The sequence below is a fragment of the Hemiscyllium ocellatum genome, chromosome 30 (assembly GCF_020745735.1).
Source record: "Hemiscyllium ocellatum isolate sHemOce1 chromosome 30, sHemOce1.pat.X.cur, whole genome shotgun sequence".
NCBI classification, from domain to species: domain Eukaryota; kingdom Metazoa; phylum Chordata; class Chondrichthyes; order Orectolobiformes; family Hemiscylliidae; genus Hemiscyllium; species Hemiscyllium ocellatum.
Window position 1 is genome coordinate 44,720,231 of NC_083430.1, and position 144,179 is coordinate 44,864,409.

Genomic DNA, 144,179 nt, shown 5'->3' on the forward strand with positions numbered 1-144,179 from the left:
CAAGGGTATACAAGCCCAGTTGCTTCAGTCTTTCAGTATAAGATAATCCCTCCATTCCAGGAATTGACCTCGTGAACCTACGCTGCACTCCCTCATTAGCCAGAATGTCTTTCCTCAAATTTGGAGACTAGAACTGCACACAGTACTCCAGGTGTGGTCTCACCAGGGCCCTGTACAGCTGCAGAAGCACCTCTTTGCTTCTATATTCAATTCCTCTTGTTATGAAGGCCAGCATGCTATTAGCCTTCTTCACTACCTGCTGTACCTGCATGCTTGCCTTCATTGACTGGTGTACAAGAACACCCAGATCTCTCTGTACTGTCCCTTTACCTAACTGATTCCATTGAGGTAGTAACCTGCCTTCCTGTTCTTGCCACCAAAGTGGATAACCATACATTTATCCACATTAAACCGCATCTGCCATGCATCTGCCCACTCACCTAACTTTTCCAGGTCACCCTGTAATCTCCTAACATCCTCATCACATTTCACCCTGGCACCCAGCTTTGTATCATCAGCAAATTTGCTAATGTTATTGCTGATACCATCTTCTATATCATTAACATGTATTGTAAAAAGCTGCGGTCCCAGCACAGATCCCTGCAGTACCCCACTGGTCACTGCCTGCCATTCTGAAATGGAGCCGTTTATCACTACCCTTTGTTTCCTATCAGCCAACCAATTTTCAATCCAATCTAGTACTTTGCCCCCAATACGATGCGCCCTAATTTTACTCACTAACCTCCTGTGTGGGACTTTATCAAAAGTTTTCTGAAAGTCCAGGTACACTACATCTACTGGATCTCCCTCGTCCATCTTCAGAGTTACATCCTCAAAAAATTCAAGAAGATTAGTCAAGCATGATTTCCCCTTCATAAATCCATGCTGACTCTGTCCTATCCTGTTACTACTATCCAGATGTGCCGTAATTTCATCCTTTATAATAGACCCCAGCATCTTTCCCACCACTGAGGTCAGACTAACTGGTCTATAATTTCCTGCTTTCTCTTTCCCACCTTTCTTAAAAATTGGTATAACATTAGCCACCCTCCAATCCTCAGGAACCAACGCTGAATCTATCGAACTCTGGAAAATAATCACCAACACATCCACGATTTCCCAAGCAACTCCTTCAGTCCCCTGGGATGTAGACCATCAGGCCCTAGAGACTTATCAACCTTCAGACCTAACAGCTTCTCCAACACCAAATCCTGGCAAATATAGATTCCCTTAAGTTCAGGTCCTTCAGCCACTGTTACCTCAGGGAGATTGCTTGTGTCTTCCCCAGTGAACACAGATCTGAAGTACCCATTTAATTCTTCTGCCATTTCTTTGTTCCCCATAATATATTCCCCTGTTTCCGTCTTCAAGGGCCCAATTTTAGTCCTAACCATTTTTTTGCCTTGCACATACTTAAAAAAGCTTTTACTATCCTCCTTTATATTATTGGCCAGTTTTCCTTCGTACCTCATTTTTCCTCTGCGTATTTCCTTCTTAGTAATCCTCTGTTGTTCTTTAAAAGCTTCCCTGGCCTTAGTTTTCCCACTTATCTGTGCTATGTTACACTTTTTCTCTTTTAACTTTATATGTTTCTTAACTTCCCTCATCAGCCACGGCCGCCCATGCCTCCTCCTGGGATCTTTCTTCCTTTTAGGAATGAATTGATCCTGCAACTTCTGCATTATACACAGAAATCTCTAAGTTCGACTTGGATTTTTCACATTGATTGCAAACTTCTGCATTTTTGGTTTTGTAAATCTACACTTTTTTGTTTCATGATCAAAAATAAACTCTTTGATCTTAATGGTAGCTTCCTCTGTGCTGTTGAAGTGTGGAAGCTTGTTCTGTCTTTCTCTTTCTCACCATCTGAATAGAGGGAATGACACTAATATTTGAATTAACATTGAAATCTTCACTAAACTGGCATCATAATACAGAACAATAAATGCTTGTAAATTGTCATGATGTCAAGTGTAATAAACTTTGGATTTTATTAAACAGTGCAGTGTATTGATTTTAAGACATTGTTTTCTGAGTAAGTTCTTGAATAGTTGAATGTGATGCATTGTTGAACTTTGCAAATGCACATTTTATAAGTCTAACCTATGATAGATTTTGTTTCTCTTACTTATCCACCAGATTGAGATGGGCAAACATATGGCTGTGTTTATAGTGTCAGTCCTTTAAAGAGCATCGAGAAAAGTAAATTTCAGATTTTAAATACCAGTGCAGATCCAAATTGGATGCAAACAGCCCCAAATTATAGTCATTCTGGTTGTTCTTGGATTACATCATGAACGCCAGGATCCTGGTGGCATCTTGTTGAGAAGTTTAGCAATTTTCTTTTTTTTAAAATTTGTTTTCTTTTATTTGAGAATTGTTTAGAATTCTCAGAATAATCAGAGTAATATGTGATTTCATTTGTACCCTAGAGTACTAATGATGAACAGTAAACCATTGTGATATATCAGTAATAAATCTTGACAAGCATGGTATAACTCTGGTGTTCTTTTTCCCTAGTCTCTTGTGGGATGTGGGCAACACTGGCTGAACCGACCAATCTCTATTGCTCTTGAGAAGATGGTGGTGAGCTGCTGCCTTGAACTACTGTGGTCCACATGCTGCAGATAGATTAACAATTATATCTGGGAGGGAATTCCAAGATTTTGACACAGTGACAGTGAAGAAACAGCAATAAATTTACAAGTCTGTCTTGGAGAGGTGATGTTCCCATGTATCTGCTGACCTTGTCCTTCTAGGTCATATTGGTCATGAGTTAAAGGTGCTATCGGAGGATCTTTTGGGTGAATATCGAGAGTGCATCTCATAGATCATAGTGTTAGAGGGAGTTAATGTTTCTGGATGTACCATTCAAGTGACTGCTTTGTCCTGGATGGTGTTAAATTTCTTGAGCATTGATGGGGTTGCATCCATCTAGGCTAATGAGGAATATTTCATCATGCTCCTGACTTCCGCCTTGGAATGGTGGCCAGGCTTTGGGAGATTAATTACTCACTGCAATATTCTTAGACTCTGACCTGCATTTTAAACCATCACCTTTCTTTGCAAATCCCTCATCTCTGGCATCAATGTAATGGACCTCCTGAGCTGTGTCCAATTCAATTATGTCCTCATCCAAGTAAGGGACCTAAAATTGTATACAATACTCAATTTGAAACTAAGCTGACAGCAGTGAATGAACTAAGACTATCAGGGAAATAGCAGGATGCATAGAATAATTAGATAGTTGGTACTTGTATAAAAGAGTAGAAAATCAATAGTTGAAATCTGAGTAAGGAAGAAAGTAATGAAGACTAAGTCAGTTAATGTGCATGTATGTGGATCCATAAGGAATAGTAAGAAAGTTTGGGGATTTACAGGTGCAAATTGCCATGTGGAAACAAGACATCATAACAAGACTTGGCGTAAGGAAAGGCAGGACTGGGTGTTAAATATTCTTAGGTACATGATCTCCAGAAAAGAAAGAAGGGGTGGTAGTATTGGTTAGGAAGAGTGTTGCCGTACTGGAGAATGGTTTTGCTCAATGTACTATATAGGTAAACCAGCTAGTTTGAAGGATCTATAGGGGGGAGAAAAGATTTGAAATTCAAGAGATGCTAACATTCCTGAGTACTTACAAGGGTGGATGTTAACTACAAGAATGTAGACTGCAACAATAGCAGTGTAAATGGTAGACTGGAGTAACATTCCTAGATATTGCTGTAGGAACTTTTCCTGAACATTATGTTGAGTTATAGAGTAATAGAGATGTACAGCATGGAAACAGACCCTTCGTTCCAACCCGTCCATGCCAACCAGATATCCCAACCCAATCTAGTCCCACCTGCCAGCACCTGGCCCATATCCCTCCAAACCCTTCCGATTCATATACCCATCCAAATGCCTCTTAAATGTTGCAATTGTACCAGCCTCCACCACATCCTCTGGTAGCTCATTCCATACACGTACCACCCTCTGCGTGAAAAAGTTACTCCTTAGGTCTCTTTTATATCTTTCCCCTCTCATCCTAAACCCACGCCCTCTAGTTCTGCACTCCCCGACCCCAGGGAAAAGACTGTCTATTTATCCTATCCATGCCCCTCTTAATTTTGTAAACCTATATAAGATCACCCCTCAGCCTCCGACGCTCCAGGGAAAACGGCCCCAGCATATTCAGCCTATCCCTGTAGCTTAGATCCTCCAACCCTGGCAACATCCTTGTAAATCTTTTCAGAACCCTTTCAAGTTTCACAACATCTTTCTGATAGGAAGGAGACCAGAATTGCACGCAATATTTAAACAGTGGCCTAACCAATGTCCTGCACAGCCGCAACATGACCTCCCAACTCCTGTACTCAATACTCTGACCAATAAAGGAAAGCATACCAAACGCCGCCTTCACTATTGAAAATGTGATGCTGGAAAAACACATCAGGCCAGGCAGCATCCGAAGAACAGGAGATTCGACGTTTCGGTGATCATCCCTTTCTTATTTCTCATTTCTACCCAAATAACTTCCCTGGATGTATTTCCGGGAATATCCTTCCTCAGCACAGCTGTAATGTTATCCCTTATCAAAAATGCCACTCCCCCTCCTCTCTTGCCTCCCTTTCTATCCTTCCTGTAGCATTTGTATCCTGGAACATTAAGCTGCCAGTCCTGCCCATCCCTGAGACTTGATTCTGTAATTGCTATGATATCCCAGTTCCATGTTCCTAACCATGCCCTGAGTTCATCTGCCTTCCCTGTTAGGCCCCTTGCATTGAAATAAATACAGTTTAATTTATTAGTCCTACCATGTCCCTGCCTGCCCTGACTGTTTGACTCACTTCTGTTCTCAGCTGTACCTGTTTCAGATTGATCTCTTTCCTCACTAACTCCCTGTGTCCTACCCCACCCCCACCTTACTAGTTGAAATCCTCCCAAGCAGTTCTAGCAAATTTCCCTGCCAGTTTATTAGTCCCCTTCCAATTTAGATGCAATCCGTTCTTCTTGTACAGGTCACTTCTACCCCAAAAGAGATTCCAATGATCCAAAAATGTGAATCCTTCTCCCACACACCAGCTCCTCAGCCATGCATTCATCTGCTCTATCCTCCTATTCCTGCCCTCACTAGCTCATAGCACTGGGAGTAATCCAGACATCACTACCCTTGAGGACTCCTTTTTAAATTTCTGCCTAACTCTCTGTAATCTCCCTTCAGAGTCTCAACCTTTTCCCTTCCAATGTCGTTGGTTCCAATGTGGACAACGACCTCCAGCTGGCCCCTCTCCCCGTGAGAACATTCTGCACCCTCTCTAAGACATCCTTGATCCTGGCACCAGGGAAACAACACACCATTCTGCTTTTTCTCTGCTGGCCACAGAAATGTCTGTCTGTACCTCTGACTACAGAATCCCCTAACACAATTGATCTCTTGGGAGCCGACATTGCATTAGAGCCAGCCTCAATACCACAAACTTGGCTGTTCGTGCTATGTTCCCCTGAGAATCCATCACCCCCTACATTTTCCAAAACAGCATACCTGTTTGAAATGGGTATATCCACAAAAGACTCCTGCCCTCGGTGCCAACCTCTCTCACCCTTCCTGGAGTTAATCCATCTATGTGACTGTATCTGAGACTTTTCCTGCTTCCTATAATTGCCATCCATCACATACTGTTGCTATTGCAAATTCCTCACTGCTTCTATCTGTCTCTCCAACCGATCCACTCGATCTGATAAGATTCACATCCAATAGCATTTATGGCAGATATAATCCGCTGTAACCCTTAAACTCTCTTTAAACTCCCATATCTGACAAGAAGTACATATCACTGCAAAGGCCATTTTTGCTCCTTCACAATGTACAGACCCAGAAAATAACACCATCTTATTCCTCTACAAACACTGCCCAGGTTAAATTAATAGCTATGGCTTATATTTTAAGTTTAATCAAGAGACTTATCTTCAAGAACATATAATCAAGAAAGAATCCACATATTCACTACTGCAGCCTTTCACTTGGACAGACTTAAAACAATGATTAACTTATCTGATTCTGTGCTGTGAACTTCGCCCAACAGTTCCTCCAAAATTAGTTGTGAATTTCACTGTTTGCTAATTTTCCCAGATGTACTCCGATGTCCAGTGATACATGAGTTCAAACAGCAAAGGCGGTAACTGTGCAGGTTTTCTCTCTCTCTCTCCCTCTCTCTGTCTCCTCCACTGTCCTCACCATGTGCTTCCTTTGTCTGCTCTTCTCCCTTTTAACTGCTGTTGTTTTGACTATTTTTTTCCCAAAGTTCCAAAACAATGCAACAGCATATAAAACAGTAATTGCTGCTCCTGGAATTCGAGGAAATCACCTCCAACACCTAAAATACCTCAAAAAAAGAGTAGCTCTTACACCCAAAAATTTTTCCTGTCCTCGATCTTGGATTACCCAGAATCCTTTCAATAAGGAAAGGTTAAAAAGAGATCTGAGGGAATTTTTTTAAATCATGAGGGATGTGAGTAGAGTTGCTGGGAAGTAATTATTCCTGTTTGTTTAAAAAATCAGAATGAGAGGATGCAGATTTTAAAAAGATTTGCAAATATTGCAAAAGGGATCTGAAGAAATTTCTTCATTGTTGGGCCTGGGACTGCTTAGAAGTATGATTAAAAAGGCTACTAGATTGTTTCGATTCAAATAATGTGCCAAGATAAAGGAAATAGCTAAGAGAATGGGAAAAAGTTGTAACATTCTAGTTGAATGGTCTCCTGCATTGTAACAATTTTGTGGTTCAGTGAAGTGAATTCAAATGATCAATCTTTGGAGCAGATGTCCAAAACAGCAATGTGATACTGATGAGAATCTTCTCTTGGAATGTTAAATGAGGTTATTGAGAGGTAATTAGACACTTGCAAGAATTCTCTTTTATTTAAAATAAAGTGCCATAAAATCTATTGTGTTTACTTGATCGGGCAGAGGGACCTCAGTTTAATATGGTACTTAAGGTGATTTTAATGTCTGATCTAGAAATACCAATTCCTGTGATGCAAAGATCCCTCTATTACAGTGAAATGACAACCTGGACATTATGGAGTTGGACATGAGTTCCATCTTTGAGAAACCGAGGACTGCAGATGCTGAAGATCATAGTCAAAAAGTGTTATTCATTGCCTACTCTGATTAGGCACTCGTGAGTTAGAACACTTCTATCAAATTTTCTCTCAAACCTCTTGAAGCGGAATCACAGCTGATCAGGCAGTAACTGAGGAGTGGGAGAATTGACGTTTCGAGCATAAACCCTTCAGCAGGATTTCTGAATATTTTGGGTACAATGCAAAATCTGTTTTATTTCGTTTCATACAATCTGCAATACAGAAGCAGTCCACTTGGCCCATTGAGTTGGCACTGATTCTCCGAAGAACATCCCACGTTGACCTAGCCCTCCCCCACCATCACTGTAACTCTGCATGTACCATGGTTAATCCACTTGACCTGCTCATCCTTGGATACTACAGAACAATTTAGCATGCAGTCACCTAGCCTTCACATGTTTGGATTGTGGCTGTAAACCAGAGCGTGCGGAGAAAGCCCATGCAGATACTGGAGAACCCCTTTCAATTTATAATGTTTGGGATTAATTGCATTATACTTCTATTATGTGTTTTAAAATCCTTGAAATTATATTATGCGTAGTTTAAATTATTATTCTATTTTTCTTCATTCCTTTATTATAAACTTCTGTATTAATTATTAAAGCAAAGTCTGCAGTCTTGCATGCTTATGTTTCAGCAAAAGGCCCCTTTGTTAATGCGAATACAAATCAGAATATGATCTATCAGGCCAGGTTTGTGTCTAGGATCTGACTTGTCGGATATTAACAACGGCTGCAATCATACCATTTGTATCACGTTCAGTGGATCAAATTGGCTAAACACTATCATCTAGGATGCTGGATACGTCAGGCAAAGGGTGAGATGAATGATCCAGTCAGCTATTCTGGCCGAAGATAATTGCAAATGCTATGATTTTGCATTGATGTGCTGGGCTCCCTCACCATTGAGTGTGACGATACTTATGGAGATTCTTTTTCTCGCTAGCTTTTGATTGTCGTCATTCAAGACTGGATATAGTGGACTACAGAACTGCAGTATCATAATTTGCTTCTGACTGAGTAGATTCAGCCCATTACGTGGCCATCCATTTTGAAACAAAGTAAATATTAAAATGTTCTCAATGTTCCTTTTTAATAGATTAAAATAATAATATGATGTGTTGCTGTACTGCCATCTGTATGCATGCAACTGATGAATGTGTTTTCGTTTGCAGGAAGAATCACCAGGATAATTTTCATTTTTAATGTACTGATCTGTCACCATTTAAATCTGTAACCAAGTTCCGGAGTGAGTTTTTTTTTCTCGATCCATTTCCACAAAAATGTCTTCACTTCTTTTCAAAATAGTAGCTCTTTTGTGATACTTGGGGTTGAACAATTTCTTATCAACGAAGCTAAGTTTTCCGTCAGCTAGAAGTAAATTCCAGAACAAGCTTTTATATCCTTGATTCCTGAAGGAGTAATAAGAAAAGTTTTAAAGATGATTAAAAATCTTAGTACAAATTGAATATTCATCACTGGAACTCAACCAAGTATAGACTATGGTTGTCTTGAGACTTGTAAAATTCAGTCTAGTACAATAGTGAAAGATGACTTTCTCATTCCAGCAGAGTTATTGTGATATTGATAAAACTTTAACTGCCACTAAATATCCACCCATTTTGTGTCCTAGAGTTGTATAGCATAGAAACAGACCCTTCGACACAACTCGTTCATGCCTACCAGAGATTCTAAATTAATCCAGTTCCATTTGCCAGCAGTTGGCCCATATTGCTCTAAACCCTTCCTATTCATATACCCATTCAAGACTTTTTAATTGTTGTCATTGTACCAGCCTCCACCACTTCCTCTGGCAGTACATTTTGTACATACATGATAAAGTTGTCCCTTTGGTCCCTTTTAAATCTTCCCCCTGTCACCTTAAACTTATGCCATCTAGTTTTGGACCATGGTAAAGATCTTGTCTTTTTACCTTATCTATGCCCCTCATGATTTTATAAACGCCTATAACATTACTCTTCTACCTCCAATGCTCCAGGGAATGTAGCCCCAGCCTATTCAGCCTCTCAAATCCTTAAAAGGTGGTAACATCCTTGTAAATTTTATTTGAACCCTTTCAATTTCTTCTAATCATTCTCTTTCGTTACAAAGATTACATACAAAATGTTACATTAGTTTTGGATTCATACTTGGGAAATTTAAGGAATGATAGAGTTGGCAAAGAAGCTGGCATGACATTTTTAATCAAGGAATTTTAATAGCATTAGGATGTCCTGCAAGTTGTATTAAGACAAAATTCAAATGGGTAGAATTATGCAATTGGAAAGAAAACTGTACATTTTTGGTGTGCTTTACAAATTGCCAAATACCAGATGAAGATATAATAGAGCATAACATCTGTAGACATTTCAGAGAATTATGTAAGAACAACAGACAATAATAATGAGTGATCTTAACTATTTCATGATAGGTCATACGTGATCAAAATAAGAAACCTTTTTTGGAATGCGTCTTAACCTACTTCCTCAATTGATGTGTCCTAAGGCTAACTTGCAACTTGATTTATTTTTTTGGAAAATAAAGATAAATATGTAATCTTAGGACAAAGAAGTGTCAAAGAAAAAGTTGCTGTACTGGTTCAAAAAAAACTTAGTGAGATGAGAAGGAACAGAAGCTAAGGCTTGGGATGAAAAGATTTGACTTAGAATGGTAAGGAAAATCAAGAAGAATGCAGAAATGTGTAGTGAGGTAATGGGTCATTGGAATAATTAATTGGTATTGCTTGGATTGGAGAAAAGCTAGAAGTGTGAGTTTCGAAAGCAATAAGACACTTTGATAAAGGAATATAGGTTTCTTTGAGAAAATAAACAAGATTTCGGAGCACTGCACCTTTGTCACTTCACCTGACGAATGAGCAGTACTCCAAAAGCTTGTGATTTCAAATGAGCCTATTGGATTATAACCTGGTGTTGTGTGACTTCTGATCTAGGCCAAAAATAGTGAAAAGAATTGAGCACTTGCAGATTACTGCTGGTTGAATTAAAGATTGCTTTTAAAGGATCAATGTCTGTATTAGCTCTTAAAACCTCTTACAACAGATTAATTGCATAATAGAAATGTTATACATATTTCTCATGTCATTCATCAGTTAATGACTGGTGCCTCTTATAGTATCATAAAATAACAACAATCAAGGAACTTTTTAATAACTATTTGCTCAGTAGTTTTGTCAACATGTGCAGTGTATTTTGTTGTATTGATTGAACGATTTTAATCAGTTCCATGTTAGTGTTGGATATTTTGAGATCTTAAACTACTGATTCCATGCCTGTGTTGCTCTGATAGTTTTATAAATGTATTGATTGACTGTTTGAAAGACCAGTCATTAGGGCTGCAAACTATGTAAATAAACCCTTGAATGTTCATTCAGGAAACACTATCAGTTAAAAACCTAGCTTCCCTGGCTGACTTACTATTCAACTGAAACCCAAAACTTTACCATTTGGGATAATAACCTTCTCTTCTTTTTTAGAGCAAAGACAAATGTCAGTTCGCAGCGATGTGATTTGGTATGACTAACAGCAGCCAGTTCTTATTTTCTGAAAAGTTTAGATTTCTTCAGTAAGTACTTTACTATTCTGGATTTTCCAAGATTGAGGCTTCCTTTCAATTTAATTGAAATACTAGTAAGTCCAGTTAGGCTGTTTTAATTTTCCGTGCTAAATGGCAAAATGGAGACTGATAAAAGGTACCGTATCTACTTGCATATATGTCAATCTCGTGTATGTCAACCCCCCTATTTTGGCCCTAAAATCTTGTATTTTCCACATACCTCATGATGCTAATTCTTCACTGTTACAGATCAAAGTGTGAGTCAGTGTGCCTGCCTGTTGCACTGCACTCCGGCTTTCCAGTCTGCTGGCCGTAACACTCAGTTTTGGGTCTTCCAGTCCACTGGCTGTCACTCTCCACGTCATGTTTTTAAAATTACTGTAAATCACGGAGTTAGTTTCCGCAGTTTCAGTTACCTGCAGTTTACTGTGAGGGGAACATATTACACGGAACATTTAGGGACCAGGAGGCTGCCTGGAAGGTAGGTTTCCCATTTTAAATGAGCACATGGATATTGACTTGTTTGTAATTGTCTTTTCCTCGCTAGTACTTAAAAACTTATTTCTACTCAAAGATGAAATGCAAATGACAAGCATGAATTTCATCCCCTCAAACAATACCTTGTGTATAAGTTGACCCCTAATTTCAGCTGAAAAATATGGTCTTCAAAACTTGACCTATAGATGAATGTTTACGGTAGATCTTTTTCATGAAAAGTAATATGTTTGCTTTGTTCCTAAAAGTAGCAAAATGAATGGATTATAATTCTTATTACATTTTTATATTGTGACATGCTATGGCTTTAAGAGGTGTATTTTGTCCTTTTGTGAGACAGCAGTAAAAGCAGTCTCTTCCAAGCCAATAAAGTAAACAGTTTATGAGGCCTTGGGAGTTTTTAAAAGTTGGAACCATGGAAGCAGCATGAAGGGATGCGGTCAAGCTCCCACAGAATCAGTACTTTAGTGTAACTTGAAGTTGCTACAACAAAATGCTTGAGTTCTCTGAGTTTTTATCTTGATGTTTTTTTTCCTCCTACACTGGAGAATTGCATGTGAGACTGGATTTGCCTTTGCCAAGGGTGTATTTAAAGGATGTTCCAATATAGTAACAGTTGCTGTTTATATTTTATTAATCTGTTAAGTTTTCCAGTAGTTATTTCCAATTCTGCTTTTGTTTGTATTTAAACAGTAGTGTACGAATAATGTTTCTTTGCTTCAAGCCTTGTAGTTTGACCAATTGAATTGTGTCCGAAACACGTGTCTTACACTTGCATTTAAAAATAAAACAGAGTTGCTGGTCTAGGCTATCATTTTAACACAACACTGTTGTGAGGGGGTTTGGTCTGGTCCATAATAATGGAAATATGAATTCTCAAATAGATTTACATTTTTCTCTAGCTACAAAAATGTGCCATTGCTTTTGACAAAGTAATATTTTCCAATATATCTTGGTATATGTATTATTAATAGGCCGCTAACCCTATTAGTTAACAAGACACTGTAATTTAATACAATCTTAGTTTTTTTGCCTTATTTTTGAATACTAATTTGAGTTATTAATTTTATTTGAGTTATTTAACAGACTAAAAGAAGTATGCTAAACTCATAGAACTATTAAGCATATACTGGTTTCTCAACAAAAGATTTAATTTGTTTCATCTATTATATTTTTGGTTTAATGAGATAGAAGATCCAATTACATCCTTACTGAATGGTCTACAGTTGATAAATGAGTTAGAGTTCTTCCCTTTTGTCTTCAGCTTGAAAAGCATCTTCCTTTACACATTGTTGCAAGTGTTTGCTGTTAATTATGCAGCATGGACAAGAGGGCATCTGGTTAAAGACATTGCTCATCAATGCTCCGTGAGATTTAGGGATTGAGAAAGTAACAGAATGAACAGAGTCACATCGTGTAGAGAAAGTGGGATAGAGAAAGGAAGAATGGATTAAAAGAGTTTAAAAAAAAGGCAAAAAAAATTAAGATTTTAAAATCTGTACATTTTGAAGAATTGACTGGGTGTAGGAATGTGATTCCCTTTTTTTTGTCAGTTTGGATTTTGTATTTCCTTTGTAATAGGAGGTGAGTGTTGCTGATAAGCCCAACATTTGTTACTCATCCGTAATTGCCTTTGAACTGAATGGCTTTAATATCTGTATATATACATAAAAGCTTTTTCATGATTAAAGTATATTTTTGCAAGTTAAGAAATACGGATTGCCATTAGCAATGAACAGGCCATGGCCCAGTGGTATTATCGCTAGACTATTAATCCAAAAACTCAGCTAATGTTTTGGGCACCAAAGTAGATTGGTAGGAGGTCCACTGGATATTTACAGGGATGATCCTGGGAATAATCATCCTTGTAAATCTCCTCTGGACCTCCTTCAAAACCAGCACATCCATCTTTAGATACGGGGCCCATAATAGCTCACGATATTCCAAATGCAGTCCGACTAAAGCATTGTCCAGCTTCAACAGTACATCTCTGCTCTTGTATTCTAGGGCCCTTGAAATGAATGCTAACGTTACATTTGCCTTCCTACTCTCAACATTGACTCCAGCTCCCATGAGGTATCATGGCATCAGGTTAAACATAGCTAAGGAAACCTCCTGCTGATTGCCACATTCTGTGGCTTATGAATCATTGCTGCATCACGTTGAACAAGAATTGGAGGATGGACTGACGATAGCAAGGGTGCAAAATGTAGTTTGGGTTGAGGATTTCAATGACCACTTCCAAGAGGTGGTTCAGCAGCAGCACTATTGATCAAGTTACTCCTAAAGGTCATGGCTGCTAGATTGGGTCTGTGGCAGGTGATGAGGGAGCCAACAAAGGAAAAAAATATACTTACTGCTGGCTGCAGATCATTTGCACATGACAGTATTGGTAAGAGTGACCACTGCACAGTCCGTGTGGAGATGTAATCCCACCTTCACATTGAGAATAACCTCATTGTGTTGTATGGCACTATCACCGTGCTAAATGGGACAGACCTTTGGACAGATCTAGCAACTCTTGATCGGGCATTCATGACCCACTGTGGGCCATCAATAGCAGCAGAATTGTGCTTGAACACAATCTGCAACCTCGTGGCCCAGCACATCCTCCACTTTATAATTACCATCAAATCTTTGTTTAAGGGGATTAAACTTTTTTCAATGAAGAGTGAAGGTGAGCATGCCAGGAGCAGTAGCAGGCATACCTTAAAATGGTGTCAATCTTGTGGACTACTTGCATGTCAAACAGCATAAGCAGCAAGTAATAGACCTAACCTGCACATCTTTGAACTGTGGGAGGCAACTGGAGGACCCGGAGGGAACCTATGCACATGCTGGGGGAATGTGCAAACTCCACAGACGGTTACCCAGAGGTGGGACCAAACCTGGATCCCTGGAGCTGTGGGACAGCAGTGCTAATCACTGTGACACCCTCTTATTGCCTTCCTCTTCATTGTTTCATTTAAAGAGTAATTTTCTGAAAACAAGATGTCTCTTTTAAAAGCCAGTAGACACTCTCTGTTTATACCTTGCATTTTCTGAGGCTTTTTTGTGCTCATTCAGATTCATTTTTGTTATGTAACATATCTACTTACCAGTCAGGCAGCTGAGCTTGTTTTAAGAGAACTAAAATGCCCATCTTTTTGTTTTCTGCAAAGCCATCAGGGAAAGTCCTTCTTCAATCTGTTCATAGTCATGGTCGCTGTCATCATCTGGCTCTGTCATTTCAGTGAAGGGAAGAGGGAAGAAGCTATTAAAGTTTAACTAACAGATCTTTTATAGGGGATCTGAGCAAAATGTGTTGTGAAGGAGGGTTACAGTCTCTTCACAACTGTCAGGATGAAATAGGATATGAGCTATCTGAATCAAATCATGTACTGCCAAAGTTCTGTACAAAGAACTTTTTTACATCAGTCCTACATTAGCCTTTCATTGTTTAGCACCTGCCTTACTACTGCAACTTTGTTTGAATTGTCTTCCATACCTACTTTGTCTTTCCTCTTTGGATTCTTCTGTAAGGTCAACAGTCAGACATCTCCTTCAACAGTAAAGAGCTCCGATTCCTCCATCTTTCTTCATAACTCCAGGCTTTCAGTTTTTGGAAATCAGCTTTGTTGCTGTTCTATGTTCTCTACATTCAGTATTCCAATATCTCCATTTTTAAAACTCAACATATCACTTAATATGTTGTTTGACTAAAACATGAAGAATGATTTCCTTTTTCTTGTATCCTGCTGTCTAGCTGTATGGTTCACCATTCTCTTTGACTTGTTAGTTGTTCCTTGCAGTGATTGGAATCTTTGGATCACTTAATTTCAGCTGTAGCTACTTCAACTTTGTCTCTGAAGTATGTATCTCACCATGTTTTTTGTCATATGCTGACTTGGCTTAATTAAAATAATTTGCTATAATTGTGTAATCCTTGACCTATCTGCTAAAAGCAAAGTGCCCTTCCTACTATAAGGCTTAAAGGGTTAATTAATGAAGATAGATTGGATAGACCAGGCTTGTCTTCCCTTGAATATGGAGGATTAAAAGATGATCAAATCAAATCAAATTAAATTAATTAAAGCAATTGATAGAAAGAAACTATTTCCTCCAGTCCAGAATAAGTGGATATAATTCTAAAATTGGAACTACTTGTTACAAGAATGTTGTCAAGGAGTCCTTCACATGAAAGGTGGTGGTAAAGTTCAAAGTTCAGATTTTTATTAAGTAATAGTATTAAAAAGGTTATGAAATCAATTATGAAATCAAGGTTATGAGATTAATTGGTAATTTATTTATACTGAGCTGATTGCAAATATCTGTACCATGTAAAGAATAGGAGACAAATCTTAACCTACTTTGCCATGTATGAAAATGAAATACAACATATCTGTGAATAATAAATCAGCCTAGTGCTTTTTTCAACAAGCTGTTCAGAGATGTTATTACACACTCTGGAACAGGAGAGTCTTGAACCTGTACTTCCTGGCCTAGCAGTAGAGACACTACTACTACATCACAAGAACCCCCTGTCCTAATTCTACAATTGGATGAGTGCAACATAGAAAATCCAAGAACTGCAATAGATCAACAATGGATAAAGCATATTTACTAAATAGGGTACCTTTTAGACTATTTATTATTTATGTAATATCTGCCACAATAAACATTTCATTTTTCATCATTTTCTACTTAAGATATTAATAAACAAAGTTGACATTATTTCCTAACACTTGTTGTTTTCACTTGTTGACAAGTCTCAAAATTTTAAAGGTCGAGAATTTCTCAGCCAGAAACAGAAGATTTAATGAATGATGGCACAAGCATACTAATCAATTCTCATCATTGGAAGTTAACAGAAAATATGTTTGTTGCCATTTTTAATGGCTGATTTACTAACTAGAATTTGGGATTTGTCAACAAATTTCTCCATGTAGTCAACAATGTGGCAGTTTTGTGTGTGAAACAAGTTGACACTAATTTGATTTGCTGAAATGGATAAACAAATCTCTTATAAATGCCTGAAAAGTTGAGTTATAACTCATTAAATGTAATACTTTTCTGGTCTTTCAACTTACTTTCAGGGAGTACAGGAGACACCTTTGTATTCCCTTTTTGCATTTTTGTGTATTCATTAGGAGCAACTTGTACAGGTTGTATGGAAAAGGGTTTTCTTGAACTTTGTCGCTTTGCTTCATTTTTGTTGATGTCACGTTTTAGGGGCAAAGGAATTCCCTTGGTGAAAGAATTAAATAAAACATTATTCAACCATTTTTATGTTGTTTTTATTTATGTACTTTTAAATATATGCGCACTCTTGTTTCCGTCCTCACCTGAAATCACTGATTCTTGCTGGGATTATGGTTCCAGAGCTTTTACAGCTCCTCAGTATTTCAGCCAAACTGCACACATAGGTACAGTATGGCGATGAACAACAGTATACCCATGAATCTGACTTCTATACAGTCGCTTTCCAACAGGGGGTCAATGGAAAGTGATTAGGGCAAAGGTGGCCTGACTTATGCCTTCCTAGGTCAAGTAAACCTAGTTTGCAAACAGGAAAATCACCGCCAAAATCCAAAAGCTCTGATTGCTGACCCAGTTCACATCAGCTCCCTTGGCACGGATAGGGATAACATTTGGAAGTTTTCACTTTGAATATTTAATATGATGTATCCACTAGACTATTTAGGAATCTTTAATGAAGTGACAAACAACTGTCTCACAATCTGAACCACACTTCTGTTTTTGCTTTAAACTTCCCAAGGTTTGTGCAAGTCATCTTCGTGATTTAATTTTAATGCCCACAGATGAAAGTTCTAAGTTGGAATGAAGACTTGTCCAAAAAAAGTTACTTTTTGCCTTGAAACTGACACACATGAAAACATTACAGTTCATGTTAAGCATAAGGACATCTATATTTGTTAAAAATATTTCCTGTAAGTTCTCCTTTTGTCACAACACTTAATGTCAATGTGTAACATTCACACTCTGGTTGCAAGCATCTTGAAAGTGATGTAGATTGGATTCCTTACAGTGTGGGAACAGGGCCTTTGGCCCAACAAGTCCACAGCGACCCTCCGAAGAGTAACCCACTCAGACCCATTTCCCTCTGACTAACACTATGGGCATTTTGGCATGGCCAATTCACCTAACTTGCTCATCTTTGGAGTGTGGGAGGAAACTGGAACACCCGGAGGATACCCACGCAGACATGGGGAGAATGTGCAAACTCCATACAGACAGTCTGTCTGAGGCTGGAATCGAACCTGGGACCCTGGTGCTGTGAGGCAGCAGTGCTAACCACTGAGCTACTATGCCACCCTCTATGTATTAATAGCTGCATGTAACACTGTAGTGACTGGATTTAGCTAGTAAGTGGCAGATGATTTCGAACTCACTCCCAACATCATTCCCTACACAAAAGGACAGTAATGATGGCATAATGAATTTATTAGGAAAGCAATATGTATTGATGAGATGAGGTGATAACTATATGAGCAGTACATATGAAAAAGTAATTCCATCCCCAACCGGAACACAAATAAACATACTTATACCTTCATCTTGAAATTTGCTACATGAATCATTAGCATGCAAATATTTCAATGTGTGTGAGAGAGAGTCCTTTCTCTGTATATTAAACTAGAAATTAAGTTGATGTGAGTAAGTTAGTTCTTTTGCAGAAAAAAAATGAAAAGCCTCGAACATCACCTATCCCTTCTGTTGGATAGAAACAGCATTGGTGGGATTGCTGATCAAATTAATAGAGTGGGGTTTGAGGCCTTGCTGGAACTAAGATTGGGTAGATGGGGTCAGAAATGAGTCCCAGTGGCTGATGTGCCAGTTCCCTGGATCCATTCTGCCTCTGCGCCATTCTTATTGAGTGGGATTGGGGCTGGTAGGGCTTCGCACCTATACATGTGCAGCAGTCGGTCAAGCTCAATAACAACCCCGTTGAAATCAATCAATGACTGGCTCAGGCATTCGATGACAGCCCAGGAGGCATGCCAGTGCTTCAGTCAGGGGATGGTATCAGCCATAATCCACTCTGTATAGGGGCTCCTCAACACCAACCTTTCCCATACACTCACATGACCTCACATACACTGCTCTCTGAGGAGTCTATTTGTTAACTAAATATTTTAAATATTTGGAAAGAGTATGCCCATTTTGAGCCTCACTGCTCCTTATAAATTGCAAGACCTTGATTTACACTTTAGCTTATAGAGTCAGGCACCATCCTTGACTGGACAGCAAACCTATCTCTAAGCAAATTAAGCACATCCAATGAAAATCCAAATGTTTCAAGACCCGAAATAGTGCCAATCCTGTCCCAGATGAAAATTCTCATAAACAGGACTGAGCAGAAATCCTTTTTATTTGTGATGTTTTTCAAAACCAATTACTCAATATTATTTTCTGTAAAGTAACTGGATTAACTTTTTTTTTGTAAGCTTAGTGCTTGCCTCCCATGTTATTCAGAATAATTAGACGTGAAATCTACCATGCTTAAATACCAGATAAGCACTTCGTATAAGCTTTTGAATTAGGGTCCATGTGTACTAAGATTAATTAGACAATTAAATTAACTTTAAATCAACAGCTGAAGCTCAAACACAGTGTTTGTTGCATCAAGTGAAGCTGTAAGAACTATACATGGATTATGATTTGATCTTGCCTTTTGATGTGACCTTTTCAGATTCTGACTAATGTAATTGCTATCTTCTGTAGTAATGTGCCTAAGTGGCTATAATCTACGTGGTGTGTTCCTTTCTGCTGGTTGAAAGGATAAGTGTACCATATGGCGTTATACAGTTTCACTCAGACCAAGAAACTTGCATGGCCCCTGACATTGGGTCCAGCTGAATCTGTATCTGTGTTCTTGTTTTGTGTATAATATGTGGACTTAACCTCATACACAATGCAACTGGGGGCAGTTAAATGTTTATGTATTCTTTCATAGGGTGTGAGCACCACTGGCAAGGTAAGGATTTCTTGCACATCTTCAAGATTGCAAGAGCACTGCAGCTGTTGGCCAGGGATCACAGTGATGTGTTGAAGCACAAGGTAACTCAGGGTCATTTTTGTGCACAGAAAGTAGGGTTCTGCATAGCAGTCACCCAGTCTGTGTTTTGTCTGCCCGTTATAGAGGCGACCACATTGGGTGTAGCATACTATGGTGGGATTGGGGTGGGTAGAGGTTCGCACACATCATGTGCCGATGGTGACATCCCACTGGAGGTGGCAGAAATCCATAGCTAATGATCCTTTGGATGTGGATGCTGGTGGGTTTGTGAGTGAGAACCAGGGGGACCTAATTGGTGTTGCAGGAGGGAAGAGCAGTGATGAGGGCAGATGGGTCAGACCTGGCTGAGATTCCTGCCAACTCCAGTGTTGGGGAAATCCTCAGTTGAGGAAGAAGGTGGACATTTCAGTGGCCCCATTGTTGAAGTTGGCATCATGAGAACAGATGTGACAGAGAAGGAGAAATTGGGAGAATGGAATGTAGTCCTTACAGAGAGCAGGGTATGAGGATGTATAGTCAAGATAACTGTGGGCATTATGTATGTAAGTATCTTTGTATTCTGATTGACAAACTAGCTTACAGAATCAGACACCATCCTGAACTGGACAAAGTTCCTATTAGACTAGATTAGATTACTTACAGTGTGGAAACATGCCCTTCGGCTCAACAAGTCCACATCGACCCGCCGAAGCGCTATGGGCAATTTAGCATAGCCAAATCACCATATCTGCACATTTTTTGGACTGTAGGAGGAAACCCACGCAGACACAGGGAGAATGTGCAAACTCCACACAGTCAGTCACCTGAGGTGGGAATTGAACCCAGATCTCTGGCACTGTAAAGCAGCAGTGCTAACCACTGTGACACTGTGCCGCCCTCAAGCGGCAAATGGGGGCCACTCAATAGAATTGGAGATGGGTTCAAGCCCTGAAACAGTCCCAATCCTGTCCCAGATGAAAAATTTAGTCCAACATAACCAAGCCAAAGATATTTTCTTTTTGTTATCTTTTTCAAAAACTAAATACTCAATAATATTTTCTGTAAAGTGATTTGATTAACTGTTGAACCTGCTGAACCACCAGGTAACACTTCATAAAAGCTTTTCAATTACAGTGCACATGTAGTAAAATTAAATCAACTATTAAATTCATTTTAAATTAACATCTGAAGCTAAACCGGTCTGTGATTCAAGGATGGTCAAGCAGCGTCAACAGAATATGATACATTGATTTGTTTGCTGAAATTTCTCTTTCCAAATTCAAAGTCAATGGACTCATTCCTCAGTTTAGTTCCAATAACTTTCTGAATTAAGCTTTTTTTCCATAATTAATGCTCAGTGTGAAGTTCCAAAGGATCTGAACATTGTGCAATGTTTACATCTTAGTCATTTGCTATCATATGCAATTGAGGATAAACTTTCTACCCAGATATTTATTCCCTCTTCTGCAGTCTCTCACATTGGCTCCATGTTCAGTTCTATTTCTTATCTATGAAGTCCATGGTGTTACGAATATGACCTGCAAGTAGCGTGCTGAAGATTGTTAATTGTCACAGTGAAGGAATTGACAATCAGAAAATTATAAGCTCCCACAGAAAAGCAAAGTACGATAGAATCTGGAAATTGGAACTAAAAGAGAGAATGTGGATATACTTTCCAGGTACATTTTCAATTTCAGAATTCAAAACTGAAGCTTTTCTTTGCTGAATTGTCCAATTAATTCTAATTGTGCTCCTTCTTTGAATCAACATCTTTGGATGTTGATACATATTGTTTTTGGAATGCAAAACATAAAGTCACCACAAATGCAACTTTTTAAATGTAAATGGCACTCTTTAAAATTTAGTTTGTTATTTCTATTTTCAATGTTGATCAAATTAACTTCCAATTTATACAAGAGAAAACATTGTAGGCAAATGATTAACACAGAAACTTTTTAATGATTATTAGTCATTTCTGTGAGTTATTATTTGCAACATGCTTTCTGAGCAAATAATAGAACAATGACAATAAATTGGATATCACTTTGCCCAAAGGGATTTTTTTTGGTGCAGCATATGATTCTGGAATAGACTTTGTGCAATGGAGCTGAATATTATGGATAGTAGAACCCATGTTTTAAATGGGTAAAAGCACAGCCAAAGATAGTGGTACAAATAATGAATGTGTTTGTAATATGCACTAGAAGATAATAAGGAATAATTCAAGAAATTGCCACCTAGCTGATAGGAAAATACAGGCTCTGAAATGGTTGATAAGCATAAAATCAGCAGACTCTGCTCAATTGTTGTATTAAAGGACTTCCAAGTCTATTTGTGAAGAATACATGGAGACCAACATGTTTTGCTGAAGAATTTCCTTTTTGCTTACATCTACACAGAACTTATATCTCCACTCTAAACAACCTCTCAATAAATATTTTGAAATCAAAATGTTCAAATGTCTTATAATACACCGCTGGAACAGGTGGGACTAGAATTCAGGCTTTTTGACCCAGATATAGAGACAGTCTACATATCTTCTAATCAATTGTTCAGAGTAGTTATGACACATCGCTGAAGCAGATGGGACTTCAACCTAGGCCTCCTGATTACCAGTGTGCCACAGGAGTTCTTAAATTGTCTAATCAATATCCAATACTTGTTCATCTTGTTACCTTAAACTACTAGTTATTAAAAATACTTCATTGTGACCATAACATCCACCATTGATTGATTTAAAATAAAATCCAAGTAGTTCACGGAAGGCCATCTTCCGAATTTACCCAGTCTGACCTACGTGTGAATCCAAGTCCACAGCCAAACAGGTTTCTCAGTCCAAGAGAATTAGGGATGAGCAACAAAAGTTGGCCTAGCTAGTGATACTTGATGAATCTTGGTGCTCATTTTAATCCGAAGTGCATATGTACAATGTCAGACAGGTAAATGTTTTTCCACCCACATAGAAGCTCCACTAAAAACATTAATAGACTGGTAAGACATGTCCCTCTTTTCCAAAAACTAACACTCGAGAAGCAACCAACATAAATAAGATGTTGGATTCAGTCACTTCATACTAATCTGTATCCTGTACGTGCAGTAGTGCCAATCTCATGTGCGTTCCTTCTCCCCACACCCCCTTTTCCCATCTCTCCTTCATGCACCTAAGATGTCTTAAAAGCTGACATAGCTATTTATTCTAATTCCCTTCTGCCCAGTGAGCATGGTACAAGAGATGGACTTCAGATCATCTGAAGCCAGAGGGATAGAAGGACAGTTGAGCAGACAAAGGATTGATATCAATAAGCCAGAGAGAAAGAAAAACTGATAACAGGTACATAAGTAGGTGAGAGTGGATTGGCTGTGCTGAAAGGAGAGCATGTGATGACGGGCCCTGGGGTGTGGGGTTGGGTAAAGGACATGGAGAAGGTGCTGAGGTCCTAAAATTATTGAATTCAATATTAAGTCCTGAAGGCTGCAAGTGGAAAATGAGATGCTTCGTTGGAAGACTGTAATGGACCCAGATATAAATGTTGGCATGGGAACATGGTGGTGTGTTGAAATGGCGGGCAGCTGAAGCTGGGGTCATTTTTACAGACAGAACATAGATGTTCTGCTCAGGGATTGCCCAATTTATATTTGGCCTCCCCAATGTAGAGGACACGAAGTTGTGAGCAGCATTAGCAGGCTTTCTTTCTTTCTGACTTACCATCATCAGTCTCTTTGTCCAGCCAATTGTCTTTCATTCCCTTTGTGGGCTCCATCTCCATTTATTGCATATTCCTTTTAAACCCATCTCTAGCCTCTGTCTTCAGTATATACACCAGTTATTTCTAGTTACTATCTATTTTGAAGAAGAAACATAACCTCCCGCTTTCTCTCACAAATGCTGCCAGATATGCTGAGTTCTTCCATCAGTTTCTGTTTTTGTTTCAGACTTTCAGCATCTGAAATTCTTTGTTTTATTCCAGATGATGAGTTGATTTACAACTTAGCGGTAAGATCAATCCCACCTAGTAACTGTGCTTGCAACATTTAAACCATTTCTGCATCAGCTTTATTTGCACAGGTAGTTTGCCTTTACAGTTGAGTGTGATTATTATATTTCTGTGACTGTTTGCATACACTAAGTGTAAGTAACTAAAATCCAGAGAGAAGGAAGAATTTGAATAAGTGGTAGATTTCAAAATGAAAGAGAAAGGAATTAGAGGGATATTTTAACATAGTGAGATGAGACAAGGTTGGAAGAAGCTCATGTAATGCATAGACATCAATTGGTACCTGTGGGATTGAATAGGCTGTTTCTATGCTGTCAGATTCAATGTTTATGAATATACCACTTTTCATTGACTTTGGTGAGTGTCCAGGCTCCTGCTGTGGCTGAGTGAGGGGACTCACGTAAACTTGAAAATTGTTGCTTGATGGCATTACTGGTGTCGCAACATTATTTTTATTCCCCATCGGTTGCACCTGCACCTGTTTGGGATTAGCTCTTTATATCGGTTTCACCTGTGATAAGCTTAGGCTAAGTCCATTCACTCAGCACTTCAGAGGTGGATGGTTCATTCTCCCAATATCACTCATGAACATTTATCCCATTCTGACCAGTTCTGATTTTAAATCTTAAAGTGCGACTTTGTGGTTAAAATTAGCTAGGGCTTGCCTCCTTCGTATTACTGGTACATCATAAAGTTTTAGTCCCTCAAGCGCTCCTCATGGTCTCTGCTTCAATGATTGTACATTTGTTATTGTTTATTAATGAGGAAACAGCAAAGTTATGTATTTACAACATTCAACTTATCAGGGAGATGGATTGAAGAGCTGTAAGTCTAATAAATTTGTCTAGCCTTCCAATAAGACTCACAGCATTGTACTATTTTTTCAGGATTATCAACTTGCCATTTGTCCCAAACTGCCTCAGACACTTTGAGGCTTTTAGGCCATTCTTAGCCTATTTGAAATATTTAACTGCAAACTTTCTTCCTTAAGAATCTGCCTCTCATTTGAATAATATTGTCAAACCGTACGAGAGCAAAGTTAAAACAGTTGGGCTTTTTCAGGACAAGGAGAACGGTGGCAATGCAAGGACTTAATGAGGCAGTTCCAGTGAGCTGGGTGTGAATGACGGCATCAAAGCTGCTATGCAGTTTCATCTGAAATCCAAGTGACAGATTCTTGTTCTAAGCATTTCAATGAGTTATTGAAAAGTTCTGGTTATTGATCGGAAGTCTGTTCCTGATGGTTAGAATAAGACATTTGCTCAATGCAGTACTTAAAAGCTTTGAGATAGATTACACACCGAGGAGATAATGCTGCCTTGTAAATATCACATATACGATGAACCTGTGATTTATAAATTAGAGGTCAATAACTTGTAAAGAATTTGACTTATGTGGTCATTCATGATTTTGAATTTGTTGTACCTGCTTAGTAACAGTTGCCATGAGAATCGTTGCTCAGAGTTGTTCCTACTTTTTTTTGATATTTTATCAATTGCAATGACAATCCAGATTTAATTGGAAGTTTGAAAACTTTTGTGGAACGCATGCTGATATCTTTAACACTGTTGTGTTGCAAAGATGTATTAATGTCTAGTGTTAATGCTTCTCTGACATGTCAAGTTTTGGATTGGGCAAAGAAATAAAAATAAAACCATCATATACTATGACATGGTGGTTGAATTTTCAAACAGTATCCGTGTATCTTGTTTAAAAATATACCATTCCTCAACAGTATCTAGTGACTCCCTGCTGTGAGATAGATGAATGTGACATCTTGTTAAAATAGCTTTGAAACCTGGGAAATTTAAATTCAATTAATTGAATGAGTCTGGAATGACAAACTAGCACCATGAAATTACTGGATTGTTACAGAACAATGTCGTTAGGGAAGGAATGCTGCTGTCTTTACCCAGTCAGGCCTACAGGTGGCTCCAGACCCATAGCAATGTAGTCGGCTCTTAATGTCTCGAAGTGGCCGAGAAAGCCTTTCATTTGTATGAAAGAAAGTGGTTCTGGATCACGTTCAAGGATAATTATAGGTAGACAGTAAATGCTGGCCTTCGCACGGATGCCAAATCCTGTAAACGAATAAGGGTGGAGAAAAGCCATAATCGGCTGGCTTTTATAATACTTCAGTATTTACTCTTAAATGGATAATGCTAGAGAAAGTCAGCAGGACTGGCAACAAACGTGGAGAAAGGAACAAGGTTAATGTCTTGAATCCAGAGTGGATTGTTTTCAGAGGAGGGTTCAGAAGAGTTTTGAAGAAAAGTCCTATTGAATTTGAAACATCAACCCTCTTTCTCCAGGTGCTGCCAGACCTGCTGAAGTTTTCCAGCATTTTCTGTTTTTTTTTATTTTAGATTGCTATCTTCCACATTAGGGATAGTTATTTAGTTGGATTTGAAAGAAAGGAACGAATACAGGAACAAGGAGAAAGTGGAATCGAGGTCAAAGATCAGCCATGATCTTACTAGGCACTACATGACCTACTCCTGCTCCTACTTTTTACATTCTTACATTCAAAACAATTTTCAACAGATTTTGGGGTAATAAAGGAATTAAGGATATGAAGATAGTGCAGGAAGCTTTTGTTTGAGGCAAAATTATCAACTATAATTTTAATGAATGTGAAAGAAAACTTGAGTGGCTGAATGGTCCTCTCCGCCTCCTATTTCATACGCCTTGACAAGTCAAAAAAGTCGATAAACAGGAAAAAAAAAGTAGATGAGATGGGAAGCTGAAGGAATGGTCGAATCAGAGCATTATATTAGAAGGGATCTATTCCTTATTCAATTTTCAGATGATTCTGTCTTTTAGCATATTCATGTTGAATTCTATGAGTCAGAGTTCCTTGAACTTAAATGCCAATAATTCCTGGCTGTAACATAACAGAGCTAAGAAACATAACATTCACAATGTTACTTTGGAAATTGCTCAATCATATCTGATTTGACAGAGTTTTCCAAAAGAAAAGCCTTTTAAATAACTGGGATTCAAAGGATATTCTTCCAAAAATTTCTTTATATTTGTTGTGTGAACTTAAGATCTGGTCAGCATGAATGAAAACTAAACAACAAATTTGGAAAATCCTGATTGTGCCAATGTACACGCAATGTAGCTTTCTTTTAAGTTCTGTCTTCTTTCACTTCCCCTGACAGTGCTAAGTTAAGATTTAATGTAAGGAATTATGATATCATAGAATTCAAGCCATCCAATCAATGCCAACGCTGTGCAAGAACAATTTACCAGTCCCCATGACCCTTCAAATAGTTTCTCGTCAGGTGCTTATCCAGTACCCTTTATAGGTCAATCAGTGTCAGACATTCACTCTGTGAAAAGATTTTCTTCATGTCACCTTTAGTCCTTCTGCCAATTAAGTCTGTGCCTTCTAATTTTTAACCATTTGGCTAATGGGAACAGTGTCTTTCTATCTACTATATCCTGACCTTTTCAACATTTTGAAAATCTGTATCAAGTTACTGAAGAAAATTTCCAAATGTAACTTTCTTTTCATGTGCAGATCATGAAGACAGAGCAAGATGTGAATGTGGTTAATAAGGTCTGCAGGATACTATTCTGTATGAACAGGGGCATAGGGTACAAAAGGCAGAAAAGTAATGAAGAACATTTATCGTTAAAACTTGGTCTGGTCCTTTTTATTGAATTTGTTGGAAATAGTCAAGGCCCTAGCTATGAGGTACAATGTCCAATTAGTTATTTTTCATCTATAGGTGTAGAAGTTAAATTATACAGCAGAATCTCCAATGTAATAATCTCTGGATTACACCCTGAGCCATGGTCAAACTTGCATGGGGTAAATAAAGGCAAGGAGTTAAATGCTTGGCTGACAAAGTAGTGTGGGTGGAATGTGTTTCAGTTCATGCATATGGACACCAGTATTAGGGTAGAAAGGAACTGTTCTGGCGAGACGGTGTTCACTTGTACAGGGCTATGATCAGTGTTTGGGTCCTATCAGATAACTAGGCCTGTATAGCTATTTTTAAACTAATTGGGGTGGATGGGGTTGAGAAAGGGGAATGTAAGTTTACAAAGCAAAAGGATATGGCATCATTGCAGAGTAGATTTTTGGATTATGTTATCCAGAGTTGGACACAAAGGGGTGAAGTGGGACAGAGGGCTGGATCTCCATCTTTAGTACTGTGGGTGTACCTATACCAGGTGGACTGCAGCAGTTCAACCAGGCAGCTCATCACCACCTTCTCAATGGTTGCTAGGTATGGGCAATGAATTCTGGTGGAATCAGAGAAGCCCGCATGCCTTGAATAAATTAAACTAATTAGTCTTTCTGTTTCCGTGAAGGAGAAATTACTTCTTGCAAAGGATCATGACAATATCAAGGGAAAAAAGACACTGCTGGAGTGGCCTATAGGCCCCCTAACAGTAGATATATGGTTATACAGTGGAGAAATGAGGAGATAATGTGGGCATATGAAAAGAAAAATCAAGGGTGACCTTGATCTTCATGTAGATTGGGAAGGCTTTATTGACAAAGTGTTATGAAGGTGTTGGTGTGTATTGTACCTTTAAGAGAGTTGAAAAGCTTGCAAGGACAGACTGAAAGCACAGAAAGTCCTGAACAAAGTAAAAAGATAATGTTTGGTTGAAACAAATAGCTGGAGTTGTGTCGCAATTAAACAAAACCAAATTCAAATTCGGCCAATCAGTTTAAATTATGCCCCAAGATACCAAAATCCAATCGAATTTGAAATATAATACTTTTGATGACATCAAAACCAATGGAATTATCTGATGTTTTGGGGCAGAAAACAGGAGATTTTGAACAGTTAGGGGGAGAACTACTTAGAGCTGCCAAGAAGGAACAGACTGCTGGCTGTCTGAATACCTCTCTGAAAGATACCTGTCCATAAGAAATCGGTGCAGCAGAAGACCGAAGAAGAGACAACCCAGGAAAATACAACGAAAAATCTACAAATAAGAATCAACAAAGCTGATTGATTTTGAAACGTGATTATATTTTTTTTGTAAATCTTAATTGGGGTTTTTTATCGGACCAGTATGGTAGAGTGGGCGATAAAAGATAGATTTAAGAGAATGGAGTTGTAAATAGCTGTTGTTTTAATGTTCTCTGATGGTCTTAAAGAATAAAATTGTTAATTTTTACTTTAAGTAGGGACCTCTCGGATAGTTCTTTACCTCTCGAATTTTAGCAGGTTACAGGGTGAGGTGAGTGTCTCTGTGTGTCAGGTTTAAATTAGCAGGGGGTTTTACCCCGTGTCGTAACACAAAAGCTATGGGCCCCCAGCAAAATTCTGGCAGTAGTATTAAGGACTTCTGCTCCAGAGTTTGCCACATCCCTTGCCAAGCTGTTCTATTACAGGTATAACACAGGCATGAATCAACAATGTGGAAAAGTGCTCAAGTGTGGCCTGTATATTAAAAAAAGGACAAGTTCAAACCAACCAATCAGTGCTCATATCAGTCTACTCTTGATCTCAGTAAAATAATTGAAGGTGTCATTGACAGGGATGTCAAGGAGCAACTGTTCAGCAGTAACCTGCTCAGCAATAACCTGCTCCATGAAGCCCAGTTTGGGTTTCACCAGGACCACTGAGGTCCTTATTACAGCCTTGTTCAAATATAGACTAAAGAGCTGAACTCCAGAAGTGAGGTAAGAGCATAGCCCCTTGACATCAAAGCCACATTTGACTCAGTGAGGCATCAAGGAGCCCTGGCAAAACTGGAGTCAATGGGTATCGAGGGATAACACTTTGCTGGTACATAGGAAGATGGTTGTGGTTGTTAGAGGTCAATCATCTCAGCTTCAGAATCATCTTTAGCGGTTTCATCAGTGATCTTCCCTCCATCATAAGCTTACAAAGTGAAAGGATATGGCATCATTACAGGGTGGAGATATTTACTGATGATTGCACAATGTTCAGCACCATTCAAGACTCCTCAGATACCGAAACAGTCAATGTCCAAATGCAGCAAGGATGTGGACAATTTCCAGGTTTAGGCTGAAAGGTGTTAAGTAACATGCATGCCACACAGATGTCAGGCAATGATCACCTCCAATAAAAGACAATCAAACTACTATCTCTTGGTTTTGAATGGTGTCACCACCATTGAATCCCCCATTGTGAATGTGCTGGAGGTTACCATTATCGAGAAGCTCAACTGGACTCGCAATATAAATACGGTGTCTGCAAGAGCAAGCCAAATGCTAGGAATAAATACTACAGTGAGTAACTCACCTTCTGACTCCTCAAAGCTAGTCACCATATCCAAGGCTCAAGTCAGGAGTGTGATGGAATACTCCCCACTTACTTGGATGAGTGCAGCTTCAACAACACTCGAGAAACCAAGACAAAGCAGCCTGTTTGATTGGTGTTATATCCACAATTATCCATTCCCTCTACCATTGATGCTCAGTAGCAGTATGTGTAAAATCCACAAGATGCACTGCAGAAATTGACCAAAAATCCTTAAACAGTACAGTCCATCCCACAATCACTTCTATCCAGAAGCATAAGGGCAGCAGATACATGGGAACACCATCACCTTCCAGTTCCCATGATGCTATTCTCCATTCTGACTTGGAAATGTATAACTACTGGGTAAAAATCCTGGAATTACCTCCCTAATGACATTGTGGATCTACCTACAGAATGTGGTCTGCAGCATGTGGATCAAGAAGGCAGCTCACCACCACTTTTCAAGAGCAAAGTGGCTCAGCCAGCGATTCCTGCATCCTGCAAATGAACTTAAAATATAATCAGTAACTACTGAAACATAGATACTGTTTATTACTTCTCAGAACACTGATAGATATCAGAATAGGAGGAAGGTGTAACCTCTTAAGACCATCCTGTTATTTAATAGTTGATCTACACTTCAGCTCCATTCACTTAGCTTTGTTCCCTATTCCTTGATACCTTATTCAATAGAAATCTATCAATCTCAGAGTTGAATTGATCAATTAATGCTAGCTTTACTAACTTTCTGAGTGTGAGATTCCAGATTTCCACTTCCCTGTTTATACTTATTGACATTATCCCGGAATGGCCTCACTTTAATTTAAAGCTTCTGTCTCCTTGTGATGGAATTCTACCACCAGAGGTAAGAGTTTATCTCCAACTACCGCATCAACTCCTTTAGTTATCTTAAATGCATTAATTAGATCAAGTCTTAATCATGTGTGTTCAAGAGAACAAAAACTTACTGTTTGCAACCAATTCGCATAATCTAACACTTTCAGTTCTGGTCTCATTCTGGTGAATCTAGACTGCAATCCTTTCAAAAGCCTTCTGCTTTGAGGTATCGTGCCTAGAACTGAAAACTATACTTCTCATGACATCAGATAATTCTTACCTTAGGGGGTAAAGGTGGTTGTTGCTGTTTATAACCTGGAACAGGAGAACGACAAGGGGCTTGAACTGGAGTGGAGTCTGACAAGACAGTATCTTTGCTTAGTCTTTTGGGTGGTCGAGGTGGTGGACTCAGATTTGGAGAAGAACATTTCCGCAGATTATAGTACATGAAATCAGTCAACTCATCCACTGAGGCTGCATTTTTAAGGTTACAGTCCTCCTCAGGAGAGTCTTCTAGATGACAGACAGTCATAGTCATCCATTCGACTGGAATTGAGAAACACTCAGAAGGCTGTTCATGGAAACTGACAACCAAATTAGGTACCATAATTATTTCCTCCAATTTAATTGTTGGGAATGCTGTTAAGATATCATTTGGTAACGTAGGATCTTTTGATGTGACTTTTACTTGAAAAGGTAGTTTGAATTTATCACATATTTCCAAGATTTTGTATCTCTTGGTGTCATGGACATCTTCCACAAAATGACCCTCGAGGTACAAGGGAAGCATCAGAGTCTCATCCTCATCCTCATCCTCATCCTCATCCTCATCCTCGGTGATCTTATTGCACATGAGCATGTCAACATTTTGAATTACGCCATCAATGGTCATTTGTGTCGTGGTCCTAAACATGGTGACTAAGCGGTCACCCACACATAGAGAAGAAAATCCATCTTCATTCCACATGCAGTCTCTTGTTACCACAACATTCAAATGGCTGTCTTGGCTAATGGCATTGCAAAGATCAAACACGGTCACAAACTCTCTAGGCCGCCGTCTGAAGGTTCCTTTGTAGTTTACGGAGATTAAGAAATGCCGGTTCACTTTGTTGAGCATGGATGTTGCAAGGACTTTCTTCAGCAACTCTTTCTTGTAAATTTTCAGAATTCTACCCTTTCTCAGTGAGTGAAACCACTCACCTTTAAAGGGGGACTGCTGTTCTGGGGCATCCAGGATTTTGACCAACATTGGAAATTGATCATGTGATTGGTTTAAAATATCGGACAATGACATTGGTTTGATGAACGTGATATCTTTTTGCTCCTCTGTTACATCCCTTACATCAACTTCCAGAGTTGAGGGTATTTTCACAATCTCTTTTCTGTCTGCGGGAAGAGTTGATAGCTGTTTAAGTAAGCATTCTTTCAGATGTTATGTATACCAACCTCTTATCTTTAGCATTATTCACAACATGAAATATGTTTTATCAAATAACCTGTGATAAAAATCCCATTATAATCTTCTTTTGCCTGCACCACTATTGCTTTAGTCATTTAATCCATCTTGCCTTCTGCAAAAACCTAGGTTTTCCCTCTGTCCTCTCCTCTCCACCCCACCTTTATTCCTTATCTCTGTTACTTCCTTAAAGCAGGTAACACAACACGTTTTTTTCAGCTTTGACAGAGTCATCCATCTGAAACATGCCCTCTATTTCTGTCTCCATGTATACGGCCTGAAATGTTGACTATAGAGTTGATTAAACTAAAACAGTGTCATCAGTTTTTATTTTACATTTCAGATTGAAGAGACCATGGGTTTTGAAGGTGCTATTGTAGGTGTTGATGAATTACTGTGGTGCATTTTTAAAGCGATATATGTCCCTTCCACTGTGTTCTAGTATGGAGAACATTTTTATTTATGTTGTAAGGGATGTGATCAAGCAAGCTGCTTGTCTTGGATGGTGTTGAACTCCTTGAATGTTGCTGGATTTGCACTCATTGAAGTAAATTGGGAGTATTCTATCACAATTGTAAATGGAGGACAGTCTTTGGTGACTCAAGAAATGAATTATTCAGCAGAGAGTTTCCAGTCTCTGAACTGCTCTTATGGTATTTATTTTGCTAGTCCGGTTAAGATGCTGGGCAATGGGAAACCCAAGGATGCTGATTGGGGAGGATTTAGCAATGGTAGTACCATAGAATATCTTATATGCAATAATGTGTATTCACTGTTGTAACGTAAAATAACACTGCAGTCATTTGTACACACAAATACTGGAGAAACAGTAACAAGATGCATGACTAATTCATCTGATTTGCAGTGACATCAGTCGAGGGATATATTTTGGCCGTTGGTACACTGGGGCAACGTCCCTGCTTTTCTAATAGTTGCAGGGTTTGATTGCATCTCCAGCCGTGCAGTAATCTATGAATGCACACAGAAGTGTGAACAAAGATTATCATCTGGGCTTCTATTTGTGGTTCAAACCTACAAACCTTGGACTGACAGGCAAGAGTGTTAACATTGAACCAAGGCTGTTACCCGAAGGCAAGTTCAAGCATAATCAATTTCTTGGACATCTTCTTGATGCCTTGGCAATAGGTCTTGTTGTGTAACCCATCAAGTTCTTGTGCCCATTGGATAGATTGGCATTACATCCACAAGCATCAACTCCCTCCACGCTCAATAGCAGTGGTGTGTACTATCTACAAGACGCACTGCAAAAAGTCACCAAAAATACTCAGACAGCACCTCTTAAATCCATGATCACTTCCATCTAGAAGGACAAGGGTAGCAGATAAATGGGAACATCACCACTTTCAAGTTCCCCTCCTAGCCGCTCACCATCCTGACTTGGAAATCTATCACTGTTCTTTCATTGTCACTGGGTCAAAATCCTGGATTTTTCTCCCTGAGGGCATGTGGGCCAATCCATAACAGGTAGAGAGCAGTTTTCAAGAAAGCTGCTCACTACCACCTTCTCAAGGGCAACTAGAAATGGGCAATAAAGGCTGCCCAGCTACACCCACATCCCATAGATGAATAAGAAAAAGGATGAGATAATCTTGGAGAAAACTAAAGCCATGCAATTACTTGTAATGAGAAAAGATAATTTGTATATTCAAGAGTCTTTATTAAAAATACCTTCTTTTAGAAAATAACAAGGAAATGGTGAATGTTTACTTGTAGAATTCATTCACACAGTGTGAGCATTGCTGGTAAAGTCAGTTTTTATTTACCATTCCTAATAGCCCATGAGAAGGCAATGGTGAGCTGCCTTCTTGAATACAACTGAGTACCTTGCAAGATCATTTCAGACAGTTGTTAAAAATGAGCTACATATGGGTTGGAAGTACCTGTAAATCATATCTGGTAAGGACAGCAGACTGGATTTGGTGGGGCAAAAGTGGTTTGAGTGGAATCTGGCAGTGGCTGCTAGTGGTCACTGCTAGTGGTCTCATCTTTTCATTTAATGTTTATTTAATTAAGTTGTAATCTCTCAGTTGCTATCATGGGATTTGAATTTATAAATCCAGACTGTCATTCTGAGTCTGTGGATTATAAATTCATTGTAAGTGTTAATGTTTAAAAGGATTTGGGGGTGCCTGTGCAATGATGTGGACAGGTGCAGCAAGCAATCAGGATGGCAAATATATTTTGGCCTTTCTTGTAAAGGGGTTGGAGTGCAGGAATAAAGAAGTATTGGTAAAACTGTACAGCATTATGGTGAACGGTTTTGGTCTTGACATTTAGGAAAACATATAATGGCAGTGGTGCACTGTTGATTCACTATGTTGGTTCCTTGCGTAATGAATTTGTTTGATCATGAATAATTTTAGGCTATATTTCTGGCATTTCGAAGAATGAGAGGCAAACTTGTTGAGAAATACAAGATTCTGAAGGGCCTTAACAGGGTAGACATTAAAAGGTTGTTTCTGTAGGATTGTGATGAGATAAGCCAGGTAGGTCTCTGAGAATATAAATTCCTTAATTGGGGCTGATAACCTGGTCCGATGAAGGAGCCCTGGCTGACAGATATAATTAGGAATATCGACAGCAACCGGGATGGCCTACCCACCTTTTGGTTTCCTTAACCACAGTTCGTACCTTCTGGCCACGGGCTGTTCTAGAGGAGGTCAGAAGGTGTGTCAGGGTGGATGGAGAACCGGAAGGGGCATGGGGCAGACCGAGAGCCAGAAGGGGTGTAGGGGCGGGTTGCCTTAGAGTGGCCTGAAGGTGGGAGGGATGGGAGGCTTGCTGGGTTGATGGGGGAGGAGTCTGTATTCTATGCACCGATTCTTATCTAATTGGACTGTTATGTCTGTATTTGTTACTGCTTCATTTGTGATGACTGAAAGTGGGATTTGAGGTTTGTCCTCATTTCCCTGGAAACTGGTTGAATGGTAGGGTTTGGGGCCTGGCTTTGCTGATCCTCTCCCTTGTAAATTACTGTTTCTCTGTATACAGTTATTAATGTTAATTGTTTGCTTGTAAATTGTATTGTTTAATAAAATAATATAACCAGGAAGAAAATATAAACAGGAGTGTCAGCCGAAAGGGGCTAGGGTGCGGGCTGACTTTGAGTGTCTGGAAGGTGGGTGGGTTGGGTGGTTTGCTGAGTTGCCAGGGTTGTCTGTGTTATTTGCACTGTTTTATTGTTCGGTTTATCGGATTGTTCATATGCGATTGTGTCGATTGTTTCATTTTTGAGATAATAAGATGGGATTTGAGGTTCATCCTCCTTTCCCTGTGAACTGGCTGTATGATGGGGTTTGGGGGTCTGGCTTTGTTACCTCTTTCCCTGTGAATTGCTGTTTCTTGTAAACTACAGTTCATTGTTCGCTGTTTAATAAAAAAAAGGAGAGTCACCCAAAAGAGGCATAAGGGCAGGCCACCTTTGAGTGTCTGGAAGGTGGGTGGGTCGGGTGGTTTGCTGGGTTGCCAGGGTTGTCTGTGTTATTTGCACTGTTCTATTGATCGGTTTATCAAACTGTCTGTAGATGATTGCGTTCACTGTTTCCTTCTTTATAAAGGAAGGTGGGATTCTAGGTTATCTCGTTTGTCTGCGATCTTGTTGTCCAATGGGGTTTGGGGGGTCTGGCTTTGCCACCCCTTTCCCCTGTAAATTGCTGTTTCTTGTACAGGCTGCTCATTTTAGCGGTTTGTTTGCAGTTTGTAATAGTTAATAAAATATACTATAAACAAGAGTGTCAGGGGTTCAGTTCACTCTGAGAGCTGGCTCCGAGGAAGCTGGACCAGTGATAACTACTACACATGTGTAAATAAAGGGTGACATGGTGATGGGATGTCAGTCTCCGTGGACTTATCTCAGTTGCAACGAGAGGAAAAGAAGAGATGCTCCTGAAGAAATTTGCTCACAACAGTCATCTTTGAGTTGGGGGTAAGCATTTCTGGCACTATGCTGTTATTTGGGAAGCTTGACTCATTTGATCCTGCTGTCAAAGACTGAGCCCAGTAGGTGTTATATTTTCCAGGTAAATGACATTGGGGCAGATAGAAAGCAACGAGTAATTCTCCTGTCACCTTGTGGACTTGCAACTTTTTTCAATTATTAGCAGCCTAATGTTTCCTGAGGCACTAGATCCAAAAACCTCTCAAGAGTTGATGGATTTATTGAAGGAATATTTTGACTCCCAAGTCTGTTAAAATTCTAAGGTGCTATCAGTTTTACTCAGCAATTACAGAACTGGGGAAATCAGTGTCAGGAGTTTTGATGAGGTTTAACAGCTGGCAGAGCCACATAACTTTGGTTTAACCATTAATGAGATTCTGGAATGTGGGATGTAATGATGTAACAAAAGTGCGTGGCTGAAGCCCAACTGGACTTCAAACAAGCACTAATCTGGCTTCATTATTAGAAAATGCAGCAAATGGAGCTTATGATTACTGGGTATGCTGATGGAAGTGGATACCCTCACCAAAGACACCAAGATAGGAAATGACGATCTGATCATCCTCTTTGGCGTGACAACGATATTCACATTAATTAACACCAACCTGGCCAAAGAAACACTGACCTCACTACTAGATGAACCAAGGACACAAACACCAAACAGCACCAACTCCATCAGCAAGGACAGCACCCTCAAAGTAGTAGACTGGTGCCTCACAACCCACTTCACCTTCAATGAGAAGACCTACACAAATCAATGGGATCACCAATATCAGGATTCTTGACAGAAACAGTTATGCAGAGGTTGGAACAAACAGCCCTCCCCATGAACTAGCTCAAGCTTTGGGTCCGCTATGTGGATGAAACATTTTGTCATCATGAAACGGAACAAAATTAGAAGAAACCCACAAACACAAAATAACATCTTTACCAACATAGAGTTCACTAATGAAGAAGGGAACAACAACAGGCTTCCCTTCCTAGACTCACAGTAGAACTAAAAGCCAATTGAGAGCTGCAGAAAGTGACATTGACCAGATACTCAACTACAGGAGCAAATCAACCCAACGCCCACAAACAGAGCTGCATCAGGACATTATTTAAATGAGCCATAACACACTGCAGCACTGAGGAACTATGAGAAGTAAAAAGAAAAATACCTATACAGACTGTTCAAGAACAACAGGTACCTGATAAGCACAGTCCACCAATTCTTCCACAATAGACTTAAACAAACAACCCGCTCAGAGACTCTAGTCACTTTACCATACATTAAATACATCTCAGATGATGAACAGACTACTCTGACCCCTTGGCAGCATGGTAGCCCAAACCTACCAACACACTGAAACAGATCTTGGTGAATCTAAAGGACTCTGTACCAACAACCAGCAGAACAAACAAATACAAAATACCCTGCAAGAACTGCAACAAACATTAGGACTGTTAGGAAACTAGCCACCAGGATACATGAGCACCAACTAGCCACCAAAAAGAGACAACTAACTATCACTTGTATCCTTACACACAGATGATGAGGGACACCAGCTCAACTGGGACAATACTTCCATCCTGGGACAGGTTAAACAAAGACACACACAGGAATTCCTAGAGGCCTGGCATTCAAACCAGAACTCCATCAATAAACACATCAGTTTAAACCTCATTTACCAACCTCTCAGAAAAAGAACCGGAAGTGATATCACCCACCACAACAGACCAAGACACACAAACAACAAGCAGGGCTGTACACCAGGGCTTTACTGAAGGCTCACTGACAATGTTACCTAGCATGGTGACAAAACTTCTGAGAACACATCTTCCAGCTCAGTGAGCAAACTTACAACTTGACCCTCACCAGGCCAACTAAACTGGGGTACACCATTTGATTGAAGGCAATTGCAGATCCTTACACAAGACATATCCTGGACAGAGGGAGTCTCAGTCACATCACAGCAAAAACCTAACAAATTCTAAGTTTTGGCTAAATGGTTCAACTTTCTTCAGGATCCAGACCAGCAAGCCACTGCAGTTGCTACCAGTATGCTGACTCCAGATAGCAAAACAGTCCCACTAGAGCTGAATTGAATAAGAGAGCTCACAGGCTGGTATCCAGGAGAGTACACACCCTGGAAAATCCACTAAAAGCTGGTTTGGACCAGTTAAATTGCTTTACAATATCCAAATCAGAACCAATCAAAATAAACATCTGGTTAAATGGTCACCTGGTTCTAATGGAGGTTGATATCCATGCATCTGTATCAGTGATTGCAGAACCAGTCTTTAACAAAATTCACTCTGGATTCCAACCCTTGAGATTGTGTAAGTTCTTAGCTACACTGGGAACCTATGCGGGAGAACTGTTACAGAATAAGGATACAATGTTGGTTCCATGAGAAGCAGCTGGTTCAGTTAACCACTGGCTGTGGTGAAAGGCTTGGGCCCAAGCCTGAGAGGGTGAAATTGGTTGAGAAAGATTTGCCTTGACAGGTTCAACATTTCTCAATTAGTTAACGGCTGTCTGAAAGAAGTCCTAATTAAATATGCAAATGTTTTTCAGGAAGGCCTAGGAACTATCAAAGGAGCCAAGACCATCTTGTGTGTTGACCAGGAAACAATTCCATGATCTGCAAGGCCAAGCCTGTGCCATTTGCCTTATGTGCAAAAGTAGAGGCTGAAATCAGGAAGTTGGGAAACAAAGGAATCATCAAATCAGTGCAGTTTGTGGAATGGACAGCACCAGTCATATCAATTGTGAAACCTAGTGGGGTTTTAAATAAACGGTAGGCCGTTTCCTGCAGCAGGACAAATACCCAATCCCTCGCATAGAGTGTTTAGTCAAACCTGGCAGAAGGCATCCTTCACTAAACTGGACATAGCCCATGTGTCATTGCAGGTGGATGAGGATTCCCAGAAGTATGCTACATTAATACCCATAAGGATTTGTATCAATATATGGGAGTGCCATTTGCGGTATCATCAGGCAGTGCCATTTTTCAGTGGAATATGGCAAACATTTCACAAGGTCTACTGCAGGTCGCCATTTAATGGGATGACATGCTAATAATAGGGAAGACTAATAGAGTACTTAGAGAATTTGGAGGTAGACCTTAAATGTTTCTCCAAGGTGGGGTATGTCTTAGAAGGGGAAAATATGTGTTCCGGGCACCCCAGGTGATCTAATTGGAAAATAAAATAAAATAAAATAAAATAAGGGCTATCAAAGATGCCCCAGCTCCCATGTTTGTACTGGTGCTTAGGTCTTTCGTAAGATTTGTAAATTATTAAGGAAAGTTCGACTCCATCTTGGCACCCTTACATCTGCTATTGAAAAAGAATCAGCCTTGGATATGGTCTTGTAGCCAAGACGTAGTGTTTAGGGAAGAGAAGGAGCAGCTGTCATTGTCTAAGGTGTTGGCACACAATGATACCAAACGAGATCTGGTGCTGATGTGCGATGCCCCCCTGTATGGGATTAGGGTAGTGTGGCTCACAGGTGGCCCAATGGAGAGGAACTCCTCATAGCACATTCTTCCTGCACTTTGGCGGATGCAGAGTGCAAATACTCCCAGATAGAGTAAGAATGTTTGGTAGTCATCTTTGGTGTGAGAAAGTTCCACTAATACTTGTACGGATGTAAATTTGTAATTGTAACAGACCACAAGCGCTAGTTAGGGCTACTCGAAGTGGTCAAGGCCGTGCCACCATAGCTCCGGGTTGAATTCAGTGGTGGGCTGTTCTTCCAAGTGCATTCAATTATGAGTTGGAATATTCTCTGCGAGGCCGAGTAGCAAATGAGGATGTTTTGGGCCATCTCCCGTTGGCAGATACGTGAGCGGTGTTGCCACTGAAGGAAGAGTCCATTCTGATTTTAAACTTTTTGGATACGTTTCCATCACCACTGAAATATCAGACTGTGGATTAAAAAAGATCCAGTTCTGGCAAAACTAAAGCAGCTAGTGGTGATGGGGAAACAAAAGGGCCATCACAACTAAAACTGAAATCTTTCTGGACCTGGACCTTGACCTGGACCGTAGATGATGGCATTTTATTACAGAGAGCAAGAGTGATTCTCCCAAGCAAAGGCTGCTGCCAGACATTGGCTGAACTCCATCAGGGTCATCTTCCCAAATGAAGATGTTGATGAAAAGTTATGTCTTGCTGTCAGAAGTGGATGCCACCACAACTGTGTTGGTGGGGCAGTGCCCAGATTGCCAACAAGGACAAAAAGTGCCACCAGCAGTTTCCCCAAATTTGTGGGAATAGCTGGGTAAACCCTGGATTCAGTTACCTATTGGCAATATTGGTCCTTTCATGGGCTCTTTGTTTTTAGTCATTGTGGATGCCTATTCAAAGCGGTTGGACATATATAGAATTCATTCATCAAAATGGGAATGATGATTGAAAATTTAGAAGCATCTTTTGCGATACACACACTCTCTGAGGTTTTGGTCACAGATAATGAGCCATCATTTATCAGCAGAGAATTTGAGTATTTCCTTAAGTCGAATGGAATTTGGCATGTAAGGACATCTCCATACCATCCATAATCCTGGTGGAAATCCTGGTTGACTGGTGGAAAGAGTAGTCCAAACTTTGAAGTCAGGTTTAAAGCTTACAGCTTCTCTCGATACCAAACTGTGCTGGTTCCTGTTTGAAGGTTGTGTTTGACAAATGTAGCAGAGTTCTTTGCGGATGTAACAAGTGCAGTGGATGGAGGGGAACAAGTAGATTTTGCGTACTTGGATTTCCAGAGGGCGTTCGATAAAGTGCCGCATAAAAGACATCCATAAGATAAGAATGCATGGAGTAGTGGGGAATGTACTAGCATGGATAGAGGACTGGTTAACCAATAGAAAGCAGAGAGTTGGGATAAATGGGTGTTTTTTTTCTGGTTGGAGATCAGTAGTGAGCGGGATGCTGCAGGGATTGGTGTTGGGACTGCAACTATTCATGATATATATATATATATATATATATAAATGATGTGGAAGAGGAAACTGAGTGTAACATATCCAAGTTTGCTGATGTCACTAAATTGATTGGAAAGGCAACTGTGCAGAGGATGTGGAAGGTCTGCAAAGAGACTTAGATTGGTTAAGTGAGTGGGCAAGGGTCTGGCAGATCGAGTACAATGTTGGTAAATATGAGGTTATCCACTTGGAAGTAAAAATAGTAAGTCAGAGTATTGTTTAAATGGTGAAAGATTGCAACATGTTGTTTTGCAGAGGGACTTAGGAGTGATCATACATGAATCGCTAAAAGTTGATTTGCAGGTGCAACAGGTAATCAGGAAGGCAAATGGAATATTGGCTTTCATTGCTAGAGGGATTGAATTTAAGAGCAGGGAGGTTCTGCTGCACTTGTACAAGGTGTTGGTGAGGTCACGCTTGGAGTATTGTGTGCAGTTCTGGTTTCCTTATTTGAGGAAGGATATGCAGAGGAACCTCAATTATCCGAAGGTCACGGGCGGGGAATATTTTGTTCAGTTCATGGAATGCCAGATAACATAGTTAGCCAAGCATCGGGACCTTGTGATTTTGTTTGGTTAATCCAGAATTCAGTTAAATTAGATGATGGATAATTGAGGTTCCTTTGTACCGGCTTTGGAGGTGGTGCAGAGGAGGTTCACCAGGTTGATTCCGGAAATGAGGGGATTACCCTAAGATGAGAGGTTGAGCCACCTGAGACTGTATACACTAGAGTTTAGAAGAATGAGAGGGGATCCTATAGAAACATATTAAATTTTGAAAGTGATGTGTTAGGTAGAGGCCAGCAAATTGTTTCTGCTGGTGGGTGAGACTAGGACCAGGAGACATGGCCTCAAGATTAGGGGGAGTAGATTTAAGACAGAGGTGAGGAGGAGCTGCCTTTTCCAGAGAGTAGTGAATCTGTGGAATTCTCTGCCCAAGGAAGCAGTAGAAGCAGCTTCATTTAAATATGTTCAAGACACAGTTGCATGGTAGGGGAATTAAGAGTGATGGGGATAATGCATGTGGGAGAAGATGAGATGATGGATAGAACAGCCATGATCTAAATGAATGGCAGAGCAGGCTCTATGGGCCAAATGTCCTATTCCAGTTTCTATTACTATGAAACATTATAGGAGCACCCCTCACACAACTACAGGGACAGCTCCAGCAGAGTTGCTAATGGGGAGAAGACTCTGCACCAGGTTAATTCTGATCTTCCCACTCTTGGGAGGAGGGTGAAATGGCACCAGGAATGCCAATGCTGGACACAAGACTCCTCTAAGCGAGAGAGACAGTTTGCTTCAGGGGACGAACTTTGATGCTGAAACCACGGGAAGGACCCTGTGTGGGTAAGAGGCGTGGATGACACGAGGTTAGGTCCTGAGATGTACAAAGTTCAGGGAGGAGAAACAACCACATGGACTACAGGAAAGCTCTGACCTTGAAAACATGCCCAGCCTCATAAAACATTCAGAAAAAAGATTACAATCCAAGGGTTCTCCCCCTCCCCTCATGTGAAAAAAACCTCTGAGGACGAGATAGACATGATAGATGTTGTAGCCTCAACAGCATTAATGATGGAAGAAAATGAACAATTTCAGCCAAGTCACTCTGGGTACAAGAGGCAGGCTATGGACCAATACTCACTGACAAGGTCTGAGGCAGAGTTGGTGGAACCAGACCTGGTTGAAATGTGGAGAAGCATCTGGAAAATGAATGCACCTACATCCCAGGACTGAGAGGAGGAGGAATGAAGCGATTGGAATGATGTCAGCCAGGTATTTATAATCATCCCAGATTGGGGTTTTTAATCTGGTCCAAACAGGGAGTCCTGGCTGAGAGATGTAAACAGGAGTGTCAGAGGGTCTGCTTACTCTAGGAGCCAGCTCTGAACTAGCTGATCCAATGTCAAGTGCTATGCACATGTCAATAAAGGGTGACTTGGTGACGGGATACTGGCCTCTTTGGAGTTATTTCAGTTTCTGCTGGTGGAGGGAAGCTAAAACGTAAAACAAGAGGATTAAGTCTCCGGATGAGGAGCCAGTCATTTAGGACTTAATGAGGCAAAATTATTTCATTCAAAGGATTGAGCATCTATCAAGCTCTCTATCTCAGAGGATTGTGGGTACTTCACTGTTAAATATGTGTAACCAACAGTGCTATCAAACAGCACCTGCTCAGCAATAACCTGCTCAGTGACGCCCAGTTTGGGTTCTACCAGGGCTACTCGGCTCCTGACCTCATTAAAGCCTTGGTTCAAACATAGACAAAAGAGCTGAATTCCAGAGGTGAGGTGAGAGTGATAGCTCTTGACATCAAGGCTGCATTCGACCAAGTGAAGCATCAAGGAGCCCTGGTAAAACTCAAATCAATAGGTAGTGGAAGCAAGCTTCCTGGTAGTTAGAGTCAAACCTGTGAAATAGGAAGATGGTCGTCGTTGACGGAGGTCAGTCATTTCAGTTCCAAGACATCTGTGCAGGAGGTCCTCAGGGCTATGTAGGCTCAACCATCTTCAACTGCTTCATTAATGACCTTCCCACCAATATAAGATCAGAAGTGGGGATGTTTGCTGATGAATGCACAATGTTCAGCACCATTTGCAACTCCTCGGATACTGAAGTTGTCCATGTTCAAATGCAACCAGATCCGGACAATATCCAGGCTGGGGCTGACAAGTGGCAAGTAACATTCGTGTCACAAAATTACCATCATGAAGAAGGGACAATCCAACCACTGCCCCTTGATATTTAACAATGCTACTATCACTGAATCCTCCACTAGGGGGTTATCATTGACCAGAAACTTAATTGGACTCACCACACAAAAACACCTACAAGAGCCGGTTAGAAGATAGGAATACTGCAGCGAGTAACTCACCCCCGATTCCTCAAAGCCTGCCAACCATCTACAAGGCACAAGTCAGATGTGTGTTGGAATACTCTCCACTTGCCTGATAAATGCAGCCCCAACAAAACCTCAAGAAGTTTGACATCATCCAGGATAAAGCAGCCCACTCAATTGTCACTACATCCACAAGCATCTATTCCCTCCAACTTCGACACTCAGAGTAGCAGCAGTGTGTGCTATCTACAAGATGCACTGCAGAAATTCACTGAAGGTCCTCAGATAGCATCTTCCAATCCCACAACCACTTTCATCTAGAAGAACAAGGACAGCAGATATATGGGAAGACCACCATTTTCAAATTCCCCTCCAAGTCACTCACCATCCTGACGTGGAAATAATTCCCTCCATAATGGCATTGTGGATCAACCCACAGAAAGTGGATTGCAGTCATTCAGGAAGGCAGTTCATCATCATCTTCTCAAGGTCAACGCAGGACAGACAATAAATGTTGGCCAGCCAGTGACACCCACATCCCACAGAAAAACAAATTAAAAATATGTTAAAGGCTGGACTAGACTGATTTAGGGAATCAGAAGATATGTAGAGGAATTCAGAAATATGGAGTTAAAGCCCAAGATCAGCCATGATTTTATTAAACAGTGGAGCAGGCTCGATTGGCTTTATGGTCTACCCCTGCTCCTATTTCTAATGTTCTTGTACGTACCCTTATAAGGCACTTTTGTGTATGTCTCTTGTTTTAAACTATGCTGCGCTCAGGGTAACATTAGTTTCTGTTCTCATTTTTCAACAGCTAATGTTAGCAACTTTTAACTGGAAATGTAAAGTGGGGTTTTTTTTTATCTTTTTAAATTATTTCTAGAGTCTAAGGTTAAGATGACTGAACAAATCAAATTCTTTGAAAACATTACCTTTGGAATTCTACCCATTTTTCCAGGAAAACTGCAGATTTGTGATCTGACCTCTCATTTCTTCATGCTGCCTCATTTACCTTTTATCTACATTCACAAACCTACTTCATTAATGCCCATCCCCCCACCACTGTAAGGTCAGAAGGGTAGATGTTTGTTTATGATTGCACAATGTGCAGCACAATTTGTGATTCGTCAGGTACTGAAACAATCTATTCCCATTTAAGCAAGACCTGGACAATGTTGAGGCTGAAGTAAAAGGCAAGTAACATTCACACCAGCCAAGTGCCACCAAGGGCACATCTGCAAAGGAGAGAATCTATCTGTCCTTGTTATTCAGTCATGTTTCTGTTGCTGCATCTCCCAGTATCAACTTCCTGGGGATTACTATGGACCACAATCTATGCTGCAAACACATAAATATTATAACTACAACAGCACATTAGAAGCTACATTATGTGCAGTGAATAATTCACCTCCCGATTCCCCAAAATCTATCCCACATCCCATTCCTGATGAAGGCCTTATGCCCAAAATGTCAATTCTCCTGCTGCTTGGCCTGCTGTACTTTTCCAGCACCACACTCTCGACTTTATCCTACATCTGCCAGACACAGGCCAGCAGTGAGAGACTCCACTTGCCTGGCTGTGTGCAGTTCTAACATCACTCAAGAAGCCTGCCAAGCATTCAGGACAAAGCAGCTTGTTTGACTGGCACCCAATCCATCATCTTCAATGTTTCACTCCCTTCACCACCAACATGCGGGGAAGCAGTATGTACCATCTGTAACATGCAGTGCAGCAACTCTCCAATACTCTTTGACAGCATTTTCCAAATCCATGACCTCCACCAGCTAGGAGGACAAGGGTAGAAGATCTGGGCACTGCTTCCTGTACATTCCCCTCCAAGTGACACACCATTCTGATGAATTATACCTCCATTCTTTCACTTTGCTGGGTCAAAGCTATGGAACCTCCTCCCTAATAGTATTGTAGGTTTACTCAGGACAGATAGACAGCAGAAGTTCAAGAAGGCAGCTCACCATTAATAAGGACAATTAGGGAATGGCATTAAATGTTGACTTAGCCCACAATACCACATTATGCAAAAGAATAATTAAAACTCAGTCCACAAGAGATAGAAACGGCAGCTTAAAATGAGGGATGGGACAGAAGAGAGTGCTGATTGACAAGTTCACCGCAATCCACGGTGACACTTCTAACCATGTTGAAAGCTGCTTAAAATGCCTTTTGAGAAGTCACGTCTTTCATGTTAGTGCCATTAATTTAATCCTATTCATATATCCATCCAGTTACCTTTTAAATGTTGTAATTGTACCAGCCTCCAGCACTTCCTCCGCCAGTTCATTCCATACACGCACCATCCTCTGCGTGAAACATTTGTCCCTTAGGTCCCTTTTAAATCTTTCCCCTCTCACCTTAAAATGATGCCCTATCCTGGGAAAAGGACATTACCTATACACCCTATGCATGCCCCTCATGATTTTATAAATGTCCGTAAGGCCATACAGTAAGGTTCCCCTCTGATGCTTTAGGAAAACAGCCCCAGCCTATTCAGCCTCTCCCTATAGCTCAAACCCTCTAAACACTGGCAACATCCTTGCAAATCTTTTCTGAACCCTTTCAAGTTTAACAACCTGTTTCCTATAGCAGGGAGACCAGAACTGAACACAATATTCCAAAGTAGCTTGACCAATGTCTTCTGCAGCCACAACATGACTTCCCAATTCCGATACTCAATGTACTGTCCAATAAAGGCAAGCATACTAAGCACCTTCTTCACTCTCCTGCAACTCCACATTCAAGGAACTATGAACCCGCATTCCAAAGTCTCTTTGTTTAGCAACACACCCCAGGTCCTTACCATTAAGTGTATAAGTCCTGTCCTGATTTACCCCAACAAAGTGCAGCAGCTCACATTTATCCAGGTGAAATTCCATCTGCCACTCTTCAGTCCATTTGCTCATTTGATTGAGGTCCCTTTGTACTGTGAGGTTACCTTCTTCACTGTCCATTTTGGTGTCATCTGCAAGGCTATTAACCATACCTCCTATATTCACATCCAAGTCATTTATATAATTGACAAAAAACAATGGACCCTGCATAATCCTTGGGCACACCACTGGTCACAGGCTTCCAGTTCAGAAAGTAACCTTCCACAACCACCCTCTGTCTCCTACCTTAGAGCCAATTTGGTATCAAACTGGCTTGTTCTCCCTGTATTCAATGTGAGTACAATACTTGCAGAAATTTCGATGGACTTTCTCCTAAGAAATATTTACCCCAACCACAGTTCCCCTCATAATTGGGATTATTCCCACCTTGTGGCTTTACCAATCTTTCTGCTATAGTCCTCTGAATTTTACAATGTTTTCCATGTCATGCAACAAACCTGAAAGGCAGTCTGACTTTATGTTGAATTTTATAGCACCAAAATAGTCCATTCAGCCTGAAAAGAGCAAGTGATAGATGCAGATATAGTTACAACATTTAAATGAAATTTGGACTGGTCCATGAGTAGGAAAGGTTCAGATGAATACAGGCCAAAGTCAGGCAAACGGGACTAGTTTACTTGGTCAGCATGGATGATTTGGACCAAACGGTCTGTTTGTGTGCTGCATAATTCATGAGTCTATGCAAATAGTTTCCCAATTGCTCCCTTATCCCTTAATGTGATGATATTAATTTGATAATCTTAAAGAGAGGTAATGGCCTAGTGGTATTATTGCTGTACTATTGACCCAGATAATATTGTGGGGATCTGGGTTCAAATCCTGCCACGGCAGATGGTGAAATTTGAATTCAATAAATATCTGGAATTAAAAAGTCTAACGATGAGTATGAATCTATTATCAATTGTTGGGGGAAAGCCCATCTGGTTCACTAATGTCCTTTAGGGAAGGAAATTGCTGTCCTTACCCAATCTGAGCTACATGTGACTCCAGACCCCAGCAGTGTGGTTGAGTTTAACTGCCCTCTGGGCAATTAGGGGTGAGCAATAAATGCTGCCTGGTTAGTTATGCCCTCATCCTGTGAATGAAGGTTTTTCTCAAATCCCCTCTGAATCTCCTGCCATTTATCCTAAAACTATGATACCTCAACTGTGGGGAACAGCCACTCCCTACTCACCATCTCCAAAGCCCCCATAATCTTACACACCTCAGTGATGTCCCTCCTCAGCCATCTCTGCTCTAAAGAAAACACTCCAAGGTTATCTAATCTCTCCTTTAGCTCAATTGCTCCATCCCAGGCAACACATTAGTGAACATCCTCTGTATCCCATCAAATGCTATCATGTCCTCCTGTAATGAGCTGACCAGAACTGCACACAGTACTCCAACTGTGGCCTGTCCAACGTTCTGTACAACTCCAATATTGCCTCCTTGCTCTTATATTCTATGACACAACTAATAAAAGCAAGTGTCCCATGTGCCTTCTTAATTATCCTATTCATGTGCTCTGCCAACTTGAGGGATCTGTGAATAATTATCCTAAGATCCCTGTGTTCCTCTAAGCTACCCAGTGATTTGCCATCATTAAATATTCCTTCATTTTGTTTCTTCTTCTAAAATGCATCACCTTGAATTTAATCAGGGTTAAATATCTGCCTCTCCTCTGCCCACCTGACGAATCCATCCATATCTTTTTGTAACCTACAATCATGTTTTTCACTATTAACACCCTACCAACCTTGATGTTGTCTGCAAATTTGCTTAATACTCCACCCACATTTTCATCTATATCATTTATGTATAAAACAAACAATAAGATTTCCAGTACTGAGCATTGTGATAGACTACTGGACACTTGCCTGCAGTCTCTCAAACAGCCATCTTCCAATACCTTTTGTGTCCTCATTACTAAGCTAGTTTCTAATCCATCTCATCAAGTTTCCCTGAATTCCATGTGCTTTAAACCTCTCAATCAGTCTCCCTCACTAATTAACTCATACTTTTCCAAATGCATGTTAATTCTCTCCTTCAAATTTTCTCCATTAGTTTCCCTATCACTGATGTAAGATTCATCAATCTGTAATTTCCTGGTCCATCTCTACCACCTTTCTTGATATTCTACCACATTAGCCATTCATATTATGTGGGCAGCATTTATTGCCTATCTCTAGTTGCCAGCGGGCAGTTAAGAGTCAACCTAATTGCTGTGAATCGTCAGCCATCCGAAACACATTTCTTTCAATTTTGCATTGAAGTAACTGAAAATGAAAACTAGGAGAAATGCACAAGTGCCACTCATTGTTGTCTCAAGCTAATGTGACCCCAATATTCCAACTGCATCTTGACCAATGATTTCCATGCTTTATCTCTGAAAGAGCTGATGAGACAAGCTTGAGTGAAATATTTGAAGTTTCTGTATTGACATTTATCGCAGAAAAGGCAGAAATCTCCTCTTGACAAACCCAGTCCATACTAACTGCATTATAATTTGGACAGAGGGGCTCACAGACACGTTAAGTGAAATACCTAATGGAAAGTATGTCCAGTTTCGTCACACTCACTTATATAATATACCGTTTCTCCTATACTGAGGGTTCAGATAATTTGGATGCATTTGGATTTTTGTTATGGATGGAGTCAGAAAGAATGATTACTTACAGTGCATAATTGCTTGAACTTCATACACAGGTGACAGCACTAATGCACCCTGAAAATGCCTTGGCATGCAGGCATCCTTCGTGTCAGCAAGCCTCACTCTTCTTTTTGTCAGAAGTTTTGATTCGATAATGTCCTTAATAGTATACACCTTGTTGTCTTCACATTCATAAAACTCCCCTTTCAAAGCAAAGGGCAGTGTAACATGGACCTGCTCAGAATCACCATCCACAATACAATTTACATATTCCTGATCCTCACGAAACTCAGTTGATGTGATTGTTATGGGGTTTCCCTTTCCAATGACAAAATCATTTGTGATGATATCTGTAAGGGACTGAAAGGTGATCAATTCTGAATTCTGATTTTCAGTTTCTAATGATTTAATGATTTCCTCGACTGATGTGTAAGGGTATCCATCGGGAAGAAGCTTGAAGTGTCCTGTGAAGAAATAAAGAAGTCAATAAGTTCATGTGGTACAGGAAAAGCACACAACTTGAAATATATATCAGCCAAGATCAGATAAAATGTGCACATCCCAAAAATACGAACCCTTATATTTTCAGAAGTTTCATTGCCAAATAGAAATGCTCATTACAAAAACACAAGATTTGATGAGAAGTTGGTGTTCTTCTGTGAATTTGATTCATTCTCTTTTATGATTTCATTGGCCTTAAACTCCTTTGTCCTTCAGACATTCAGGTCATGGAAATGATCAATAACTAGCCTATCTACCTCCACCTGCACCTCAAAACCCCCACCATAGTGATGTCTCTACAGTGTCCTGAATAACCTCCTTGAAACTCTGCATTTGAACTGGGGGAATTAGTGTGGTCCAATATAGAGATTTCAAATGCATGGATCCCTGTGAGGATAAATCGCTTGGCTAACCAGAACCTGCCCTTTGACTGGAATCAGATGATACCCTTGACCAACTGTGGTCCCTGATTAGCCAGAACTTCCCTTAATCCCACTAAGAATGTTGACTTTGATTTTCAGACATGGCCATTTGGTTGTTATGCATACAATGTAAGCAGCTAGCACATAAGTGTAAGTGTGACATAGATATACCATGGTGCTATCTAGGAAAATGTCCATCCCCTTGACAGTTTAGTGCTCTGATCTGTGACAAGCTTTCTGCCTCTCCTGCTAAAACCAAATGCAAGGGCCAGAGACTGGCAGCCCCAAAGTAAATGTAAAGTAAGTGAATACTAAGAAACAAAGCTAAAAGTGATAAAATGATGCTTTGCATGCAGGTCCCTTGGCATAAATTGAGCTCGCAGAAGCAGGCCAGTTGTAGGTGTTTGTCAACTCCAAAGGGATGCCGTGAAAGGCTGAAGTGATGTGTGAGTTAGTTTAACAGCAGGCATGGTGACATGATGAGACTGGTGACGCTTGGACAAAGGATGGAAGAGGATGGTGTATGTGGACCATGGAGTGATGTTGTAATGAAGTCAGAATTATCTGAGAAACAAATGGGAAACTGCTCCTGCAGCCAGGCTACTGCTGTGATTGATGTATCAGGAATTGGGAAGGAGAGGAGAATTGCACTATTATTTAAATGGTGACATATTCATACAATCCCTACAATGTAGGAGCAGGTCTTTTGGCCCATTGATTCTATACTAACCCTTCAAAGAGCATCCCTCCCAGACCCAATCCAAAACCCTGCATTTCTCAGGGTAATCCACTTAGCCTGCACAATCCTGGACACTATGGGCAATTTAGCATGGCCAATCCACCTACCTGCACCTCTTTGGACTGTAGGAAGAAACCAGAGCACCTGGAGGAAACCCACGCATATACAGGGAGAATTTGCATACACCACACAGACAGTCACCCAAGACTGGAATCAAACCGGGGTCCCTAGTGCTGTGAGGCAGCAATGCTAGTCAATGAGTTTAGCCACCTTGCCATGAGGAAGAGGTGAATTGGAAGCTGCATAGAAATGATGCATTCATGCGTTGAACTTCGATTGTTGCCATTTTTTAGCAAGATTCTGAAATCACCATTCAAACCTTATTGGAAATTTGAAATTGTTTTACTTGGCATTAAGTTTCTTCTTTTTTAATTTTCACCACATTTCCCTCCATTTCTTGTTATTTCCCATGCCACTCAAGGGAATGGAAAATTTTGCCAATGGAATATCAAGAACTGCAAGTCCTCTAAGCTACATACCAATCTCACGACCATTTTTTGTTTTTTTCAGTATCACTGGCCAAAATCCTTGAAGTTCCCATCTAACAGCATTGAGAGTCTGCCTTTACCACATGGACTGCACTGGTTCAAGAAGGCAGTACTTCACCACCTTCTCCAGGGCAATTAGGGATGGACAATAAATTATGTCCTCGAGGAGGAAGTGAGGACTGCAGATGCTGGAGATCAGAGCTGAAAATGTGTTGCTGGAAAAGCGCAGCAGGTCAGGCAGCATCCAAAGAGCAGGAGAATCGACGTTTCGGGCATGAGCCATTCTTCAGGAATGAGATAGTCCGGGGTCCGTGCGGGATTAGTCGGTTCTGTAGACAGGTGCTGAGGAAGGAGATGTGACTGTGGTAGTGAGTCTGTTTGAGAACGTGGCTGAAGGGCTTCTGAGCAGAGGAGATGACCTGGGGTGTGCAGTGAGAGAGGGACTCACGGAAATCCTTGTAGAGGGAGGAAGAGAACTTCCTCAAAGAAGGCATCTTTGCAAAAGGATTCACAGTAGGTTAAAATCTTTGAGGAGAAAGTGAGGACTGCAGATGCTGGAGATCAAAGCTGAAAACGTGTTGCTGGAAAACGCAGCAGGTTATGCAACATCCAAAGAGCAGGAGAATCGATGTTTCGGGCATGAGCCCTTCTTCAGGAATGAGACCTCATTCAGCAACACATTTTCAGCAATAAATTATGTCCTACCTTGCAAAATTTACAAGCCTAAATAAATAAAGTGTGCAGCTTCCAGTTGAATCATTGGACAATGAGCAGGAGTGGGAATCTTAGCCTCTCATGTCAGACTGCTGAGATAATTTGGAAGAGGGCAACGGTGTCCGAGCTGTGAGCTGAGAACGGAGCACAAGCTGCCTCCTCTGGTCTGTATTGTTTCTCTATTGTTCCTTTAAGAGGCTCCTTAAAATTAAGCTCTTTGATCACTTTTCCTATGTCCCTTTATTGACACAACATAACATGTGCTTTAGTGCTTCTCTGAGGAACTACATGCATTTTTGTTCTCATTCACAGGATGTGGGCATTGCTGGCAAGGTCAGCATTTATTCGCCATCCCCAGACCCCCTTGAGAAGATGGTGGTATGTATCATCTTGAAATGCAGCATTGAAGGTATTCCAACAGTGTTCAGGGATCATCCATGCAGCACTGAAGGAAGGGCAGCATATTCCCAGCCAGGATGGGGTGTGATTTGGATTGGCACTTGAACATGGGGGTCTTTCCATTTTTCTCTAAGAAAAAACAACACCTGTTGGTTGGTGTTTGCTGATCTTTAAACTCTGTGCTCACTGTTAGTAATCATGCCATTCATAACAGCAATGGAGGCTGAAGCTTGACCAGTCTGGGGATGAGCTAGAGCTATATGACCTCTGCAGGATATACCACAGCCTTCTCCACTGTGTATTGGACTTTTTTGTTAAGATAAAGTTTGTGTAATTTCCTTTAACCTAGAAGGATTCTAAATATAATTGAGGTTGTGTTTTGAATCTAGTTCCTAATGGAAGTAACATTGCAGCATCCATGATTTGCATTATCTGAAAGTGATAATCCATTTTCTGCATTTAGAGGGGCTAAAGAATAGTTGATGTTCAAAATGTTACACAGGTGAATCAAAGAATCAGAAAAGAGCTGTTGAGTCTAACCAGACTCTTGTTTCCATGCATCCCTCTATAGTTGTGGTCTTCAACTATTGATCCAATTCCATTTAAATGTGTTTAACTCTGCCTCATTAGCAATTGTTGTTAAAGCATTCTGTGTTCCAATAAGATGCAGTCTGAAAAATGATCTTTCGCGTTTTGTGTTTTGAGTGATGGTCTAGTGATGATGCTTTCTGAAACATGATTCAGGATGTTTCTGTCTTTTCCATGTCATTCTCGAAAGCCAACACAGGAAGAATTAATTATTCGCAACATTTGTAAAATTCAACCCTAAGACAGTTTAGTCTAAAGTTTGTACAAATGATAACACACTATTATTGAAAATTCATGAGCATGAATCAAAGTTATTGAATAGTGATAGTGACAGTGTAATGAGATGGAACAGCATGGTGTTCTTTTAACAAAGGTCACAGTACCTAAATAGTCTAATGATATATCACATTTACATTCATTGTCCGTTTAAAATTTTTTTTTGTAGATATTTTTATTGAAATTTAACATTTTTGCAAATTTACAAAAATAAACAAAACTCTCAAATACAAACATTGATGTACAATTAAATCATATATACAATAGTCATAATTTAACAAAGAAAAGAGAAAGAAAGAAAACAAAAAAAGAAAAAAAAAGAAACGAAAAAAGAACTCAACTTTCTACTAATCTAACCTATAACTAACCAGAGTGTATACCTAAGTCTCTTACATGCTCGGAATGTATAAACATCAAATATAATAAAACCCGTATTCGCGCAGGATTCCTCTCCCAAGGGGCCCCGGAGCAGCCCGGTCTGAAATCTTCACTAAATAAAAGCCCTTGTTAGGATAGCCGAAATATCTGCATTTATATAATTCAAAAAGGGCTGCCATATTTTATAAAATAATTCAGTCTTTCGGTGCACCATATTTGTGAGGAAGTCAAGGGGGATATATTCCATAATTAATCTGTGCCAATTTGAAAGTCCAGGGGGGCCCTCAGCCACCCAGTTCACCAAAATATTTTTCCTTGCACAGAAAGAGAGAATAGAAAATAGTCTCTTCCCATGCATATCCAGAGATGAGAGGTTCGAAAAGCCCAAAAGGAGAGATACAGGGTCCACCCTAATTTCCGTTCCTAAAATTTCTGTCAGGGTATTTGCCACTTTAGTCCAGTATCTGCGGATTTTCTGACAAGTCCACAGACAATGTACAAGAGTACCCACCTCTATTTTGCATTTGGGACACATTGGAGATGCTCCTGCCTTAAATTTTGCCAGTCGAGCCGGAGCTATATGGGCCCTATGAAGTATCTTTAGTTGGATAGCCTGAGTTCTGTTACAGATAGCAATTCTTCTAGCATTTTCCCAAATGTCATTCCATATATCCTCAGAGATTTCTAGCCCCAAGTCCTGCTCCCATGTTTTAAGCAGGTCATCCATGTCTCCTGAGACTCCATCATGTAGCAAATGGTATATAGTACTAACGGAGGATGCCCCTGCTGGTCGTAAGACATTACGTTCTCTGTCTGATTTATAAAGACTATCTATTAATGTAGTCTTCCTCTGTATATAATCTCGAACTTGGAAGTATCGAAAGAGATCCCCATTAGGTATTCCGAATTTCAGACGCAGCTGCTCAAAGGACATCAGGATCCCATCTTTAAATAGGTCCCCTAAGCATGAGATGCCCCTGGATCTCCAGAGTTTAAAGGTGGCATCTGTAATCCCCGGTTGGAATCCCCATGCGCCTACTATTGGTGCATGGGGGGATGTTTTATGTGAGTTACCCTCATTTTGCCGCATTATATTCCAGGCCTTAATTGTGTTTAATATTATGGGATTTTTACAGTGGTCTGTAATGATTTTCCTCTTATCTGAAAATAAAAGGTTAATAAGTGGGTATTTTACTTGGGAGGCTTCGATATCCAGCCAAATTGATTGTGGATCAGATGAAACCCAATCAGCTATGTAACTTAGTAGGGAGCTTAACTGATATTTCCTAAAGTCTGGGAAGTCCAGTCCTCCCCTTGCCTGTGGAAGCTGTAGCTTCTTCAGCTTAATAAGGGGCCGTCTATGGTTCCAAATAAAGGAGCCCAACCAGCCATATAATTTACGTAGGGCTAGCCTTGGCAGCATCAGCGGGAGCATTCTCATAGGATATAAGAGACGGGGCAGAACATTCATTTTAATTAATGCTATTCTCCCTAGCCAGGAAATCGGAAGGTCTCTCCATCGCTGGAGGTCCTGCCTTATCCTTTCCATTAATTGTACAAAATTAGCCCTATACAGCTGATCAAATACTGGCGTGATAAAAATACCTAAATATAAGAAGCCCTCCAGGGACGAACGGAAGGGAAAAGGGGATCCGTCCATTAAGTGGGGTATCATAGCCAGACCACCCATTGGCATAGCTTCCGATTTTGAAAAATTAATTTTATAGCCTGAGAATGCACTAAATGTATTAATAACTTGAATTAGACGAGGCACTGACATTAAAGGATTACTGAGGAATAAGAGAATGTCATCTGCATAGAGGGTAATTTTGTGTTTACCTGTACCAATCCTCGGGGCCGTTATATTAGGATCAGTCCGGATGGCTTCTGCTAATGGTTCGATTATCAGTGTAAACAACAATGGTGAGAGAGGACATCCTTGACGGCAGCCCCTACCCACACTGAAGCCATCCGATCTTAACCCATTAGTAATAACAGCTGCTTTGGGGTCATTATACAATGTTGAAACCCATTTGGTAAACACCTGTCCAACGCCAAACCTTTCCAATGTGTAAAATAAATATGACCATTCAACCCTATCAAATGCCTTTTCCGCATCCAATGAAATTACTACTCCTGGTATCTTTCCCTGATGACAGGCTTGGATCATATTCAAGACCCTTCTGATATTATTGGATGATCTGCGGCCCTTAATAAATCCCGTCTGGTCCTCCTTTATAATATATGGCAGTACCCTTTCTAGTCTTAGTGCTAACATTTTTGAGAGAATTTTAAAGTCTACATTTAGTAAGGATATTGGTCTGTAAGATGCACAATCTTCTGGGTCTTTTCCTTTTTTGAGGATAAGAGAAATATTTGCTTCTTTCAGCGTGGGCGGGAGACAGACCTGACTATGCGCAAAATTATACATATCCATAAGTGGGTCAACCAATATTCCTGTAAATTCTTTATAGAATTCAGCTTGAAAACCATCCGGGCCCGGTGCTTTTCCGCTCTGAAGTTGCCTAATTGCCTCAAGTATTTCTTGGACTGTTAAAGGGGTATTTAGGGCCGACACCTGTTCCGGAGTCAGGCCCGGGAAGGTCAGATTTTTTAAAAAATGACTGCATCCTCCTAATCCTATCTTCACAATCCTGCGATCTATATAGTTCAGAATAAAATTCTTTAAAGGTCGCATTGATCTTTTTATGATCATGAGTCAGGGTACCTGTACTTTCCTTGATGGTCGGAATAGTTTGAGGGGCTTTCTTTTTCTTTGCAAGAAATGCTAAGTATCTACCCGGTTTGTCGCCATATTCATATAATCTTTGTTTCGCAAATAATATTTCCCTTTTAGCCGTTTGAGTAAGCGCGGTGTTTAAAGCTGTCCTAAGAGCTGTAATCCTCTGCAATTTTGTGATAGAAGGTCTATCAGTGTATGCTGTTTCGGCTGCTTTTAGGCGAGCTTCGAGCAGACGCTGTTGCTCTCCCTTCATTTTCCTCTGGGTCGCTGAATAGGAGATGATCAAACCTCGTGCATAAGCTTTGATGGTCTCCCACATCATTGACGGATTGCTAGCTGTACCAGTATTAATTTCTAAAAAAGTTTTAAGTTCTTGGGAGAAGTACTTTAAAAATTTGCTATCTTTTATCAGGAAGGGGTCCATACGCCAATGCCGAGCAGATGTCCCATTGTTCTTTACCTTAGTTTCCATGTATACAGCGGCATGGTCAGAGATTGCTATAGTACCTATTTTACAGGTTGCTATAGAGTTTAGAAAAATCGATGGGGCAAAAAACATATCAATTCTTGTGTGACATTTATGTGGATTAGAGTAGAAAGAAAAATCTCTACCCTGTGGATGGAGACATCTCCATACATCTACCAATCCTAATTCTTTATTCAGGTCCGCCAGTTGTCTAGATCTGGGAGATACTCCAGCGGCACTCTTGGGAATCCTGTCTATTTCCGGATCCATAATACAATTAAAGTCTCCCCCTATAATTGTATGACGGGCACCAAAGGCCATCAGTTTTGAAAAAGCTTCCGTTATGAATTTAAAGGGGTGTGCCGGGGGGCAGTATACATTTAAGATCCCATATTCCTCTCCATTTATGAGGGCTTTAATCAAAATATATCGTCCAGATTCGTCTTTTATCTGATTTAGAATTTTCAAAGGGAAGTTCTTCCGGACAAGGATAACCACTCCCCTGCTTTTTGAATTAAAAGAGGAAAAAAAGGCCTGATCAAATCCGCCCTGTCGTAATTTTAAGTGTTCTTTATCCGACAGGTGTGTCTCCTGTAGGAGAGCTATATCAACTCTCTCCTTCTTAAGATTTGATAATATTTTCTTCCTTTTAACTGGCGAATTACTCCCCCTGACATTCCAGGTGCACCACTTAACCGACTGTTCAGCCATAATCATCTGGACAGATCCGAGACCCCTCGGGAGGGGAAACCCTATCTAGAACATCCCGAGCATGGAGCATACAAGATTTACAAAAGTAAAGATTCTCTGATACACTCAAAACAATATAACAAAAAACTCTTTCTAAGTATAAAAAATATAAAACATTCCGAATTGGAGATTTTCTCCCTTGTTCCCAGGGAGCGTCACTTCCACTCCCACAGTCCATCTTACCCTCTTCCAACCAGTGCCCCACCCTTGAACCAGGTGTTCCTCAATAAAATGAGGAGAATTCAAATATAATATAAAGCTAGAGTTAACAGTGAACACCCCACCCCCACCCACACCCACACCCACATCTAAATATATTTGGGAATATTAATACCATATATAACTATAAGATTACAATCTCAACACGTAATACTTAAATATAATACCACAAAATAACAGGGGAAAGAAAAACAACCCCGCTCCTAAAAACAGAAGTAAAATAGAATAAGGTAACCACCTCCCCCCATCAACATTAACCAAACGCCCCAAAATATATATATACATACACACATAGGGGGAAAGATAAGAAAAGATGAAGGGATGTAAACCAAAATAATGGAAAAGGCAGACCAGCGTCCACAATCTCTTACAGCTTATTTAAGAGAGTCCAAGAATTCCTTAGCCTTCTCCGGTGATCCGAAGTTATATATGGATCCTTCGTGGCTAAGGCGTAACGTCGCTGGATATCGTAAGGAGTACTGGATATTTAAGTCCCTTAAACGCTTCTTCGCCTCATCGAATGCCTTCCTCTTTCGGACCAAAGCTGGGGAGAAGTCCTGGAACAGCATGATCCTGGATCCTTTGTGGGTCATAGCTTGGGGATCTTTTCCCAGATTTCTTGAGGCTTCCAGGAGCATCTGCCTCTCCCTATAGCTCTGCAGCTGGAACAGGACCGGGCGTGGGCGCTGGGTTGAGCCGGGCCCACGTACTGTGACCCGGTAGGCCCATTCTACCCTTACCCGGCCTGATCCAGCCTGCAGATTTAAAAGTTGTGGCAGCCAATGCTCTAAGAATGCTGTCAGCTGGCCTCCCTCTTCCTGCTCGGGAAGGCCCAACAACCGAATATTTTTTCTACGACATCGATTTTCGAGGTCATCAATGTGGTTTTCTAGGTTCTGGACTCGATTCTCGAGAAAACGGATGTGGTCGGCTGTTGATTTTATCCCAGTCTCTGAGGCTGCGGCCTTCGAATCCACCTCTCTGACTCGGCACTCCAATTCCTGAATGTCTCTGCCCTGCTTCTGCAGCTCGGCTGATAGTGCTTCTCTGCTCTGCCGAGACTCATCGATAAAAGCATCAATCTTCACCTCCCACCTGGCAAACATCTCCTCAAAGCTCATCTTCATTGGTAAATCTCCTGAAGCAGCTGAAGACACCTTTGTTGCAGCTGAAGAGGGAGAGGGTGGGGGAGGGGTCCCTGCTTTCTTAGAGCCGCCTGTTCCCTTCCCTTTACTCATTTTCCAGCTAGTATTAGACTATTTAAATGTACTAATAGGTAACTATTTAAGGTTAACAACTATTATAAATGGTTTAGTGAGTGTGGTGGGGGTGGATAGCCCACTTTTCCCAAGTTTTGGGTAGAGCACTGTGGACTCAGTCTTGCTGGGTCGCCGCCATCTTGGATCCCCCCGTCCGTTTAAAATTTGATTGAAGATTTGTAGCTCGGGTATCCGTTGTTGTGGTTCTGCTCGCCGAGCTGGAAGTTTTTGCTGCAAACGTTTCGTTCCCTGGCTAGGGAACATCATCAGTGCTGTTGGAACCTCGTGTGAAGCGCTGCAATATAAATACCGGAAGAAACATCAAAGCAGCGCTTCACACGAGGCTCCAACAGCACTGATGATGTTCCCTAGCCAGGGAACGAAACGTTTGCAGCAAAAACTTCCAGCTCATTGTCCGTATTTTCACAGATATCCTTCTAGAGCTCGACTTGTTTTATTTTAACGAGAGTGGATGGAGCTTTCACTGAATCCAGAGGCAGAGCCCAAAGGTGGTCACTGTTCAAAAAGTGATGTGGACCAAGAAAATTGGCTGCTTGGGAAACAATTTTATAAACTGAGTGAGTAGTATCAAGAGAGAGTTAGACTGTAATGTCCTGACTTTTGATGTTTATAGTCTGTTAGAAAAAGAGAGAAAGAGACAGAGAGAGAAAATCTGATTTGGTCACTGCTGGGTTAGGTTGTATAATTGGTTCCTAGATTATTGTCTGTTGTTGATAAGGTTCATCCAGCTCCATGGAATGCTCCTCCTGCAATGTGTGACAAATGAGGGGCACTTCTACTCTCCATGGTGATCATGAGGGAGAACTAGGCATTTGGATACAGAACTGGCTCAAAGGTAGAAGACAGAGGGTGGCAGTGGAGGGTTGTTTTTCAGACTGGAAGCCTGTGGACCAGTGGAGTTCCACAAGGATCGGTGCTGGGCCCTCTACTTTTTGTCATTTATATATATGATTTGGATGCGAGCATAAGAGGTGCAGTTAGTAAGTTTGCAGATAACACCAACATTGGAGGTGCAGTGGGCAGCAAAGAGGATTACCTCAGATTACAACAGCATCTGGACCAGATGGTCCAATGGGCTGAGAAGTGGCGGAAAGAGTTTAATTTAGATAAATGTGAGGTGCTGCATTTTGGGAAAGCAAATCTTAGCAGGACTTATACACTTAATGATAAGGTCCTAGAGAGTGAGTGCAGGTTCATAGCTCCTAGAAAGTGGAGTCGCAGGTAGAAGGTATGCTTTCCTTTATTGGTCAGAGTATTGAGTACAGGAGTTGGAAAGTCATGTTGCAGCTGTACAGGGCATTGCTTAGGCCACTGTTAGAATATTGCATGCAATTCTGGTCTTCTTTCTATTGGAAAGATATTGTGAAACTTGAAAGGGTTCAGAAATGATTTATAAGGATGTTGCCAGGGTTGGAGGATCTGAGCTACAGGGAGAAGCTGTACAGGCTGAGGCTGTTTTCTCTGGCGCGTCGGAGGCTGAGGGGTGACCTTATAGAGGTTTACAAAATTATGAGGGGCATGGATAGGATAAATAGACAAAGTCTTTTCCCTGGGGTCGGGGAGTCCAGAACTAGAGGGCATAGGTTTAGGGTGAGAGGGGAAAGATATAAAAGATACCTAAGGGGCAATGTTTTCACGCAGAGGGTGGAACGTGTATGGAATGAGCTGCTATAGGATGTGGTGGAGGCTGGTACAATTGCAACATTTAAGAGGCATTTGGATGGGTATATGAATAGGAAGGGTTTGGAGGGATATGGGCCGGATGCTGGCAGGTGGGACTAAATTAGGTTGGGATATGTGGTCAGCATGGTCGGGTTGGACCAAAGGGTCTGTTTGCATACTATACATCTCTATGACTCTATGACTCTATGTACGCAGGAATGTGTTGAGTTCCTGATTAGCCACATGGAACTGGAACTGTAAATTAACTTACTATGGAGCGTCCATGGTGATGAGGATATCATGAATAGCACATTAAGAATAGTAGAAAAGTGTTGTGTGGCCACTCATAAGCATGGGCAGCCAGTACAGGGGTCCCTCTGGGCATTCCCCTCCTAAACAGATGTACCGTTTTGGATACTATCAGGGGATGGTCTCTCAGGGGAATGCAGCTACGGTCAAATTTATGGCACTTGTTGTCTCTACTGTACGGCAGGAGAGGAAAAAGACTGGAAGAGTGCCTGGGTACTTGATTGTAGGAGAAACTGTCAGGCAATTCTGTGGTAGCAAACAAGACTCTTAATTGGTATGTTGCCCCCCTGGTGCCAGAGTTGGGGATGTCTCAGAGTGACTGCTGGACATTCTGATGGAGGAGAGTGAACAGCCAGGAGTTGTGGTACATCTCAGTACCAATGACTTAGGTAGAAAAAACAAAATGAGGTGCTGCAATGGAAATTTAGCAAGTTAGTCATAGATTAAAGAGGAAGACAAAATAGGTTATTATCTCTGGATTACTTACAGTGCCAAGTCTGACTGAGTTTAAAATGACAGAGCACCAGGATATAGTCCATCAAGTTTATTTTGAAGCACTAGCTTTTGGAGCACTGCTCCTTCGTCAGGTGATTGTGGAGAATAAGATTGTAAGACACAGAGGCAATGGATGAATCGACACCGCAGAACAATCTACAGACAGGAGAGTTCCCTCCCAGTCTGAGAACACTTCAGCGGTCTGGGACATTCAACCTCGGACCTGCGGGTGACTGTCGTCCAAGGTGAATAATGAAAAGTGGCAGAGCAGAGGCTGATAGCCATGTTCAGTAGCCATGGGGATGGCCTCAACTGGGATCTTGAGTTCACGTCACGATGCAGGTGACCCCATTGCACTATCCACACAGACAGGCAGACAAACAGATGGACACGGGCACACACACACACACACACACACACACACACACACACACACACACCTTTGTGGGGTGAATTTGCAGAATTCCATTTTACTTTGTTCAAAAACTGCATGAATCCATGTAAAATCCATTTTTTAGATTAGAATCAGTCTGACCATGTGGCACAGACAGCCTCACAGGGAGTTAACACCTTCAATACCTTATCTGGGCTGACATGACACCAATTGTTAAAGTTCACTTGAGAATGTAACTTTTGAAAAAAGTTTTGTGATTTACATATGAAAGAACTGAAACCAACATGGCCCTCCTAAATAATGAAAGATTTAACAAACAGTCCAGGTCTTTTTTAATATATAATTTCAGTTATATCACACTGTAAACCTTCTCTATAAATTCTGTGTCTTACAATCTTATTCTCTGCAATCACCTGATGAATGGGCAGTGCTCCGAAAGCTAGTGCTTCGAAATCAACCTGTTGGACTATAACCTAGTTTTGTGTGATTTTAACTTTGTACACCCCAGTCCAACACCAGCATCTCCAAATCACATCCTACTGAGTATGGGAATAGGACAATAAGTGAGGTGGACATATTGCCTAAGGGATTGTGTAGGAGCGAGGACTTTAGACTTTTGGATCATTGGGACATCTTCTGGGGTAGATGGGAGTTTTACAAGCTGCACAGGTTTTAATTGAACTGGAATTGGTCCAATTTTCTTGCTGGGAGGTTTGCTGGTGCTGTTAGGAAGGTTTAAAACTAATTTGACAGGGTGATGGGACACTGAGTTGGGAGATGTGTGTAATCATATAAAAAAAATACTTAGGATGGCAGAGAAGACATGGGCAGAATAAGGCACATGGGAGGTCCAGAAAGCTAAATTGTATCTATTTTAATGCAAGGAGCTTGACTGGTAAGGCAGATGAACTGGAAGCATTTATCAGCACTTGGGATTATGATATTATTGCAATCACTGACACATGGCTGAAGGAAGGACACGGCTGGCAGCTCAGCATTCCAGTGTATAGAAGTCTCAGGCATGATGGAGGAGGGGGATGTAAGAGAAATGGGGCCATGTAGTAATGAGGGAAGTGTCCTAGAAGGTTTTCCTAAGACCATCTGGGTATTACTTAGAAATAAAGAAAGGGTGATTACTTTGCTGCGATTATACTACAGGCCTTGGAAATACTGTGGACTACAGATGCTGGAAAGTCAGTGTTGATAAAATGTGGAGCTGCAGATCAAGCAGCATCAGATGAGTAAGAGAGTCAATGTTTCGGGCAGGACCGGAGCACAAATTGCCTCCTTTTATCTGTATAATTTAGCCGTGCATCATCTATTGTGTTCATACACATAGATTGTGAGCAAGATATACCCTGTGGTTTTAATCTAAAAGTTGGATTCACTGACTGCACATTCATACCAGAGATCCTGACATAAACATAGGAGAGCAGGAATGGAAGAAGCATAAACACCTCGAGCCTGTTTTCTCATTCAGTGAGATCATGGCTGATCTATATCTTCACTCCATTCCACCACTTGTTTCCACATATCTTCACAATCTTGGCAAGTAAAAAACTATCAATCTCAGAATTAGAATTATTAATTGGCAACACAACTTATGTAAGAGAGTGCCATATTTTTACAACTGTTTGTCTGAAGAAACATTTTCTCTCCTGAATGGCATGGTTCCAATTTTAAGATGGCATTCCCTTACCCTAGTCTCCCCTATCAACAGATTAAGTTTCTCTCTACTGGCTTTGTCAATAGCTATATCAGATCATCCCTTAATTTGCCAACATAATTTAATCAATTTGATCCTGAGAAGAAATACATAAATTTGTGTTTATCGGTGAATAAAATGAAAAATAGAAAAGTGAAAACATATTTTAAAACTGTAAAGAATATGTTGCATAAAATCACTAGAGCAGGTGAGAAATATGGGATAATCACTCATAAATCAAAAAGCAAGGAATTCAAGTGAAATTCTCAATATTGCAAAATAATTTGAATGAAGTATTTCCAGACATGGCCATTGTTGACTGTAACAGTGCTCCTCATCAAAGGTATCATGGGTGCAATTTCCTTAATACCGCCAGTCCTTATCTGACTATCAGTTCTTAACATGATGTCAACAAGCGGACTGAAGCTAACACTCAAGGCAGAGATCAGGAATATTCAAAGGCTGGGTCACTTCTCTCCTGTAAAGAGAAGGATGAGGGTGACATAATACATGTACTTAAACCTCTGAAACGTTTTGACAAACTAGATGCAGAGAAATTTTATCACTTGTGGGGGAATAAAATTAGATATGAGATAGTCCATATGAGATTATTACCAAGAAATCAAATGGAGAATCAGATGAAATCAGTTCATTCAGAGAGTGATGAAAATGTGAAACTTGTTAGTACTGAGAGTGGTTTGAGGAAAGTAGAATGTATTTGTTTAAGCAGAAACTAAATAAGTACTTATGGGAACAAGGAATAGAATAGTACGATGATTGGCTAAGAGGAATGTAGGTGACAAGTGGCTCTTATGGTATATAAACTCCAGTACAGACTGATTGGGCTGAATGGCCTGTTCATGCGCTGTAAAAGCTAATTAATTTTATAGTTATTAAGCGAAGTTCTGACAAACAGAACTGGTTGATACAAAAAAATCAAAGGGCAGCACAGTCTGTTGTAAACTCCAGATACAAAAGTGGAACTAAAACAGGACATGGCCAGAGAAAGGAACATGTAAGGCAAGCAATAACAAATCACATTGCTCAAGGATATCTCACTGTCATGCCATTTTTGAAAAGAAGAACAAGAGTAAAACTGAAATTTTGAGGTTATTATGAAGCACAGTAAAAGCAAATAAAAGCAACACTTTGAAAGTTCAAGATGAAGTGGTAAATCTTCTAGCACGATGGTTACAAAGAGACATCGGTACAGGGAAACAAGAAGACAGTAAGAAACATGTATATGTGAAGGTTGACTGAAAATAAGAAATAAAAGTTTTAAAACCATGCAATAAAAATATGAATTATAAATAGCGGTAAGAAGGTTTGGATTTGGAGGAGAGAGGGAGAAATTGCAGCTATGATAAAAATAAATAAATTTTGGGAATACACAGCAGGCCAGGCAGCAATATTAATAAGATACTGAAAATATCTCAGCAACTTTCTCAAGCCCTACAACATTCAAACGACTTGACTACCTCCAACTCTGATGTTTGGTTTGTCCCTAAATTCTTTCATCCTGGGCCAAGCGTTCAGTGGTTTCAACCTGATGCTCTGCAATTCCCTTTCTAACATTCACAACCTCTCCATTTCTCTATTCCTTTAAGAGGCTCCTTAAAATTCCGCTCTTTTACCACTTTTCCTATATCCCTTTGTTACCACAACATCATTTGTTTTTCCCTTTAATGCTTCGATGAAGTACTCCATACATTCCTACATGCTTTCCTGAAGATGCAAATTACATTTTTATTCTCATTCACAGGATGTGGGCATTGCTGGCAAGGTCAGCATTTATTCGCCATCCCCAGACTCCCTTGAGAAGGTGGTGGTATGCATCACCTTGAAATGCAGGTATTCCAACAGTGTTCAGGGATCATCCATGCAGCACTGAAGGAAGGGCAGCATATTCCTAGCCAGGATGGGGTGTGATTTGGATTGGCACCTTGAACATGGGGGTCTTTCCATTTTTCTCTAAGAAAAAACAACACCTGTTGTTGGTTGGTGTTTGCTGATCTTTAAACTCTGTACTCACTGTTAGTAATCATGCCATTTATAACAGCAATGGAGGCTGAAGCTTGACCAGCCTGGGGATGAGCTAGATCTATATGACCTCTGCAGGATATACCACAGCCTTCTCCACTGTGTATTGGACTTTGTTGTTAAAATGAACTTTGTGTAATTTCTTTTAACTTAGAAGAATTATAAATATAATTGAGGTTGTGTTTTGAATCTAGTTCCTAATGGAAGTAACATTGCAGCATCCATGATTTGTATTATCTGAAAGTGATAATACATTTTCTGCATTTAGAGGAGCTAAAGAATAGTTGATGTCCAAAATGCTATGCAGGTGAATCAAAGAATCAAAACAGATTATCACCACAGAAGAGGTTTGAGTCTGTCAGTCCTGTTTCCATGTATCCCTCTATATTTATGGTCTTCAACTATTGACCAGTTTTTTTCCGTTAAAATGTGTTTAACTCTGCCTCGTTACCAACTGTTGTTAACGCATTCTGTGTTCCCATAACCTGCAGTTTGAAAAATGATCTATTAAGATTTGGGTTGTTGAATGATAGCCTAGTGACAGGGTGTTCTGAAACATGACTCAGAATATTTCTATCTTTTTCTTGTCATTCTCTAAAGCTGACAAAGAAATAAATAATTATCACAAAATTTCTAAAAGTCAACCCTAAGACATTCCAGTCTAAAGTTTGTACAAATGATAACGCATTAATATCGAAAATTAATGAGCATGAATCGTAATTATTGAATAGTGATAGTGACAATATTATGAGATTTCTTTTAACAAAAGTCATAGTACCTGAATAGTCTAATGATAGATCAAATTTGTATTTATTATCCATATTTTCACAGACAATCTTCTGGAGCTCGACCTGTATTATTTTAATGAGATCCCCTGTTGACAAGGAACATTCATTTCCTGATATTTCATAGACTGAACCTGTGAGAGATAAAGTGCACACAATGAAAAAAGGAAAACCAGTAAGACATGACAGTGTAACAGTTAAAAACACTTCAAATCCATGGAATTTATCAATGTCTAGATTGACTCAGAGACAAACTTTGACTGCTCCTAGAGGACCATCAGCTCAGTGAAAGATTTTCTTTTGTCTGCCTGACACATGTTGTAAAGTGGTTATCTTGGCCAAGTGATGCTGACTGACACATTCCAAGTTCCTGGACTATGTGCTGAGGAAAGCACTAAAGCTTGGAACTGTTGCTGCAAGATGCAGTGGGGAAAGACCACAGACTAACTGCTTTCTGGAAAAGCAAAATGTGGGTCTGTTCAGTTATCAGATCCTTTCATTGCCTCAGAATGAATATTAATACTGTCCTACATGAGTAGAAAGTGCCTTTGATTGCAATTGATGGGAAGACCTGAAGAATGTCAAATTCTAATTCATTTTTTTTTATTAGTAGTTTTAGTACCTTTTATATGTACATAATTTTTTTTTATTTCAAAAATATACTTTATTCATAAAATAATTTGATGGTCTGTACAGTTGGTCATGCCATACATATGTCAACATTTACATACACAGATCAGAATTTATCATTTTTATATACGGGTCTGTACATTTTTCAATCGTATGCTCATATATTTAGCTGAGGCGTCAGCAGGGCCCCAATGACTGCATGGGTCCCCCCGTTCTTCTTTAGGCAGGTAGATGTTACACGGTGGTCTTTCCCACCGCGCCTTGGTGGCAGCTGCCCCAAGCTTCAGCACATCCCTCAACAAGTAGTCCTGGACCTTGGAATGTGCCAGTCTGCAACACTCAGTCGGGGTCAACTCCTTCAGCTGGAAGATCAACAGGTTTCGGACCACCCAGAGAGCGCCCTTCACCGAGTTGATGATCCTCCAGGCGCAGCTGATGTTTGTCTCGGTGTGCGTCCCGGGCCACAGGCTGTAGAGCACAGAATCCTGCGTCACGGCGCTGCTCGGGATGAACCTCGACAAATACCACTGCATTCCTCTCCAGACTTCCTCTGCATAGGCACATTCCAGAAGGAGGTGTGTGACAGTCTCGTTCCCCCACCCCACCCCCAGCCGCTTCGAGGGCAGTGTGCAGTGCGACAGAGAATCCGGGCGTGCATAAAGGATCTCACAGGCAGAGCCCTTCTCACCACCAGCCAAGCCATGTCTAGGTGCTTGTTGGCCGTAGTGTTAGGTAAAGGGGGGTAAATGTAGGGGTATGGGTGGGTTGCGCTTCGGCTGGTCGGTGTGGACCTGTTGGGCCGAAGGGCCTGTTTCCACACTGTAAGTAATCTAAAAAAAAATACTCAGAACATTCCGCGGCAGCGAGGCCAGGCCCATCCTTCGCAACACCGGGGACAGGTAGAACCTCAGTACGTAGTGACACTTGGTGTTTGCGTACCGGGGATCCACGCACACCTTGATGCAGCCACACACAAAGGTGGCCATCAGGGTGAGGGTAGCATTGGGAGTGTTTTTTCCACCATTGCACCAGTCTTTGTACATTGCGTTCTTCGGATCTTTGATCTCCACATGAAGTGGAAGATGGCCTGGGTGACTGCGATGGCACAGGTTCTGGGGATAGGCCAGATCTGTGCCACATATAACAATACTAGGAGTACCTCACACCTGATGACCAGGTTTTTTCCCGCGATGGAGAGCGACTGTTGCTCCCATCTGCCTAGTTTCTGTCTCATCTTCCTGATCCACTCCTCCCAGGTCTTGGCGCACGCCCCAGCCCCCCCGAACCAAATACCCATCACTTTCAGGTGGTCAGTCCTGACAGTGAAGGGGATAGAGGATTGGTTGGCCCAGTTCCCGAAGAGCATGGCCTCGCTCTTGCCTCGGTTTACCTTGGCCCCCGAGGCCCATTCGAACTGGTCACAGATGCACATGAGTCTGTGCACGGACAGCGGATGCGGGCAGAAAATGGCGACATCATCCATGTACAGGGAGGCCTTAACCTGTAGGCCCCCACTGCCAGGAATAGTCACCCCTCTCAGGCTTGCATCCTTCCTGATGGATTCGGCAAATGGCTCTATGCAACACACAAACAAGGCAGGTGAGAGGGGGCAGCCCTGCCTGACTCCAGATCTTACAGGGAAGCTATCTGATTCCCACCCATTGATTGAGACTGCACTGACAATGTTGGTGTAGAGCAGTCTGATCCAATTTCCGATTCCCTCCCCAAAGCCCATTTTGAGAGGACATCCCTCATATATGTATGCGATATCCTGTCAAAGGCTTTCTCCTGGTCCAGGCTGATGAGGCAGGTGTCCACCCCCCTGTCCTGCACGTAGGCAATTAAAGTTTTTTTTAATGGAAAAAGTGTAATTTTGCAATTAAAAACTGTTGTGATTGATTCAACTAAGCAGTATCACACCATTCACTGGCCACATTTAATTTAGGGTGGGAGAACTAGTGATTACTGATTCATTTGAAAATGGATCCTTTGAGCAAATTAGAATGAGAAGCATTGCATTAGAACAGTGCTTAACAAATTTGAGCCTTTCCTGTCTCTGTGTATTTTTAAAATTTTGTTTTATTCTCTCAAAGGATCTTTTACCAAATTGTTTCTCAACATCGCTTGTAAGTCTGCCAAATGCACTACAAAACACAGAACATGAAGTTATGAGAGCAACACACTTCTCCATTCTCACTGGATACATTGACTGGTATGAAAGAGTATTTAAATTCTGCAAAATATGTCTGCGCAATTATGGGTTTTGGTTAATTTTGTCAGATGTTCACCCATCTGAGCAGTCTTTTGGTGAATGAGTTGCTAAAATGTTCATATTTGTGTTTTTGGCCATCCTTCTGGTATGGATGAGAGATTTTTTAAAATTTCTTTAATGAACAAGTGGGAGCAAGGACGAAACTAAACAAAATGTTTAACATTACATATTTCCTTCAGAAATTAAAAAGGGGAGAATTGATTGTGCATTAGATAGAATAATTCGGTGGATTAGATAGAATCTCAAAGGTTCAGGTACAAGTGAGCTCAAACAGTTTTTAGGAAAAAGATTCATTTGATGCGAAATCATTCATTAAACATTTTAAACAGAGTGATTTTAAATTTGAATTTTTAAGTTAAGGAGTGAATATTGCATTGTAAAGCATGTAGTACCATTTCATGAGCTGAAAACTTTCTAAGTGAAAGCCCATTGAAACATTAAATTTGAATGTCTCTATTTGACCAATTTCTGCACTGGTTAATAATGTATTCAACTGTGATCATTTACACAGGAACTGACAGATGCTGATTCATTCCGTTTCATGGAAAGGAGAACTTGTGGTTGACATTTCCTGTTCATTAGATCAAAATCTTCAAGTCAAAGTGGGCCTTGACTGTGATCTTTTGATCCAACATTGTTTAGTTATAGAGTCAGAGAGATATTCAGCATAGAAACAGGCCTTTCAGTCCACAGCGACTAGATAACCTATATGAATCTAGTCCCATTTGCCAGCATTTGGCTCATATCCCTCTAAACCCTTTGTATTCATATACTCATCCAGATGTCTTTTAAATGTTACAATCATACCAGCCTCCACCACTTCCTCTGGCAGCTCATTCCATAAATGCACCACCCTTTGCATGAAGAAGTTGCCCCTTAGATTCCTTTTATATGTTTCCCCTCTCACCTTTAACCTATGCCCTCTAGTTTTGGACCATTCCATTCTGGAGAAAAGATGTTATCTGTTTACCCAATCCATGCCCTGCATGATTTTATAAACCTGTATAACGTCAACTCTCAGCCTGAGATGCTCCAGGGAAAATAGCCCCAGCCTATTCAGCCTCTACCTATAGCTCAAACCATTCAACCTGGCAACATCCTCATAAATCTTTTATGAACCCTTTCAAGTTTTACAACATCCTTCTTACAGCAGAGAGACCAGAATTGCATGCAATATTCCAAAGCTGGCCTAACCAATCCTGTATAGCTGCACATGGCCTCCCAACTCCTATATTCAATACTCTGACCAATGCAGGAAAGCATACCAAATGCCTTCTTCACTGTCCTATCTACCTGTGACTCCAATTTGAAGGAACTATGACCCTGTAGTACAAAGCCTGTTTGTTCAGCAACTCTCCCCAGAACCTTATGATTAAGTGTACAAGTCTTGTTCTGATTTCCTTTCCAAAATGTAGTACCTCACATTTATCTAAATTAAACTCCATCTGCCATTCCTTAGCCCATTGGCCCATCTGATCAAGGTCCCATTGTTCTCTCAGGTAACCTTTTTCGCTGTCCACTGCACCTCTGCTAGCCATACTTCCTATGTTGAAAATGTGTTGCTGGAAAAGCACAGCAGGTCAGGCAGCATCCAAAGAGCAGGAGTATCGACGTTTCGGGCATGAGCCCTTCTTCAGGAATACTTCCTATGTTCACAGTCAAATCATTTATAGAGGAACCGTGATTATCTGAATATCAATTATCCAAAGGAGATCTCGAGGTGCCGGTAGAAACATTACATCAAAGATATGTTTCCAACACTGAGCACGTCTTTTGTTTACACTAATTAGAAGTAAACCTGGCTTACTGAAATGCTACCGACAACAGTCCTGGACATCAGTAGAAGTCCAGGCACTGTCTTCAAATGACTGACCTCCCACCCTCTCTCCACCCCCCCACCCCCCCACCGCCCCCCCCTCCCCCACACACTTTCCCTGGGATTCAACACAGGCATGTACCTGAAACCCCATCCCCCAGATAATCTCTCCAACATTGTCCTGTGCAGGGCAAAGGTGGAACCTGTCAAAATGTTGCAGTAAAAAGGTGTGTGTGTGTGTGTGTGTGTGTAAAAAACAGCAGCAGCAGTCTTGTTATTGGTGTCCAGTCCAGCTGACGCAGTGACGGGGCAGACAGGGGGTGGTGTTGGATGGGGTTGGAGGGTGGAAGGTAAGGAGTGCGGTGTTGGATGGCTTGGGGAGTAAGGGCTGTGATGTTGGATGAGTTGGGGGGTAAGGATGGTCATGTTGGACGCGGTTTGGGGTAAGGAGGGTGGTGGTTGGATGAAGTTGGGGGCAGTGGGAAGGTATGGATGGCTTTGGAGGTTGGATGGGAGTGGGGTGGGAATGGGCGGGGATGTTGGATGTGGCTGGGGAGTGGGGCAGGGGTGGATGGTGGTGGTCTGGACAGGGCTGGGGGTGGGTGTAGGATGGTGTTGGACAGGTGCGTGGTTGGATAGGGTTGGGAGCTGGGCAGGGGGTGGGGGCTCACGCACGGTGTACTGCTGCCTCATCTCCTAAATGGGGAGCATACTTAACAGAAAACTCCAATCCCCAGAGGAAAGGCATTCAATCAATTAACCGAATAATCAATTATCTGAACAAAATAGTGCCCGCCTATTTCTTTTGGATAATCAAGGTTCCTCTGTATATAAGACAAAAATCAATGAACTCAGCAACAATCCTTGTGGCACACCACTAGTCACAGGTCTCCAGTCTGAAAAGCAAACCTCCACCACCACCCTCTGTCTTGTACCTTCCAGCCAATTCTGTATCCAAATGGTTAGTTCTCCCTGTATTCCATGAGATCTAACCTTGCTAACCAGTCTCCCATGGGGAACCTTGTTGAATCACATCCTCATCTCTTCCAATGTCATTAGTTCCAATGTGTACAACAACCTCCAGCTGGTCCCTCTCCCCTTTGAGAATATTCTGCATTCTCTCCAAGATATCCTTAATCCTGGCATCTGGGAGGCAGCACATCATTCTGATGTCTTGCAGAAATGTTTGTGCCTCTGACTGGAGAGTTCCCTGTCACAATCAATCGCTTGGAATCTGACGAATCCCTCATTACATTACAGCCAGCCTCGGTATCAGAAACCTGGCTGTCAGTGCTACATTTCCCTGGAGTCCATCACTCACTGCACTTTCCAGAACTTGTTAGAGATGGGTATAGCCACAGGAGACTCCTGCACTACCTGTCTCCTTCTCCTACATTTCCTGGAGGTCACCCATATACCTTAACTCTATCTTCCTTCAGTTTATTTCCCTAATGTAAACATCTGCCAGGTCACCCCTTATCTTTCAATAGTCATGTGAAAACAAACCACATTTGTCCAATCTCTCCTCATAGCTGACACCTTCCAAACCAGAATGGTAAAACATTTCTTTACCCTCTCCGAAGCCTCCACATCCTTCTGGTAGTGTGGCGGCTAGAACTGTACATAACATTCCAAATGTGGCCTAACTAAAGTCTTATACAGTTGCACCATGACCTGCCAATCTTTATACTCTATTCCCTCGCCAATGAAAGCAAATGTGCTATATGCCTTCTTGAACACCTAATCCATTTATATTGCTACTTTCAGGGATCTGTGGACTTGCATGCCTAGATCCTTCTGTATATTATTGCTTCTAAAGGTTCTCCCATTTTCTGTGTGCTTCCCTCCTACATTAGACCTTCCGAAATGCATCACCTCACATTGTCTGGATTAAACTCTATCTGCCATTTCTCCACTCTAGTCTCACAGTCTATCTATATCCTGCTGTTTCCTCTGGGGAGCAATGCTCCTTACTATCTGCAGCTCCACAATCCTTGTGCCAACTGCAAACTTACTAATCAGGTCACCATGATATATATTACAAACAACAAAGGTCCCAGAAGTGATCTGTGTGGAATACCACTGGTCACAAATCTCCAGGCCGAAACTCACCCTTCCACTGCTACTTTGCCTTCTATTTTCAAAACCTCTTCTCTATGGTTATTACTAGCTCACCACAGGTTCCACCTTTTCTATCAACCTGTCATTATAAATTTTGTCATAGGCCTTGCTAAAGTCCATATTGGCTACATCAAATGCCCTCCCATTTTTGTTCCTTCAAAAAACTCAATTCGGTTTGTGAAACAGACAAAGCTATGCTGCCTGTCACTAATAAGTCCACATCTTTCTAAATGTGAGTAAGTGCTATCCCTAAGAACCTTCTCCAATAATTTCCCTACCACTGACATAAGGCTCACTGACCTGTCATTTCCCAGATTATTCCCATAAGGCAATCTGGTCCTTACATATATTAGTCTACTTAACCTTCTCTGAACTGTTTCCAATGTAATAAGACCATTCTGTAAGTACGGTGACAAGTGTTCAGTGCTCCAAATGCAGTGTCATCAGTGCCCTGTATAAACTGAAAATCCTTATATTTGCAATCATTTCCCCTTGCAATAAAACATAGCATTCCATTAGCTTTCTTGATTACTTGATGTAATTGCATATTAACCTTTTGCAGTTCATGCACTAGGCCAATCATATCTCTGTATCTCAGCATTCTACAACCACACACCATTTAGATAACATGCTTTTTTTAATTCTTTCTGCCAAAGTGGACAATCCACGCTTTTGCACATTATACTTCACCCACTCACTTAATCTTTCTGTACCCTTTTGTAGGTTCCTTATATCCTCTCTGCTGCACATGTTCCTACCCATGTTTGTGTCATCAGCAAATTTGACTACTGTACCTTCGGTTCCTTCATCCAAATCATTTATATAAACTATAAAGAGTTAAAGCGCCAGCTGCAGTGCCTATGCCACAGCGCTCATGACACCATGCCAACATAAAAAAGGCTAACTGATTCCTACTCTTTGCTTCCCATTAGACAGCCAATCTTCTATCCATGCCAATATGTTAGTCCCTACATCATGAGCTTTAAATGCCACAATTAACATTGACATAACATTTTATCAATTGACATCTGGAAATCTAAGTACAATGCATCCACTGATTCCCCTTTATCCACCGCACATGTTACTACTTCAAAGAGCTCCAAAAAAACAGTTAAACATGATTTTCCTTTAACAAAACCATGCTGATTCAGCTTGATTACCTAAAGTGCCCAGTTACAATATATTGAGTAATAGCATCGGCCAGATCAGGTAAGGATGACAGATAGCTGATTTCCTCCTGTAAAGGGCATTTGCAAAACAAATTCTTTTACAACAATCAGTAGAGTTTCCATGGTCACAGTTAGGCCAACTTTTTAACATCAGATTAAGTCAAATTTTACCATCTGCTATGGTGAGTTCCAACTCATGTCCCTTGAACATTGATCTGTGCCTCTGGATAACTAATCCACTGATATAAACATTATGTCTCCACCTCCCCATGAAATGATAGCTTAATATTGGCCAAAACAGTTATGTGACTGAAGAATGTAATATTTGTACAAAATAGTTGTAATAAATATCGGTTGCATACTTAAATACTGTAATATTTTCACCCGGTCTTTTTATATTATGGGAGGTAATATAAATATTTCTGCACCAAATATAAACAAATATAAGCATTTCTGCATCAATTTCTGGAGACAAACTCACATTAATATAGAACAAAGGTTCTAATTTTGAACCTTATCTCAGAGGAACAAATCCCTTCATGATTCAGGTAAAGCTTTATCACTGGAGGCGTGGGGATGGGGTTGCTGCACCTTGAAAGTTTCCTGGTTAAGTCCCTAATCTGTGTTGAGCTTAGGCAATAGAGAGGATGCTTCAAGCAACAAGCACCCGGGCATCATGCTTGTTATGTGGAAGCAGCTGCTTACATTGTGAGCAATATTGGAGGTGACAGTCATCATGAGAAAAGGGGAAAATAATTAGCTGATGAAGATGCACATTGTTCAGCAAAATGTCCACTGTTTGTTGAGTAACTCGATAGCCAGTGGTAAAATTACTTTTGAGGAATCTCTGATCACTGTTTCACCTCATTTGTTGGGAAATTTGCTCTTTTGCTTTAACCTGAGTTGATCTGGGATATGAAAAGCTTCTTTGACAGCCACTGAACTGCATTTACATACAGAATAGAAACAGGTCACTCTACCCTTCATGCCCATGTAGCTGATTGCTTTAAACAAGCAACAAGCCAGGTCAAAATCTCCATAAGGCCCTTTCTAATAAATTAATAAAGCTGTAACATGATTAAACTGGCCTCAGAGAAATAACAAAATCAATTTGGATAATATATAGTTTCATTAAATACTGCATTGTAGCCTAGAATTGAAAGAAATATTAAAAGTATCTTTTTATCAACAAGCAACGACATAAGCTATTTTCTTAAACCATCATCTATTCACAGACTAACCTCAGGAGTTGTACGAACATGAAGAACTTGCCAACTTTCATGATGTCACAAAATGGTCCCTACCTAATTAATTATTTTTGAATTGTAATCATTATTATATTAGGCAGATGCGGTAGGGAATTTATCCACATTGTACTTCCAAATTGACAATGGGATAAATGACCAGTTCTTTTTTTCATGGCATTGACAGAGGTGGATGAGGTCCTAATTGAATATCATGTCTGAAGTTATGATTTGGAGATGCCGGTGTTGGGACTGGGGTGTACAAAGTTAAAAATCGCACAACACCAGGTTATAGTCCAACAGGTTTATTTGGACGCACTAGCTTTCGGAATGCTGCTCCTTCATCATGTGATTGTGGAGAATAAGATTATAAGACACAGAATTTATAGCAAAAGTTTACAGTGTGATGTGCTTTGCAGTGAGGTCATATCCTTTTGTTGCAAGCTGATGCTTATGTATCACTCCTCTTCTTCAAATAATAGTATTAAGTTCTTCATAGCCACCTGTACAGGTTTTCACTCCAATATCTCATATAAAGTAGCACCACTGACAATGCTACACTCTCCAAGTTACATCCACTCTGGAGGTCACCCTGAACTAAAAATGGTCAGATATGGTAAAGGGTTTGAATCTACAATTTTGTGACTCAAAGATCTAATCACCATTAAACTATAACACAAAATGTAATACAGCAACATTTGAATAAGTTTAGGAATGTAGAATTACTTCACAGAATAAGTCAGAATAAGATCGCTCTAATAATAACACTCAGAAACATTATATTGACCTCAGCCGCTGTGCTCACCAAATCACCCAGATATAAATACAATGGCCCAGATCTTCCACGTGGTATTAATCACTGTTAAATTGTCTCGCTGTTCCTTCTTTTCTGCAGTCCCAAAAAGGCTCTCCGTTTCTGGCTATGTCTTCTAATCCCCATTTAATTAGAAGTGTGGAGCAAAAAGTCCCACAGAAAGCTCCATCATAGCTAACTGCTGTAAGGTACGTTTAAATGCTCAGAGTGAATGTCAGTGATGGGCAAAAGGATGAAAGTGAATGACTTAATAGATGAATGCGTGAATAGGCAAGGTGATAGGGTGGGTAAGTGGGTGGTTTGTGGATCGGTATGGTGTGTCAGTGGCAGCTAGTATAGAGTCAATGTGAATGATTGGGATGTTGGTGTATCCTTGTTTACATACCCTGGAGTTAGACTCAGATTTCACTGCCTAACCTTTCCTGAATACATGTAAGAATGCCGGAACTGTCTGAGGGTCCCAGAGAACTGGGGAATTGCCCTTTAAAAGTTCAAACTTGCTGCACATCAAACAGACATAGAACAGTACAGTGCAGTTTCCACAGAATCCATGCTTTGGGACACACATCTGGGTTTGTATAACTAGACTCAAAAAGTTCTGAGATTGGAAGATTGGACCATTTTTCCTCCATTCTTTTGGGCAGTACAGTGATTATATTCAGTATTTTCCTAATTGTTATCTCAGTATAATTTGATCCATATTTTAGCAATTGACATTGATTAGGCATTGATAAGTTAGAAATATTACATCTTAGCCCTGATGAGGAGTCCTCATTTTTATTCATTCATTGGATATGGGCATCACTGGTAACATTTATTGCCTGTCGCTAATTGCTCAGAGGGCGTTTACGAGTCAAACATATTGCTGTCTGTCTGAGGTCACATGTTGGCTAACCTGGTAAGGATGGCAGATTTCCTTCCCTAAAGGGCATTAGTGAACCAGATATGTTGCTACAACAATTGAGAGAGGTTACATGGTTGCCATTAGGCCAGTTCTTTATTCCAGATTTTTATTGAATTCAAATTTGTCTATCACTGTAGTGAGATTCAAACCCCTGTTGCTAGAACACTAGCCTGGAATTCTGGATTACTTGCCCAGTTACATTACCTCTTTACCACATTGGGACTTGTATTGGAGTCGGTGGGGGTGGTGTGGGGTGGGTGGGTGGTGAGTGATGTGATACACTGATAGCTGAAGACGATTGTGCTTTGTGAATTTTGGTTATTGTTTTCCTTCACACACCAAACAAGACAAACTGAATTTATTCACCACATTAATGAATATGGCAGTCATACATCCCACCCTTCCAAGGCTGCAAAGAACTTTGAATAGCTTCTAGTGTCCAAAACTATAACGATAAAAAGGAAATCTTCAGAAGAGCAGTAATGCTGAAGACCCACACACAATGGCAGAAAAACCTGGAAGAATATAGGAGGTGGCACTGCAAACAATTTCACCAAAGTTCAAATCTGTCCTTGACCAAAATAATGAAAAAAATTCAGGGTTTTCTAAATCATCAACTCTCAAGTTATTTTTGATTCACTCTTTCAAATCAGTATTTAACTCTGCAAAGCTTCCATTAATGAGCAAACAACAGATATTCTTAGTCTTTTGAGATTTGTGTGAAAATAAGGAATTTCATTATGGGGATTTTATTTTAAGGCCTGAAATTATGTTTCTTCTATAACCTCAAACAATATCCTGTATATTTAGTGCAAGTTAATTAATCACAGTTAACTGTTTTCAATTTCAGATTGCACACTGTTTCACAAATAATTCATTTTTCAACGATTGGGTAGTGTTTCTGATACCATAGTAATAAAGGACTGATTTTATAATAAAAACTGTCTGCTGTCATGGTAACCAACCAACAATGTGAAACTTTAGGTCATCTTAATAGTTAGTAATCTGATCAAATGAATAAGGCTATGTAGGCAGAGTTGATTGCCTGAAGAAGAGGATTTTTTCATGTTAAATGTTGAAGTCTTGCTCTCTCTCTGCCTTTCTAATGCCATGTGTTTTAAAGAAGAGGAGGAAGAAGGTTTCCACTAGAGGTGATTATGGATATAGTGACTTGAAAAGAAATCGCCATTCCTTCACTGTCTCTGGGTCAAAATCCTGGAATTCCCTTTCTAAGGAAATTGTAAGTCTACCTACAATATGTGACCTGCAATGGTTCAAGCAGGGAGCTCACCCCACCTTGTTAAGAGCACCTAAGGATGGTCAATAATCTGGCCCAGTCAGTGATGCTCATGTCTAATGAGTGGACAGCTGCAAGCTGATCTTTTCTCTGTCTAGCTAAATGGCAATTAACAACTCAGGAAATAAATGTGGAATAACAGCTAAAGTTACCATTCCTGTTCTATAACTTTGTTAGAAGTACAGCATTAAATTGACTTTCCCCTGCACTTCCAGAGAACTGTGATGGTGAAGCAAGAGAAACACTGAGATAATTAATGGTCATTATATTTGCATCTGGAGCAACACTGACGGTCCTTCAGAACATAATTTGTCATGAATATCATTTTGAAGAGTTTCAAAACAGAATTGCTGATGTTTGATTGCCTGATAAACTGATGATAGGGTTTTGCCTTGAAGTGCTTCCATCCTTACACGCATAGTGCTAAGCCAATGTTGCCAGGTCGGGAATTTTAGTATTTTGATCCAGCTGTGATGATATTAAAAAAAAGCAAAATATTTCCAAGTAAATGTGGCATATGATTTTTAGTGTTGATGGCATTCTAACAACAGCGCTTTTTAAACTTACCTGTTGATTCAGTTATTGGAAGTAAGTATTGATGACTATGGCAGCATTTATTGCCAATTCCTAATTGTCCTTTACAATGTGGTTGTGAGCCATTTTCTTCAATCTGTAATCCAAGCAGTGTGGAAACACCTCCAATGTTGTTAGGAAGGGAGTTCCAGGCTTTTGACAGAGCAGCAGTGAAGCAGTGATAATTGATTTAATACAACATAATTCCAAGTCAGATAATAACAATATAATCCTCATCATCATCATGAATACACTGTAATTCCAAGTCAGGATGGACTGATGTTTGGAGCGGAACTTACAAGCGCTTGTCTTTATAGGTGACAAAGGTCATGAGTTTGAGAGGTGCTGTAGTGCTGGGAGAGAATGATTAATAAACTTTGGCTGTTGCTTCAGTGTAGCTGCATCCTGTTGATGGGACACATTGCAGTTTTTGTGGTGAATGGTATGCATATCGAATACAATCCAATTTGCTTGTACATTATCATTATGTAAATTATAACTGCAGTCACTCTCATACTTTAATTTTTCCCTCATTTTAAAATTTTGTTGTTAGAAGTTACTCTTTACTGGTTTCGACTGTTTTCCCAAGCTTCTGCCCTACCACTAACCTGCACAACAACATGCACTCCCTTAGTCGGCTGCAAAAGTGATATCACCCTCTATCTTCCTCAAGAGAATGCATTCATGGGAACACCAATACCTGCAAGGCCCCTCCAAGCCATTCAGTCCTACCTCAGAAATATACCACTATTTCACCAGTGTCACTGGTTCAAAACTGCTCACAATATTCCAAAATCAGTCTGACCAGAGCCTTAAACAGCCTCAGCAGTACATCTCTGCTCTTTTATTCTAGTCCTCTTGAAATGAATGCTAATATTGCATTTGCCTTCCTAACTGCCAATTGAATCTGAACTTTAACTTTAAGAGAATCCTGAAGTAGGACTCCCAAGTCCCTTTGCACTTCAGATTTCCAAAGGCTTTCCCTATTTAGAAAATAGTCTACGCATCTATTCTGCCTATCAATGTACTTCCTTGATATTCGAACCTAATTATAGAACAGCAATGTATACTTGTTTCCCACAGCAAATGCTTTAAGAAGTTGATTGGTGAATTAAAATGACCCCTCTTCTGCTTGCCATTTGCAGCAGTGTTTAGGTATTCAGCTGTTCAGTATGGTTTCTTCTCTCTTAGCAATGCAGTTGCAAATATTCTGTATGTCTAACAAAATACCACATTGCTGACACATAATAATGATCGAAGACTACTTTGCTCAACTGGAAAGCCAATAAATGAGCTTCTTCTGGATCTGTGCAAGACGGACTGGATTTGCTGAATGGAGTGCGTGTTGATAAGTCAAACAGGTTGCACGGCACAACTGCAAAGGAATGTGCTCAAGCTATGATGGGGAGGGAACTCCCCATCATAACAACAATATTGTCCATTTGGAAGTTGCCTTTAACATTGTAAAATTCCCCAAAACAACTCTCAAGAATGTTACCCAACAATTCGACCCCCCATCATACTAGGAGACATTGAAGAACACGGCCAAAAGTTTGGTAAAAGAAATTTGAGGGCAGTCTTAAAAGGGACAAAGTAGAGAGGAAGAGAGATTGAGGGAGAGAAGGTGATGGTGGAGTCATGGAAATTGGAAGTATGCAAGAAATCAGAAGAAGGTGAGCACAGAGATATAATAGGATGAGAGACAGAGAACAAGTTACAGAGAAAGGGATAAAGCCATGGAGGAATTTTTAGCAAACATATGTATTTTAAATGTAGGGTTTTGCTGGAACAAGAGGCAATGTAGGTCAGCAACAAGTGTTAAAAACAGAAATTGCTGGAAAATCCCAAGTCTGGCAGCATCTATACGAGAGAAAAGAGTTAATGTTTAAGATCCAGTGACCTCTCTTCAGAACATTTCAGGTCCAGTTCTGAAAAAGGATTACCTCAACCCGAAACATTAACTCTGCATTCACAGATGCTGCCAGATTTACTGAGTTTTCTAGCAAGTTCTGTTTTTTGCTATTAATTTCCTGCATCTGTGGTTCTTTGGCTTTCCGCAACAAAAATAATGGGTGCGTAGAATTTGGTGTCATTGAGCATACATCAAATAATAAGTAAGGTATGTTGATCATACTGTGCTGAAATATGAACCAACTCTGTGTATATTTCACCTGTTAATGATTGCTACACTACTGACTGTTTCTAATAATTAATGTGCTCCAGCAAAAGAAAAAATATGTCTTCTTAATATACTTTTATTGTTAATAATTCTGCAGATGATCAGAAAATGGCCTCAGGAATACTAAGCAATACTAATGAGATGTTTCCTGTGTTGATTTGCACACTGAAGGTGTTGAATGGGAGAATCTGACTTCATTAAAATAGCAGAGGATCATTTTGCCCCTTGAGTCTGTTCCTGCCATTCATTGAGATAGCGGCTGACTTGTGATCTAACTCTATATAACCAATAATATTGGCTTACAAAAGAAAGTAACAAACTTTGTTTTAAAATTAGCAATAAATTTAGCATCAATTTGTGTTTGAATAAGAATTGCAAGCTTCTACCAATCATGTGAAGCTGTGTTTTCTTCTTTCATTGTGTAAGTCCTGGTTCGAATTTCAGGCTCTGCCTTCCAGATTCTCCAAATAGAAGAAACAATTGTTCTTTATCTACTCTTTCTGCCCCCTTAATTTATTAAAAACTGATCAAATCACCTCTTAACTTCACACTTTACAGGTAGTATAATCCTATTTTTGTAATTTTATTTCACAGTCTGATTTTCGAGAGTCCAGCTGTCAAAGCATTAATATATCTTACATTTTTTAGAAACTAGTTCATGATTGTGTCTCACATTTCTGACATTTTTTACTTTTTCTTTAGAAATGCGTAGCTTCTCCTTTTTGTCTTTTCATACTAACATTGATGCAAACGCTTTTTCTTTTTGAAAAACAGAGCTGTACTTTAACACTTCGCATCTGAACAGAGTAGTACGTACAGGAGATCAAAACACAGCAATGTCACTAGTGAAAATGAACTCTTAATAGTCTAGTGAAATGTCATTCTGAACACAATTGTGACAGATCTTAAAAATTGCAAATAGGATGAGGCTCTCAGTTTCACATACCTTGGAAATACACTCCAGAATGGATCTCCAGAATCCTGGGAAGAGTGGAAAGATTCAAAGAACAAATATACTCTTGTAATGAGGAGATTTGTGAATCTGGATGGTAAAAGTCTGCCATGGTACACAGTCTGGCCACTTGAATTATGAGCCCTTCACCAACATAACCATGCACTTCAGGCGAAATGATGTACTGGGAACTCAGCTAATAGTTTCAGAGAAAAAAACACTTCTGGTTTGAATTCTTATCATCACAAACCACAGTGATGACAATTGAATCTGGCAAGATGCCAATTGCCAGAAAACAACACATAAATGAGAACGAACGTTCGTTGGTTTCAATTTACCCAAATATCTTGCAAAGCTGGTGTGTGGGCAGCTATGTAGTATTATAATTGGAGATGATTGGTATCACAATTTCTATCCCACATAATCACAACCACTTTGTCCTTTCCTCTTTTAAAGGCTGGGCCAAAAAAAATCACAAATGTATACATCCCCATGACATCTCCTTAAGTTTGATAGCTGAGGGGAGGGTTGATAATTTTTTTTTAGTTAATTCACAGGATTTCAGTATCTCTGGCTAAGTCAGCATTTATTGCCTATCCTTAAGTACCCAGATGGCAGTAAAGAGTCATTCACATGCCAGACCAGGTAAGGGTGGCAGCTTCATTTCCTAAATGGCATTAGTGTACCAGATGGGATTTTCCAACAGTTGACAATGGTTTCATGGTCATCACTAGACTCTTAATTCCAGATTTTTTTTATTGAATTCAAATTCCACCATCTGCTGTGGCAAGTTTCAAACTCAGATCCCATGAATATTACCTGGGTGTCTGGATTAATAATCCAGTGAAAATATACTAGACCATCACCTCCCCTTGTGGCAAACAGGATTATGACAGGATAAGATGGACAAAGAAAACCCCTTCCCATCAGTTGATGATACAATGGAATTTAGGTTAGAGAAGTAGGGAGAGTCTGAGGAAGAACTTTATACACAATGAGTGGCAATGAAACAAACACAGAAAATGCTGGAGAAACCTAGCAGATCTGGCTACATCTGTGGAGAGAGAAACAGAGTTAACATTTCAAGTCCTGTATGATTCTTCTGCAGAACCACAAAGTGATGATACACTGAAAGTCACTTTCCACCAGCATGGTCACAATGGGAACAATCTATGATTTCAAAAGGAAATTGAATGGGTACAATGTGATTTAAACCTGCAGCTGTACATAATCAAATAGGGGAGTGGTGTTTCCTGGATTGCTCCACAGGCAGCTGGGTCTGAATCAATAGATTTCTTTTAACTTCGCTCATGGGATGTGGGCATTGCTGCCTGGGTCAGCATTTATTGCCTGTCCCTAGTTGTTCTTAAGAAGATGGTGGTGAATTGCTTTCTTGAACTACTGCAGTCCATGTGCTGCAGGTAGACCCACAATGCCCATTGGAAGGTAGTTCCAGCAGAATGAAGGAGTTGCTTTCTGAAGAGGAAATGGAGAAAAGGCCAGAGAGTAGCATCACTCATGCAGAAGGTGGGGGTCAGGCAGTTTGGCTTCTTGCCATAACGCAAGAATTCTAACTGGCTTAGACAATGTATCAAAGTATTTTAGTGCAGTGGGAGAATGGAATTCAATGGTCGACCTGCATTTTTGAAAATAAATGCTGCTTTGTTTGTGCCAAGATATCGATTGAATTTTCCCAGCCCTGTGAATTCAATGAACAAAAACACAGGATATGTTCACATCCTCTTGTGATTTCTTTTAATGGAGTTGCCTTCAGGAAGGTAAAGGCGCAATGACAAGATGCCATGGAGGTCATCTTCAGAAGGGATTGGAATTTTGCTGGTGTCTCTCGAGCTGGACCTAGCCCACAGTGGATGTTGAGAACATGATATGGTATATTTGCACTTGTCACTTTGATGATCCAAACTGGTAAACCTCAGGTCATTCCCACTACTGCTCCTCTGAATCCATGCGCTTTGTCACTGAATAGCGCTGATGAGTCTGTAGATTAGACTGTTGACTCGTCATGATGACAGCATCTCATTCCAGCTTGTTGCAGCTCAGCATCTTCCAGGACCGAAATGCCTGGCACCAACTGATTAACCATCCTCCACCCCTGAGCCACTTATTGATGCTGATGAGGTGGCAAACACAGAGCCTAATCTGTTCACGGACTATCTCTCCTAACATTAAGCTGGTGTTGGCATTGTGACAATGAGTGGAGGGAGATGAAATTGGTCCCATTTCCTAAATATTTTGAAAGTTGGGAAAATTAAATCTCACATGAACAATTACGAGAAATGGGAATGGTCAGTCTCTCCAGGTGGTAGGCATTTTCTTGTTGAAAGCTAAGACCTCAGTGTGAGTTGGATTTGTGGTGGAACCCGAGGGTGTAAGTATGTCAGATATTTGAAGATTGGGGATCTCATCGGAAGATTAAAACATAACAGTTGCTGCTTTTTTCCTGAGCGCATAATGTAGGCTGATTCTTGCAGAGCGAGTACAGAAGATGGACAGCACTTTCAGATGTGCCATTTTTGGATGAAATGTTTCATCCAGGCTTCTGTAAAATGAACATAAAAGGTCATGTTGAAGAAGAACAGGATTGTGTCCCAGGACAGAACTGCTCATCAAGATGAATAACTAAATAACATTTGCTCGTTGTTATCCTGCTGTTTGGAAGGGAACACTTTTGTTTCTTTGGGTATATATTTCCCCTTTCTAGTGGGGCAGGGCAAGTGTTTAGCGGAGTGGCAATGTTAGTGTCCCTGTTTTTGAGCTAGAAGTGCTCCATTCAAGTCAAGTCTTAACATTTCTGAACATGTTGATTAGAAATGTGCAGGAAGAGTCCTGGATGATAGGACTGCTGATCCCAGTGGCATGCAATCTCCAACTGGTCAGAAACTTCATTTAAGGCAGGAGCTCTCTCATGAAACATTTGATTGGCCAAGAAGTCAGGCAGTCAACACTTAAGACCCTGATCTGGAGGGCTTCCTTGCTGATGGCAATGGTAGTTAATTCCCCTTTAAGACATCTGACTGCACACTGATGAAGGGCTTTTGCCCAAAACATCGATTTTCCTGCTCCTCAGATGCTGCCTGGCCTGCTATGCTTTTCCAGCACCACTCTAATCTTGACTTCAGAAGTATTTTGCTTGCTTGAGCTGCATTGGGCCTTTCTGAAATGTTGAAAATAAAATGCCAGCCAATGATAATATCCAGCGCTATTTCAGCATTGCCTCTCTTGACATCCTTCATGTATCATATTGATGTGTCCCGGAACAACATAAGGTTTTTAACTTCAGTACAGGGAAAGTTGAAGTATTATCTTTGGTCCCTATTATAAACTTCATTCCCTAAACATTGATTCCATTGACTTCACCCATGGGGCTGAACCAAAATGTTTACAATTTTAGTGTATCATTTGTCTCTAAATACAGCCATGTATCCCGTGGATTTACCAACACTGCCTGATTCCACTTTTGTAATATTGCTTGCATTTTACAGGCAATATTCAGGCAGCCAATGCCCCAGCTTTGTTGCTGCTGAAACCATATTCATGCTACATCTAGACCTGCCCCTCCTGGCCTGCTTCTATCCTCTATCTAATGCAGTCATGAGTTTATTAAAAACTCTTTTGCCTACATTACAAATTGTACCAGGTATTATCTCATTGTGCTCTCAGGTGTATTAGATTCTGATCTGGCAATACCTGTTCTAAGATTCCCATCTTTGTTTTCAAAGCCCTCTATATGCTCAATCCCTGCTGCTATGTGGAAGTGATTTCCAGCCTTAACCGTCCTCCCATCACTCCAAGGTATCGGCACTCTCCCAATTCCAGTGGCTGTTCATTGCTGAATGTTTTAAAATTTAAACCACCGTCAAATCCCCTGCATCACTAGTTAAGGTGAAATGTCACAGTGGAACAGCAACAAAAGTGGAGAAGGATGGGAAGAGAAGGAGGGAACTGAATTAAAACGCAATTAGAGGGGCTAATATTGCACTCCAGAGCACTCTCCTCTGTCTAAACAATGGGTAAAATGTGGTCCCTCTCAATGAATATCTGGGCATGATTGAAACTGTGAAAGAGAGGAAAGCAGCTAGGAACTATGACATCCTCTTTCATTCCAGACTTTTAAGATATTTTCTAGTCAACCTGTTCAGGTGTCCTATTACAGTCCACACCTTTTGAAGCAGACAGGTCTTGAACCCAGATCTCCTACCCAGAGCTAACATCATGTGCCAAGAGCTCTTTATTCCTGACTTTTTCTATTACTAGTGTCCAGCTGTCTCTGCCCTAATCTCTGGAATTTACTCCTTGAACATCTCTGCCTCTCCAATTTGCTAATTTCCTTTAAATTATTCTATTATATGCTTCTTTGGACAATTGTACAAATATCTCATGTGATCTGGAGTCAAATTGTGTTCATTAATTTTCCTTTGAAATGCGCTATAATACTTTGCTATGAAAAGAGGTCTATCTAAGTGCAAGGTGTTGTTCTGAGGTCAAGTCAGAAATGGCAATTTGTTTTAAGATGTGAATTGTAATATATTTCTGTTTCCATACCAGTCATGCTAATGGTTTGTCCAATTACAATAAATTTAGTATAAATGTAGTAAATTTGTTCTGAGAAGCAGCAGGAAATGGAATGTTTTTGCTGTTAGTGTTTTTTTGAGGCCTCTTATATGGTAAGCAGCATTATTCATCTCTATTATTTGGATATCATTTGAACCTGATCCTAAAGATCTCAAACTTCTCAAAATAGCTGCTTTTGTTTCATGCCCTTGAGATAATAGCTTGTCCTGTACTGTGACTTTTCTGAAACTGCTGGTAAATAGCAGTCTCCACTTAGTGCCTCATGATCAATCCACTTAATTATGACAGCTGGGAGGTACATTGCTATGGGTTGCATTTATATCCCAAACAACTCCCTTTACATACAAAAACTGCATGTACAATCATGAACATTGTGAGTTACTCAAGTTACCCACCTCATACACTCTGTTCTTATGTATTATCAGAATGTTATTCTCGAGAGATCTGAATATGCATTACACATGTGGACTTTACATTGTGCTGGTCTCTTAATGGTGTTTGTGCATGTTGTCATTAGCCATTCTTCTGGTGATGTTCCTTCCTCAGGGAGTTTTGCTCATGTATGATTTCTTGTTGCCATAGTGATTGTTGTTTTGCTATTTCAGTTCAGTGTTGCTGTGGATCTCTGGGTCTGACGGATGACCTGTGGTTTGTGCAACTTTACAACTTCCCCTGATCAACTACCTGCAATAAAGAGCAGTGACTCCAATTATGTGTGTGTGCCTGTAGTTGTAATAGTATATCTGGTTGGTTACTCAGCACTGACAATTGAGGTGGCAATTATGCTATGCACGTCTCAAGTTGTGACTTGATCTTTCTCTCGCTGAAGTTTGCACCCTTCCTGCCTCACCAATGCTCAACTCAGGTAATCATTTGCTCGTCTTTTCAAAAACAAATTTGGCTGACTGCTGTTTTGTCTCAATTTTATCACTTCTGTCTTTCATAGCTTTTGTGCTATTGGAAAATTTGAGTGCAGCATAACATTACCCTTTGTATTTGACTTGACCTCCAGCATACATTGAGCACTGCTAGTTAACATTGGATTTGGATAATTTCACATACTGCGACATCCTCTACTTTCTTCATTGGGACTGCTGTTTTCAACAGTATGCATACAGTGGTATATTTGCTTCCCCTGTTTGTCATGTCTGGAAGGCATCTCTGTAATTGGAGTAATATGCTTTGGAAAACACTTAAAAGCAGATAGTAACGGCTTGAAGAAATTGCTTTGAAGTACTCAGACCTACCTGTCAATTTCTCTCTTCCAAGTATTGGCAAAAACATCACAAGCAAAAGCAATGACCACTTTCTGAATGGGAGGATAACATTATTCTTTTTGTGTTACTGCCCTAGTTGTAACGGCAAGCAATTGTCCTTCCAGCTTTAGGAGCTGTCCACTTACTGACTCATTGGAATTACACTGCAGGGTGAGTTCACCATTTATGTCAAAGTATTTCAGGACTGCTGTTGCCATCGTGAGTTGCTTCATTTTAGAGAATTCTGTTTCTTGTTCTGTGTCCCAGTGCCACTGCTTGACCTTGGCTGTGAGTTTCATTATGGTTTATACTTTGATGACAAACTGGGCAAGAATTACACTAAATAGCAGTCAAATCCAGCACATTTGTTACCTCATTGTTGAATATACTCAAGTTGCTGATTTACAACCTCAGAGCATCTGCACATGTATACATGTGCTTATACAATAACTTTCCTGTAGGTGAGTATCGTCAAACTCAGTACACATGCTGTGACTGAAGAATCACTTATTCCTAATAAAATCTTGTCTTTGATTAGATTGTCTTTTAGTCATACAAATGTACAGGATTCTGCAAGTTGAGGTAATCAAGTCACAGAGTAAAAAGTGAGGTCTGCAGATGCTGGAGATCAGAGCTGAAAATGTGTTGCTGGTTAAAGTGCAGCAGGTCAGGCAGCATCCAAGGAACAGGAAATTTGACATTTCGGAAGGGCTTGTGCCTGAAACGTCGAATTTCCTGTTCCTTGGATGCTGCCTGACCTGCTGCACTTTAACCAGCAACACATTTTCAGCCTTAATTAAGTCACACATTGATCAATGGACTCTTTTTCACCTTGGGTCTTGCTGCACTTTTTAAAAACCAAGTTACTGAAACTCATTAAAAGTGATGTTTACCCTCCTGCTTTTCTTAAGCAATGGACGGGTTGGTTGCAGAAGGATGAGAATCATGGGACATAGACCAAAGGAAATTTGACTCACCAGTAGCTGATAGGTGTGAGATGTTGTGACCAGCTGTGAATGACAAAGGCTATTTGCCTGCTAACAACTATGTACTGTAATTGGTACAAAAACAGAAAACGCTAGATGAACTCAGCAGGCCTGGCAGCTTTTGTAGAGTTTTGTTTCAGATTTCCAGCATCTGGACTCCTTTAATTTATGTAGCTATGTGATTGGTTCCTGGAAAGCGAAACAACTTGTAAGTTTGAATGATATGGCGAGAAGAGCTTGGATCTCCAGGAGGGGAGAATAGAGGATACTTAAAGCCTGAAGTAAGCTGATTTATTTTACTTTATTAGATGTTAATTATTCAACTAATAAATCGGATAATATATAATTGGTGAACCAGTCACTCTGTTTTTCCTGCAAGGAGATAGAATGTACCAGGAAAAGAGAGATTGAGAAACAGCAAATCCTAGCAACCAATTTTTCATTTTTTCGGTAACAGTTGGAGTGGGAGGAGCGATGGCGAGGACCAGAGGCCTAACAGTAAATTTTAAAATACACAGCTTACCTCGTGTATAGGCAGAGCACACACTGGGCAGGAGCAGACACAGGACTGTTGGGTAAGTGAGGCATTATATTTGGTTGGTTGCTTTACCTGAAACACTACTTATGGAGTGTCTCCCACCCATCCTCCTCCTCTAAACAAAAATAAAAGGTTCTGTGAGCCCGTTTGGTAAGGTGACTAGTTTCTTTTTTCCAGTTTATCAGTAGTCTCGTTGGGAATTTAGAATATTGTGAATGGAGGTTACGGCAGTTGAATGTTCCTCCTGCAGAATATGGGAGGTAAGGGTCACCACTAGTGTCCCTGATGACTGCATCTGCGGGAAGTGCACCCAATTCCAGCTCCTGGAAAACAGTGTTAGGTAACTGGAGCTGGAGTTGGATGAACTTTGGATCATTTGGGAGGTGGATGGGGTCATTGAGAGGAGTTACAGGGAGGTAGTCACACCTCAGGTGCAAGAAGAAGGTAGATGGGTTACCGTCAGGGGATGGAAAGGGAACTGACAAGCAACGCAGGGATCTCCTGTGGCCGTTCCCCTCACAACAAGTATACTGTTTTGGATACTGTTGGGGGTGATGAGGCATGGGGTAAGGCATGGGGCACAGATGTCTGGCACAGAGTATGTCCCTGTTGCTCAGAAGGGAAGGGAGAAGAGGAGCAGAGTTTTAGTCACTGGGGACTCCATAGTTAGGGGGGCAAATATGAGGTTCTGTAGGATCAAGAGAGACTCATGGGGTTTGGCGTGTTGCCTCCCAGGTTCCAGGGTTGATGACGTCTTTGATTGTGTTTGCGGGATCCTTGAGGGGGAGGGGGAGCAGCCCCAAGTTGTGGTCCACATAGGCACCAACGACATAGGTAGGAAGAGAGATGGGGATTTAAGGCAGAAATTCAGGGAGCTAGGATGGAAACTGGGAGCTGGAACAAACAGAGTTGTTGCCTCTGGTTTGTTGCCCGTGCCATGTGCTAGTGAAGTGAGGAATAGGGACAGAGAGGAGTTGAACACGTGGCTACAGGGATGGAGCAGGAGGGAGAATTTTGGATACCTGGATAATTGGGGCTCTTTCTGGGGTAGATGGGACCTCCAAAAACAGGATGGCCTTCACCTGAACCAGAGGGGTACCAATATCCTGGTGGGGAATTTGCTAATGCTTTTTGAGAGGTTTTAAACTAATTCAGCAGGGGGATGGGAACCAAAATTGTTGGTCGAGTATACGGGAGGTTGAGAATAGTGAAGTCAGATCTAAGATTTTAAGATCACAAAAAGGCACTGGTAGGCAAGAAGTGGGTTTGAAGTATGTCTACTTCAATGCCAGAAGCATCTGGAAGAAGGTGGGTGAACTTGCAGCATGGGTTGGTACATGGATATCGATGTCATGGCCATTTCAGAGACATGAGTAGAGCAAGTACAGGGATGGTTACTACAGGTTCTGGGATTTAGATGCTTCAGTAAGAACAGAGAAAATAGTAAAAGAGGAGGTGGTGTAGCATTGTTACTCAAGGACAGTATTACAGTTGCATAAAGGACATTTGAGGATCCATTTACTGAGTTAATATGTGCTGAGATTAGAAACAGGAAATGAGAGGTTACTCTATGGGGAGTTTTCTATAGACCTCCAAATAGTTCCAGTGATGTAGAGGATAGGATAGCAAAGATGATCCTCGAAAGGACCGAGAGTGTCAGGGTAGTTGTTATGGGGGATTTTAACTTTCCAAATATTGACTACTGTAGTTGAAGTACTTTAGAGGGTCAGTTTTTGTCCAATGTGTGCAGCAGGGTTTCCTGACACAGTATGTAGATAGGCCAAAAAGAGGTGAAGCCACATTAGATTTGGTACTGGGTAATGAACCTGGCCAGGTGTTAGATTTGGAGGTAGGTAAGCATTTTGGTGATAGTGATCACAATTCAGTTATGTCTACTTTAGTGATGGAAAAGGATAAGTATATACTGCACGGCAAGAGTTATAGCTGGAGAAAAGACAATTATGATATGATCAGGCAAGATTTAGGATGCATAGGATGGGGAAGGAAACTGCAGAGTTTGGGCACAATTGAAATGTGGAGCTTATTTCAGCTATTGCAGGTATAAGTATGAACCTGTCAAGCAGGGAGGAAGTTGTCGAGCGTGGGAACTGTGGTTTACTAAGAAAGTTGAAAGTCTTGTTAAGAGGAAGAAGAAGACTTATGTTAAGATGAGATGTGATGGCTCAGTTAGGGTGCTTGAGAGTTACAAGCTAGCCAGGAAAGACCTAAAGAGAGAGCTAAGAAGAGCCAGGAGGGGACATGAGAAGTCGTTAGTCAATAGGATCAAGGATCTAAGGCTTTCATTAAGTATATCAGGAATAAAAGAATAAAAGAGGCCCAATCGAACATCGTAGTGGGAAGTTGGCATCAGAGGAAATAGGGGAAGTGCTAAATGAATACTTTCTATCAAGATTCACACTAGAAAAAGACAATGTGGTCTAGGAAAATACTGAGAAAAAGGCTACTAGACTAGATGGGATTGAGGTGCATAAGGAGGAGGTATTAGCAATTCTGGAAAGTGTGAAAATTTATAAGTCCCTGGGCCAGATGGAATTTCTCCTAGGAATCTCTGGGAAGCCAGGAAGGAGATTGCTGAGGCTTTGGCTTTGATCTTTATGTTGTCATTGTCTACAGGAATAGTGCCAGAAGATTGGAGGATTGCAAATGTTATTTCCTTGTTCAAGAAGGGGAGTAGAGACAACCCTGGAAATTATAGACTTGTGAGCCTTACTTCGATTTTGAGTAAAGTGTTGGAAAGGGTTATCAGAGATAGGATTTATAATCATCTAGAAAGGAATAAGTTGATTAGGGATAGTCAACATGATCTTGTGAAGGGTAGGTCATGCCTCACAAAACTTATTGAGTTCTTTTAGAAGGTGACCAAATAGGTGGATGAGGGTAAAACAGTTGATATGGTGTATATGGACTTCAGTAAGGTATTTGATAAGGTTCCCCATGGTAAACTATTTCACAAAATACAGAGGCATGGGATTGGGGGTGATTTAGCAGTTTGGATCAAAAATTGGCTAGCTGGCGGTTCATGGGAAATATTCATCCTGGAGTTCAGTGACTAGCGGGGTACTGCAAGGATCTGTTTTGAGCCCACTGTTGTTTGTCATTTTTATAAATGACCTGGATGAGGGCGTAGATGGATGGGTGAGTAAATTTGCAGATGACATTAAAGTTAGTAGAGTAGTGCTTCATGATGAAGGATGTTGTAGGTTACAGAGAGACATAAATAAGCTGCAGAGCTGAGCTAAGAGGTGGCAAAGGGAGTTTAATGCGGAAAAGTGTGAGGTGATTCCCTTTGGAAGGAGTAACAGGAATGCAGAATGCTGGGCTAATGATAAGATGGTAAGATTCTTGGTAGTGTAAATGAGCAGAGAGATCTCGGTGTCCATGTACATAGCCCCTTGAAAGTTGCCACCCAGATTGATAGGGTTGTTAAGAAGGCATATGGTGTGTTAGGTTTTATTGGTAGAGGGATTGAGTTTCAGAACCATGAGATCATATTGCAGCTGCACAAAACTGTGGTGTGGCCGCATTTGGAGTACAGGTCTGGTCACTGCATTATAGGAAGGATGTGGAAGCTTTGGAAAAAGTTCAGAGGAAATTTACTAGGACGTTGCATAGTATGGAGCGAAGGTCTTACGAGAAAAGGCTGAGGGACTTGAGGCTGTTTTCATTAGAGAGAAGAAGGTTGAGAGGTGACTTAATTGAGATATATAATCAGAAGATTAGATAGATTGGACAATGAGAGCCTTTTTCCTTGGATGATGATGGCCAGCACAAGGAGACATAGCTTTAAATTGATGAGTGATAGATAAAGATGACAGAGGTAGTTTCTTCACTCAGAGAGTAGTAGGGAAGTGGAATGCACTGCTTGCAACAGTAGTGGACTTGCTAACTTTAAGGGCATTTAAATAGCATTGGATAGGCACATGGATGAGAATGGAATAGTTTGGATTAGTTGGGCTTCAGATTGGTTCCACAGGTCGATGCAACATCGAGGGCCAAAGGGCCTATAATGCGCTATAAAGTTCCATGTTCTATGTTCAAAAGAATCATCTTTAGTCAACCCTGTTTTATGATCCTGCTTCACAACTACCTGATGCGGAAGCAGAACTTTGAAAGCTAGTGCCTCCAAATAAACCTGTTGGACTATAACCTGGTGTTGTGTGAATTTTAACTTTGTCCACCGCAGTCCAACACCCGCTCCTTCACATCATGACTGTAGTTAGAAACCATTGAATAGCTTTCCTTCTTTTCCCCTCCACCCATAGCACCAAAGGTTTTTTTAAGCAGCTTTCACAGTTCTGAATATTCCTATAACTCTCTCTGTGTTTCTTACAGATCTTCAACGTGCAATTTTGGCTCCATTTCTAATATTATTTTTTGAGCTCAAGGTAGCAGTCTGGCCTGTGCTCTGATTTCATTGAAACTCTGGAAAGATGTCTATCTTAGTCAGTACTTCAGGTAGAGGTCCCAAGAGTACAGCAGAATGACGCACATTGCCACAGGAGTGCATATTGTCCCAAACAGTTTGTCTGTGAGTTGCTTTTCTACCCGGAGATGATTGAACCCTGAAGCTGAGTACAGTGAAGTGCATGGCAGTGTATGGACACATTGTTCTTGTTAAGTTTACAGGATCTTTTGTACTTTTAGTCCTGGTTTCTGAGATAATTTCCCATTACTAAGTGAAATTTATACAGCACTAATTTTATCCAGCTCTTAGCTGAACCACAAACTACCATTCTGAGAACATGCATGTTTCCTACAGCTGTGATAAAACTTAAGGTTTTAAAAGCAGCAGTTAAAATGGCAGATTTCTCATTTTACATTCAACTTCTGCTTTTCTTGCAAGAAAATAGGAAAGAAGGTTGCTTCAAGACTGAGGCACTCCCATTTTTTTGCTTGATTTTCTGTGTTTTCAGCATTTCTTAGCCCAGTGCTCAGAAGGAAGTGGGGAGACATTGGGGACTGGGATTGTTAGAATTAGGGAAGTGGTTGAGAACGAGGAGAAACAAAGGGGAGTAAATGGTCAGGAGAGGGATACGTGATCAGAGTCATGGGGATGATAGTGTGTGTGTGTGTGTGTGTGTGTGTCTCTCTTTTGCTCACACACAAAGGAAGCTGACCATCACTGTCTTCAGGGTAATAAGTGCTGGCCCGATAGCTTACATCATGTGAGTGAACTAAAAAAAACAGTCATTAGGAGGTAGCAAAGCAGTCAGGCAGGGTTAGTCTTCAGCATTATCCAGACCTAAACAATATAGCTTCAGCTTTCAGGCTGCCCAATTTTACAAAGAACCTACTGTTTGTTTCAGCCAACATAGTGCATTGAACAAATCTTTATCTTTGTTTGTGGAACATGACACAAATGTTTGACTGTGCTGCCAACAACTTTGGATGTGGATGTAAGTTTGCTCGCTGAGCTGGAAGGTTCATTTTCAGACATTTCATCACCATACTAGGTAACATCATGAGTGAGCCTCTGGTGAAGCACTGGTGTTAGTGACTCACTTTCTGTTTATGTGTTTAGATTTCCTTGGGTTGGTGTTATGATTTTCCTATGGTGATGTCATTTCCCGTTCTTTTTCTCAGAGGGTGGTAAATGGGGTCCAAGTCAATATGTTTGTTGATAGAGTTCTGGTTGGAATGCCATACTTCTAAGAATTCTCATATGTGCCTTTGTTTGGCTTTCCTCGGATGGATGAATTGTCCCAGTCGAAGTGGTGTCCTTCCTCATCCGTATGTGAGGATACTAGTGAGAGAAAGTCATGTCTTTTTGTGGCTAGTTGATGTTCATGTATCCTGGTGGCTAGTTTTCTGCCTGTTTGTTCAATGTAGTGTTTCTTGCAAGGTATTTTGTTAATGATATTAGTTTTGCTTGTTGTCTGTATGGGGTCTATCAAGTTCATTAGTTGTTGTTTTAGTGTTTTGGTGGGTTTGTGGGCTACTGTGATGCCAAGAGTTCTGAGTGGATGAGTTGGTGTCCATTTTATGCCTGTGGCATCAACTAATTTTCTGACCAGTAGCTCTAAGCATGTTACTTATGTTGCTGTATAGTGAAGTGCACAGCAAAGCACAGCCTTCTCAAAGTGAGGTCAGGACCCCAGGTGGGGTTGTGATATCCATGACATGGTGCCCCACTGTGAAGTTCTGACCAACTTATAATAGTTGCCCTCTAATCTAATAGATAGCTGCCCATTTCACAGGCTGTGCTACCTTTGCCCCACTCTCATGAGTCCAACTGAAAGGTTGCATTAGTAATCAACCCTTGAAATGGAATCACAGTGGGATGAAGTTTGGAAAGCACTGCTATAGCATGTCTTGCACTTATTATTGGAATACACACAAACGTCATCTGTTGTGACTCAATGTCTACACTTTGCAATCTCATTCCAGGACAGGATATTTGGCCCGCCAGCTAGGATTACCTTCTTGGCTTCCTATTTGAGATCAGGATCTTAGCATGTGAGAAACTAGGATACCAAGCATCATCCTCCCTCACTCCCACTGAGTTTGAACCCCAACCCAAAGCATGACAACTGCTCAAGAAGGGAGATTAATATTTATAGAATTTAATTTTGAACTACTGAGACTGAGATGAAGCCAGATCTGCTATTGTGACCTTTTAAACAAGGAAGATGTAACGCAAATACAATTATGTTTCTTGCAGTGTAGGTGATGTTAGGGATCAAAGCCTGACAAAGTGAGCGATTAAACAGAGAACCACTGCATTGGTGAAAAAAGTGGGGGAGGAAAAAACATCTTGCTTTACCTTTATCATTTTTGTGAAATAGAAACCTTCCAAGAATATGAAACTGTTGGGAACAATGATAATAATTAATGACCTGATCTCACTTTGCAATATTATCTATTGCACTGAAGTAATACAGGTTCATTCATTCATCATTCATAGCAGACACACAACTTCTGGGGATTTTCTGAATGAACTGTATTTGGCATCCTGGGTGTTTTTCACAAATTGAAGTACCTGCAACTTATCCCTGTGTCTCCTTGATCTGCTGACATATATAGATTTGTATGTTTGTAAAATATGCATTATTTATTCAAGAAGTTGCGCTAAGTTAGTGCAAAACATCGAGGCAATTGAGCAACCAATTTTGCAGAAAAGTGACATTTCTCAGTTTTGAAATCAGCTGTGCTTTCTTCACACTTTGATATGAGACATGGAAGCTATCAAATGAGAGCACTGAAATGAGTCAACATCTCATGCATTTGGTGAAAAACATTAGCTGGAATTGCCACTTCTTGTTCCTTTCCAGTTTCTCTCCCTAGGTTTTCCTTTTCCAATGGCCCTTTGATAATCAGCCAAGCCTTCAACGCTCACTCTATTGCAGATGCACACTGGCAGAAGGATATGCAGATTCACTGCAGTAATTTGCCAAGACTTTCCAAACCTCCACCACCTGGAAGGACAACAGCAGCAAATACATAGGAACATCATCATCTGTAATCTCCCCTCTGAGCCACTCAGCATCCTGACTCGGAAATATGTCATCATTCTTTCCTTGTCACTGTGTCAAGTTCCTGAAACCCACTTCTTTGCAGCCTTGTGGATGGCCCTAAACCCAAAGTCTGCAGTACTCCAAGAAAGGAGCAGACTCACTTTCTCCTGAACAATCAGTTGACTGAGTATGGCTGTAATTGGCTGACTTAGATTTGTCCTGCTTTTTGTGTACTGGACATACCTGGGCTATTTTCCACATTACTACAGACATGTCAGTGTTGTTACTGTATTGGAATAATTTTACGAGGGGCATGCCAAGTTCTGGAGTACACATCTGTTGTACTATTACCAGATGGTGTCAGACTTTGCAGAATCCACTGTCTCCAATTATGTCATGCTAACAAGTGGAGTGAATCAAACTAATTGAAGGTTGGCATCTGTGATGCTGGGGATCTCTGGAGGAGGCCAAAATGGATGATCCATTCAGCACTGCTTCCTGAGGTGTATTGCAATGCTTCACTTTTGCACTGATGTACTGAGCTCCACCATCCTTGGGAATAGTGATATTTGTAAAGCATTCTCCTTCAGTGAGTTGTTGAATCATGCACCACCATTTATGATTAAATGTGGCATGACTGCAGAGCTTTAGATCTAACGTGTTGGTGTGGGATTACTTTGTTCTTCCCATTGTTTGCTACCTTCACTGCTTGGCATGTCAGTAATCCTGTATTGTAGCTTTTCTTGGTTGAGGCCCAAGTTATTTTGTGCTTCCAATTTCCAAAACCTTTCCCCATTTAGAAAATTGTCCATGTCTCTATTTTTCCTACCAAAGTGCATAGCTTCACACTTTTCCTGCATTGTATTTCATCTGCCACTTCTTTGCCCACTTTCCAAACCTGTCCAAGTCTTTCTGCAGCCTCTCCACTTCCTCAACACTACCATTCGCTCCACCTATTTTTGTGTCATCTGTGAGCAAAAATGCCCTCTATTCCTTTGTCCAGATCATTAATGTATAACATGAATAGTTGTGGTCCCTGCAGTCCACTAGTCACTAGCTGCCATCCTCAAAAGACCCTTTGAACCCCATTCTCTGCTCTCTGTCAGACAGCCAATCTTCTATCTATGCCAGTATCTGGCCTCCAACTCCATGGGTTCTTATCTAGACCACTGGCTTTGCTTTGTCTAACTTACTTGTTACTTTCTCAAAGAATTCTAACAGAGTTGTCAGGCATGACCACCACTTAACAATGCTGCGCTGACTCAGCATTATTTTAGTTTAGATCAGAGTGGTGCTGGAAAAGCACAAGAGGTCAGGCAGCATCACTTAACCTGCTGTGCTTTTCCAGCACCACTCTGATCTAAACTCTGATTTCCAGCATCTGCAATCCTCACTTTTGCCTCAGCCTTATTTTACCATGCACTTCCAAGTAATCTGCAATCTCATCCTTCATAATGACTCTAAATCTTACCAATGACCGAGGTCAGGCTAACTGGCCCATAATTTTCCATCTTCTGCCTCTCTCCCTTCTTAAACCTTTCCTAACTCCAGTGATCCCTGAAAGATCACTGTCAATGCCTCTACAATTACCTCAGCTATCTCCTTCAGAGCTCAGGGGTGTAATCCATCTGGTCCAGAATTATCGACCTTCAAACCATTCAGCTACCCCAACATCAACTCCTTATTGATGTTACCTCTGCCCAAAACACTCTTGAAGTCTGGTATACTGGTATATCTTTTACTGTAAGACTGATGCAAAATATCTGTTCAGTTCCTCCACCTTTTCTTTGCTCCCTATTCCTATTTCTCTTTCCTCATTTTCCAGCAATCTAGTGTTCACTCTTGTCTCTTTATTACCTTTTTTGTATATCTAAATAAAATTCTTGCAGTCTTCTATTCTATTACGAGCTAGCTTACTCACATACATTGCCTTCTCTCCCCTATTGCTTTTTTTGTTGTTGTTCTCTGCTGTTTTTTAAAAGGCTTCTCAATCCTCTGGCTTCCCATTAATCTTCACACAATGTATGCTTTTCATTTTTCTATTATGCTATCCTGACCATCCCTTGTCAGTCACTGTCGTCTCAACACCCTTTAGCATGTTTCTATTTCCTTGATCAAAGTTGCATTTCTGTTGTGTCTCCTGAATTACACCCAGAAGCACCTGCTATTGCTGCTCCACTGTCTTCCCTGCCAGGCTGTTCTTCCAAGCAACTCTGGCCAGCTCCTCCCTCATGTCATTTGTAGTTATCATTACTCAATTGTTACTTCTGAATCCAGCTTCACCCCCTTCTACAGCAGACTGTATTCTATCATATTATAGTCATTGCCCCTTAGATAGTTGGGGTTGGGGTGGGTGGGTTTCCTCCATCTTCAGCTCACTAATCAAGTCTGTCTCATTACGAATCACCTAATCCAGAACTGCCTGTTCTTTAGTGGGTGAGAGTGAGGACTGCGGATGGTGGAGATTAGAGTCGAGAGTGTGGCGCTAGAAAAGCACAGCAGATCAGGCAGCATCTGAGGAGCAGGAGAGTCGACGTTTTGGGCAAAAGCCCTTCATCAGGAATTTCCTAATGGGGTCTACCACAAGCAACTCCAAAAACCCATTTTGTAGATGTTCCCCAAATACCTTTCCTGAGATTTGCTAGCAAACTAATTTTCCTCGCCCACCTGCATATTAAAGTCCCCCACATCCTGACTACAGCTAGATGCCTGTACATTACTCCCATCAGGGTCTTCTGTTTCTTTTGCAATTTCTTAACTCTACCCACACAGATTCCATGGCTTCTGACTCTGTTACTTCTTACTATTTATTTCTTACTAACTCTGCCCTTCTGCTTGTGCATTTGATAGGACATGTATTTTTGGATATTTAATTGCAAGCCCTGGTCACATTGTAGCCGTGACTTTGATACTCAACATAATTTCAGTCTGCATTACAAGTACATTTATCATGTTTTATATACAGCATGCTTTTAAGTTCAGCACCTCCACTGATGTGTTGACTGCCCCTCTTCTCATCATTGTTCCCTTATCTGCTGCACCTGAAGCTAGATTCCTGACCCTTTCCATACTCTATTCCTTATTCCTTGCCTGGAGACTTTAACCCTGAACCCTCCCCTCCCTTTAACCTTTTTCATAATGTTCAATGTGACTGAACCACTTCCCATCCCATTGTTTAATTTAAAGTTTTATCTTTCACACACTGATTAAAAAATAAAGAGTAAATTTGCCCATATCAGAATTCATTGTATTCCATTGAAATATGTGCTTTCAAGCTATCTTGCAGAATTTCTAATTTGTCTGCCTCAGTGAGAGACTCAGACTTTTCTTTGATCAAACCTATCTCCTTAACCTTCCTAATTCAAAAAGCTAGTTCTCAGAAAGAAAGGACTTTTGAAAACAACAGTGTCGCCTCCTTTGATTACTGAGGAAAGCTAATGAATTATCTTTTAAATTGAGGGAAATCAGTGAGCATATTAACCACTTTTGATTTAGGTGACTTTTTTAATTGTTCAAATCCTGACTCCAGGAAAGTAACTAAAAAATGCAAATGTAGCTTTAGCTCGACATATGTTTCTAGGACTTATGCCCACATTATTAAACTTATTTCTGAGGATTTAGCATATCTGCTGAAAGCATACTGTATTCACAGAGACACAAGACATATATTCTAGTCCTAGAAATGATTCACAGAACCCCACATGATTGATTTTTTTCTCTCTATCATGAGGACTATGTTATGAAAAAGGAGAGCAGGAGTTTGGACTTGCCAGCCTTGAAGAACGACAGCTGAGATATGGTCTTGTAAGAAGCTTTAATATAACAGCATAATGCTCAGGTTACTGGACTGAGAATTCAGAAATGTGAATGAATGAATGAATGAAATGGTGACAAGTTCAAAATCCTCCACTGAAACTAGGGAGTAAATTTAATCAAATGAAATCAGAATTAAAAGGTAGGACTAGTAATAATAACAATTCCACTTGATTATTGTCAAAATACAATTTACTCCCCTAATTTAAATTTGTTTGCCTATATGTGCTCCCAAATGCACTGAAAGGTGGTTGAATAACTGACCTCTAAATGGTAGGTTGATAAACCACCCAACTGTATTCACAAAGTCACTGCTGTCATCTCATACATAATTCAGGATGGGCATTAAATGCTGACAACAGCAAAGTCAACATCTTACAAATAAGAAATACAATATTGATAAAATAGATTCACAACTCTACCTCAAACTAAATACAAAGGTTGAAAAGCATACAAGGCTGTGGGCCAAGTGTTGGAAAATGGGATTAGTAAAGTCAGGTATTAGTTTTTGACTGACTTGGACAAGATGGTGGAAGGGTCTTTTTTTCTGTGCTATGAAACCTGTTAGGAGGGGCTGATATCAAGACTTTCATCTTTGCACAGAATGATCAGTTTATGAAATGGACTTATTGAGAAGAAAACTTGGAATTTTAAAAAAATGCTCTGATTAGTGTTCTGTGGAGTGTTTCTAAATGGATGAGCTGTTGAGCGAAATATTTGCTTTATAACATCATGATACAGGAACTAAAGTTCCACATTTACAGTCTCTGGTTGCAATGTCCTGTCCCTTCTGGGTGATTGATATAAGTATTTAAAAACAAGAATGTTGCAATCGAAGGACTCAGTGGGATGTGCTGATGCAGCGCTCAGTATTTCCTAATTTGGGGACTTCTCAATGTCTGATCAATTTAAAATAGTAACTGATACGGACATAATTTACATATTACTTTTTGACATTAAGTAATTACTTTCCCATGATGAGCTTTTAATGATTCATTATTTTCTAAATTTGTTTAGAACTTCCACAATGTCAACACCAAAAATACTTGCTGCCACTCTAAAGACTGCATCATTTCATTTTCTGTACTATTAACTGCAGACTAAAATGGGAAAATTATTGTTTTAAAACCCAAGGCAGTTGAAATAATTGCACAATTCTTAACCAGTGACTGAAACTTATTATGAGAGATATTTACACTGCTGCTTTTTTCAAGCAATGGGAGTGGTGTTTGTAGATGGCAAGCATTGTGGGGTGTGTGCAAAGTGAGATTTGGACAGCAACAAGTAATTGCTCTGTGCATTTCTGACTAGTCATGGATGACAGAGGTAACCATCCTGGTGACAATTCTCTAGTTCCTGGGCAACTGAATGGCCTTTGGGTATGAAGGATACAGGAAGAAGTCTTTTGACTGCTAATATAGCAGGTCTGTAAATCTGCAGTAAAAATATTGGAAGCCAGAAAAAAGCTAATATTGTTCTCTCACCAGTTGATGAAAACTGTTGCATCTAACCTATTGTTTAAAAAAAAAGCTTAGCTATCTTGAGAATGTAATTTAAAAGAAGTTCTGGGAATTACATACCAAGGAACAGAAACCAGCATATCCCATTATAAAATATGGAAGTTTTAATCTCAGATTGTTTACTGTATCACATCTCCATGACACTGGATTCTTTTGGCTATAAATTCTGTGAGCATGATCTTAACCTCCACAATCACCTGATGAAGGGCTTGTCCATAAGGATGGCTGTTTTAATACGTTTCATGTGGAAGCGAGAGAAGTGCAGCACTGTGAGGTTATCGCTGGGTTTTCAGTACAATGAGGTGCTGAGATGCCCGTCATAGAACATAAAACATTACAGCTCAGTACAGGTCCCTCTGCCCTTGATATTGCACCGATCTGTGGAACCAATCTGAAGCCCATCTAATCTACACTCTTCCATTCTCGTCCATATGCCTATCCAATGACCATTGAAATGCCCTTGACACTACTACTGTTGTAGGCAGTGTGCTCCACGCCCCTACTACTCTGAGTGAAGAAACTACCACTGATATCTGTCCTATATCTATCACTGCTCAGTTTAAAGCTATGTTCCCTCACCATCACCATCTGAGGAAAAAGGTTCTCGCTGTCCACCCTATCTAACCCTCTGATTATCTTATATGTCTCTATTAAGTCGCCTCTCAACCTTCTCCTCTCTAACGAAAACATCCTCAAGTCCCACAGCCTTTCCTCGTAAGACTTTCCCTCCATACCAGGCAAAATCCTAGTAAATCTCCTCTGAACCCTTTCCAAAGCTTCCACATCCTTCCTATAATACGGTGACCAGAACTGTACGCAATACTCCAAGTGTGACCACATCAGAGTTTTTTTAAAGCTGCAGCATGACCTCATTGTTCCAAAATTCAATCCCTCTACCAATAAAAGTGAACATACCGGATGCCTTCTTAACAACCCTATTAACCTGGGTGGCATCTTTCAAGGATCTATGTACCTGGACACCAAGATCTCTCTGCTCATCAAGAATCTCACCATTAGCCCAGTACTCTGTATTCCTGTTACTCCTTCCAAAGTGAATCACCTCACACTTTTCAACATTAAATTCCATTTGCCACCTCTCAGTCCAGCTCTCCTGCTTATCTATGTCACTCTGTAACCCACAACATCCTGTGACACTATCCACAACTCTACCAACCTTAGTGTCATCCACAAATTTATTAACCCATCTTTCTATGCTCTCATCCAGGTCATTTATATAAATGACAAACAACAGTGGGCCCAAAACAGATCCTTGCAGTATCCCACCAGAAACTGAACTCCAGGATGAAAATTTCTCATCAACCACCACCCTCTGTCTTCTTTCAGCTAGCCAATTTCTGATCCAAACTGCAAAATCACCGTCAGTCCGATGCCTCTGTGTTTTGTGCAATAGCGTACCGTAGGGAACCTTATCTCCTTGATGGGGATGCATGTGTCCAAGAATGAGACAGATACTAAAGAGTAATCCTTGGTGAGTTTGATGGTGGGATGAAACTTGTTGATTTTACTGTGTAGTTGTTTCAGTGACTCCTCACCATGGGTCCAGTGGAAGAAAATGTCATCTATATACCTGTGTATAGTATTAGTTGAAGATCCAGTGCAGAAAAGAAGTCTTGTTCAAACCTGTGCATGAAGATGCTGGCATATGGGATGCAAATTTTGTCCCCATGGCCATTCCATGTGTCTGGATGAAGAACTGGTTATCGAGGGTGAAAAGGTTGTGGTCAAGGATGAAGTGGTTGAGGTGTGGCAGAGATTGGCAGTTTTTGGTATTGAGTACTGAGGCTGTTGCCGTGATGCTATCATCTTTGGGGAGGCTGGTGTAGAGTGCTGAAATGTCTGTTGTGACTGGGAGTGTTCCTAGATCGACTGATCCATGGGTTTCTGTAAGAAATCTCTAGTATCATGACAGAAGCTGGAGGTCCCCACTACATTGGACTTCAAGATGCCTTCCATTTAGCCAGATGGGTTCTCACACAGGGTCCCATTGCCTGATACAATGGGACAACCAGATGTGTTGGCTTTATGTATCTTCGGAAAGCAGTACAAGTCACCTACGCGAGAACTACATGGAATGAGGGCGCGTAGGGAACTCTGAAGGATTGGACCCAAAGTCCTGATCAATGCTTTTAGTTTATGGGTGTGGTTTTTGGTTGGATCAGCCAGTAGTTGCCTGTAGTGTTTCTGGTTGTTCAGTTGTTGGTATACTTCCTTGTAATAATGCGTTCTATTCTGAATGACGATGGCTCCTCCTTTATCTGCTGGTTTGATGACAACGCTGTGATTGGTTTTGAGAGCATGGATGGCGTTGAGTTGTTTTGCTCTATGCTGTGGGTGCGGTTGATGAATCTGGCATTTGGCACTATACAGCAGATATATTGGTGACATTTTCTTCCTCTGGACCCATGGTGAGGAGTCACTGAAACAACTACACAATAATATCAATGAGTTTTGTCCTACCATCAGACTTATCATGGACTACTCTTTAAATTTGTCTCATTCTTGCTCATATGCATCTCCATCAAGGATGGGCACCTCAGCACCTCACTGTACTGCAAACCCACGGATAACCTCATGATTCTATACTTATGTTGTTTCCACCCGAAACATATTAAAGCAGCTATCCCCTACAGACAAGCTCTCCACATAAACAGGATCTATTCGGATGAGGAGGAACGTGACGGACACATGAAAGTGCTCAAAGATGCTCTCATAAGAACAGGGCACGATGCTCTACTTGTCGTCTACCAGTTCCGATGTGCCACAGTGAGAAACTGTAATGACCTCCTGAGGAGACAGACACAGGCTGCAACTGACAAGATATCCTTCATTGTCCAGTACTTCCCGGGAGCTGAATGACTATGCCATGTTCTTTACAGCCTTCAACACATTATTGATGAGGATGAGTACCTCACCAAGACCTTCCCCACACCTCCACTTCTCACCTTTAAACAACCACCAAACTTTAAACAGATCATGATTCGTGACAAACTGTCCAGCATTCAGGACAACAGCACTGTACAACCCTGCCACAGCAACTGCTGCAAGATGTGTCAGAGTATCGACACAGGTAACACCATTGCACATAGGGACACCCCCCACCATGTACATGGTGAGTATTCATGTGAGACAGCCAGCATGGTCTATCTCATACACTGTAGGCAAGGATGCCGTGAGGCATGGTACATTGGCAAGACCGAGCAGATGCTATGACAATGGATGAATGGACACCACACAATAGTCACCAGGCAGGAGTGTTCCATCCCAGTGGGGGAACACTTCAATGGTCCGGGACATTTGGCCTCTGACTTTTGGGTGACCATCCTCCAAGGCGGACTTCGGGACAAGCAACAATGCAGAGTGGCTGAGCTGAAGCTGATAGCAAAGTTCGGTACCCATGGGAATGACCTCAACCGGGACCTTGGGTTCATGTCACATTACAGGTGACCCCACTGCATGTGTGCGCGCGCGTATACACACACACACACACACACACACTCTCTCATATGCACACACATATACCCTCTGCACTCACACTGACACACGCACCCTCTCACACATAACTCATCACACTCACACACACATTTAACCAAGCTTAGATACACACGTACATACACACATACTCTATCACATGCACTCACATCCACACGCACACACTCACACGCACACTCAGTCTGTTGCTCCTACATGCACACACATATAAGTTTATGGGGTGAATCTGATTTTGCAGAATTACATTCTATTTTGCTTAAAAACTGCATGAATCCATGTAAAACTCTAAAACTATATAGAGGGTTTGTCAGTCTGACATAGCATTGAGGCACAGACAGACTTCACATCTATTTACAAACCTGAGCTATCTTGAACATGTAACTTGAAAGAAGCTCTGGGATTTACATATGAAAGAACAGAAACCAGTATATCCCATTATAAAAAATGAAAGTTTTAATCTTGGATTGTTTACTGTATCACATCCTCAGGACATTTGATTCCTTTGGCTATGAATTCTGTGAGCATTAACTTAACATTCACATCCACCTGATGAAGGAGCAGTGCTCCGAAAGCTAGTGCTTCCAATTAAACCTGTTGGACTATAACCTGGTGTTTTGTGATTTTTAACTTTGCCCACCTCAGTCCAACACCTGCAGCTCCAAGTCATGATTTATTAAGTATAGGAGCCTGGTTAATGATTGTTGTTAACTTGATGCCAGTGGACAGGTGAATTGAGGATTTTGCATGCTTTGATAGTGTTGTTGGCGACTATTTTGGCATAGTGGTAGTGAGCCAACCTCTGAGGCAGGAGGCCTGCATTGAGGTCCCAACTGCATCTGAGATGTGTAATGAAAACTGAGCAGGTTGATTAAATTGTTAACAGAACAGTACAGTATTCAAAGGAGCTTGATAGGATAGATTTGAAGATGGGGTACTGGGCTAATGGTCGGATACTTAGTAGTGTGGATGAGCAGAGGGATCTTGGTGTCCATGTACACAGATCTCTGAAAGTTGCCACCCAGGTAAATAGTGCTGTGAAGAAGGCATATGGCGTACTGGCTTTTATTGGTAGAGGAATTGAGTTCCGGAGTCCTGAGGTCATGTTGCAGTTGTATAAGACTCTGGTGCGGCTGCATATGGAGTATTGTGTGCAGTTTTGGTCGCCATACTATAGGAAGGATGTGGAGGCACTGGAACAGGTGCAGAGGAGGTTTACCAGGATGCTGCCTGGTATGGTAGGAAGATCGTATGAGGAAAGGCTGAGGCACTTGGGGCTGTTTTCATTGGAGAAAAGAAGGTTTAGGGGTGACTTGATAGAGGTGTACAAGATGATTAGGGGTTTAGATAGGGTTGACCATGAGAACCAGTTTCCACGTATGGAGTCAGCTATTACGAGGGGGCATAGCTTTAAATTAAGGGGTGGTAGGTATAGGACAGATGTTAGGGGTGGATTCTTTACTCAGCGAGTCGTGAGTTCATGGAATGCCCTGCCAGTAACAGTGGTGGGCTCTCCCTCTTTATGGGCATTTAAACGGGCATTGGATAGGCATATGGAGGATAGTGGGCTAGTGTAGGTTAGGTGGGCTTGGATCGGCGCAACATCGAGGCTGTATTGTTCTATGTTCTATGTTCTATTTCTCCCCCTAGTTGGGGAATCTCGAACACATGGGCACAGGCATCTGGATGAGGCATTAATCATTTTGACTGGGATGAGGAGGAATTTCTTCACATGGAGGGTTTTAACCCTGACTACTTCTCAACCCCCGATGAGTGTGGTTTATAGAATGGTTACACTGTAGAAGTAAGCCATCCAGCCTGTGGTGTCAGTAGCAGCTCTCTGAAAATCAGTTCATCTCACTTCCTAATCCTTTCACTGGAATGCTGTAAATCATTTCTCTTCAAATGGTCATCCAACGTGCTTTAGAAAATCAGGATCGGATGCATCACCACTACAATCTCAGGCACTGAGTTCCAGATCTTAACCACATGCTGCTTAAAGAAGATGTTCTGTTATTGAGGTAGAAAGACTCTTGATCGCTCAGGAAATTGAGAGGCAGGTGTGAAAGTGGAGATGAGGCACCAGATCAACATTGATTTTCATTTACGTTTTCAGGAGGAAGTAAAAAGATTGAGGAGAAACGGTACCTTCTCAAACTCAATTATCAGATTGAAATAGAGATAATTTTGAAGCTATGAAATAGAAACATACAGTAAAAAAAGGAAATTATGATATACCAGTATTAAAATGTCACTGTTAAACATCAGCTTTGTGTCTAATGCACAGTGCAATGATACATTTTAGACAGGCTGAAGAGAGTACACAGGTGATTCGCCTGGGTAACATCAAGGATAAAAGACTTCATTTACTTGGAGATAAATGGGAAACAGATTTTTTTCCTTAAATCAAAGACGACTAAGGGAATATTTAATATAGGTCTTTAGAGATTGAAAGAGCAGATGTGATGAAACCACTTCTACTCCTGTCAAGAGGATCAATCACTAAAAAACACAGATTTGAGATACTTAATAAAAGAACAACAGGTGAGTTTGACATTTTTTAATGCAGCTGACGATTTAGATCTGAAATGCACTACCTAAAAGGATGGCGACTGCATGATTAAAAATAACATTCAAAAGGATTTTGACACACACATAAAAAGGAAAATGTTTGCAGGGCTCTGGAGAAAGGACAGAGTGGATTAATTGAAGATAGATTGATTTTTTTAAAAGGGCTTGCACATTGAAATAGTTTACTTCAAGCTTTAAAGCAAATGTGTGAAAGCTCAATGCAAACTCTTAGCCAGCTTGAAGAAAGATGCAGAAACTTTACTACCGCATCACGATGGTTTCTTTCTGCTACTTCACTAGACCACTTTTATGTGGAATATTCTTTGCAATTTCAGATTAAAAAGGGCAACTTTTCTTTCCTGTTCACTGTTTCAGAAGTTTCTTCTGAATTCCCTATTGGATTTCTTGATTTTATGTTATGGCCTTAAGGTTTGCTGCTCCCCACAAAATTTCTTTTAGTTTAAAGACCTCTTCAAAGTCACCACCCAGCTTTCTTGAGAGAAAGAGACCCAACCTGTCAATGCCTAATATGTATATACCCTTGTGTTTCTAATATCATCCTTGTGCTGTAACAGCAGGATTTTATGGTCTTTCATCGGAAGGTAAGGGTACCTATAAAATTCCGCTCCCAATAGGTTTTACCTGACTGCAATTTTACACGGTTAGCATAAGGCCTAGATCAGCCTTTCTACCTTTGCTGCATTTAAGGTCCTTAAGCGATCAGTTGTTGTCTACTTCCCAGTTCAGCCTCAATTTTGAGGCTTGCAGCAATTCCGATGCAGGGGGATGTACTCAGGTCTCGGGTGTGAAGTGGTGAGCCTCCATGAAGAGCCCTTTTCCCATGGTGGGTATTGCTCTGCACCACAAAACCTTCTTCTCCCTGTGGATGCTGTCTCTTTCCCCCATGCCTCTCCATCACAGCATCCCATTCTCCTGAGATTTTCTCTCACCTCCCTACAATGTCAATCCCCTGCACTTATCTGGTTCTGTTCCTGAACTCTGGGACGTTTGGGAGCTGCTAGTCATCCTGGTCTAGGCCTCTGCTGCTGCTGCTTGGATAATAGTAAAGGGCAGATGACAGAGATTTGCCAGCAACTCTGAAGCGGAAATATTGTAAGAAGCTTTCAGTGCTCTCTCTGCGGGAAACAGATTGTTGGTTGTATTTGTGAAGAGAGGCTAATTTATATAATTTAGAGGAGTAACCTACATTTGGAGATGCAATCTATTACATAAACACAAGTGCTGTTTATGCTGAAATAAGATTGGGATGCAAAAAACCTCAGCAACAATGTCAAGAGACCTGTGTATTATTCTTTAATTCCAAAGGAAAGAGGACATCAACATACTATCATAGCTCACAAGAAACCATATACCTAATGTATATACAATACAAATACAACTAACAATCCTGCAGGCTTTTAATAGAGCACTGAAAGCTTCTAACAATATTTCTTTAATATGTTTAGCTCCCTCAGCTGCTATGCTTTCACTGTCAGGTTTCAGGAACCCTTTACAGTCTGTAAACCCAGAACACAAGCAAGAATTGCATGCCTGTATTGTTCTCAGTGAATAATAAATTAATGAAACAGCCTCCCTCCCTCTCCCTGGGTTTGTTCATATGCAGTTGTGTGGTAATCAATAGATTGGAGTCACTTGCTGATACACTATTGGTTGAAGGCAGGAATTTGCAGATGGCTGGTTTTCTCACTTCAAAGAGTGTTAATTTGCTGCAGGCAGGACTTCCAACAGTATTATGGACATAAATTCCTCTTCAGAGTTGCTGGCAAATCTCTGTCATAATGTATGGGGACTTGAGGCAGTGGATAAGACTTAATAATGTGTCTGAACACCAGCGTGTTAGGGTGTTAACATATTGGCAGGCATTTTCAGGCTGCTCAATCTAGGCATTCAAACTGGTAGCTATGTGGCTTTCAAAGTTAACACAACCTTCAATTTGTGTTGCTGGATACTTACAGGGCTCTGTCAGAGACAAATGCAAAATCTTAGTTGGCAATAAATGTTTAAGGCAGGTGACTTCTCCAGGCTGGCAATCATGACAACTTTGCAGATGAGAAAGCCAGTCCAAATGAGAATTTTTTTAATTTCAAAAATACACTTTATTCATAAAATTATTTGGATCTCTATGCAATTGGTCATGCCATTCTTATGCACACATTACACTGTTTTGCATACAGACATCGAAATTTATTTTTCCTATATACAAGTCTGTACATTTACTATCCAGCTCTTCTGCTGAGGCGTCAGTGGAGCCCAAGTGGGTGGGCCCCCATTCTTCTTAGGCAGGCAGATGTTACACAGTGGTCTTTCCCCATCGCGCCTTGGCAGCAGCTGCACCAAGATTCAGCACATCTCTCAACACATAGTCCTGGTCCTTGGAATGTGCCAGTCTGCAACACTCAGTCAGGGTCAACTCCTTCAGCTGGAAGACCAACAAGTTTCAGACCGCCCAGAGAGTGTCCTTCACTGAGTTGATGATCCTCCAGGCACAGTTGATGTTCGACTCAGTGTGCGTCTCGGGGAACAGACCGTAGAGCACGGAGTTCTGCATCACGGCACTGCTCGGGACGAACCTCGACAAACACCACTGCATTCCTCTCCAGACTTCTTCTGCATAGGCACATTCCAGATGGGTGTGCGTGACAGTCTCATTCCCCCCTCCCCCTCCCAGCAGTCGCTTCGAGGGCAGCGTGCAGTGCGGCTGAGAGTCCGGGCATGCATAAAGGATCTCACAGGCAGAGCCCTTCTCATCACCAACCAAGCCATGTGCTTGTTGGAAAGTTCTGGCGATGAGGCGTTCTGCCAAATGACTTTGACAGTCTGCTCAGGGAACCGCTCAACAGGATCCACTCTCTCCTTTTCCCGAAGGGTCTCCAGGACACTGTGTGCTGACCACTTCCTGATGGACTTGTGGTCAAAGGTGTTTTTCTTCATAAACTTCTCCATGAAGGACAGGTGATATGGAACGGTCCAACTACTCGGAGCGTTGGGCGGCAGCGAGGCCAGGCCCATTCCTTCGCAACACCGGGGACAGATAGAACCTCAGTACGTAGTGACACTTTCTGTTTGCGTACCGGGGATCCACGCACAGCTTGATGCAGCCACGCACAAAGGTGGCCATCAGGGTGAGGGTGGCAGTTGGTGTGTTTTCTCCCCCGTTGCCCAGATCTTTATACATCGAGTCCCTTTGGATGCGGTCCATCTTTGATCTCCATATAAATTGGAAGATGGCCCGGGTGACTGCAGTGGCACAGGTTCTGGGAATAGGCCAGACCTGTGCCACGTATAACAGCAATGAAAGTGCCTCACACCTGATGACCAGGTTTTTTCCCGTGATGGAGAGCGACCATAGCTTCCATCTGCCCAGTTTCTGCCTCACTTTGCTGATACACCCCCTCCCAAGACTTGGCGCACGCCCCAGCCCCTCTGAACCAAATACCCAGCACCTTCAGGTGGTCGGTTCTGACGGTGAAGGGGATCGAGGATTGGTCGGCCCAGTTCCTGAAGAGCATGGCCAAGCTCTTGCCTTGGTTGACCTTGGCTCCCGAGGCCTGTTCTAACTGATCACATATGCACATGGGTCTGTGCACGGACAGCGGATCCGAGCAGAAAGCGGCAACATCATCCATGTACAGGGAGGCCTTAACCTGCAGGCCCCCGCTGCCAGGAATAGTCACCCTTCTCAGGCTCGCATCCTTCCTGATGGACTCGGCAAATGGCTCTATGCAGCACACAAACAAGGCAGGAGAGAGAGGGCAGCCCTGCCTGACTCCAGATCTGACTGGGAAGCTATCTGATTCCCACCCATTGATTGAGACTGCACTCACAATGTTGGTGTGAGCAGTCTGATCCAATTTCAGATTCCCTCCCCAAAGCCATTTTGGAGAGAACATCTCTCATATACCTGTGTGATATCCTGTCAAAGGCTTTCTCCTGGTCCAGGCTGATGAGGCAGATGTCCAACCCTCTGTCCTGCACATAGGCAATCGTATCCCTGAGAAGTGTGAGACTCTCAGCTATCTTCCTGCCCGGCACAGCACAGGTTTGGTCGGGATGAATCACCGACCCCAGAGCAGACCTGAACCAGTTGATGATAACCTTTGACAAAATTTTGTAATCTGCGTTCAATAGTGAGATTGGTCTCCAATTTCTGAGTTCCTCTCTCTCCCCCTTCCGCTTGTAGATGAGGGTGATGATGCCTTTCCTCATGGATTCGCTCATGATACCTGCCAGAAACATACTGACATACACCTCCAGCAGGTTCTGGCCAATCAAGTCCCACAGAGCGGAATAGAACTCGAACGGTAAGCCATCGCTTCCAGGAGTTTTATTCTTTTCGAAGGACTCGAGGGCCTTGGTCAGCTCGTCCAGAGATAGCGGCTGGTCCAGCCTCTCCCATGTTCTATCATCTAGAGACCTCCGTGATAGAGGACAGGAACGACTGGGAGGCCGCGCTGTCGGTTGGCTTTGCATCATACAGACTGGCATAGAAGGATTTACTGATCCTCATGACGTCAGCCTGAGATGACATTATCGAGCCGTCTTCTTCCTTCAGGCTGCTGAGCACAGAGCTCTCTTTGTGCACCTTCTGGAAGAAGAAATGTGAGCACGTCTTGTCCTGCTCCACCGAGCGAACCCTGGACCGGAAGATTATCTTGGAGGCCTCCGAGACAAAGAGCGAGGCTTGCTGTCCCTTCACCTCCTTGAGGTCCTCCGTGACATCGACCCCCATCGTCTGCAGCAGGAGCAGGTTCTGCATACTGACTGGCCTGGACGTAGCCAGCAACAGTGGAAGCTGCTGCAGGACGGTCAACCGTTCACTCTTACTCACTGGGGTATACACATTAATCAGTATCAGGGGAGCATTCCTGTACATGATGTCGGTGATGAGAAGGGACCCGCCCACCACCTCCTTAACCTCTGAGATGGTGAAGTTGCCTCCTGGCAACAGAATACCCAGGCCAGAAGAGCGCTATTGTTGCCCCTTGACCAAACTGATGGCCCATGGGCCCACAAGCTCGACCATCTCCTGTAGCTGCTGAGGTGCGGTATCCTAAACTCCTGCAGAAACAGGACATCGGCATTAACGTTGGCCAGTAGGGCCATCGTAGAAACACATCACGTAGCCAATTTGATGCTACGCACATTGATGCTGGCAATTCAACACTCAGTCAATGCTCAGGTTTGTAGGTCTGGCTGACTTCCCCACAGTTGTAGTGCTGCTAAACTTGGCTTCAACATACCACATTTAACTGCAGTGAGCAGCTCCCTCAGACAGGTTCAAAATTTCAATGTTAGGGACAAACTGATAGCTCACAGCAATGAAGAGTTAATCAATGGACAATTCTTCAAAGTAATGAAAGTAAAATCTCAGAACCAGTATTGGGACCAATATTCACAATGTGTCTACCATTTCTTTAATACCTCATTTGCCACAATGCTGTCAGTTTGCTTTCACTGTCAGTTCTGCAAAGCTCACAAATATCCCAAACACCAGTGAAAATCACTTCAAGAGGTCATAGAAACTCTACACTGTGGATACAGGCCCTTTGGCCCAAGTCCACACTCACCCTCCAAAGAGTAACCCACCCAAACCCATTCCCTTACCCTATTACTCCTGACTAATGTACCTAATCTATACATCCCTGAACACTATCAGCAATTTAGCATTACCAATTCACCTGGCCTGCACATCTTTGGACTGTGGGAGGAAACTGGAGCACCCAGAGGAAGTCCATGCAGACATGGGGGGAAAAATGAAACTCCACACAGACAATCATCCGAGGCTGGAATCAAACCCATGACCCTAGTGCTGTGAGGCAGCAGTGCTAACCACTGTGCCACCTCAAACTGGTTGACATATTGAAATTGCAAGCCTTTCTCTTCAATGGGAATTACATTCTCACAGGGAGAAAGTGAGGACTGCAGATGCTGGAGATCAAAATTCAAAAATATGGTGCTGGAAAAACACAGCAACTCAGGTAGCATCTGAGGAATAGGAGAGTTGACATTCCAGGCATAACCCCTTCTTCAGGAATATGTGTAGGGATAGAGACTGAGAGATAAATAGGAGGTGGAGCTAGGAGGAAGGTAGTTGGGAAAGTGATAGGTAAATGCAGGTGGGGGAGGTGATGGTGAAAGAGTGGAATGGATAAATGGGAAGGAAGATGGACAGGTAGGATAGTTCAAGAAAACGGTGCCAAGTTGGAGGGTTGGATCTGGGATGAGGTGAGGGGGGGGAGGGGAGATGAGGAAACTGGTGAAATCAACATTGACCACTTCAACTCTGCCTCCCATTCTACCAAGGACAATCAAGTTCTGGGCCGCCTCCACCGTCAAATCCAAGCCATCTGACACCTGGACGAAGAACGCCTCATCTTCTGCATTGGGACCCTTCAACTAAATGGCATCAATGTCAACTTCACTAGTTTCTTCATCTCTCCTTCTCCCCAAACTCATCCCAGATCCAAACCTCCAACTTGGCCCCACCCTCTTGAACTGTCCTACCTGTCCACCTTCCCACCTATCTGCTCCACCCTCCCCTCTGACCTATCATCATCAACCTCCACCCCACATGCATCTACCTGCTACCTTCTCAACTCCCCTCAAATTTATCTTACCCTCCCCTCACATTCCTCAGAAGGGCTTATGCCCAAAGCATTGATTCTCCTGCTCCATGGAGGCTGTCTTACCTGCTATGATTTTCTAAATCCTATCAGGGCTTGGGTTGGAGGCATGCAAGGGAAAAAACATAGTGCATAGGTCAGTGGTTCTCTGTACCTTGTCCATTATTTTTAATGGAAATTTAATTAACCTGTTCAGATGTATATTGAACATCTGGGGCTGATGAGATTTGAACCCAGGTCTTCTGGGTTCAAACATGATCACTGTGATACAAGAACTCGTAAGAGGTGGCTCACTTTTGCTAGAGACTGGATCATTGTCAAAGTGTAGCCAAATAGTATTAAGGGCTTAAATAAGCCCAGTTAAATGAGGCTCACTAGAATTTTCCAAATGATTTCTAATTTTGCATACCAGCAGGAACCAGTTTATGGGTGCCTGAAGCGGGCACACAATTGCAGGCAGGCTGATAGGTCTACCATGCCTACCTTGATATGAACAGGCTGATAGGTCTACCATGCTTACATAAATGTTATGATTTGGAGATGACAGTGTTGGAATAGGGTGTACAAAGTTAAAAATCACACAACACCAGGTTATAGTCCAATAGGTTTAATTGGAAGCACCGAAAGTTAATGTGCTTCCAATTAAACCTGTTGGATTATAACCTGGTGTTGTGTGATTTTTACCTTGATGTTAACAACCATCTGATAGTCTGTAAACACAGGGATCTTACCCCTTAAAAGGAAAACTTCACTTAATTTTAGCATTTTTAGGCCAGAATCTCTTCTGGAAGTCTGGACCCTGAAAGGATAAATTCCTCGTTACCTCTGTGACAATGCTGCTCCTTTAAAAAGGTTATGTTGTCCTTGGGTTTTATTTTCTGAGGTGGTAAAAGACAGACTCTGAAAAGTTTAAATTGAAGGGAGAGGGGAGGGCTAATTTGATTGTAGTTAAGAGATACTGCCTCAGGCATAAGGCTTTTAAGTTTAAAAAAATACACTTGTACAATGAAAGGTGAGTGGCCAATTCTCACAGCTCAGTTTTTCTCTGGTCTGGCTATATACTGAAAGCCGTCAGGTAGTGTTCTGAAGCTGCTGGACCCAAAGAAACAGATCCAGGCTGACGCTCCCTCTCTGACTTCTCTCCTGAAAGAACCTGTTTGATTTTACCTTTTGTTTTCAAGGGGTGTTTATGGAGATTGTTGCAATTATTGGGAACAGTATCATTAAATTGGGATAATCTGTTAAGTTTTTGGATAGGTTAAGACATTCTGTTCTCTTTTGTTTTTGCTTCATTCATTATTTGTAAATAAATTCTGTTTTTGTTTAAAACAAACTGGTTTAACCAGCAGCATCTCTCCTGGCATATCCACTCTATACTGGCTTAAAACAACTGGCAAAATTAGAGTTTGGGCCACTTTCGTGAAATATTTAGACAGGTTCTAGCCTGGTCCATAACACCTCTCCACAAAAGCTGTTTCACCCACTTAACAACATTTTCTGTTTCTTTTGTGTAAAACCACAGACATTTTTAATCAACTTGTTCAGGTATGTTATTACATTATACCGAAACAGGTAGGTAGGACTTGAACCTATGCATTCAGGCCTAGATTCAGGGACATTACCACTGTGCCACAAGATCATGCTTATTTGAATAATTGCAAATGTTAATTTTTAGTAATTTGTGTACATGCAGATTCACTTTACTTTGGAATAAAAGATAATGTTGGGAATGCATTGAGGCTACTCACAGAAAACAAAAGATTCAGTTCGACCCTTCATTACTGGGATCTCTTTAGTCCACATTTCAGTGAATGTAGTCAGACACAACAGTTAACAAGCAGATGAAAGGGCAAAAAAATGCAATAATATTGGCCTATTTGTCACAAAATTAATCAATAAATATTGAAAAATATTCAATTTGAGGTCTACTACACACCTGTACTCAATGGGGCAGAAAGAGGCTTTCTGAAGTAACACTTCCAAATATGCAAATTAGTACACAGATGCAGGGTTTTGAAAGGCAAGATTAAGATAAACACCAAGAAGTACTTCGTTATACACAGAACAATCAATAAATGAACTCTCAGAAATATCTATGAGAAAATGATGTTGGGATTGTTTAAAAAAGGACTAAGTACTTCAATGTGGCAATATTAGGGCAGAATTTTGGAAGGTTGAAGCTGAATGAACTAAAGCGTTTCCTTCATTCAGATGAGCATATTGCTAATAAGGATTCATGAACTCGATCTGTGAATGTGGCTTATGTAATGCATAGTGCTCCCTGACCCAAAGGTATTTCATTTTTCAGATTTCACATTGGTGAATGTAAAGTAGTTATACTGAGGCTGTCTGCTGCTGGTGGAATAAACCAGTTATACTGAGGCTGTCTGCTGCTGGTGGAATAAACCAGTTATACTAAACCAGTTATACTAATGGTGGAATAAACCAGTTATACTGTCTGCTGCTGGTGGAATGGACTTTGAGAAGAAACTTATACCTGACGGACTATATTTCAGGAAGGCAGGATGGGAAGACCCACAGAATTTTGCCAAGAATCTGAAATTATTTCAGGCCAAACACATTGTCTTTCTATGATTATAAAACACTCTCCCATATTCCATCATTGAGACATAGAGATATTACTTTGACAACTGCTGATCTTTATTCAAACATGGCCTTGAAGATGGAATCCAGGGAAAATACATCTGGTTGTAATTTTGAACAGGATAGTGATGTAATTAAAAAACAATTAAAGGCCAGAACAAGTATTACCTAATATGGCATACAGTCACCGAAAATAAGAGATATATTATAAAAAAGGACATTGTAAATATTTTGCCTCTGCAGTCAAGTAGAAGGGTCTGGTTAGCTGCTCTGAAACTTTACCAGGAGATCAGTTGATGAATTGACCACCTGAGACAGATTTTGGTTTATAGGACTTATAAATAAACAATGTCATTGTGAGTATTTCCTGTGCTTTATGGGTGATAAATGTGTATGATAAAAGTGGAATGGTATCCAAGTTGTTATGACATTGATATATGGACCAGAACCTTCGGGCCCAAGAGGGAGCTTTTTACAATTATTGGAAGCTCCAATGATTAACCGCGTGTAAGGTGAGTCATGGAAAAGGGGAAGAAATGAAAAAGAGAACGCCAAATGAGTAAAAGCCCCTATAATTTAAGTATTTGTGAAGCCGTCTGAATAATGCAACTTAAGCATTGCCAGATTTTTTAAAATAAATAAACGATATCCACTGAAACAGGTTTGCAATCAGTTCACATTTATTGTTTCACTTTCAGCAAAAATCCAGCTGACATTATCACTGAAGCACTGAAGCAAAAGTGTCAGGACCCTTTACATAATATAGTTTAAAAAGATTCACTGAATCATATTCAACAATACAGCAACAGGCACAGGCCATACAGCACACCAAGTATGCAAAGATATATAGCACCTTTCCAAACGAAAGATCTTTTGCCTCATATGGTAAATATCCCTCTATTCCCTACTATAGTCTGTATTTAAAAAGAAACTTGCCTCTCTCATTTGCTTTATTTTTTCCTTCATTCACCTTAAACCCATATCCCCTAATAGTTAATATTTCTATCCTGGGAAAAGGACTTTGACTATTCATTCTATCCCTGCCTCTCAATTTTGTAAACTTCTATCATGTTGCCTCTCGGACTCTGATGTTTCAAGTAAAAACAAACCAGGTTTGCCCAATCTCTCCTCATTAGCTAAAACCCTCCAAACCAGACAACATTCTGGTAAACCAGTTTCAGTACCCACTCCAATGGTAACCAGAATTATACATAATATTCCAAATGTGGTCCAACTAAAGTTCTCTACAGATACATAAGTTACCAATTTTTATACTCTATTTCCTGAATGTAGGCAAGCATGCCATAGGCTGCCTTGACCACCTTATCCACTTGGATTCCCACTTCCAGGGAAGTGTGGACCTTTACATCTAGATTCTTCTGTTAATCCTTCTAAGATATCTGCTGTTTACTGATTACTTCTCCCTTACATTTGTCCAGATTAAATTCCATCTGTCAAGTCTCCTGCCTATCTAGATCCTTCTGTATCCTCTGGCAATCCTTCTCACCAACCACAGCTCCCACAATATTTGGGTCATCCACAAATGTACTGACCAGACCACCTACATCATACTCCAAATCATTTATTTTTTTATACGCACGCGCACATATATACAAACAAGTAAGGGTCCCAGCACTGATATCTGCTGAACACTACCTGGATCTCTAATTAGATGAAGACCCTTTCAGCATTACTCCATCTAATATGGCCAAGCCAGTTCTGAATCAATCTTATCAGCTCACCATGGTTCCCATGTGATTTTATCTTCTGGATCAGCCTGACATGAGGGACCCTGTCAAAGGTGTTGTTAAAACCTACATAAACAACACCCACCAACCTACCCTCAGTCATTGTTGCCACTTCCTCAAAAAAATTAATCAATTTGAGACAACCTGCCTTGCACAAAGCTATGCTGCCTATCATTAATAAGTCATAAATTATGAATAAAGCACAAATCCTTGGCTATAAATTGTTGCTCAGAGTTAAACACCCCAGATCACCAAATGACAGGGAAAATCAATTTTTACCTGAATGAGAAAAGGTGAAATAATTCAAAACTAAAGTAAAAATTAGATTTTCCACCACCATCATTGCAACATAAGTCACACGGAGGATGATAAATTCAACTGTTCAGAAAAGCTACTTAGACAAGACATCACTTAGCACATTACATATAATCTTACTACCATGTCCTGAACGGAATTCATCAAAGGCCATGTTTGAAATCCTTTTTCAGTGCAGGTAAAGTGTAGCAGTTTTAACTTGCAATAGTTGGAAAATTCACTCATTCACTGCTGCATGGCATCTATTTGAAATATTGGCTGAAGATCAGTGGTTCAGGCCAGATCTGGATTGACAGTCAAGTGCTGAAGAATGTGCAATCCAATCTGTGTAGCACAAAGCATGTTTGATATAGTTAAACCAAAAAAAACATGCTTTTAGGCTACTGATTATTCTTTGCCATTTACTTCCCAGAACTCCAAGTACTCAAGTGCTATGTCATAGCAGAAATGGTACTGTTCCTGTAAAATAAAAACACAAAAATACAAGTTTAGCTCTAAATCTAGTTTCATCATCTAAAATTTCCCCTATCAGCTTTTTTCAGTCTTGCAAATTTCCTAGTTCTTTTCCTGTCTACTAAATGTCTTACTTCATTCTTACTGTACATTTCCAGGGTCTTTTGTCATTCTCTGGCACCAAGCCTGACTGGCCATTTTTCTCAGGTGAGCAGGGCATCAAATTTATCTCAATTTTGGCTTCACCTGACGTCCACATTTGAAAGATATTTAAAGAGCCATACTGGATTTGAAACATTAACTCTGTTTCTCTCTCCACAGATGTGGCCAGAGCTGTTAACGTTTTCCAGCACTTGGTTTCTGCTTTATCTTATAAATAGAATTTTAGTTGGTTGACGTTAACTGTTCAACACTCCCTCCAAAATAACTGATAATGTCTTTCTGTAAATATCTAACACGCAGCTGCCAATGACGAATGTAAATAATTGCAGCACAGGACACATTTTTTGTACATTGAAACCCAAACCAGCATGTTTCTTTAGAAACAGTTACAGAGGAACCTCGATTATCTGAATAATAAGTATCTGAATTTTAGACTATCTGAAGAAGATCTCAACGTCCCGATAGAAACATTACATCAGAGAGCTGTTTCAACACTGATCGCATCTTTTGTTTATAATGATTAAAAATGAACCCGGCTCACTGAAATACTGCTGAGAACAGTCCTGGACATCGATGGGAGTCCAGGCACCATCTCCAAATGACTGACTGCCACATTCTCTCTCTCTCCCCACACTTTCCCTGGAGTTCTACGCAGGGGTGTACACTAAACTCCAGTTCCCCAGATAATCTCTTCAACATTATGCTGTACAGGGCAAACGTGGAACCTGTCAAAACATTGCAGTAAAAAGTTGTGTGTGTGTTATTTTGAGACTCACCCCCACCCAAAAGGCAGCAGCAGTCTTACTGTCAAGTCTGGCTGCCCTGGAGAGGTGGAGGGGGGTGCTAATGGATGAGGTGGGGGAGTGCCGTGGACGGTGGGTGGGGAGAGACGGGAGGGCAGTGTAGGATGGGGTTATGGGGCGGATGTGGGCTCACGGGGGTTGACAGGGGCGGGAGCGCATGGGGTCGGGGCGCAGGCAGACTGTAGGTGGGAGCGGTTTGGGGGGACGTTTTGGATAGGGTTGAGGGGGGGCGGACTGGGGCCGGATGAGGGCAGGGTTGGGGGGGGGGGGGGAGGTGGTGAGGTAAGACGGGGTTGGGGGCGGATGTGTCTGGTGAGTGGGAGGAGGTGGGGGCTCGCCGCGGTGTGCTGCTGCCTAGTCTCCTGACCAGGGAGTGGACTAAGCAAGTGCTCGCTGTCAATCCCATTGAACTGATTGGTGGGGGTGGTGGGGGGCTTCAGCAATACTGCAGCTCCCTTACGCACAAGTGTGTGTCTGCTCAGCAACCAACCCTGAGACAGAGGGAGGGAGCAAGGCAGGCAGAGCGAGAAAAAAGGAAACTTCAGAAAACGCCAAGCCCCAGAGGAGAGGCATTGAATCAATCAACTGAATAATCAATTATCCAATCAAAATATGCCTGCCCATCTCGTTCAGATAATCTGTTTGGGAACAATTCATCACAAAAATTATTCCTTTTATTTTGCTTGTGATGTTTCAAATAATGATGAATTAAGATGTACTGGTAATTACTAGCTCAATGTTATAATTATCATAGAAAGCACTCTGTTATAGCTCCAAATAAATTGAAAGACAATAGTGGTGCTTATTACTACAGTCATTTAATATTCAATAGGTGCTCCATGTTAAAGAAAAATACGTGCAAGATGTACCTTAAATTTTCATTCAGTGTAGGCTACTGTGGATGTGCATCAGTGGCAATATTGTGTTATGATGGACCTCAGTCAATAATTTTGAACAGGGAAGTTATAAACAATATAAGCAGCCTGAGCCTTAAATTCTGATCATGATTTAGTGTTACCTGATCCAAAGTCAAAGCTGTCTTACTTGTAGCTGAATGAATAGAATTTTCGACTGCTTCACTCCAAAGACTTGCTTAAATGGTAATTGCATGAAGTTTTGAGGAATGCAGATGCATACCAAATGCCTTCTTCACTATCCTATCTACCTACTATAGAAAAGGACATGGAAGATATAGAATGTAGGGAAATAGATGGTGACATCTTGAAAAATGTCCACATTACAAAGGAGGAAGTGCTGGATTACTTGAAATGCATAAAAGTGGATATATCCCCAGGACTTGATCAGGTGTAACCTAGAACTCTGTGGGAAGCTAGGGAAGTGATTGCTGGGCCTCTTGCTGAGATATTTGCATCATCAATTGACACAGGTGAGGTGCCGGAAGACTGGAGATTGCTAACCTGGTGCCACTGTTTAAGAAAGATGGTATGGACAAGCCAGGGAACTATAGACCAATGAGCCTGAAGTCGATGGTGGGCAAGCTGTTGGACGGAATCCTGAAGAACAGGAAGTACATGTATTTGGAAAGGCAAGGACCAATTAGAGATAGGAGAAAGTGAGGACTGCAGATGCTGGAGATCAGAGCTGAAAATGTGTTGCTGGAAAAGCACAGCAAGTCAGGCAGCATCCAAGGAACAGGAGAATCGACGTTTCGGGCATGAGCCCTTCTTCAGGCTTTCCTGAAGAAGGGCTCATGCCCAAAATGTCGATTTTCCTGATTAGAGATAGTCAACATGACTTTGTGTGTGGGAAATCATGTCTCACAAACTTGATTGAGATTTTTGAGGATTGATGAGGGCAGAGCGGTAGATGTGATCTATATGGACTGCAGTAAGGTGTTCAACAAACCCATGGGAGACTGGTTAGCAAGGTTAGATCTCACGGAATACAGGGAGAACTTGCCAAGTGGATACAGAACTGGCTCAAAGGTAGAAGACAGAGGGTGGTGGTGGAGGGTTGTTTTTCAGACTGGAGGCCTGTGACCAGTGGTGTGCCACAAGGATCGGTGCTGGGTCCACTATTTTTCATCATTTATATAAATGATTTGGATGTGAGCATAACAGGTATAGTTAGTAAGTTTGCAGATGACACCAAAATTGGAGGTGTAGTGGACAGGGAAGAGGGTTACCTCAGATTACAACAGGATTTTGACCAAATGGGCCAATGGGCTGAGAAGTGGCAGATTAAGTTTAAGTTAGATAAATGCGAGGAACTGCATTTTGGGAAAGCAAATCTTAGCAGGACTCATACACTTAATGGTAAGGTCTTAGGGAGTGTTGCTGAACAAAGACACCTTGGAGTGCAAGTTCATAGCTTCTTGAAAGTGGAGACACAGTAGATAAGATAGTGATGAAGGTGTTTGGTATGCTTTCTTTTATTGGTCAGAGTATTGAGTACAGGAGTTGGGAGGTCATATTACGGCTGCACAGGACATTGGTTAGACCACTGCTGGAATTTTGCATGCAATTCTGGTCTCCTTCGTATCGGAAAGATACTGTGAAACTTGAAAGGGTTCAGAAAGATTTAAGGATGTTGCCATGGTTGGAGGATTTGAGCTATAGGGAGAGGTTGAACAGGCTGGGGCTGCTTTCCCTGGAGCGTCGGAGGCTGAAGGGTGACCTTATAGAGGTTTACAAAATGATGAGGGGCATGGATAGGATAAATAGACAAAGTCTTTTCTCTGGGATGGGGGAGTCCAGAACTAGAGGGCATAGGTTTAGGGTGAGAGGGAAAGGATATAGAAGAGACCTAAGGGGCAATATTTTTATGCAGAGGGTGGTGTGTGCATGGAAAGAGCTGCCAGAGGATGTGGTGGAGGCTGGTCCAATTGCAACATTTAAAAGGCATTTGGATGGGTATATGAAGTGGAAGGGTTTGAAGGTATATGGGCCAGGTACTGGCAGATGGGACTAGATTGGGTTGGGATATCTGGTCGGCATGGATGGGTTGGACCGAAGGGTCAGTTTCTGTGCTGTACATCTCTATGACTCTAAGAAATGCTATTTTTATAAGCAATATTAAATCCTTGTTTAACTTTTTTGGGGTGAAAATAATGATTCTAAGGTTCGATATAAAGAAGAGCACCAGAGTTTTCCCTGGTGTCCTAGCCCATATTTGGTCCTCAGTCAGCATCACAAAAACAGATCATCTGCTCTTATTACATTGCTGCATTCAGAATGCTGAAAAAGATAAATTGGCTGCTGTATTTCCCACATTACAATAAAGACTGCAGCACAAAGGGACTTTATTTGGAGTATCCTGTGGTCAGAAAAGACTATTTGTAAATATATAAATTCTAAATATCATGGGTGAAAATTGCAGAGTTTTGAAATACTGTAGTCCAACTGACGGGCCAAGTGTAGTCTTCTACCTGATTTCCTATATACTAAATTGCTATACAAATCTCAATGAGTAGATGTGAGATGTCACCAAACCTGCCTTTGCAAATTGTACGAAAACATATGCCTTTAAACTTGGCTTTTGATCAAAACTTGGAACTAAATGATCAATTGTGAAACAGTGTTGAATTTTAGTCATCAGTATAATCTCACACTAATCTAATGATCCCAGTTTTGAAAGTTTCAATTAACCTAACATCATCAGATTTTGAGGTCATAATTGCAGAGTTCCCTTACAATGTGCATCTTTGACTAACAGATACAAATATATACACACATATCACAAAACTACCCGTTTCTCAAAGCACTTCACGTTCAAAAACTGCAACCCCATCAATTCATAATTGTGTAAATCCAACCCTGTCTCTCTGAAAATTTGATTTATGGATTTTGGAAGACACTTCTGGTTTGATCTGCACAGTTCCACTCACCAGGGATTCAACCACGTTTGGTTTGTTGTGGCGTAATGTCTGCACTGTGTGAAAAACATCCACCATCTTTTGGTATTTGATCATCTCCATGATGGAAATCAAAGCACAGAGTACTCCACTGTCCCCTTCTCCATTCCTAAACAAGACAGTCGAAGATTAAACAGGCTATTAATCTTTCCTCTATTAAAATTCTTACCCATTACCAGAATTACTCATCCAAATGTACAGTTGGACAAATTTACAGCCACCAGGAATGAAGCATTTATAATATATTGACAGAAATGGTACGCTGAACTTGCAGCCTCGCCTGGGAAAGAAATGCATGGGGGGAGGTGCTGAAAGTTACCTTGTTAGTGCCAAGAAACTGGCACGTCAGCTATCTCAATACCATCCTTCTCTTAAACCATTTTCCCAGAGCCAAAATAAGGTGGAGAGGTAGGCATACCCACCTGAATACAGCAAGTAACCAATTAAAATAATTAGCAACCACATAAGGCCAACTGAATAAGCTGATAGATTCCAGCCTCATGGGTAGTTTAAGTAGATTTCCTGCAGCTCATTGGGTAGGTCAGCATTCCAGGCAGGCCTACAGGCTCACCCTGCCTGCTTAGCTGCAGCAGTAGCTACTACAGTGGGATTTCCCAGTCACCCTAAGTACATATATCTGTCCCCTGATGTGGTAGCTTGACAGCAAAGGCTATTTTTTTTATTTCAAATTTAACAAGTTTGAGAGAGCTTCCCTCATTTCTCTTCCACTGCATGCAGCTGCTTTCAAGCCTGAAGGCCTCAGTTGATCCACCAACCTTAATTTGATAGTGAGTCTGGCCTTGAATTAGCCCTGTGAAAAATCATAATAAATGGCTTTTTCCTGCAGTTACTAACTGCCTTTTTAAGACTGTCAATGTGATTCAGGAAAATACAGGAACACCTGTTACTGCTGCTAATCCAAGAGCCTGGTATTCTTAGTTTTTTCCTCTTTCTTTCAAAATGGAACTTTGAACTCCTTCTTTGGTATCCAGTCAGACAGGTGAAAGCGAGGACTGCAGATGCTGGAGATCGGAGCTGAAAATGTGTTGCTGGAAAAGTGCAGCAGGTCAGGCAGCATCCAAGGAGCAGGAGAAGGCAGCATTCCTGAAGAAGGGCTCATGCCCGAAACGTCAATTCTCATTCTCCTTGGATGCTGCCTGACCTGCTGCACTTTTCCAGTAACACATTTTCAGCTCGTATCCAGTCAGACAACCAGTGAAAAATAGGGAAGCAAAGGTAACTTTAAACCACAGTTAAGATGGGATTTTAACATGAAAATCTTCAAATGTGAGCTCTGAATACTGAGTTCAGATACAGTGCCAGAACCTGATAAGCTCAGTCTAGCAAAAACAAATTGATAAAAAAGGAAAACAGAAGAAAGGGAACGTTTGGAGGATTTACATATACAGTTTGTGAGTATTAAAGTGACACGTTAGAGCAGATTTACCAAAGGGAGCTTGTCATGACAAGTGTTTAAAATAGTATTCAATTTTTACACAAGTAGATTAACAAGAGTTTATTTAACAAATAAAAGTTCTCAATTTATTCTTTAAGTTCTTCATTGTTGCAATTGACTTGCAACATGTCAATTCAAATCAAAATATTGTCCACAGCTGCTATTAGCTGAACCGTTTATCAATCAGGCATATTTTCGCAAGCTAGAAACAAGTAGTCTTGACACTTTTCTCACATAATGAGATAAAATATTTAATATTTAGATAGCAATTTGTTCACAAGGCAACTACTGTGAGTTTGAATACTTGATTTGAGGTCTTAGTCTTTTAGTTGAAAGTGTGTTGCGCCATCAATAAACATGCAACGTTACCCTTTAGACATCTCAACCGTTAACCTATATGGTCACCTATTTCAAATATGAGAAATAGCCAATAGCTAAATTACTTACAAACGGTGAATGACAATTCGTCCATCACCACATTTTGCCTGCCATTGTTCAACTGTCCTCAGTAGGTTGAAGAATGATTTCTTGGATTTGGGTACACCACTGTTTGTAGGCCACTGAAGGTATTGGAAATGTTTCACTGTCAGATAATTTTCCTGTAACCAAGATAACATGAATAATTAGTGTTAAGAACTTGAGTTTCAATTTACCCTCAAGTTGTAATTGTGTATTTATTATAGCAGCTGAAATAATAACTCTCTTCATTAATTTATTTAGTCAATAGATTTCAAGTGGAAGATGTTTAAGATGCACCTTCACATTGAGAGTACCTTCCATCATATTGTGTAGCACTATCATGCTGTTAAATGAGTTAGACTTTGAACAGAACCAGCACAACTGAGCAACCGTGAGGCACTGGGGACCATCACTAACATCAGAATTGTACTCCAGTACAATTTGCAACCTCATGGCCTGGCATATACCCCCCACTTAACCTTGCCAGCAAGCCATGGGGTCAATCCTGTTTCAGTGGAGAGTGCAGGAGGTGTACCTAAAAAGAAGGTGTCAACCTGGTTAAGCTACCAAATAGGACTACTTGCATGCCAAGCAGCATGAGCAGTAAGTAATAGACAGAGCTAAGCAATTCCATAACCAACAGATCTGCAGTCCTGTCATATCCAGTTGTGAATGATCGTGGACATTTAAGCAACACACTGGAGGAGAAAGCTCCACAAAAATCCCCATTCTCAATGATGGAAGAACTCAACACAAGTGCAAAAGATAAGGCAGAAGCATTCACAGTAATCTTTAGCCAGAAGTGCCAAGTGGATGATGTACCTTGGCCTCCACTAATGGTCTTAAGCATTATAGATATTAGCCTCAGCTAATTTGATTCAATCCACATGATATCAAGAATTGGAAGTATTGAATACTGCAAAGGCTATGGGCCCTGACAACATTCCAGCAATATAACTGAAAACTTGTGCTTCAAAACTTGCTGCACTCCTAGCCTTACTCCTAGTATCATTCCAAAAATGGCATCAACCTGACCAATGTGGAAAATTGCCAATAATGTCTACAAGGCAGCACTTAGTTACTATATAGCTAACTCCATTGAAAAACTTAGCAGATTATTTAACTTCTAAACACCAACTGGTTCCAGTGTAGTAATATTCCATAAACATATCCCTGGCAAAGGCAAATTCAATAAAGTAGATTATCGCACATGCAATGTTTCTCTAGTCCGGGGGGAATAAAAATCAAAAGAAAATTTCTGGTAGACAGAGAAGTCAAGCGTTTGCTATAGTAGGGCGAGATGTATGGCAGCTTCAAAAGCCTAAAACTGCTAAAAGCTAAACTAAAACCCTTATTCTGTGAGAGCCTGACTCTACACATTCATGTTGCTTCTATTGTTCCAACTTGAAAAAAGTCTCCCAACACCCTGCAGGCCATCTACTTTATTGGCTTGGAACAGGTTGCAGTATTAATCTTTCTTCATAAAAGAAAACTAGAACAAATATACACCTCTTAAAGCAATAGTATTATCACAACCCTAATGAAATAAAGGTTCTTCTATTCTGGGTTATAAATGGGCAATCCTTTATTTTCAAAACACAGTCTCCTAGTTCTAGATTCTTCCAGCAGAGGAAACGTCCTTTCCACATTCACCCTATCAAGTCCCTCAGAATCTTCATATCTTTCAATCAAACCACCTCTTACTCTTACTCTTCTAACATCTAATGATACAGGACTTCTGTCTAACCTTTCCTCAAAAGAGAACCTGCACTCATCATTTAGATAATTTCTTCTTTAATCTATCCTTTCTTTCAAATAGTCAATTTTCCTTATTTCCACATTATTCTTTATTTGAGGGATCTTTGGCCAATCATTTAACTATAATCCCAATGTGGCTTCTTTATAAGATGTTAAGAAATAAGAGGAGAACTATCTTTTGATCTCTTAAGCCTGTCCTGCTAATCTGTCCCAGACCTCAACCTTTTTCATGAGATTTTTCCTCAGCCCTCAATTCTCCAACATTTCAAAAATCCAACTACTTGTTAAATACTTTAAATGAAATAACTTTCACAATTCTCTGGGGTAAAGAGTTCCAGACATTCACTGCCCTCAGTGAAGAACTTCTTTTACATCACAGTTTTAAATGAGCATCCCCTTATTCTGTAACTTCACTGCTTAGTTTGAGGTAACAGGGTTACCAGTTCTGAAATGTTAATATTTAGGAAAAGGTGGTATATATAGAGATGGTGGGGGTGAGGGAGGATGAAAGGAGTGAGAAAATAGATGGAGATGGAGATCAGAGAGAGAAAGCAAGTTAGGCACAGAAAGAGATGATTGGTAGTAAGGCATGGAAGGAGAAAAAAACTGATAATGGGGATTATAAGTAGATGAAAATTAGTTTGCTTTGCAAAAACGGCCCATGTCATGACAGAACCTGGGGTGTGATGTGGTTAAGGACATAGAAGGAGGTCCTCAGGCTTAAACATTATTGAATTCAATACGGAGTCCTAATGGCTGTAGGGTCCCCAAACAGAAGACAGGAGGCTGTTCTTCTCAGCCTCGCTAGTGCACTGTACAGATTCAAGACCAATGTTGGTCAGGGAAGATGGTGGTGTGTTCAGGTCACAGGCAATTGGAAGCATGTGGACACTTTTATGGATAGAACATAGGTATTCTGTAAAGCAGTCATGTAGTCAGCGTTTCATCTCCTTAGTGTAAAGCAGAACACATTGTGAGCAGTGAATACAATAGACTGGATTGAAGTGCAGGTAAATCACTGCTTCACCCACAAAATATGTCTGGAGCCTTGGATAGCGAGAATGAAGGAGGTGAACAGGCAAGTGTTGCACCTTCTGCAAATCCACAAAAATAAGCCATGGGGATGTGGAAAGGACATTTCCTCTACGGGGAGAATCTAGAACTAGGAGATTGTGCGTTAAAAAGCCATGTTGATTGTGGAGGACGAATGGAGCGTGTCCCATAGGGAACAGTCCTTGTGAAATGCTGGTCAGGAAGGGCAGGGCAATGTGTGTCTGGTATTGGCATCCCACTAGAGGTGGTAGCAATGGTAGCTTTAGTTGATATTAATGACTTACCATCAGACAGATAAACTACTCATCAGACAGATGGCTTCTTCACAAGCAGTAAAGTAAGAACTAGTTTCCGGAGTGAAGATACAAAAACCAAAGAAGCCCCTCCTTTCCCTCAGCACCAACCTCTCTTAATAACCCAACTCCTAGCACTCTGTTCAATGGCATACTCATATGTTGAATTGCACTGATATGCCTTTAACTATATGCTCCCATTTCACTGAGTTTCAGTTATAGAAAAGCCTGTTTCAGCTAGTTTCCTTAATTTAGTAACTTTAGCTGAAGGAGAAAGTGGGCCAGCAGATGCTGGAGATCAGAGTTAAAAAATGTGGCACTGGAAAAGCACAGGAGTTCAGACACACATCTGAGGAGCAAAAGAATCAATGTTTCAGGCATAAGTCCTTCAGCAGGAATATGGGGAAGGGGAAAAGGGTGCTGAGAGATAAATAGGAGGTTGGGGGGTGGGACTGGGGGAAAGGTAGCTGGGAAGGCAATAGGTAGATGCAGGTGGAGGGTGGTGGTGAATGTGACAGGTTGTTGTGGTTCTGCTCGCCGAGCTGGAAGTTTTTGCTGCAAACGTTTCGTTCCCTGGCTAGGGAACATCATCAGTGCTGTTGGAGCCTCGTGTGAAGCGCTGCTTTGATGTTTCTTCCGGTATTTATATTGATGTGTTCTTGCCGCTTCCGGGTGTCAGTTTCAGCTGCAGTGATTTGTATGTGGGGTCCAGGTCGATGTGTCTGTTGATGGATGTTCTTGCCGTTTCCGGGTGTCAGTTTCAGCTGTAGTGGTTTGTATATGGTGTCCAGGTCAATGTGTCTGTTGATGGAGTTTGGGGATGAATGCCATGCTTCTAGGAATTCTCTGGCTGTTCTCTGTCTGGCTTGTCCTATGATAGTGGTGTTTTCCCAGTCAAATTCATGTTGCTGGTTGTCTGAGTGTATGGCTACTAGAGATAGCTGGTCGTGTCGTTTTGTGGCTAGCTGATGTTCATGGATGCGGATTGTTAGCTGTCTTCCTGTTTGTCCTATATAGTGTTTTGTGCAGTCCTTGCATGGTATTTTGTAAACTACGTTAGTTTGGCTCATGCTGGGTATTGGGTCCTTTGTTCTAGTGAGTTGTTGTCTGAGCGTGGATGTTGGCTTGTGTGCTGTTGTGAGTCCTAAGGGTCGCAGTAGTCTGGCTGTCAGTTCTGAGACGCTCCTGACGTATGGTAGAGTGGCTAGTCCTTTTGGTTGTGGCATGTCCTCGTTCCTCGGTCTATCTCTTAGGCATCTGGTGATAAAGTTGCGTGGGTATCCGTTTTTGGCGAATACCTTGTATAGATGTTCCTCTTCCTCTTTTCGCAGTTCTGGTGTACTGCAGTGTGTTGTGGCCCTTTTGAATAGTGTCCTGATGCAGCTTCGTTTGTGTGTGTTGGGGTGGTTACTTTCATAGTTTAAGACTTGGTCTGTGTGTGTTGGTTTCCTGTGTACCCTTGTGGTGAATTCTCCGTTGGGTGTTCTCTCTACTAACACGTCTAGGAATGGGAGTTGGCTATCCTTTTCCTCTTCTCGTGTGAATCGGATTCCTGTGAGTGTGGCGTTGATGATCCGGTGTGTTTTTTCTATATCTGTGTTTTTGATGATTACAAAGGTGTCATCCACATATCTGATCCAGAGTTTGGGTTGGATTTGTGGTATGGCTGTATGTTCTAACCTTTGCATAACTGCCTCTTCTATGATTCCCGAGATTGGTGATCCCATGGGTGTTCCGTTGATTTGTTCGTATATCTGATTGTTGAATGTAAAGTGTGTGGTGAGGCACAGGTCCAGTAGTTTAATTATGCCGTCCTTGTTGATAGGTTCGGCCTCCTGTGTTCTGTTATGTATGTCCAGTAAGTTGGCTATTGTTTCTCTGGCTAGGGTTTTGTCAATTGAAGTGAACAGTGCCGTCACGTCGAATGATACCATGGTTTCTTCTTTGTCTATGTGTGTATTCCTGATGACGTCCAAGAATTCCTGTGTTGATTGTATGGAGTGTTTGGATCCGCTGACTAGGTGTTTCAGTTTTTGTTGTAGTTCTTTGGCCAGTTTGTATGCTGGTGTCCCTGGTAGTGATACTATGGGTCTGAGTGGGATGTCTGGTTTGTGTACTTTGGGTAGTCCATAAAATCTGGGGGTGTTGTTGCTTTCAGGTTTCATTCTTTGCTGGTCCGCTTTGGTTATCTGTCCATTTTTTTGTAGATTCCTTAGTGTGTTGTTTATTCTATTGGTGAGTTGTGGTGTGGGGTCGGAATCCTTCATTTGGTAGGTGTTGGTGTCTGCGAGTAGTTGTTGTGCTTTACTGATGTAGTCTGATTTATCTAGGATGACCATCATTCTGCCTTTATCTGCCGGTAGTATGATTATGTTTTTGTCATTTTTCAGTGCTTCCAGTGCTTCCCTCTCCTTGGTGTTGAGGTTATGTGTTTGTCGTTTTCTTATCATCATGGGTACTACCATTTGTCTCACTGTTTGTTGTGTCTCTTCTGTCAGTCTATTGTTCCTGAGTGTGCTAACAATCCGCATCCATGAACATCAGCTAGCCACAAAACGACACGACCAGCTATCTCTAGTAGCCATACACTCAGACAACCAGCAACATGAATTTGACTGGGAAAACACCACTATCATAGGACAAGCCAGACAGAGAACAGCCAGAGAATTCCTAGAAGCATGGCATTCATCCCCAAACTCCATCAACAGACACATTGACCTGGACACCATATACAAACCACTACAGCTGAAACTGACACCCGGAAACGGCAAGAACATCCATCAACAGACACATCGACCTGGACCCCACATACAAATCACTGCAGCTGAAACTGACACCCGGAAGCGGCAAGAACAAACCAATATAAATACCGGAAGAAACATCAAAGCAGCGCTTCACACGAGGCTCCAACAGCACTGATGATGTTCCCTAGCCAGGGAACGAAACGTTTGCAGCAAAAACTTCCAGCTCGGCGAGCAGAACCACAACAACGGATACCCGAGCTACAAATCTTCAATCAGATTTTAAATGTGACAGGTCAAAGGGAAGGGTGGAGCGGATAAATAGGAAAGAAGATGGACAGGTAGGACTTAAGCTGCAATCTAGTGGAGATCTGTTTATCCCTATATAGGTCTGGATGAAATTTAGAATTTAAATAATACTTTTCAGTTAAATATTATGTGCATTAAAAACAAAATAAAGATGTTTGGAAAGGTATTATGATTCCACTCATCTGACTCTTTGGTCAAAATTGCACTCAGTGTACCTGTATTTCTGGATATTTTTAAATCAAACTGTCCAGACATTTTATGACACATATCTGGAACAGTTCAGACTTGAACCCAGCTCTCGTGTTCCTGTGAGAGGGACACTATCACTGTACCATAAGAACCCCTAAATTATTTTTTCGTCAAGCCACTCAGAAAGGTTATTACACATCTCTCTAAATATATTACAATTCACAAAAAAAAATGTCTTGGTTATAGTGAACAATCAGGTGTTTGTGCCATTTCTCTTCAGTAAAAGCAAACTACCACAAATGCTGAAAATCTGAACTAAAACCAGAACAAGTAGAAAACACGCAACAACTCAGGCATTGTCTATAGAGAAAGAGACAGAGTTAGCATTTCAGTTTGGCTATCTTTTTTTCGCAGAACACTGATGGATGTGACACATGAACTTATGTTTTTCTCTGTCCCTCCCCATGGATGCTCTTTGGTTGAGTCTTGCTAGCATTCACTGTTCCTAATTATTACTCTCACTTAGTAATTCTGAAGTAAGAAATTTCAAAGAACCTTACCTGTGATAAATTCCGGACCTCAAACGTGCTGTCACAGATTTCCTCATTCAGTCTGCATGAGATAAATTTTACTTGCATGGGCCCATACTGCTGAACTCCACTCTCTGGCCAATACTGCAAGCCTGGCTGCAAAGTGATAAGCGAGAAAACAATAGCCAAAACTAATATATCACCAAATATATATGAAGTCATAATACTGGAGATATTTCTTCCCCAAGACAAAATGGAAAATGATCAATGCTGCAATGTAAGAAAATTCAGGAACTATAGGATTTATTGCATTTTAAGATAGCAATGTATATGCACCACAATGCAAGGCTAACACTTTCTGTTCCATTTAAAAACAATGAGATTCAAAATTTGAATGTATCTTATTATGATAATATATGGCTTATTGCATTTATTTTGGTTTAAAACTGTAGCCTATTTTGTATCATAAAGTAAATAGATGGAGCTATAGCAGAAATAACAGTGTGATATTTTTGCAGTGAAGTTTAATTCCTTTATTTGGTACATTCGTAGAGATGTCAGCCCATTTAAAGCAAATTGGTTATTGTCTCCATTAAAGTAGTGTATAAAATTGACTTGATGCAAACACTCATTTGGATAAGACGGTAATTTTCATTTGTGTAAATGAGAGATAGTGATCACTAATCAGATACATTTCTGTGACATAGAGCTCTGATGTCAGATTAGTAGCAATGACAAATGTGTAACAATGCACCCACAGGATAAGTACTGGTCAGTGCATCAAAGGTGACAAAGAAACGTCAAATTCACTATTATCTTCAAACAAGCTGTCTCTCCCACTGGCTCATCTACAAGGTGCAAATTGCAATAATACAAAAGTGAAATATTGCAGACACTGGAAATCTGGAATAAGAACAAAATAAAAACTGGAAAAACTCAACAGGTCAGGTAGCATTAGTGGATATAAACTGAATCAATGCCTCATTATTGACCTGAAATGTTAACTCTGTTTTTGTTCACTAATGCTTTGTGACCTATTGAGTTTTTCCAACATTTTTGATTCTTATGGGACACCGCACTGCTTACTGATTCTGCAATATCATATTAAACACAGTGGCTACAATCCCACCCTCAAGTTTCAAAGTAATTTACCAAATAGGAGGAGGCTATTCAGCCCTCAAGACTGCTTCTTAGGAGTTACAGGTGATGATTGCACACTTCAACGTAAAAGTAAGTTTGAGTAGAAAAAGATGGCAACACACAATGGATTGGTTTGCATTTGAAAAAGGAATGTGGTGTGTGGAATACCTTTCACCAGAATGTTATGTGTCCTGCTCAAAGTGTTAACATGATGTTTCCTCCTGTTGCTCAATTTGATTTACAGTTTTTCTTCTTGTATCACTAACTTACCCAAGCAGAGTTTAATTCGTTAAGTTGGTTCAGCATGATTATTGAAGAACACTTGCAGTCATACACAAGTCTCCAAAAGTCAGCTGCATCTTTCTGAAAAGGATGTGGGGTCACCACAAAAGCTGTTGCTTGTCTGTAGCTCTAAATGAAAATGAGATGCAAGAGCAATTCAGAAATAAGCCTTTTATCCAATCCACAGTTTTCTCCTTTCTAATTTACAGCCAATTTATTCTATCCTTCTGTAAAGTTTCTTATCACACAATGCACCATATCTGTTAGAATTTAATCATTTTCCAAGTAAAACGCATCTGATCATTACACAAAATATTTGTTTAGCACAGGATGCCACAACTTTACTTATCATGCTTGTGCTGATTCTTTGAAAGCTATATCTAATTGCTCCCACTTCCCTAGTCTTTGTTTATCATCTGAAAATATTTTCTTTTCAAGTACACTTCCAGTTTCCTTTTGAAAAGTATTATTATATTTGTTTACACCTGACTTTCTGAGAATACATTCCAGATCATAATAAACTCAAAGTTTTTTTTCTCATCTTACCTCTGATTCTTAAATGTATCTTAAACTGTTTACACGGGTCACCAATTCTATTGTTAGTGACAACAATTTCTTCTTTCTTACTCTCTCAAAAGCCCCCATTAATTTGTTCATCTATACTTTAGCTTCCTATAACTGTCGCTGCTTCTCATCTTTCATCCCAGTAAATTTTAGTCTTTTGAAGAGGTGACCAAAGAAGTAGATGAGGGCACTGTGGCAGAAATTGTCTACATTGACTTTAGTAAGGCTTTTGACAAGGTAGTACATGGTAGGTTGTTGAATAAGGTTAAATCTCATAGGGTCCAGGGAGAGCTAGCCAATTGAGTACAAAATTGGCTTGACAGTAGAAAACAGAGGGTGGTGGTATAGGGTTGCTTTTCAGACCTGGGGCTGGCTGATCAACAGTGTACCACAGGGAGTAGTGCTGAGTCCACTGTTAAATTGAATTTATATAAATGATTTTGATGAGAATTGGGAGGTATGGTTAGTAAGTTTGTGGATGACACAAGACTGGTGGTATAGTGGACAGTGAAGAAGATTATCTGGGAATGCAGTGAGATCTTGATCGACCGGACCAATGAGTGGAGGAATGGCAAATGGAGTTAATTTAAATAAATGCAAGGTGTTGCATTTTGCTGGGTCAAACCATAGCATGACTTACACAGTAAATGGTAGGGCCTTGGGGAGTATTATTGACCATAGACATCTAGGACTCCTTGAAAGTAGAGTCACAGCATGATGAAGAAGGATTTTGGCATGTTAGCTTTCATTGGTCAGAGCAGAAAGCATAGGAATTGGGATATCTTGTTACAGCTGCACAAAATGTTGGTGCTATCACATTTGGAGTCCTGCATGCAATTCTAGTCGCCCCACTATTGAATGGATATTATTAAACTGGAAAGAGTTCAGAAGGATTTACTAAGAAGCTGGAAAATTTGAGTTATAAGGAGAGGTTGGATAGGCTAGGACATTTTTTCTGTAACATAGGAAACTGAGGGGTGATCTTATAGAGGTCTATAGAATCATGAAAGCATTCATAATGGAGATAGCCAATAGTTTATTTCCATGGTAGGGGAGTTTAAAAATAGAGGGCATAGGTTAAGGTGAGAGGGGACACATACAGGAGGGTCCAAAGTGGAGATTTTTTCACACAGATGGTGTTCAGTGTCTGGAATGGGCTGCCAGAGGTGGTGGTGGAAGCAAGTACAATTTTGTCATTTAAGAAACATTTAAACATAGGTGTGGAGGGATACAAATCAAACCAGGAATAGTTCAATGGTGAAAACTGGGTGGCATGGACAGGTGGGCCAAAGGGCCTGTTTCCATGCTGAGATGTCCATGACTTCATGTCTTCATGTTCTATGCACACTCTCCAAAGTCTTCTCATTGATTATAAATCCCTCAAACCCGCTTCATAATTTTAAACAACTCTATTAAAGAAGGGACAAAATTATAAAAAGACCTACATCCAGGAAGGTAGCATTTGTGTACTTGTTACTTTCACCCTTCACAGTAACAAGTAACGGAAGGCATTTATCAGGTGGAAGGGACTCCGTTTCACAGTTCTCTTCTTGATTTTGAGGTGAGAAAGAAATGCTGGAATTTTCACAATCCGGGACAGAAGCCACTGAATTAAGAACCTGAAATTGTGAGAAGGATACAAATTTCAATTAGCTGACTTTGAATTGTAGGCATATTATTAAGAAGAAATGCCCAAACAAATACTCCAACTACTTTCTGTGAGCTCAGTAGAACCAGAAAGAAATATATTTATGTAGCACTTTTCACCACATCAGGTCATTTCAAAGTTTTGCAATCAATGAAGCAGTTTTGCTGTAGAGTCTCTGTTGCAATGGAGGAGGTTTAGCAGCCAATTCTGCATCAAGGTTCCATTAAACAGCAGTTAAATAAATAATATGTTTTTCTTCTATTTGTTCTCAGAATGTAGGTGTCACTTGCTGGGCTGCATTTATTGCCCATCTTTAATTGTCCTTGGGAAGACATAATGAGCTATCTTCTTGAATTGTTGCAATCTTTGGGGTTTTGTGTCTTACGAAGAAAGTTACAGGATTTTGACTGAGTGACAGTAAAGGAATGGCAATACAGTTCCCAGCTGGGATGGCATGTTGCTTAGAGAGGAGCTTGCAGGTGATGGTGTTTCCATGTACCTATTGTTTTTGTTCTTCCCAGAAATAGAGGTTGCAGATGCTGTTGAAGAGCCTTGATGAGTTATTACAGTGCATTTTGTAGACAAAGCTACCATTGCGCATCAATGGTGAAAGGAGTTATTGTTGAAGGGAGTGGATGTGGTGCCAGATGCATCCAGCTTCTGAATGTTGTTGGAATTGAACTCATCCAGCCAAATAGACAGCATTCCATCACACTCTTTACTTGTGCCTTATTAATGGTGGAAAAGCATTAAGGAGTTAGGACACAGTTATTCACCACAGAATTCCCCGCCTCTGACCTACGCCTGTTGTGGTGCAATTCAATTTTTGGTCAATGGTAATCCTCAGGATATTGAAAGGAGAATCCAGCAAAGGTAATGCCAGTGAATGTTAAGGGGTGATGATAGTTAGATTTTCTCTTGTTGGAGATGGTGATTCTCTGATACTTGGGTGGTGTGAATGTTTCTTGCCAATTGTAGCCCAAGCAAAATGTTGCTTAGATGTTGGCAGTCACTTTCATCTCACCACTTGAGGTCAGTTCTTTTGTTCATTTTTGGATCAAGCCTGAGTCCATGAGCTGAGAGGCCCTGAGCATCAGTGAGTAGAGTATTCCTTTGTAAGTCCTGCTTAACAACACTGTCAATGACTTCCATTACATTGCTGATGACATAAACTTGGATGATCAGACGCTGATTCGTTTTTTTTATTCATTCACAGGACAAGTGCATCGTTAGCTGGGCCAGCATTTATTGACCATTCCTAATTACCTAGAGGGCAGTTTAAGAATCAACCACATTGCCTTGGATCTGAAGTCACATATAGGCCAGATCAGGTAAGGATGGCAGATTTCCTTCCTTAGAAGACATTAGTGAACCAGATTGGTTTTTCCTGACAAGTGACAAAGATTTCATGGTCAAGATTAGACTCTTAATTCCAGAATTCTTTTCACTAAATTTATTTCCATCATCTGTCATAGCAAGATTTGAACTGAGGACCTGGGACCCCAGAACAATACCTGGGCCTCTGGATTAATAGTCCAGAGACAATACCAGTATGCAATTGCTTGTTTGATTTATCATGCTTTTTTGTGCACAGGGCATTCCTAGACAATATTCCACTCTGGCATGTAGATGTCATTGGTGTAACTCTAGTAAAACAGCTTGGCTAGGAATGAGGCTATTTCTAGAGGACAGATCTTCAGTTCTATTGCAGAGATGTACCTGTTTTCTTGCTGGCATGTGGAGTAAATTGAATTAGTAATCTGTGATGCTGAAACACAGAATCAGGCCGAGATGGATCATCCATGCAACACCTCTAGCTGAAGACTGTTGCACATAGTTGCACCTTGTCTTTTGCACTGATGTCTGGCTCCCCTATTGTTGAAGGATGCAACTGGATCTGTTAGTTGGTTCTGTGGAACAATGCGGTCTTGGTGTGTTTGCCTATAGATTACTGAAGGTGGAAGGGCATGTCAATAGGCTGGTGAAAAAGGCATTTGGAACAGTTGCCTTTATCAATCAAAGCATAGATTACAAAAGCAGGGAAGTTATATTGGAATTGTATCGAAGTTTGGTGAATAAGGAGCAGATGTTCCTCCAAATTGAAGGATCTGTCATAAGAGGACACCAGTTCAAGATGAGAGGCAGGAGGCTTGGGTATGTGAGGAAAAACATTTTCGCCCAGTGGAGTGGTGATGGTCTGGGATGTGCCATCTGGGAGAGTGGTAGGTGAGTTTCCTCACCTGCTTTAAAAAAGTACCTGGATGAGCATTTGGCACATCATAACATTCAAGGTTCTGGGCCAAGTGCTAGTAAATGGGGTTAGGTTGAAGGTCAGGTGTTTCTCATGTGTCAATGCAGATTTGTTGGGCCAAAGGGCTCTTTTGCACTGTATGATACTTTGATTCTATAATGGGTAATTTTCCACCACCATTCATCATTAACTGTTGCAGGGCTTATATATTAACCATTGGTTGTGGGATCACTTAGCCCTGTCTATTGCTTATTATTTCTGTTTGGTATGCAGATCGAACAGTTTGTAACTTATATTTGTATATGCCTGGTGCTGCCCCTGTCAGGTCGTCATCCTCCCTTCATTGAACCAGAGTTTTCTCCTAATTTGATGGCAATGATAGAGTGGAAGATAAGCCATGCCTTGAGATTATAGATTGTGACTGTAATTGTTGATGGTCAACACTTCCTCATGGATGCCCAGTTTTGAGTTGGAGATATATTTGAAACATGTCTCATTTAGCAGGGTGGTGGTGTCATGCAACATGGTGGACAATATCATCAAATTGAAGGTGGAACTTTGTCTCGATAAAGACTGTGTAGAGGTCACTGAGTCAAGGGAGGATCCATCAGTTATAGGTAGATTGGTGAAGATAAGGTCAAGTAGATGTTTCTCTTTTGTTAGTTCCCTCACCACTTCTTGCACACCCAATCTAGCAGGTTTGTTCTTTAGTACTCAGCCAACTCAGTTGTACAATGCTACTCTCAATTATGGAAATTGAAGCTTCCCAACCAAAGAACTTTCTGACTTTTTGGCACTGTTAATGCTTTCTCCAAGTAGTGCTCAACATGGAAGAGTATTGACTCATCAGCTGAGGTGGGCAGAATGTAGTAGCCTGCAGGTTTCTCTGTCTATGTTTGATGCTATGAAATTTCATGGGGACTCCCTGGGCTCCTTGCCAACTGCATACAGTGATGCAGCTACAGCTGATGGATATGTCCTACTGATGGGAGAGGATGGTCCATGATGTTGTCTGGTATAGGAGAAAGTGAGATCTGCAGATGCTGGAGATCAGAGCTGAAAATGTGTTGCTGGAAAAGCGCAGCAGGTCAGGCAGCATCCAAGGAACAGGAAATTCGACGTTTCGGGCATAAGCCCTTCATCAGGAATGCCGAAACGTCGAATTTCCTGCTCCTTGGATGCTGCCTGACCTGCTGCGCTTTTCCAGCAACACATTTTCAGCTCAGTTGTCTGGTACAGGGTGTGTGCTGTGATTCTGTGAGTATGACTATATCATGTGTGACATAGCTCTTCTAATTTTGGCTCAAGGCTCCAATGTTGGTAAGGAGGATATTGTAAGGACTCTGGAATCTGTAGTGATTAGAGCAATATCAGTCAGGTGGACCTCACAGAGTATGAATTCCCTGTTTGAGGCTGTTATGCTAGTCCAGTCAGGGACCCCTGGCTGACAGATATAAACAGGAATGCCAGAGCTTCTGTTCATTCTGAGACTTGGCTCCGTGGGAGCTGGATCAGTGTCAATGACTTCCCTTAGGTAAATAAAAAGTGACTTGGTGAAGGGATACTGGCATCAGTGGAGTAATTTCTATGTGCTCCCTCCCTCGTGAGTCATTTAGCACAGAACGTAGAGCAACTCACCTGAAATTCTTTACTGAGCTGTGAGGAGTTACTCTGAGGGTCAACTCTGATCATTTCTTTATAAGTAGATTTGAATTTATTAACTGGAATGGAGGTGTCACCACAATGGTGGGCTTCCAAGATAGCATTGTGGATGAAAATATACTGCTCCTTCAAATAAAAGAGAAGTTCATTGTCATTATTCAACAGATTTAATTTACAAAATCAGACAATGCTTCCTCAATGGACTAAAAACAGGAACTCTGATTTCTCTACACAGATGCTGCCAGACCTGCTGAGCTTTTCGCGCAACTTCTGTTAATATTTCTGATTTACAGCATCTGCAGTTCTCTCAGTTTAGATTTAATTCACACCTCTTCTATAATTATTATTCCTGTACCTATTTTTTAAAGTATACTGTTGTGTTCTTTTGGGTCTAGAACACTTAACCTGTCATAGCTCAGATACCACAAACCATGATCATGAATAAGGGCCTATGAATTGGAAAATGAAAGATTACACTGGAAGTGGCTTGGGACATGGAATTATAACTTAATGTGTGTATATTTATCCAGCATTCTTCCACTTTAAGTACATAAAAACCCAAAGGAGACAATGGAATAATTTATGCTCCAATAGAATTTAGACTTTCAAAACTTGGACATAGTTTCCTGTAATTTGAATGCTATTATCAATGAAGATATGGAATTATTTTATTTAACTGACTAATTGGAAACTTATCTAATTGTAATTTCTTGGTATCAATTTATTTTCTTTATACTTTGAAATTTCTTTCTATAAGTAACTTAATTTCCTTTAAAAAGTCATAAAATAAAAAGAGTTTGAAATCTGTTTTATTAATGCAAGATAATTTTCATTTTTAACAATCTTCCTTGATGCTGGCTGTACCCACCTGGGCTTGTGTTCAGAGAAGAGTCTGAAAACTTTAAAGTTTTTACATGGAAAATGACAGATTCTAGTTAATTTTAAACATTTTTAATTTTTGGAATGAATTGTCTACCCATTTATAAAGGCTTAGAAACCCTTACGTGAAAGAAATACTTGCGCTTATTAATACTTTTCATCTCAGGTATCCCAAAATGTTTTGTAATTTGTACTTTTGAAGTATAGTTACTGTTGTAAATTAGGAGTGATATCCAGACTTTCACCAATCAACTACAACCAGCTTATATTCATTCTCTTTGCTTATTTTGCTAAATTACTGCTACATTTTTCTTCACACCTCGCTCCTCCCGAACCTTCAGATCTTTGAACATGCCCCTCGGATTCTACCCACCTTTCATTTTGGTACAATGCTTATTGTCCCAAAAAGCTGTTCTTCCATTACACCAACCCTAAGTATTGCTCCTATCTCCTAATCCTTTCACCTTCAAGAAGTTGCTCTAAGATCATTTTACTCATCTTAACTAATTTGCCAGCACACTGCTCTCAGTCACTACACTTCCTATCTCTCAGATGCCAGTGACTGTTCTTTCCTTCTGTTCACTTCAAAGAAGCAAATAGACTCACATATTTTCCTCCTCTCTGAAACTCCTAAAAATCTGTTGACTCCCATCTTTCAGGATCGCCATTCTCTAGCTTTCCTTTAATGTTGTTAACAACATATTACATTATGGAAGAAATTCAGAAAATTAGACTCACGGTTTGGCGGAATCTGCAGAGAGAGAATTGGAGTTAACGTTTCGAATCCAATATGAGTTTTCTTCAAAACTTCAGAAGGATTTTACAGAAAGACCCATTTGGTTCACTGATTTCCTTCAGGGAAGGAAATCTGCCATCTTCATCTGGTATGACCTACATGTGACTCCAAAACTACAGCAATGTGGTTGGCTCTTAACTGCCCTGTGAAATAGCTTAAAAAGCCACTTAGTTGCATCAATTAAGTCTCAACAAAGAAATGAAACTAAATGGATAACCTGGCATCAACGAAGGCACCAAGGCACTGGAAATGATAACTGCAAAAGCAACCCTGTTGACACTACAAAGTCCTCCTGACTAAAATTTAGGGTTTAGTACCAAAATTGGGAGAGCTGTCTCACAGACTAGTCAAGTAATAGCATAACATACCTTACAGGCAATGTCCCAGACATCACCATAAACATCCCTGGAAATATACTGTCCAACCGGCCAGACAGGGCCAACAGAGGTGGCATAGTGGTATACCGAAGGCAATGTATTGCTCTGGGAGACTTCAACATTGACTCTGGAAGCCATAAAGTCTCATGGCATCAGGTTAAACATGGGCAAGGAAACTTCCTGTTGATTACCATCTACTGTCCTCCCCCAGCTGATGAATCAGTACTTCTCTATGTTGAACATACTTGGAGGAAGCACTGAAGCTGGCAAGGGCACAAAGGTACTTTGGATTGCGATTTGAAAACCCACAATCAAGAGTGATTCAGCAGCAACACTATTGATTGAGCTGGTTGAGTCCTAAAGGACATACCAGCTAGACTGGGTCTGCAGCAGGTGGTGAGAGAAAAACATGCTCCCAATCTGCTGACTACAGATGCAGCTATCCATGACAGTATTGTTAAGAATGACCACCGCACAGTCCTTGTGGAGACAAAGTCCAAACTTCATACTGAGA

General features: G+C 40.9%; 2 protein-coding genes across 2 annotated transcripts in view; both read right to left on the minus strand.

Annotated features, from left to right (window-relative positions):
- Positions 1-7,293: 7,293 nt before the first annotated feature.
- LOC132829917 (protein THEMIS2-like) lies at positions 7,294-82,588 on the minus strand. The gene is made up of 7 exons (XM_060847336.1): positions 82,411-82,588; positions 66,439-66,579; positions 49,059-49,496; positions 30,546-31,651; positions 16,262-16,418; positions 14,291-14,413; positions 7,294-8,536 (listed from the first exon to the last, which is right to left on the minus strand). Exons 1-6 carry the CDS (start codon positions 82,526-82,528, stop codon positions 14,322-14,324), a joined length of 2,052 nt encoding a protein of 683 aa, XP_060703319.1. The 5' UTR covers positions 82,529-82,588; the 3' UTR covers positions 7,294-8,536; positions 14,291-14,321.
- A 37,785-nt stretch (positions 82,589-120,373) lies between these two features.
- Positions 120,374-144,179, minus strand: part of LOC132829823 (receptor-type tyrosine-protein phosphatase U-like) — a 492,619-nt gene continuing 468,813 nt past the window's right edge. Inside the window, exons 24-30 of the mRNA XM_060847187.1 lie at positions 141,590-141,739; positions 137,498-137,671; positions 135,477-135,617; positions 134,099-134,222; positions 127,182-127,341; positions 125,252-125,387; positions 120,374-120,445 (exon numbers count right to left, since the gene is read on the minus strand). Of these exons, the coding sequence (XP_060703170.1) occupies positions 120,374-120,445; positions 125,252-125,387; positions 127,182-127,341; positions 134,099-134,222; positions 135,477-135,617; positions 137,498-137,671; positions 141,590-141,739 (957 nt within the window). The remainder of the gene's footprint in view (positions 120,446-125,251; positions 125,388-127,181; positions 127,342-134,098; positions 134,223-135,476; positions 135,618-137,497; positions 137,672-141,589; positions 141,740-144,179) is intronic.

What these genes read in the sequence shown, in the direction of transcription:
- LOC132829917 (XM_060847336.1), bottom strand. Translation starts at nt 82,528, where the DNA reads ATGGCAGACTTTTACCATCCAGATTCACAAATCTCCTCATTACAAGAG. An exon ending in TCTATCATTAGACTATTCAG is followed by an intron (nt 49,497 to 66,438) that starts GTACTATGACTT and finishes ATTTCTTCACAG; the next exon opens with GACACTTCAAGCTTCTTCCC. An exon ending in AGTTCAAGCAATTATGCACT is followed by an intron (nt 31,652 to 49,058) that starts GTAAGTAATCAT and finishes CTCTTCCCGCAG; the next exon opens with ACAGAAAAGAGATTGTGAAA.